Raw genomic sequence first — 144,179 nt, 5'->3', positions numbered from 1 at the left:
TTCCGATTGTAGAGTCTGCAAATCCAGCTGGTAACTGGAAGCTTACCATCGGGAAGTTCAGAGCACTGGCGATCTTGACTGGTGCTGGTAAGGAGTGGTGACGGAGTAGCAGAACTACTGACTGAAGCTCAGCCAGACCTTGAGTCTGACCACTGGCGTCGTATCTGAGGCCGAGCAACAGACCAGATGATCAGGCCATTAGACACCCTCTGAGACTTCCTTCATGACCCATTGCCGTTTTGAATAGCTAATCCCTTTAGGTCCAACCCTAAAGCTGAACCAGAATTCTCAGTGAAGCAGCTAATGAGTGTTTTGACTATAACTCTGAATCAACATACTCAGGGGTTGGAACTCTGCACAAAAGTTATTTAGAATGTAGAGCCTAGCCAATTTACCATAACAGGATGAAATGGAACTAGATCTGGAAGTTACCACTTTGTCTTCTCGCAGTAGGAAATGCCTTCCAAAAATGTGTGTATTTTTCTACTGTGCATGCTGGCCAGAAAGGAATACTGAAATTCAGGACTGTATTTTGGAGTGGCTCTTTTTAAAGAGTGGGAATCAACTAAAATTGCTGAGCCTACAAAGGAAACACTAAAAGATTATGATTAGTCATTTGGGCTCTTCTATTTTCAATGAAAAATTAAAGATGACCATTGTGTGAAGACATTTTTGCATAAAGCTGTGCTGTGCCTCACTTCATCTTGCCATTTGGTCTGAAATGGTTTCCAGTCCCACTCTTTAAATTAGGCCAATGTTTACACTTGTTTATTTCTGTTTTCTTTGTCTGCTCTGGCATCATTGGAGCCATTCCCTCCCCATCCCTCTGCCCCCTCCCGGGTCTTTTAAAAGAAAATAGCACATAGGTTATCCTGCCAGTTGGGGTTCACCCAATGCCTATGATGCTATCGCAGCAATACCTGGCCAATCAGATCTGGCTCCAGGACAAGGTTGCCTAGTGCAAACAATACAATGCTGTCTGGATCAGCATTTCCCTCCGTTGGAATGGCCAGCCACTTTTACTTCCTTTCAGAATAAATGCCAAAAGGGTGGGAGGAGAGGCACCGTGCAGTCCTGCCAAAAACTTCCATGAAAAGTCTCTTTTGACTCAGCCCTACATTTGAAGGATATTATGCTGAGCACTTACTATTGAAGCTTTCTGAGCAAAGAAATAAAATTATAAATCATAAGTGTAAATGCTAATAAGGGTGTGGGCTTATTTATTTACTGACAACGCCAACGATTTACAGAAGGCCCTACATAAAGCAGTAACTAAATAAAAGGGGAAAATATGGTTCAAGACCTGATTTAACATTATGGTCCTTCTGTGGAACCTGCCCAAAGTGTCTTCGTCATTGTGGTAGTTTCACATGAAGGAGCAGACTGTTTATAAACCAACATATAGAACGGGGAGGTGACAAGTTACAAAACTTTCCTGCTCAAACCTGAATTAAAACCTAGCCTCAAATTTAATCCTTTCTGGGCCCAGCCTCTCAATTATTCTCTAAGCTTAGCTGAGATCTAGGCCTCTCCATAATAGCACAAAGGTCACAGAACAGCCAACAGGAGCTGGAGAGCATCCAGAATTGGGTGACTCATCCCTAAGGGATGGAGGGTTAACTGGTTCAGATAATCCAGATGGCGACAAGTGAGAACTTGACAGGCAGAGATTTGCTAAGAGATGGCTGCCCTGAAGAAAACAAAAGGTTCCTAGCGAGAAATGCATACACCAAGGAGGAGGTGTAGTGCACCACACGTTCATGGGGAACCTGGTGCTAAATCATTCGTAGACAAAATGCTGGTCATTATGGTGGAAGAAATGGGGTGTCTGGTGGTGAATGACAATACAGGGTTTTTCTATACAATCAACATACTCCTAATTTTCTTGGCTGTCAATCCATAAGCACTGGAATTGGTTTGGGCACAGGTCTTCTACACATCTTCCCTCCCTCTGTATTTTCACAGTAGTGGAGTCAGTTTATTTACTTCCACACATGGCTTAAATAATCAGGATTTTCAAGGGAGAGTGCTGTACTCATTAGTGTCATCATCGGTGACATCAGAGCATCAATATATCAGATAGTGCTGTAATGATTGTTTAATCAGTGTCTCTGAATTCCCTGTTTTCTTTCTTTGCTTTATGTCTCTAGCCCCTTCGCTAGAGATGTAAGGAGGTAGGAATATCTCCATAAGGGAAAGAGCTAAAGACTGCTTTTTAAAAATGAAAGCTGGGTATTCAGAGAATGTGCTTAAACTATCACCAGAATCCTGGAATCACTTTGGGGGGTGGGGGGAGTTTGACAATTATGGTAGTCCAGTCATTGAAAAGTCAGTTGGAGATGGGCCAAAGGAGGCAGGACAAAAAAAAAAAAAACAGAAAAATTATGCACGAGGAAAAAGCCAATTCAAAATGAGCTTCCAGGAGAAGATCAGGAAAAAAGTGGTTTTAAACAAGTGGGAGGAAATGGAAAACACCTCCCCCTTCTTATTTGAAACAAAAACTAAAAGCACAAAAATGTGCAGAAATCAGAGGATAAATCAAATTAGTGTGGGGCCAAAACCCTGCAGAAAAGTACTCAGACCATTTCAGACACCTGGTGGAATAGAAGAAATCAGGGGGCTACAACTATCTCTGGATGTATAGGAAGAATTGGGAAGTATGTATTGGATTAGTGTGACTCTATAGGTCAGAGAGGACACCAAGTTCAAGAAGCTGGAACACTTAAGAGGAACTCACAGAAGGAAATACCAGGGCAGAATGGTCGGAAATGCCAGGTCCAAAACAATGCAATTCTAAACAGAGTCACATCTTCTGTGCCAATTGACTTCAGAAGGCTATAACTCTACTTGGGATTGGCACAGCTGATATTGGAAAAATACTACTCCCAATCAGAACTGTTGCAGTTGACACAGAAATAAAGCAGGCACCCAGAGGGAAAAGTTGTGTGATGATATGTGACCAATGACCCTCTCATTCACAGTATATATGTGGGTTCAGCTCATCATAGACAAAATGTCTACCCTATGATTTATGCCTTGGAACAAGCTGACTGGAAGGGAGGTGACCATTGACTCCATTCTGAGGGGTTCTCAAAACCTGGTTAGATAGGCTATGTATAGCAAGTATTGTTACACCACAGAGAACAGAGGTCACAGAGTTATAAAATTCAGTATTTATATGGAGGTAAGGTTGCAACAAAAGCTCCAGAAGACCACTATTTTAGAAGAGGAAATCTCAAAAATTCAGTGATTAGGCTAAGGAAGCAGAAAAGAAGGATTAAGAAGAGGAAATATTTTCTGGATCCTTGGAAATTATTCTAATGCATGAGAATAGAATGCATACTGCAAATTAGAAAAGGGTGAAGGGAGTGTGTGTGTCTGTATGTGAGAAGTGCCATCAAGTTCCTTCTAATTTATGAAGATCCTGTCAATTAATAACCTTCAAAGCTTCCTATCATTAACCGCTCTTCTTGGATCATGTAAACAGAGGGCCATGGCTTCCTGGATTGAATGAATCCACTCCATGTTGGGCTTTCCTCATTTCCTGTTGCCTTCAGCTTTTCCTAGCATAATTGTCTCTCGCAGTAACTCTTGTCTTCTCATAACATGAGATCAAAAGGTACCACAGAAAAAGTACCATAGAATTAAGAAGACAATAGAGTTGGAAGGGGTCACAAAGGCCATCTAGTCCAACCCCCTGCTCAGTGTAAGAACAGAATAGTTGGAAGGAGCTACCAAACGTAAGATGATGCCAGGATGGCTAATGAGCAGACTCAAGGAAGACATGATACAGGACACTTCTTATTTAAAAAAAATCTTGCCCAAACAACCTGAGCAAGTCTCTGGGAAAGCAAACATAAGCTGATGAGAAGTCAGGTGAGCAAAGGATACAAGGAGTGTGTTATTCAAAGCATCCAGGGGGGAAATTACTTTTAATACACTGGTGGCAGAACATCCTTCAAGAGAGTACTGGTTCCTTACATAACAAAGGGGTGATAGGGCCACTAAAGGAAGACATGTAGATTGCAGAGAATGGGATTAATTCTTGGTCATTCAGATGACAGTGACAGGTTACCCAATACGCTTTGTGGCTGACTGTTTGAAGTCAGCATCCCCCATTCCATCAGGGAGGGTCTGTGGCATCTGTTCGGCACACAGAAGGTCTTAGGTTCAATCTCCTGCATTTCCAGTTAAAAGGATCCAGTAGGATGTCAGAGACCTAGGATGCCTCTAACAGTACAAGTAGACCACACTGATCTTGATGGACCACTGGTCTGCTTCAGTATAAGACAGCTTCATATGTGATCAAAAGCACTTTGCCCACCACATCACAATAGGTTTCTACTGTCCCCTCTGTACTGATTCACAGCTGAACCTATCCACCAAGTTATCTGCAAATAAACTGACACAAACTTCTTGTTTGCACAAATCTATTCTTTATCAGTCTCAGAATTTCACACTCCTGGGATCCCTTCACTTCATGATGTATTCACTATGTCAATGGAGCCTCACTCATCTTTAGCTAAACATCTGATTATCCAATTCCAAACACTTTGGATGCCTGCCAAGCCAATTGGATGAATTAGGCTCTACATTAATCAGGTTTATTTGACTCAGGTGCTGGGGATCTCTCCTACAATGAACAGCAATCAAAGTTGTGGCAATTTCACACTGAGGATGGAATATCGTGGGATGATTCTACATTCTCAAATGTCAGAAATAGCATCTGTGCTTGATGTGTGTGGGCAAAAAATGGCCCCTCTCTTCCCATCATGCTGTGGGATAGAGATATAGATATAGACAAGAGAATTAGCCTTGGATTAGTTCTTATCGTTCTGTCTGGGAATAACTGCTGCAGAAGGAGTGTGTGTATATAGAGTTATAAACAGATTTTCTTTGAAGAATGACTGAGATGAGCACAATATGATAGAGCACAATATGACGGCACTTTGATCACTGAGTGATTGTAAGACTTAATGGAGACAAGGAATTCTTATAAATAAGTAGCGTCTAACATTTTAAAATGCTTTAGCAAACAATTGGGAAATAAACCTTGCAGAAGATCACTGCAACATCAGTAAGTGAATAACAAATGAGTTTTTAAAACAGATTACAGTATCCCTGCCCCATGATCTCCATGATCTTCTGCAGTAGAATTAGGTGCCTGGGGGCCTATTTCACCACAGTCTGTTCCTTTTCAATCCTAAATACATTCACTTGGGAATATTTCTCCTGGGTTTCAGTGATGCTAGTTCCAGGAAAGGTACATAAATCAGCAATTGATTTAATTTGTGAACTGGTTGTGTGGGCCTGCTGCTTTAAGTAGCCAAATGCTTGCAAATAACTGCTGAATTGTGCTCCATTCCCTACTTCTTCCCCTTGCTGCCTTTTGTTTCGTAGAACTGAAACAGCATGAGGGTCCATGGAAGATACAGAAGATTAACAACTCCCCGTCATTAATTCCAAATAGCATTAATTTTCCTGCTTGGATTCCATACAGTAAGGATATAAACAGAGATTCTTTGGTTGGGTTTCAGTCTGAGTGCACACTCCTAGCATATATATCTTCTGATGATTCATGCACCTCATTTTATTTCATAATTACAGCAAAGAATTTCTCAAATCAGCTTCGGGGAACAAAGGTCATTGGAATCAATATGTTCTCACCAGGGATAAACGTGGGATTCTTAAGTCAGACATACAGATGAAACTAGACAAAGAAATACGCCTCTGTATAAAGTGCTGCATTAAGATGATATGTGGAGGTGGTAAAATCATTGTAGAAAGAACTTAATCCCCCAAATGCAACTGAATGCTAATCAGCCAGAGGAACTAATCAGGGAAGGCATGTGTAATTCTTCTTCCAACTGGCAGACAACTAGCTGAGTAAAGTGATCTCTGAAGGGTGTAGAGCAGAAGAGCTGTCACTTTACAGATTAGGTACTGGCAAACTCTAATGACATCCTGATAAGAAATACTTTCAGCTCTGTCAGTTTCCTACACAGCCTAGCTCCGGTCCTGACAGCTCAAGACCCGGCTGTTTTGAAAAAGCCAATTGATAGAGATATGGGAATATCAACCCTCCTCAATTATCTGCAGCTCTCCCATTCTTTGTCACTTTTGGAGGGTTTCTTCATGTCTCCCCTGGGGTTTTGTCCCCCCAGGCAGCCACTCCTTTTGGTTGTCATTCACCAAGGATGTAAATCCGTGTCCACATACAAAGCAAAGACTCTTTTGTCTGGTATCTAGTTCTCTTGTCAAAAGAAATAATGCCTGTGATTAGTATTCCATCATGGTTATTCCTCAACCTGCAGCCCAAACTAGTACAGTCCAAGACAGACTTGGGGAGAACCAGGACTCTGTTTGCTTTCTTTCTCCAGGTCTTCCTGCCCTGTGAGAGTTTCACCAGCTAGGAGTTCTCTGGCTTAACGTTAGGAATGCCAGCCTTCAGGCAAAACCTGGGAGTCCCCCAGAATTACAGCTCATTTCCAGACTACAGAGATCAGTCCCCCCAGGGAAATAATGGGTGCTCTGGAGGGTGGACTCTGTGGCATTGTACCCCGCTGATGACCCTGCCTTTATATTGACTGTTTGATTTCTATACCGCCACTCTCAGTTGACTTGTGGTGGTTTACAATAAAATGATAAAAACACAGTTAACCCCCCTAAAAATACCCCTTAATACAGGGGTAGTCAAACTGCGGCCCTCCAGATGTCCATGGACTACAATTCCCAGGAGCCCCCTGCCAGCGTTCGCTGGCAGGGGGCTCCTGGGAATTGTAGTCCATGGACATCTGGAGGGCCGCAGTTTGACTACCCCTGCCTTAATACAATTAACAATTAACAAGATGGCAGTTGATAGGAATTCCAAAAAAATAAAATCCTCCACCACCACCCCACCATCCCCTTCAGCACATGGGTCAAAAGCTCTCTCCCTGGGAGTGAGGATGGATTCATCAGGATCCATCCCCAAAATCGCCAGAAGTTTCAGAAACTTGGATCTAGCAAGCGCTCCTCCCCATTCCCCACCAGCGGTCAGGGAAGACCTGGCAACCTTTTGCTATGTTTACTGTTGGCAAAATAAAGCAGCACTGAACACCCCTCAGACTTAACCATGCACTGTCTCAGAACCACATGAGTCCTGACTTCTATGGGATTGGGAATTATTAGGAGAACAACACGTGGTCCAAGATATACTACTCTTTGCAGCGCTTGAATATGTCAACCCCCTTCCTGCTCACAGTTCCATAGAATTCCATGTGTCTCCACTTGTATATTAAATCTCCAAAGATCTGTTGGAACTTAGGAAGGAAAGAATATTATCTAATATACTGTAATTTTCTCATCTCATGGTGACTGTACACTTTCCCTACATAAAAGCAATTTGTGTCACAAGGCTGATGACAACTCTAATGCTTGGAAGCAAAGCCTACAAATTATAGGCAGGAACAAAAATTTGACAGTTTAAGATGATTTTAGGAGGTGCTACAAACAGTCTCTGAAGCTAGAGGAGGAACTTGGCTCTGGAGCAAAAATAGCACATATTATTTCCAACACCAGACATTCCAAAAAAATTGATATTTCCTGACATGCTGACCTTGACACTCACAGCCTACTGGACACATTAATCATGTTTAGAAATCCTGCCATTTATCATTCCTGCAATGAAACAGACAGTATAGATATCTCCAAATGAGTAGGGATTGCAAAGGGAGTGTTCAAACATGTCTACAATCTGTGTGTATGGCTACAGTTTATATAAAATGGCCAAACACTGCTGTAAAAAGGGCACACACAGTTTATAACATTAAGATGCAGTCCCGTAACTGGCTTCTCCAAAGCTTCAGTGGTTCTCTTGGGAACAAACATAATGGCAAGATTAGTAGTTGTTAGCATTCTGAGTCAGAGCTCCATGTGCAGTGTGCAAACAGAGTTTCTCTGGGCGTGAGCCTTCCTGTTCACCTTACTGGGGATGGGAGAAGGCATCTCTGCAAGCCCCTTTCTTGACACACATGGACCTTCCATAGCACTGAATGGGAAAGCACTTGTAGGGTTCAGTTCCCATGCTAGAAGCAGGAAGATAGATTTATAGAGGCACGTGATAGCATAGAGGACTATGAACAAGGAATCTCTTAAATGAGGTATACAGCTGAATGAAGACAAAAATATTATTTTATAATGTGTGATTTTGGATGAGTGCTTTCCACTATTGTGGCTTATCTAGACATCTTTCAGTAAACATAACGATGATCATAGGGGCATGTTTTTTAAGTTTGCTTAGTGTGGGTTTATTTTTTTTAATCCGTTTTTTATTCATTTCTGTTTCGGCAGTAACCAGTGGGTATGAAATATTTAGACACTGTGCCCTTTAATCATAGGCTCTTACCTGCCAAAGTTCAGGAAGATAGGACAAATGACTCCTGTTTTATAGGCAGAGGGAGGAATTTGGCAAGACAAGAAAAGCAGTAAGCAGTTGCAAATAATATATATACATGAATAAAATCCCATCAAGCAAATTCAGTAGGAACATGATGTATCTCAGTACTGGGCATGCCAGATTAGATGAGGATGCAGCTGGTGGAATTAAGAGCTCCTCTACTCTGTAATGTAGTCATATGTTTCTTCCTCCTTTATTTTAGGGCTCAACTGGATGACAAGTTAGAGACTGGCTTTCCAGGTGACAAGAGGGAAAGAGATGTTATGGATTGGGGCAGGGATAGTAGGGTTAACATTCCCTTGCTGCAGGGGTAGTCAACCTGTGGTCCTCCAGATGTTCGTGGACTACAATTCCCATGAGCCCCTGCCAGCATTTGCTGGCAGGGGCTCATGGGAACTGTAGTCCACGAACGTCTGGAGGACCACAGGTTGACTACCCCTGCCTTGCTGTATCCCAAATGCACCCTCATACAAGAAGTCATATGATACAATATTCTCCAGATTTAAAAATCCTTTAAATAACTCTCTCTCTCTCTCTCTCTCTCTGTTCTAATCAACACACTGCAAAACCCAAGAAAGGAGGGCTGAGTTGCAGATTGGGCTTTATATAGTTTTCAGATTCAATAGAGCCAAATGGGCGCTCTGTAATTGGCTGCCAGCTGTGCTTGTCAAGCTTTGGGGGGTCCCTATTGGTGATTTGAAGTCTGGAGTGGATTCCACCTCTACCATTGCCCTGGAGGTTGATTGATGGGTGCTGGGTTTTCTGAGGAATGTATCCATTTTCCAAACTGCCCACAAAGTTTGGGAAATCTTTGTGATGTCTGTGCTTCCACAAAGATCACTTTATATCTGCTGAACCAGCCCAAGTTTGGCACAAACTTTGCTTCATGCAGTAGTTTGTGTACGTCCTTACTATAATGTGAATAGGCTATCTGAGAACTCTTGTGCTTCCGCATTTATAGTATTGTTGGCACTTCAACTTGCCTCTAAACTTGTTCCCTTGAACTGTGCTGTGGGTAAGGATGCAGAGATAGAGCACAGCTTATTGTCCTTGCACAGATGGAAAGAGATTAAATGTCTTGTTAAAAAAAAAAAAAAAAGATCACAGCTGCCAATTGGATAGCCCAAGTGGAAAACTGATTTAATTTTAGACTGGGAGCACTATTAAGGAGTGGAATGATTGGTGACTCTAGTCTCGCATATCTTTATGACTCCATGTGGAGCCTGATGAACATCGGGCAGAGTTAATACCAAAAGTTCTCAAACCAAGTAGAAGCTAACCTCTTGCACGTGTCGCCTCACTTCGAGGTTTTAGACTTTTCCCCCCTTGACATGATGAAAAGGAGGCTAAATCCTGAATCTTCAGATCCAGCGCTGAAGCTGAGCAACCCCACTGAGATAAGAATGCAACTCTCTGGTTTGGTTAAGGCACAGAACAGCAGTAATCCTTTCATAGGTTATGTTAGTCACCAGCAGTGCAATCCTAAACAGAATAACAGTAGTCCATTGACTACAGTGACCTCAGAACAACTGTTAGGGTAGCACCACAGTCCTGTTAACAGCTGAGCAGAGTGACGGTGTCCTCTAACCTATAGGTAGCTGCTCCTCATTCTGAAGAAGCCAGATTCCCTGGTCTGATACCATTCCAAATCTGTTCACAAGCATGTTTGGTGTAGTGGTTAGGAGTGTGGACTTCTAATCTGGCATGCCGGGTTCGATTCTGCACTCCCCAACATGCAGCCAGCTGGGTGACCTTGGGCTTGCCACAGCACTGATAAAGCTGTTCTGACCGGGCAGTGATATCAGGGCTCTCTCAGCCTCACCCATCTCACAGGGTGTCTGTTGTGGGGAGAGGAAAGGGAAGGCGACTGTAAAGTGCTTTGAGCCTCCTTTAGGTAGAGAAATGTGGCATATAAGAACCAACTCTTCTTCTGTATCCAAGCTTGGAGAAAAGCTTGCTGAGTTCTCCCTACAAGTCACTTCCTTGAACTTCTAAACCTACAGTTAGCTGCTTTTCCAGATGTATTGCAGCATGGTCTGTGTTCCCTTTTCCAGCTTCTTTCGTTCTCTGCATGAGGCATGTACAATAAGCCTTTTGCTTCCTTCTCCGTATGGAGGCAATTGACATTATCTCCTCCAGCCATTTCTCTGGAGCCTTTAGCATTTGGGAACCAGCTGGGAAGTCATGGTTTTTTCGACAGTTGGACTTACATTCCTTGCATTCATTTATTCAAGGAAGTCTACATATAACATGGGGGGTTGGACAAAATACTGTAACAATAATTGAAAGCTAGACTTACCTTGTTCAGCCATGATAATCAGACACGAGCCAGTCGCCATGTCTCTCTAGATTGACACTCAATGACTTGAATGCCTGTTGGACCAGCTTCTATCAGAGGATGGACCATGGAGGTACCTAGGACTGAGTTTAATCCAAAAGTCCCAGCAGTAAGCTGCCTTGGGATGCCTTTGGGTAGTGAAAAGCGAGATATAAAAAACAGCTTTTCCCTCTAAACAACTGCCTGCTGAGTGGAGCAGGCAACCTTCTGTTGAAAATCTGTCCCCCCTGCTCACAGCAAACAAATATATGAATGTGTCCAGCAGTTGTTCCCTGATCGTTTCTCATCTGTGCCCTTAAAACTGGATACTGCATAGTGAAATCCCTGTTGTCTCTTGGAAGCTACACACTTCAATCTAGCATTGAACAGTGCTAGGGGATCTTGTGGGGAACCATGGGATGGAAAATAGCGAAGAGGACTGTTTTTCAACACAGTGGTATTGTTTAGCAAGAGAGCCCTTCAAGTCCTATGTAACAGTATGTTTGTTGTCATGTTTTCGTTTTACCTGGCAACTTTTTCATCAAGTTATAGCAGGGATCAGGATCAGACCAAGTGGAAAGAAGGATTTATTCTCTCTTCAGGAATGTTTCCAAGCATTTAGCAGTGTAAGCACTCCGGTTTACTTAAAGGCTAAGAGGTATTATACCTCTCATTTGATCTGCAAGAGTTGTGTTTATGTATCCAGCTTCAGGCAGTGTAAATATCTGGAATGCTGGAGAAGAAGGTTAGAAGCTAGTTACTAAAACAACCCACACCAAGTATGATTGGATTTAATTTGGACCTAGAAGCACACCAGGATGAAACAGGGCATAAGAAATCAAGAATATCTGAACCTTTGTCACAGAGGCCACTGAATCAGTTTCACTGATACAAATTGCATTATTCTTTTATTCAAATAACTAGCTTCAAAGGCCATTCCTAAGAACGGGCCTTGAAAGGGTCCTCTTCCCTGGCCCCTGGGCAGGCAGCTTAAGGTGGTTTTGGGCCACAGCTCCCAGCCGGATCAAGTGGGGCAGGCGGGGGCTGGTCAGCTCGTTAGCAGGCCCGGGACAGAGTTCCTTAGCAGGCAGTCAGCAGGCCGGGAGGCCCTTGTTAGCAAGCCCAGCCTAGCAGGCCAAGAGGTTAGCAGGCTGGGAGACCCTCGTTAGCAGAGCCAGCCTTGAAGGCCAAGGGGCCCTCATTAGTAGGGCCAGGTTAGTAGGCTGGGAGGCCCTTGTTAGCAGGCCCTGCTCAGCAGGCCAAGAGGCCCTCATTAGCAGGTCCTCCACCATGACCCTATGCCCAGAGTCCTCTCGCCTTACCTGCTGCTTGCTCCAGGCACTGACGTGCGTCTGAGAACAAAGAGGCTACAGTCCAGGGACAGAGGACAGGAGCTGCAGGGGCAGGGTCAATCAGCTTTGCTGGCTGCACCCTGATTGGCCCTACTCCAACTTGTACAGCTGGACATGTTCCACCCCCCAGGCTGTTTCACAAATATATAGAGGAACCATGGATAAGGATGAGATTAGTTTTTTAATGTTTAGTTTTGTAATAGATTTTCAGAAATTGTAATGAGTGTGGCTAGCAAGTGGCTGATTGGAACATTATCCAATAGAACAAAATTGCTGATGTTGCTACCAAGGAATCACCTTGATTTGTGCAGCATTTGCAATTCCTACCAATCTTCACAACATCTCATGCCATGGAGGGGCTTTCTAATTCTATAGAAGCCTATGTGAGCCAACTTGGTGTAGTGGTTAGGTGTGTGGACTTCTAATCTGGCGAGCCGGGTTTGATTCCCTGCTCCTCCTCCACATGCAGCCAGCTGTGTGGCCTTGGGCTTTCTACAACACTCATCATGCTGTTCTGACTAAGCAGTAATATCAGGGCTCTTTCAGCCTCACCCACCTCACAGGGTGTCTGTTGTGGGGAGAGGAAAGGGAGGGCGACTGTAAGCTGCTTTGAGACTCCTTCGGGTAGAGAAAAGCGGCATATAAGAACCAACTCTTCTTCTTCACCATTTGTCGTTGGCTACTTTTATACTGATTTTATTTAAATTGTATTTTTTCCTTTCTGAATTTTTATTGCATTTTCTGTTAATGCTGTAAGCTACTTCGGGCCCCTTCAGGGACAAAAGCAGTTAATAAATACGCAAACTGAGGTTTCTGCAAAAGAAAGAAAAATACTTCCATAACTCCAATTCACACCTGCTTGTGCACAGTAAAGTGAGAATTTTAATTCTTTTTCCTGTTTGGCTGAAATCTGGCAAATTTCATTTGGGTTGAAACTAGAAAGTTGCAAAAAACAATGTGCTCCCATTGAAGCATATAAGAACATTTATTCATATTTTCAAGGAACAGGAACTAAAATATTAAAGAACAAAACAACCTGAATATGATTCCAATAAACTATACACATTTCTATTACATGCAAAGGATATATAAAGATAAAACTACACAGCTCTCTGCCATGGATAAAACAGGATCCTAGAGTAGTTCCAGATGGAGATATTCTTCTATGCAAAAAAAAAAAAAAAAAGCCACACTTCTGTTTTCTTCAGACAAAGCCTATCCAAATCCTTTATCTTTTTAATCAAGGAATTTCTCTTCTAGAAATCCTTCATCAACCTCTTGACTCTCATCAAAATAGTTTCCACTGAATCCACATACTTCTGTAACTGTTGGGCTCTGAAAGCAATACTCTCAATGGCTCCTAGGGATCAGCTCACACAATTTCAAATCTGGAGATCCCCATACATAAACACAACCATACCAACACAGAGATCATTTGCGTGAACATAGGCATAAGGGCACGATCAGTATTCCTGTCCATTCACAATGCTGAACTGATAACTGTGATTCCTGGGCTGGAAGGGCTGGACTCTTATGCCACTGCAATCTCCACCTAGGGTTACCAATGCCTGCCTGGGAAATACCTGGAGAACAGCTCCAGGTCAGAACAGCTTTATCAGTGCTGTGGCAATCCCAAGGTCACCCAGATGGTTGCATGTGGGAATCAAACCCGGCTCACCAGATTAGAAGTCCACGCTCCTAACCACTACACCAAACTGGCATAGAGTCCACTCTCCCTAGGAGGCTTTTCGTCCAGGTGAACTGATCTCTGTCTTCTGGAGGTTAGTTGTACTTCCCAGAGATCCCCAGGCACCACCTGGAACTTGGCACCCATGTCTCCATCACACTTTCTAAGCTGGGCAAGAGCCACTAGCACCCAGCAGGACTCAGAACGCATGGAATTATTCCACCAAACAGCAGTGCAAGCAGAATACAGAAGCAAAATAATTGATGTTTCTAGCTGGAGGCTTTTCAGAAGATTAGAGGGAGAGGCCCCAGGGACCCAGTGTAATTTTCTTTGTTCCTCCTGCTTCCACTCATAATGCTTTGCATTATGTTCTGGCACCGGATGATTTAAGGCAATTTTGGCTTGGATGGGGGCAGGTGATGTCGGAGGGTTTTGATATCAAAGGGCTGCTGCTTCGTTAGAGCACATATTGAGGTGATTAAAGAATGCCCGAGTGCTCGATTAGCATTGCTGCTGCTGCTCGCTCAAAGATCACTCATGTCTAAATGGAATTACTTTAAGAATAGCGGCACGGAATCTGATTATTCTGATATTATAAATTAATAACACCATAGCGGGAAGCCACCCAAACCACAGGAGCCTGAAAAAAAGATGGCAAAAAAAGAAAAGCTACTAAAGGCAAGAACGCTGGAAGAGACCTTTTGTATTTGTAGGCAGCAAATGAATCCTGAATCTTCACTGAGTTAAAAAGATGAAGGCACGAGGAAGACTAATGGAGGAAGTGGAAATTCTGCGAAGGAAAGAAAAACAAGCAGAGTGAGGGGCTGTGGAGCAGTGGCAGAGCATCTGCTTTGCAAGCAGCAAGTCCCCAATTCAATTCCCAGCCTTAAATTAATCCAAAAAGATCAAGTACTCAGTGATGTGAAAGACCATGTGAAAAGATGGCATCTAGCAGGTTGGTTCAGGGTAAGGAGGCACCAGTTGACCTTTCAAGTAGGGCTGGAGAAGGAGCACATCAATTGACATAGGACTTCTCCAGAACAGTTGTCCTGCCGCCATGCAAAGTAGACGTAAGGCTATTTCACTGCTGTAGAAATATATTCTGGTTTCTACCCCTTGGTAGAATGAGGGAATGATGGGATTTCAACCTCAATGCCTGCTTCTTCAGGTATATATAAACCAGGGGTAGTCAAACTGCGGCCCTCCAGATGTCCATGGACTACAATTCCCAGGAGCCCCTGCCAGCGTTTGCTGGCAGGGGCTCCTGGGAATTGTAGTCCATGGACATCTGGAGGGTCGCAGTTTGACTACCCCTGATAAAAACAGTCTGTTTTATTAATTGCTGGAGGCTTTTATGACCAGAGTCAGCTGGTTATTGTGGGTCTTCTGGGCTGTGTGGCTGTGGTCTGACAGGTTTAGTCCCTGACATTTCACCAGTAACTGTGAAATTGCACACCGCAAGGTGGGAATCTCTCCACCCCCCCAAACAGCCATTTTTTTCCAGGTTAGCAGATCTCTATGGTCGGGGGGGGGGGGACAGGGCAGGTTATAATTCAAGGAGATATCAAGGCTCCAGGCTGGTAAACTTAACCCTTTCATAAAAATGCCATCTTGAACATTAGTGTTTTGCACATTTTATGGACTTGCAGGCTTATGGGAACCTTACTATGTGTGCTTGTTTTAAATCCATGCCAAGATAAAGAATATGAGTGTTATTAGGAGAAATGGTGGTTCAAGAATGTGAAGCCTATGCTACTGTCTCCAACACAGTATTTATGATGCTGTCATCTCTGGAAGCATGTTTGCTTCCCTGCCATAACCACAGGACAGTATATTTATTTTGAACACATACAGAGCTGCCTTGTGCTGGATTGGGCCATTGGTCCATCAAGGTGTTCCCTGGTCCATGGGGTGTATGTCTGGCCTTGACCAGAGCCAGGGCCTTTTTGGTCCAGGCCTCAATATGTTGGAATGAGCTCCCAGGAGAGCTGAGGGCCCTTGTCAGACTTTTCCCAGTTCCACAGGGCCTGCAAGATGGTGCTCTTCCACCAAGTCTTTGGTTGAGGCCAGGGCAGTTAAGATCTAGGGCCCCACCCAAAATGGCCAGAACAGCAGCCTACTCCCTTACCACCTATTCCCCTGAGTCACAGGATGTTGGAAATCGATTGAGTGGGGCATGGGGGGAGGTTAGTTTTTCACCACCAAGGAGGGATTTTCTTTTACTCTGCTTTAACGGGGGGGGGGGGGGGGTTGGGGTTATTGTGGGATATTTTATAATGTTACCCACCATGAGTCAGTTTGTCTGGCAATGAATTTAATAATTATAATAGTCAGTACTATCTACCCAGACAGGCAGCAATTCTGCATAGTCTCATATTGAGGTCTTCCAGATCACCAACTCCCTGGTCCTTTTTAAGCTGAGATGCCCAGGAGTGAACTTGAGATACCCAGCATGCAAAGCATCTTCCATTGAGCCACACTTGTCCCTTTATTTAATTTTTACAGAATTTCCACCCTGCCCCCTTTTCTGCAACACCTGAGACAGTGTACAAAATGGAAACATACAAAGTCCTAGAATCATAGAGTTGGAAGGGACCTCCCGGGTCATCTAGTCCAAGCCCCTGCAATATGCAGTCAGAAACATACTTTGAATACAAAATCACATCCATCAAATTAGCTATTTTAAAAATATCGTTACAATAAAAAGAACAGTTCACTTTCCCCTCAAAAGTTCCTAGTCCCTGGGCAATCTGGGTTCACACTCCAAGAGAAACCGCTCTTATTTTCCAAGTATGGCCTGCACAATTGTGCATAAGTCAGAGCAGCAACCTAACTGGAGAAATCACATCCAATTTTAGCTTTTGGTTCCGTACACAGTGTGCAAGCTGTGCGTCCCTCTCTCTCGGCTTTTTCTTAGCTGTGTGCCTCATCCAGGCATTCCAGCCCAGCAGGCATCAGTGTTGGTGGCGGCTTCTTCCTGGCGCCTCGTCAGGGATTGCAATGCTTTCCCCCTCCTTGTCTCACGTTAAAAAAGGAGATTGCCCTGTAGCAGTTCACATTTCAACAAGTTTGCTGTTCCTGATAAAATTCTGGGCTAGAATCCCAATTAAACCAGTAGCTCCTAGCTGTTTCATCTGCAAGAGATTCGGCTGCCTCCAGCCTAGCATGCAAAGCCGCATGGCAGTTCTCAGGTCAATCCTGCAGTCATAAAAGTATCACCAGGCAATTTTGACCAGCCTTATTTTTCCATCTGCGATAATCTCTTTTAGACTTGTCCAGCATGTGAGCATTTTCTCGGGCTGGGCAAAATTTAGATATCACTTATATGGATTAAAAAAAAACAAAAAAACAACCTCACTATAGAGAAGTAGCTGGTAAAAGTCGACTTGAGGTTATGTTGGCATGTCAAAAATAAACATGAATTTCTGGACCCCACAGTGTGGGCAACTATGTGGGATTCTGTTATCTCCGTCTCTTGCCAAATGGGCCCCAGCTAACAATCTTCCTTTGGCGGTCATTTTCTAACCTTCTCTTCTGTCTGCAGCAATGGAAAAGTTCTCCAAGAAAGATGAATTTCTAATTATCTTTTCTCAGTACCATCTTATTAATACAGCAGGGCTTATTGCCATGGCTGTGGACGACTTGACTATGGTTGATTAGTCATCCACTTCTGAATTGATTAGCTAATTAACAAATTGATTAAATAACTTTGCTGTTTCCAAAACGTCAACAAAATGGCCTGTATGAGATATTAAAGGGCATTTAATATTACTTACAATTTCATAATCAAAGCCAACCAATCTCATTTCTTGCTGGAATATGAAAGAACTGTAGTGCTCATGATTCAAAAATATTTTTATTTTTATTATTTTTTTCTTGTATGCCACCGCTCTTGGACCGGCCAGCTCTCAGTGGCTCACAACCAATTTAACAATACAATTTAAAATATACACAATTGGTTCTACTTTTCTGGTAAGGCCTTGGAGGGGGAACATGTCTCATGGCTTAAGTGCCATTCAGTGCTTAACACCCACTCAGGACGGCTGTCCCACCCCTGCGTGCCTCCTCTTCCAGCCAGCTTGCCTGTCTGTCCAGTGGCCAGCCAATTGCCTTCCATCCCCCACCCCTGACCACCCCGGGGATGTGACCAGCTTGTTTTTTAGTGGAAGTTACACGGATAGCTTTAAGTATTGCCAGAAACTCTATGGCAAAATCCATACAGTTTTGGGCAATTCCTAGAGATACTCATCGTACCATACACAATACTGCAGAATCTTTAAAATCTGTCTCCCGGGCAACAGGAGCAGGGGGAAAGGGACCACTAAAGTCCATTGACTGCAGTGAACTGAGAAGGCTGCTTATGATGACACTATAAATTGCTCCACTATGGCCAAGAGAGTCAGGCTTAACTATAAAGGATCTTTTGGACATTGAGTAAATAGGGTTTGATAAAGTCTCTTTCTTCATAAATAAGTAACAGCTAACAGTTAGTAAAAATGATGTGAAGCGTATCCAGTGAAATGGAAAACCAGCAAGTGCTGGACTCCAAAGCCCGTTTATTCCAGGATTATTATGGTCTGCGCTCCAGAGCCAATTGTCGGCATGGTCTTGAGTGAAATTGCTCTTGGACAGGGTGGGTGCCCTGCAGAGCCTGATGATTTCTGGTGGAAAACATGGCAAGCGTATTGTTTGCAGTGGAGAGCTTCCCATTTGCGTTTGAAACCCAACGTCAACTCAGGGAATTTGAATCCACAGAAAGCAAAGGCAGGAAGGAGACTTGACCATAATCCCTGCAAAATAATACGGAGGAGAGTCTCTCAGCTCCGGTTAAATGTCCGGGTTAAGACGTACCTAAAAAGTTATGCAACCGATACTTTATTTCTAACTGATCAGTGTGCCTAAATGGCATTCAAGCATTTGATAGTTCGGATGATTATGTGCCCCAGTCCTTCTCTGCAACAGTCTTTCCTAACGTCCCTGAGCTGAACTGCCAACTACCCTTCCATTTACCAAATAAATTGTGTTCTTGAGTCAGGCACATCAGAGCCTTTACTGCAGGAATAGCAGGTCTAATAGTGAGTGCTCACAAACATGGAGGCCTGAAACGGATATAAGAGTGAGAGTCTTTTTTTTCCCCCTTTGTAAGGAAAAGTCTTCCACTGAATAGCTGGCTTTCATTGAAGACAATGAAGAACGATGGCTGGTTACGTTGTTTTTAGGCAGAATGTCTTACGCCTGAGATTTGGGTGAAAAGAACAGGCATGCCTACGCATGTAGTGAGGCCATATGTCTGACTGGCTTCTTGGCCTTTCTGAACAAAGCTAGCACGTAGGTCCTGTCTTTGCCACACGTCAGACTGTGCGCAGCGTCCTGCGGCTTTTGCTGCTTTGACTAAGCTGAGACCTGCTGACAACAGGCTTGCCAAACATACTCTGCAGGAACAAGGCAGTCTTGGCAGGGGTGGGCTGTTTTTGTTAATTTTGTACTCACGCACAGACAGTTCCCCAAAGTGGCCTAGCAACACGATGGAGTCACATCTTGTGACTGTTTGCCCATTTGGTTCCTATTAGAAAAGACCAAAAGGCTATCAAATTGTCCAGCCCCGCTGAAGTTGGGCCAGACTCTGGGGCGGCAGTGCCCTCCAGTGTCCCCCCTTCTTTTAACTCAAGAGACACCCCCCCCCAAGAAGGAGAGTTTCTCTTCACCCAGGCCCTCCCTCTTCCCTGCTAGTTTCCTCTCCCAGGCTTCCTTGAGATAGGTCTAGCCCTTCCCTGGTATTTCCTGGGCTGGCCTAACAAACAATGTCATGGGTTTGGGCTGATCCTGGACTCCCCCAATGCCCTCTCTTCAGGGACAAGCCCATGACGAGTGAAGAGAATCTGGGCCAATGGCCTCCCAGGCTGGGCCCTTCCTTCTCCTGCCCTACCCACTTTTGAAGTTTTATGGGGCAGCTGTGCCTGTCTGCACAGGCACCAGAAGGTCCCAGCTGCTGCCAGCTTTCTACTCTGGCCTATTTCCAGGTGCAGTCTGCTGCATGAGCCCCACCTCCCTTTAAAGGCATATGTTGAGTCCGTCAACCTCTGAGGTTGCTGCTGGTACATTTCTGGTCATGGCTACCCCCCCCCCCCCGAGGACCTCATGGAAACACCAGTTCAAAACCCCACTCCGCCATGAAGCTAGCTGGGTAGGGGTGTCAGCCTCCTGGTGAGACCTAAGGACCCTTAGAATGGCAGATCATTTCCAGACTACAAAGATCAGTTTCCCTGAATAAAATAGATAGTTCGGATGGTTGGCTCTATGGCATTGTACCCCACTGAGGTCATTGACCTCCCCAGACTCCACCACCCATATCTTCAGGAGTTTCCCAACCTGGTAAACCCACCCCTATCCCCTACTGGTGGACAGAGGGGAACTGGCAGCCCTATCGCTGAGTGATATTATACCAGTCATACTCTCTTAGGCCAACAGGATTGATGAAATGGTAAAATGGGAATGAAAGAACCATGCATGTTGCACGAACCATTTTGACTCATACCTGTTTGGAAAGGCTTATAGATAGTAATCTATTTATTTGAATATAATACATTGGTTTGAAATTCATTTTATTGATTGAGGAATTTTAGAGTATGTTTTCAGACATATGTTTATATTGTGTTAGCTGTCTTGTGTTCCTAATTGGAGAAAGGTGGAATGCAGATGTTTGTATAAACAAATAAAGCATTCATAGGTATTGTGCAACTTCAGAAACCTGCAAACCAGTTTGACAAGAGATGACATTAGACTTAAGGCTTGTCATGTCTTAGGCTTTGTATCTAATTTTGTAATCTTGATTATATCGATTTTTGTGGAGTATCTTAATTTATACTAACTGCTTTGTTTTATATTTGAGTCTCAACAAGAAAGAGTCGACTATAAATCAAGCAAACAAATACATCTTGGTTACCATTGTCTGCAATGTTTTGTTCTGCAAAATCTTTTTTGAGGTACAGCAACCAGAAGAGAACAATCCAAATGTACGGTAGGTACATTGGGGCCCATTTTATTTCTGGCCCTTTTCCTAATCCCTAATTATTTGATTGCTCTTTTCACTGCTACCTCATTCCATATACGTTCTTGATCCACCAATGTGAGCAAGGCCTTTATGGAGTTTGAGCCCAGTTCTTTAAGGACATCGTGAACCTAATAAAACTTTTTCTTTGGTACCAATGAATACTGGCTAGTTTGAATCAAGAAAAATACATGAAATGCTAATCATTTAAAAGCATGCACCAGTTACTTAATACATTATGTTTAGGGACAAGGATGCCATTTACCACAACCGAAAATGGAAGCTGGACTGCATGCAGTAACTATATAGGTCTAGTGCAACTGCATAGTAATTTTGTGTTCCTGCAGAGTTAAAGAGCTTGGTAATTATATTCAACAGTTCCCAAAATATCATTTAACACGTGTTCTGGTTTGTAAGATGAAAATAATGAGGAGCTTGCTCAAAGATTACATGGTAGTTACCACATATATGTTCTGCCAATGAATGACAGTTATATAACCGTTCATTAAATGATCTCCAGTTTTTTCAGGTCATATAAAAGATTTCCAAACATTTTTTGCCTGAAGATTAATACACTGAAAATTCAGCATATTTTCTCTGCACATTAGATTACAGCTCCATCAGATGAAGCTTAAGGAAGAGTCATTATTTTAGAGCAACACTTTTTATTATTAGCAAAGGCAGACTTTTTCTAAACAAATGCCTAGCCTTTATTCGTAAGTAGCTCACATGAAGGTATGAAGTTGCTTTATACTGAGGCAAACCACTGGTCTATCAAGGTCAGTACTCTGTTCTGACAGGCTCTCCTGGGGCTTTTTATGTATTTCATCAGCTTTACTACTGGTGAAATACATAAACAAGTGATAAAACTGAGCTGCCTCTGTGTAACAATCACTTCTGTGCCCCTGTTTTTAACAGCATCCTAACAAACTGAACTCAAACAGGTAAATGTGTTCCTCTTGGTTTCCCCCTACTATTGGAAAAGCTTCCAATTCTTGGTTTTCTCACGTCAAGCTGATGTCAAAGTGAAAGGAGCAAGGCCAGGAAAAAAGTGGGAGCTTTCCATTTCCTCCCCACCCCCACTTCCTGGCAGGAAGAGGGTTGGTTCCTCCCTGATTGCGTTCCTGACTTGGGAACCCAAGAACAGAAGCAGGAGAGCCAGCTGGGGGCAGCTCGAGTTTGGCTCAGATCTAGATATGTTCAACAGCTGGTCAACTAGAGGTGGAAAGGCTCACTTAACACCCTTCACACAGAGAATTTGTTTAACCTTCCTCTTACAAAGATGCTGCGGCAGGAATAAAAAATGAAACATGGCAGTGCTTCAGGCTGTCTGGACAATACCATTTCCTTCCCCTTCTTTTAAACTACCGCTCATAAAAGTAGGCCCTTTCCAACAAACAGTGGAAACGAACAACCATTTCTTTATTATTTCTTTATTATTTACTTTATTACCTTTTTACCCCACCGATCCTACAGTTACTTCCATGCAGTTTACCCTGTCTGCACCCACACCATTTTATCCTCATAATGACCCAATAAGGTAGAATTAGCCAAGGCATTAGGGCTGCTCCCCTCCCAGTGGTACCTGGAGATCTCTTGCTATCACAATTTAAATCCAGATAACCCAGATCAGTTCCCCTGGAGAAAATGGCTGCATTAGAGGGCGGACTATACGGCGTTATAACCTGCTCCTCCCCAAAACCTACCCTTAGAACCTCCAGGTATTTCCTAACCCAGCACTGGCAACCCTACCCTGAACTTTTGAATGCATGAAGGAGGGGGATGGATAGCACCACACGTACTGTCCCCAGTTCTCATCTCTGCACGGTTGGATCAATTCCTGCTTAACATTTACATTCGTGATGGCGCTTTACACATGCAGTGGGGTATTATTTAACCTCCATGTTGTGAAAAGCTTCAACTGCCACTTTCCACATTTTAAGCCTCTGTTAGAGGGTTAGAAAATATTTCTCCAGCCTTACTCTAAATTACTCAGCCCCGCTTGCCACACAGGGTACCTGTTGTGAAGATAGGAAGGGAAAGGGGGTTGTAAGCTGCTTTGGGACACCTTTATGGAGTGAAAAGCGGGGTATAAAACAATAGCCCTTCTTCTAAAGATAAGCTTTCATTCTGAAAAAGAAAGCTGTAGTTTTTAAAATACATTTGGGGTGGAGTGAGTCAGTGGCACAGTATACCTACTGGATCCATCTTAACCACAGGCATAACAATTTAGCAGAAAATAAGCCGGGCCCCTGGTAGATGGGAATAGCAATGATTGAAGTGAGCTCAATCTCCAAATAAACACAGAATTAAACATGCTTAATCACACTGGAATCAGTGCTCATATCTACTTAATTCTGTTTTGGATTGTTTCCCTACAATTTGGAAGGGATCTATCTGATTAACTGCTGGCATTTATATTTTCAAAGTAAAAGGGGCCGTTTTCTACTTCTCCATCCCAAGTTATTCTGGTGCATTTCTGTTATATTTCCTGAAACATTTTTTTTTTCAGTCTCCCCTTCTTTGTGATACTTAACATCTAGCCTGAAGAACAGTGCTGGAGAATTCAAAAACTTGTAGTCACTACTTTGTTAGTTTACTTATTCAATACATTTATATTTGACATCAAGCAATAATGTGATGTGATTGTTTTTGCCATGGTATTTTGATGACATGGACATTATTCTGAACTGTATTTAAATAATTAATATGATCAATGGTCATTCTAGGGATCTGATTTCTAGTATCTTTTGCCAGTGGGACTATGATTTCATAACCATTAGCATGAATTGTATGTTTTTTTTAATTACAATCTATCTATATTTTGTCAATAATTGCAAATTGTATGCCCTTTAAAATATATTTTATCTCTTGGGTGCCACACATATTTAATGTTCAGGTATGATATACTGTATATTAATAGGTATATATGTTTCAACAATTAAATTCATTATATGGGTTAAAGTGTTTCTTACCTTGGGCTTCCACAATACACCTGTCTGAAACTATTGTAGGGTGTGTTCATGTGGGCATTACTGGACCAAGTTCAACCAGTGAGCTTCATGGCAAGTGGAGATTTGAACATAGATCTCTCATATCCTAGTATGGCACTGGCTTGTTTGTGATATTTTGGTTGGTCCTAATAAGAAGGAATTGTACTAATGTTAGTTTTTGTGTTTTTCTATTGATCAAAACAGCAGCATACAATATTTATCTCACTCTAGAAGAATTCTGTTGGCTTCAGCAAAGCTGTTTTAAAATAAGTGGCTGGAAAGTTTCACAGTATGGCCCCTATCAGAGATATATGCACCTCTGCACTTCAAAGGAACTTGCATGTAGGAGTCCACATTATCTGAATAGAGATAGCTAGATCGGGGGTAGTCAAACTGTGGCCCTCCAGATGTCCATGGACTACAATTCCCAGGAGCCCCTGCCAGCAAAAGCTGGCAGGGGCTCCTGGGAATTGTAGTCCATGGACATCTGGAGGGCCGCAGTTTGACTACACCTGACTGCTAGATGATCTGCCATGTTACTGATACAGAGGATAGTTTTCAATGTGGGAGGGAATTTTTTACAGAAATTTAGGGAAAGTCATGGCAAAGGCAGAATGCAAATATAAAGCCATAACTGTTGGACACTCCTTCCCCCATTTGCTTGTTTAATTCCTGCTCAGCAGGTGTAGTATTTGACTGGCTAAGGAGGACTAGTTCCCAGCAGATACACCAAGCCACAACAGACAAACCACAAAGCATGTTGTGGGTTGCATTCTTTCTTTAGTAACAATCAAGACTGCCTTTTTTGAAGGCTGCATATTTGTAGTGGCCCCAGCTTTGAGGGAAACCACCAGTTTCCAGATATTTCTCTGCTTGATTGCCCTGGGCCTTGTCTTTACAGGGATATTTTAAAAAGTTGATTAATCTTCCTTATTTATCCCATTACGCTTTGCATACGGCTGCCTGAGCCATTATGTTTAGTATAAGCTACAGAGCACGAGAGAGTCCAGCCCAATTTAAAATGTTTCTTGTGACTTTGTTCTCCAGACATTTTCCAACATGTAGTTTCTTTGCTCTAGAGCCTTTTATAGCAAGGATTTGCAACCTAGGTATGTCTCTAGAGCCAAATGGGGCTCAGTACAGAGCCAAATAAACCTCTTTGAAAAAGAAAATGACATCTAAGGTGTAACGGAAGGACAAATGAGATCCTAGGATAAGCAGTAGATGAATGGAATGGCAGGCAAAGTTTATCATAGATCGAAAAGCCTTCTTAATGATGCCATTCAAAAAGGAAAATTATTATTATTATTGCTGCTGTTATTACTATTAAATTTCTAGGCTGCCCCTCCCCACAAGGATGCTCAGGGCAGTTTACAACAATGAATTATACATTTAAAATCATAAGTCCATAAAGCATTTAATAAAAACACAATAATAGTCAAAAGACTAGCTCACCTTATAGTCTCTTGTCAATTGTGAAACTCTAGTTCAGGCTGAGTCTTAACAAAAACCATGGATTTTTTTCTTCCTTCTGATAATTCAAGATCAAGCTGATTGTAGCTTCAAAGAGTGAGATGAGAAAAGATGGGAGGCAGATACAGGTGCTGGTCAGACTATTGGGTCTGTTGTTTCAAAACCAAGGAATCAGAGAAGAGGTTTGGCCCGCATATCCCATCTTGTTGGTGCAAGGACCCATGGGTCTGGGATGGTGTTTGCTTAATTGGACCTTATACAGCTGCAGAGTATTTGTCTCATTAGGGCAACTGATCTGATTGGTTGGGTCACCTGGGTAGCAACATACCGGATTGGTCAAGTTATACTATTGGCCATACATTTGATTGGTCAACTAGAATCACAACAATGTATGTCATAGGGCAAAAAGAAAATATATTTCAATCTAGTTTTACCCTTTGTCTGGATCACATCTAACATTGGGGGGCCTTTTTTTAAAGAGCCATATTTGCTGGAGCCCCTCTTTTGCTGTTTGAAACTCTATTGGACTAGTCAGGTAACATCTGGATTTAGAACCAATGCTTGTAAATGTGTCTAAGTTAGATATTTATACTGTGTGTAATCTTTAATAAGCTGCTTTAATTATATGATATTCTTGGGTTGTGAGGCATCAACCTGAACTTTAGCCCATATTAGCTTCAGATAGCAAAATAATCATTTTTTGGAACTAACTTTGTAAGTATCCTCTCTCTTAGACCCAGGAAAGCTAGAGATTGAGTCCCTTGGTCTCTGGCTGATGGGTTAGTTATTGAGGAATGATGGTAGGGTTACTCTGGGGTTGTGAGGAGTCATATCTCAACACTTTGTGGTTTTGTCATGTACCAATCTGGTATGCTTAAGGGGGCTTTTATAAGTCTTTATAAGTTGCCAGATATACTGCCAGTAGGCTTCTCGTGAACTTGGTTCCCTGCACAAACCATGACCTTTCTTGGGATGGGCACAAATTGGGAAAATGCCTTTGATTTTGGTTTGTAGTGTACCTATTTCATAATCCAAGCAAACTAGTTTGATATGTGAGGTGGTAGAACGCCCCTGATATACTAGAGATACCATAGTCACAGAAAAATCTCCAGATGACTCTCCTCTACCTGTCCGTCATGTTTGGTGAGGATTGGATTTATGGGTTCTGGGTTATCTGACCCCTCCCCTCAAAAAAGAAGGTGCCCTCAGGAAAGTGCTTTCTGGGTAAAGATGGCTGTAGATTGAGGAAAGCCAGGAGTATATAGAACAGAACCTGTGCCAGCTAGAGACATCCAACACACAAGGGGCCTATCCCTGATGCTCCTCTACATGCCTTCCAAATTATGTACAGATTGGATTTAAAGAGGATCTGACATGGCTTCCAAAATAAGATGCCCCCAGGGAACTGTGTTTGGGGGAAAATGTCAGGCACAGATTCAACAGTGAAAGCTACACTCTCTTCTACAGTCTCTCCCATCTTGATTTGAAGTTCTTTGAAGCTTGATAAACATTTTGATTGAACAGAGATTATCTGTCTTGAAATGTATCCATTCATGAACAATAATAATGATAAAAAATTTATTTCTAAACCACCCTTCAACAAATATTCAAGGCAGGTAATAACATATATCCAAACACTGGTACAATAACAACAATTAGTATTAAAACATTCAGCATGCACCACTTTGTGGAAAGTTTGTGGAAAGTTTGTGCCAAGTAACCTGCCATGAACCTCAGTTCATGAACCACAAAATGGCGAAAATTCATTAGCTAGTTCATGCCCATTCCTGGTCCTTTCTCATGTAGGTCTCTGTGCACATTTTTCTGTTCATGATCTAAGAATAAATAAGTTACCATAGAAATCATCACTATCACTAAGCACAATAAAGCTCAAGTTAACAATTCACTCCCTACTTGATCGGCTCTCCCTGGAGGGAGGTGCCACCAATAGGGAGAGAGTGCTTTCTCAGATTGCATGCAGACAACTCACTCCCTACTTGATTGGCCCTCCCTCAGGGTGTGCTGCTAACAGGGAGAGAGCACTCTCCCAATTAGGGCCAATTGGAGGATTTATTTGTCCTCTTTTTTCCCCTTCCTGCTGTTTGCCAGCTGGAAGAGGTGCCAGCCTCTCTGAAAGACCCTGCTGCTGGTAAGTTGCCCCATCCTCAGCCTCTCCATGTCCACCAGACAAGGAAGGAAAGTCAACTGCTTCCTTTGCTTCCTGTGTTGGTCTCAGGTTTTAGCTCTCTGCTGGAAAGAAGCACATATGACCTGGCACAGGAAGGCAGAGAGAATCAATATTTCAAAAACAGAATGCTGAGGGACAGACAGATAAATGTCTTAACTCAGTTCAGGGAATCAAGGGTTCATTCTAGCAGTCCAAGGGTATCGGCAGAATGAGCAGGTCCGCAACTGAGACCTCCTAGCCTCAAGCTCATATAGGCTGTCAGCAGCCTCTCCATCCTCACACTGCAATGACTCAGTCTTCTGCAGTCAGCAACTGTCTTGCTAATGTGGTGTGGTGCCTTTTAGACTGGAGTTGTCTTCCAGCACATAGTTGGCATTGTTTAATTAGCTCAGGTGAGCCAGATAGGCTGACAAGGCAGGGAGCTGAAGCTGGAGGTGCTCCTGCAACAGCTTTGGAATCTAGGCCCTGGTTTGTCTGCAACTTCAATACTTCTGCTGGTCAGCGCTCTCTGCCTGTTGAACATCTGGCTGGGCTAAGCTCTCATCCAGCAGAGGCTTGGGTGAAGCTGGGAGCTCCTGGCAAGGCTTTTCCTCCTAGGAGTCCTCCCTAACAAGACATTGGCTCACAACACCTTCCCCATAGCACTGCGGCTGGGCATTGGAGTGATCTTTGCTTTCCCTCACCCTCCATCTCCTCAGAGGGGCTGGTGGGATACAGCAGACTTCCACACCCAGCTTGGCCCTTGGGAGATGTGGGGAATGGGAAGGAGGCAGCCCCCCCCCAGCCTTACCTGTCTAGCCTGTCCTTTGGGAGATGTGGGGTGTGTGAAGAAGGCAGACCCCCCCCCCCAGCCTTCCCTACCAGCCTTTGGGAGCTGTGGGAGGGAGGGCAGGAAGGAGGCAGCCCACCAACCATGGCATTCTCTACCCAGCCTTTGGAAGATGTGGGATGGGTAGGAAGGAGGCACCCCCCCCCCACACACACACACACACAGCCTTCTTTGCCTGGCCTGTCCTTTGGGAGATGGGGGGTGGGTGGGAAAGAGGCAGCCCAGCCCCTATGGCTTTCCCAGAGCATCCTGGCCTTTGGAAGATGTCGGGTTGTATGTGAAGGTGGGGACAGTGGGGACCTATGCAGACACTGTTGTAAGCAGCTGTCTTCTCCAGAATAATTTGATGCATTCCTCCCCTTCTTTCTCTGTCTTTTTCTATCATTCTGTCTTTCTCTTTTTCATCTTCCCAAAGGTTTCCAGGACCCCACAAAGTTGCCAACCCAGCTGGCTGCATATGGAGTTAGGAATCAAACTCAGCTCTTGAGATTAGAGTCTGCTACTCTTTAACCACTTCACCACAGTGGATCTCAAGATCAAATTGGGAGCAGGGGGGAGGAGGGCAAGAACCCAAGAAGGTCATAGTGCAGGTGCTATCACCCGCTGTATTCCTGGGTGCAATGGGCTTTGCTTCTAGTTACAAATAAGTGATTGCTACAGGAAAAACAGCCTTGAAACACAACCGTATAGTGGCTCACAGCTAAGACAATATTTCTCTGTATCCTGTGTATTGCTGAGGAAAGAACTCCCACTTAGACGATTCCATAACCTCACTGGAAACTGCAGGTGTGACCAGACATCCCTTATAGTCCTCCAAGGAGGTGAAATGAAGACAGTTAAACATCTGCTCCTCTTCATAGGAACTATCTGGCTCATGTGTGGAATTCAGCTCATATCACTGCTGCAGAAACAAAACAGCATGTCAACATTTGCAATACTGTAAATCAAGGTTAACAACCTAAAATAGTGTAAGAGATATTAAACAAAGATAGGTATATTGCAATGTGTACTCTGAAGTACCTACATTGTTCAGACACCTACGGAGTGTCTGCTGTTCAATTTTTTTAAAGATTGTTTTCATCAGGAATCAGTATTAGTACATGCAGGGAACTTTATATAAATTTCTTTATATGTGAATGACATCATAATGAAGTGAGATTACTCTTTAGAAATCTTTTTAGAGTCCACTAAGGAACTTAAAACAGTTCCTAGGTTAAAGTGACCAGATTTTAACATTGGTAAAGCGGGACACCATTGACCGGGGGGGTTCTTGATTTAAAAATTTGGTCTATGTGGAGCAACAAAAAATTTCATAGAACACATAGAATGCAAAAATAGTATTGTAATATATATATTTTTTTAATTTCAACATAAGTACAATTTGCCAGGTACCCCCAGATGTCCCTCCAAAAGTGGGACAATATGGTCACCAGTATACGTTTTTTCTTTTGGGCCTCAAGTTAAAAGAAGCTCAGTTACTGATTATACAAAGGCAGTATCTTATGCCACAAAGGCTGTAAAAGATTTATAATTAAGCATCTATACATGCTGGAAACAGGATATGAATGATGCATAACTGGACCATATCTAGAGGAACTGGGCAAAAGTCTCAACTCTTGATTTTAATGCCATTTCATGAAATGACAAAGAACTAATTTTATTGGTCACACCTGTAGAAACGAACGGAATGGAAAAAATCCTTCATTAGGGTCAGGATCCTACCACTGCTTGCCAGGAATACCTCCATTTTCCAGTGTTCCTCTCTGTATTTGATGTCCACTTCTGACTAGAAGAAAGATCATTCCCTGTTTTGGGCCAAAATAGAAGAACAACTGCACAAATTGGGTGAAGTTGACAAGGAGGTGAAATTGCTCTTCCTCCTCCTTCTGCAAAGTGCTGCTCTGTTGAGGAGTTAATTTGATCCTCTTGTTCATCTTCACTCCAGCCCACTGACCCTCATGGCTGTTCCTCTGCAACCCCAAACATAACCATTCAGGAGTGGGAAAAGCTTCAGGAAAGGAAGGCATGTCAGGGAAATGTGTCTTCTGCAATGTAGATGGCAATCTAGTGCCTGCTCCATTTTAAGCAGCAGCAAAGCACATGATACCAAAAACAACCTTAAGATAAAGGAATACCTAATTAGAATTTGATGCATAGTAGAAATAAAGATACTAGCCCATTTTAGGGAAGCTCCAAGGGGTGTATTAAAGGGGTATCATTATTTTCTCAGTGCTGAAATAGCAAATATGGTCAAATGCCACAGCATGAATTTAATATTGTGCAAAATGTATTTCCTGAAAAGTTATTGATCTAGGGCTGTAGCATAGTTATAGTGGTTTAGTCCTTCTGGTCTGTAATGCTAAAGAATTCTGGAATCTAGCCTCTTTGCAAGAGCAGTTCTGTTTTCCAGTTCTAGTTCAGTCCTCCTGTTCACATTACATAACTGTATTAAGGATGTCAACTGGAGCAAGGAAGAAAATGTCCTGTTCCTTAAATAGAGGTTTAATTAGTAGAAACGGGCAGTTGAAGCTTTTCGCAACTGCCGATCAAACCAAAATTAAATGGAAAGCTAAAGGGACCCATTTAAAAGTTGGCAAACCATTAAAAAGTTGGCACTAAAAGTACTAATGTATTTTTTTTTTAATGGAACGCTTCACGAATTTGCGTGTCATCCTTGCGCAGGGGCCATGCTAATCTTCTCTGTATCGTTCCAATTTTAGTATATGTGCTGCCGAAGCGAGCACAAAAGTACTAATGTATTGATGTGTTTTGTAGTTGTTTAAAAATACAGTAGGAAAAGAGGTTCTTTGTTGAGTCTCCAATTGAAATTCACCCATTCAGACCAAAATAATCAGCTGTCATCAAGAACTAAAGCTTTTGGAATTGCCAGCATTCTCAAAAGAATATCCAAACTGAGGTTGCAATCTGATACACATTTACTGGGGAATAGTCTCTCTATTGGACTCAATGGAACTTACTGCTTAGACCACATGAATAGGATTGGACTGCACCAAGATTAACCCCAGTGACTTCTTTTCTGACACCGTTGTTAAATAGAGTGATCAAATGCAAAGGAGGTCAGCAGGCTCCAATAGCTTTATGAATTGTGCAACATACCAAATTTCAACAAGGGTGCCTCATTCAGCCAGGGGTGAAGACGGCAGGACCTGACAAAATTCTCTCTGTAGCCCACTTGACACAAAAAGCAGATGATATAGTGAAATGGTCCCTCATCAAACTGCAGGAGGAAGAATTACATTTTTAATTGCTTCTCTCTCTTCATAGACATATGTGCACACACCAAAGATACCTCTTTGTACAAAAGTATTAGATTTGTTACCTTTTAAATGTTTTGTAATTTTATCCCTCATTTCAGATAAAACTGGCTTCTGAAGCAGCTCACTGGAACCAAAACCCCATTCAAGTGGCAATTAAAATGTAATGAGTATACATAGGGGAGAGATTCTCAGCTCATACAATCCTTGTATGGAAGGGTTTCCTGAATGAGTGGGACTTATTTTCTATATATATTTAAAATTTTGTGAAACTTTTACGGGATAAAATGACCATATAGGGTCATGTTGACCTGCCTTCCCAAGACAGCCAATGTAGTACATGGAAAGCTCTTTTCACTTCTCTGACACCAGCTATGGCAGCTAGTTGAAATCCTGCTGTAGGAAGAATGGGAGGCTGTACAATTTCACTCCAGAAAAATGGTCATAGTTCAGTGCTTTGCATAAGGACCCGGGCTGCGTGCCCTGGCATCTCCAGTTGTAGGAAGTAGATGGAACACCTGACCAGCCCTTTCTGAGATCCTAGAATGCCACTGCCAGTCAAAATAGACAGTGCTGAGCTAGATGGACCAGTGGTCAGGCTTGGTATAAGGCATCTAAATAAGGTTCCCAGCAAGCGCTGTGGATCATGGGCAATCTGTTTCCAGGACCCTCACTAATGGCACCCATAAATGGTGAACCTGGCCCTTTATTTATACATCTTCTTAATCCATAGTCTGCCTTTCTCATTGAGAATCAAGAAAGATTTAAACATTAAAAAATGCAATGAAGTAGTATAGTGGCAATGCAAAAAACATCTATAAAAATTAGTTACACAATAAAAATGACCTTCTAAATGATTCTAGTTCTAGTGTTTGGAAGGTAGACCTCCAAGGAATACTCTGAAGGTGAAGGCAATGGGAAATCTCTTACTCTCTTGCCTTGAAAGCCCGTGCCATAATGTGTACACACACACACACACACACACACACACACACACAGTGCTATTTCCTTTAGGAGGAGAGCATCCCCATATAGATATCAGGAGGTAAAAATTCCCAAACTCAGCTTTCTCCCTACTGTGCTAATTTTCCATAGAGAAGTATTCAGCCATGCAGTCCTTCATCATTTTGTAGATGGACAATCCTAACCAATCCAGGAATAATGTTTAACATCTCTTCTGCTTGGCCTCTTTACCCAATTATTAGAGGTATATGGGAGTCTTTCCCTTCTTTGTCAGTCTAAACTGTAAGGCCAAATCATGTTTATTGACTAGCTGAGCTGCTAGTTTTGAATTGCTTTAATACAGTTTAAACCAGGGGTAGTCAAACTGCAGCCCTCCAAATGTCCATGGACTACAATTTCCATGAGCCCCTGCCATCAGATGCTGGCAGAGGCTCATGAGAATTGTAGTCCATGGACATCTAGAGGGTCACAGTTTGACTACCCCTGGTTTAAATGATGGTGTGTGTGGTTTTAACTTAACCTTTCAAAGGAATGCGGTAGAAGCATGTTGGTTTCATTACAACCTTTTGTGTGAATTGCATCCTTCAGGTATTCGAGAGGCAACAAACCCTGTTCTGCACCTCGCCAAGCTAACCTGGTTTTGCTAAGCAATTAAAGGAGCAGAGGCTTTGCGAAACTGGGAGGGAGACACTATCATCAGAGAATCATAAAATCCTTGTTTCCTCTTGAAGAGCTGCAAGCACCCGGTGGGACATGTGAAAAGCATCCACCCAAAAGACTAGCTGGGAGGCCTTGGATGCAATTCTACATTTGCTCGCTCTGCAGGGAGGTTTGGGAGCCTTTCTCATGTGTAAGTAGATCTGCAGTGAAGTCCCTGGTTCTTGGAGACATCCCGTTGGGCCTCTATTTCTTCTTGTCTCTGCTACGTGTGTGTGGTTGCTATTCAACGAAGCCGCCCACTGGCCCAATCAGCTTGCTCAGCTGGTGCTTTGGGGAGGGTAAATGTAATTATCCACCCACTCCTCAACTACATCTGCAGGGTGAGGGGGGAAGTCTTCCTCTGGCTTGGAGAACAGGTGCAAGAAAATAAGGGGTGGTCTCCTTGACTGTCACTGCCACCCTCGACCACACAGAGTTAATGTATCTATCTTCTACAGATAATAAAATGCAAAGAGTTGACATGAGTGAGAGGTGGGGGGAGGGCAATTGCTAGGGTCTTTGGGTTGGGCAGCCCTCCGCATTTAAAATTGTGAAGCTCACTAGGTGGCCTGGGATAAGTCCTAACCTGTCAGCTTAAAGCTACCCTCAGAGGTCAAGAACTAACAGTACTTTGTACTGTGTATACAACTTCCATTAGCATTATATTGAAAGTATGATGTATGCTTTATATCATTGAAATAATTGTGAAATGTCATCCCCTGTAGGATAGGCAAGCTGGTCTGTGTCAAAAGCCACATTGAAACAGATGACAACTGCAAAGTTGTGCTTCATGCGAACGTTAATTGCATGTCACGAATATCTTGATTATTGCATAGCCTTAATAACTCACATCTTCTATAGCCTTGAAAAGCTGTGGGAAGTGATGAGATTTTAAGGAAGTCGTGAATGTGATTTCTTTTCAATTCTTTTTCTCTGAGCAAAGAAATGCTCGACCATAATTGGGTTGCCACTTGTCCATTTTTCACCCACACCCTGCTGGATTGAAGAGTTATGTTTGGTGTCCAGAGTGACGTGTGATTGCAGTGCTCAAAGTCTGGGAATGGCTAGAGCAGGGAACAGATGGTGGGAGGCAGGTTCCCTTTTCTGCACAGTCTTCCTCCAGTTTCTTCCCTCGCCTCTCCACCCCACCCTGCCTCAATACACACAGAGTTACAGTGTTTATGTTTTTGCTACTCAGAAGCCTTGTGGTGAAGAGAGAAAATACTTTTTTGGAGGGGGGACTATGTTTTCAGCTCTCTTGTGTCCTTCTGCTCTCAATTATTTCCTCCAAGGCAGGGGTAGTCAACCTGTGGTCCTCCAGATGTCCATGGACTACAATTCCCATGAGCCCCTGCCAGCATTAACCACAGGTTGACTACCCTTGCTCTAAGGTTTGCGCTCCTGCTGTTTCAGTTGGACCTGTAATCAGGAAGGGGGAAAGGGGTTCAGCAAGACCCCTGACTGAATCAAGTTTAATGTTTTATGAGGATGTGATAGAAGGCATATTTTGGTCCCCTACCATCTCTCACTACCAGCTAGATCTCCTGACCTTGGAGACGTCTGGGGCCCAAATCTCCATGCCTTGTTTACTCCTGGCAACCAGTGGGAAATGGGGGGAGGGCATATGAGAAGAAAGAAAAAGGCTAGACCTTGTTGCCAGGATCACACAGGAAGTGACATCATCATGCCCACAACATCCAGTTAACACTCTGGTGTTTAGGCCTTACGGTTTCTGAATTCTGGTCACCTTAGACAAGTGCCCAACTCAAACAGTGGGGCAGGGGTTCTGTCTTTTGGAGCTGGAGATCTTGCTGTTTGACAGATACAATTTCTGCCTAGCTGATCTCTTTGCTTATAAAGATCCAGAGTGAAGAACAGAAGCAATGAACAAATCCCTAAACCCTTTTTTGGGGAATTAAGATGGTGGCAATTGCAGACCAAAGGCAGAAAGACATTATTGTATTAATATTGCTTTGTCCCATGCGCAGAGGAGGTTTATTAGTAAAAGGAATGATCCATGGGATATCACTGTCATGCAAGGCCATCTTATTTATGAGATTTTTTTAGTTAACTGCTCACTCGAAGGTCTCTTGGTGACTTACAACATAAAAACCAATTGGTAAAAGCAACATAAAATCAAATAACATGACATTTATTACATTTCTAGTCTATTTTCCCCCAGGCTAGATGTTTGTAGTGTTACAAATGTAAGCCATGTACATTAATATTTTAATGTTATCACCATACCACTGTTAAAACAATTCAAACATATGGTTACCTTCCAAAGGGCAACTTAAAATATTCAGCTTTGCATACCCTGTGGAAAACTAAACAAGACCAGCAGGGCATGGGTATCATTTCGAGTGCATTCTACAGGGTAGGGGCCACAACTGAGACAGCCTTTCCTCTGGCGACAGCTAAAGGAGCCATCTTGGAGCAAAGTACCTGCAAGAGGTCCTTACATGATGATTGAAGGGAACCCAGAAAGTTGCAATGGGAGAGGCAGCCCTGTAGACATGAGGGTCCTAGACCATTAAAGGCTTTAAAAATTAACATCAACACCTTGAATTGTAGTCAGAGACGAATTGGTAGCCAGTGCAGCAGCTGCTGCAGAACTGAAGTTATATAAGCAGACTGTGATGTTCCAGTCAGTAACCCATTGCAGTTTCCAAAATGTTGTCAAAGGTATATCTATGGGACTGTCTCTCCCATACATAGAGCCAATGAGAGTAGTCCAATCTGGAGGTGACCACTGCATGGATCTGTGTAGGAAGGTCTGACCCAGACAAATAAAGAGCCAACCAGCAGGCCTGGCATAGGTTAAAAAACCCTGACTGTGCTACCATGAACTCTTGTTTATCTGATGATAGCCTAGAATCTAATCACATCCCAAGGTTCTTTACAGAGTCTACAGCTGTCAACTGGACACCGTGAAGTCTTGGGAGTGACCCTCCAGCTAACAGCTCAGTCTTTCCCAGCCTCAATACCTCCATCTTGGATGGATTCCACTTCATGCACCATAATCATTGCACAATCACATCCAGGCACTGGGGAAATGCCAAGATCCCTGCCTATGGCTGGTTATGCAGCAGGAGGAAGAGCTAAGTATCATCACCATATTGATAGCACCCAACTCCAAACCTCCTGATGATCTCAGCAAGAGGGTGCATATATAAAGGATCCAGGGCAGATATCTCATCCAGGAAAACCTGGAGCTGTTCAGCCCCTGCTCTCTCAATTACTTTCCCCAAAACAGCTAGATTAGACACTAGATTAGACACAAAAAGTCACACCTTCTACAAACCTAGTGAGAACAAAGTAGAAGAGTCTCCCTGCTGCAGCTTGGGTGCATGCATGATATCAAGAATCCAAATGTAATCAGAATATGTTTGGTATAACAGAATATGTTGGTCTTGATATAGTTTGTAGCAACCCTTTTCCTGATTGTTGTGCAGTTGTCCTTATCAAACCTGGCTCACAATAATCCTAGAAACGTATGACTAATTTCTATAGCACCTTGTAGGAACAGAACTGAAGGAAGGACTGAACTGCAGAATTTGCCAGTGGGTTGTGGTCAGAATCACACACACACACACATATATATACAGTCTATCATAATTAAAACAAGGAACAAAGCGTTACAGGGAATATTTAGTTTCGAAAGAAGGTCATTAATTTCCATTGGCCTAAGCAAATCAGATGATGAAGGACTAAAAGAGAGGGGGGAAATGTTACTGCCAAACTTTGGACCATATAACAGGCACCAGTGGCCACCTAAAAACTGTAAGGAAATTTTTGTTAGGCTTTATGTGGAAATCGGGATTTGTTCTATAAAATTCATGAGCAACTCATATGGGTTGAAGGCAGGATGCATAGTTTCCATGTCACCTGAACATACAGTATTCCAGGATATTTTCTGTACAAATATTTGTGGGGAAATTGGACAGAGTATCAAATGTTAGAAAGAGGTAATTTACAAGGACCTAGTGTATTATGCAGCTTACAAGTACAGTTGATAACCAGCTGGTATTTTCACAGTATGGCTAGCCAAAAGGCAGTCATTCGGATACCGATACAGGTTGACAAATCGTACCCAGAAGCTACTTTTTAATGGTTCAGCATCTTCTTGGAAAAGAGTGACAAGTGGAGCACCCCAAGAATCTGTCCTGGGGCCTGTGTTGTTCAACATATTTATAAATTATTTGGATGAGGGATTAGAGGGGATACTTATTAAATTTGCAGATGATACTAAACTGGGAGGGGTAGCAAACACAGCTGAAGACAGCAACATAATACAGGATGATCTTGATAGGCTTGAGAAGTGGACTAAACTGAATAAAATGAAGTTCAATAGGGACATATGTAAAGCTCTGCATTTAGGTAGGAAAAACCAAATACACCAATATAAGATGGGGGAGACTTGTCTTGGCAGTAGCATGTTGTGTAGTGTTCAGATGACAGGAGGCGATGGTACTGCTTTACTCTGCCCTGGTTCGGCCTCACTTGGAGTACTGTGTTCAGTTTAGGTCACCCCAATTGAAGAGGGATGTTGACAAACTGGAACGTGTCCAGAGGAGGACAACAAAGATGGTGAGGGGTTTGGAGACCAAGACATATGAAGAAAGGCTGGGGGAGCTTGGTCTGTTTAGCCTAGATGGGAGATGACTGAGAGGGGATCTGATAACCATCTACAAATATTTAAAAGGGTGCCATATGGAGGATGGAGCAGAGGGACAGACCAGAGGGACAGACCAGAATGAATGGGATGAAATTAATTCAAAAGATATTCCATCTAAACATCTGGAAGAAGTTCCTGACTGTTAGAGCGGTTTCTCAGTGAAAGAGGCTTCCTCGGGAGGTGGTGGGTTCTCCATCTTTGGAAATTTTTAAACAGGCTAGATAGCCATCTGATGGAGAGGCTGATTCTGTGAAGGCAAAGGGGTGGCAGGTTACAGTAAATGAGCGATAGGGATGTGAGTGTCCTGCATAGTGTAGTGGGTTCAACTAGATGACCCATGAGGTCCCTTCCAACTCTATTATTCTATGATTTCTGAGAAATACAATCCGATTTCACCCTGGCTCCACCTACAGTTGCCAACCCCAGCCTGAGAAATGCCTGGAGATCTGGAGCAGTGCCAGTAGAGGGGGAAATTTGGGATGTGACTTCCCGTTAAATGTATGGTTTATGATAGGATTTAACCTCTGAATAGCCATTTTCTCCAAGGGAACTGATCTCTATAGTCAGGAGATCAGTTCTAATTCCAGGTCCTTCTTGGCACCCCAAGCTCTGCTGTGACAACATTGCATTTCCTGGTTTAGAAATCAGGAAACTTGACAAATTTATTTCGTTTTTATATACTTTTAAAAATTTAGGCTTTGCGGGACAGCACAGGCAGGGTCTCATGGGAATTGTAGTCCATGGACCTCTGGAGGGCTGCAGTTTGACTACCCCTGCTTTAGAGCAAAGAATGCTTTTTAAATCAAACATCATCTAGTCTTTATGCACATTATGGACCTGCACAGAATGGCCCAGAAGCTAAGCAGGGTTGACACTGAGAAGTGCTTGGATCAGGGTTGCTTTGCAGAGGAAGGCAATGGCAAACCACCTCTGAACATCTCTTGACTCGAAAATTTTACAGTCACCATACAACTGCTGCAACTAGGTGGGACTTCCCACTACCATGACCACATGATAAACAGCATTTCAGATCGTATCAGCATCCCATCAAGTTGATGGGGAAGGGTCTGCATCAAACAATTTGGTCCTAAACATCCAGGGCCCTGTTGTCAAGCCTTACTATAGGCCAGTGGTCCTTGTTCCGGGGACCGGGACCAGTCTTTAGATCAGTCAGTACCGGGCTGCAGCTCGTCCTCCTTCCAGGCTGCTGCCTCGGGGGCTGCCCTGCCACTCTGACGCTGGCTCACCTTTAGTGCTCTCCAGCGGCCGGCTTGGCACTGTGCAGCTGCTGCTGGCAGCGCCCTCCAGCGGGAAGTCGGGTGCCGGCGGGAAAGCAAGCAGAGCAGGGGCTCAAGCGGCGGTGGTGACGTTCCTTGGCAAAAGACTACCCCTCCGGGCCTCAGTAAAATTGTCTAGCGTTGACCGGTCCCCAGTGATAAATAGGTTGGGGACCACTGCTATAGGCAATCATGATGGGGCGGGTCCACCTGGGAAATCTGGTTTGATCTGTGCAAAATGGCTAAGCAACAACTATATACATATCAAACTTGCCTTAGAAGATGTTGGCTAGAAATTAGAAAATGGTTGTAGGCAAAAAAAAAATCTGTTGGGCAGAGTGTCTGAAAAGCATTCTGAAGTATTTCTGTCTAGCTTTTCTCCTCCCTGTGGACACCAAATGGTTTATAAACACAGAAAATCGAATTTAAACAAAGAAAAAAATGCACTACTGGATGACCTCCTGCAAGCTGTGGGCTTAGAGCCAAGAGCCTCTGGTCACACCAAGTCTAATACTTTGACTAGGAAGGGAAACAGTAGCAGCTCATCCTCAGTCTCTTTCAGATGGCTGATATTTCCCCCCAGATTTCCTTTCCATGAAAATGTGGCTCCTTGTCTCTCTGACATTTCTGTGTGAAATCAGTTTGGTTTTATTTGCTTTTAATGGAGGAAGATATTCCGGTGTGCCCTCCACCACCAATGTTACCACTCTAGAAAAGCTGCACAGTATGCTGGGCATGGTCAAAAACAGACTGGCCAAGGAGACATCTGAAGCTTTAGGGCAGGGATAGTCCCACTGTGGTCCTCCAGATGTCCATGGACTACAATTCCCATGAGTTCCTGCCAGCGTTCGCTGTCAAGGGCTCATGGGAATTGTAGTCCATGGACATCTGGAGGACCACAGATTGACTATCTCTGCTTTAGGGGTTCAGGCATAGTCAAACTGCAGTCCTCCAGATGTCCATGGACTACAACACCGAAACCAGAATTTGGCTGAGGAATTTTTAAAAATGTTTGAGGCCGCAATGAGATAACACAAAGATCTCTGGCTATAAAGGGGGAGTCTATGTATCAAAAAGGTGTTTTTGTTAAGTTGTGGTCAAGAACTAAATGTGGCCAGTTGCTCAAAAGGACCCTGTGGTAACTATCTGGAAATGGGGGTGGGGGGGGGAGAGAAATTTAAAAATCTGTGGTTAAGACAGCCAAGGTATCCAGCATGAATTGCAGAATGGTTTGATAATTTTTAAATAGAGTCTGTTCTTTGAAGCAAGGAACAGAAGATGATTCGGGATAACTAAACCTTGCTAAAGCCTTTTCTTCTCATGTTCATATGAAACCATCATTACCTTTCCCAGATCCTGGACATGTCACAAAGGGAAGGAACTGGGCCAAGGGGAAAGGGTAATTGCACTTTTGACCTCTCCATTTTGAACTTTTAACCATCTAGCCAAGGGAAACTCAGAGCAAACAAGGAAGGCACCCTCCCAAGGAACCAAGCTGATTTCTACATTCTCTTCTACATTCCCTACATTCTCCCATCAGGAGCAAAACTAAGCATGACTGTGGATGCTTCCTCCTTTCTGTCCCTGAGAAGGTCAGCTGCACTTCCAGACTCTGAAGTGGCCACTTGGCCACTTTGTAGCTTCTGCTTGTTGTTGTTGTTAGGTGCGAAGTGGTATCCGACCCATTGCGACCCCATGGACAATAATCCTCCAGGCCTTCCTGTCCTCTACCATTCCCCAAAGTCCATTTAGGTTTGCACCTTCAGTGACTCCATCCAGCCACCTCATTCTCTGTCGTCCCCTTCTTCTTTTGCCCTCGATCGCTCCCAGCATTAGGCTCTTCTCCAGGGAGTCCTTCCTTCTCATGAGGTGGCCAAAGTATTTGAGTTTCACCTTCAGGATCTGGCCTTCTAAGGAGCAGTCAGGGCTGATCTCCTCTAGGACTGACCGGTTTGTTCGCCTTGCAGTCCAAGGGACTCGCAAGAGTCTTCCCCACCACCATAGTTCAAAAGCCTCAATTCTTTGATGCTCAGCTTCTGCTGGTAGGGCCATTTAATTCCCAAGAGTGAGGTAATATATGTTTTGTATGCTTTTAACTAGAGTTATTTAATCTTGCCATTGTTTGTTGTAGGTTAGATCTATTAGCATAGCGGAGTAATTTCACTGATATGCAGACGCTGCTTTCGCTTAGAGAAGAAAGTTTTATTTTCAGAAGGACATTCCGGATACAAAGAGAAGAGACAGGGATAGAGCTCTTACATCTAGCTAGCTCAAGAGTTAAGTGTGGACTGAGAAGTTCTGGGAAGAAAGAGGAAATTGCCCTGAGAGTATCAGTATAGACACAGACAAAAGGCACAGTTAAAAGACAGAAAGGTCCTGAACTCTCTGATCTATCCAACAGTCTTCTTGCTCCCCGCTTCAGGGTCTTCTTAACCTTGTACACTGGACATTGCATACTCCAACAAGATCCAGTGCAAGGACCTTGTGAAGTGCAATGATCTCCAATCTTCTCCACTTTCTCCTCTCCCCAGGAGCCATTTCTGACTCTAGGGAAGTTCATTCCTAGGTTGCCCGACCTGCATGATTTAATAATCACATCAGATGGGAGCTCGGTTGCCAACCACCAGATGGCACCTGGAGATTTTCTGCTTTTATAATTGACTGTCAGACAACCAAGATCTGTTCTCCTGGAGAAAACAGCTGCTTTGGAGGACAAATGCTGTAGCATTATATCTATTGAGGTCCCTCCCCAACCCAACCCCAACCTTCCTCAGGCTCCACCCCCCCCCCCAACTCTCCAGGTATTTCTCCACCCAGAGCTGGCAACTCTAGATGAGCGCTGTATGGGGAAAGAGCCAATTTGCTATTTCCTGACTCATTCACAAAGAAGGAGGGATTTTGCCCACTCCAGCCTCCAAACCCACATGAGTCCTATGCAGGCTTTTCAACTCCAGTTTGGTAAATTCCAGTAATGCAGGTGGATAACAGATTTTGGGGAAGGAATGGAGCTCGGTGGGGATGTGAAACCCTAGAGTCAATCCTGTCATTTCCTCCAGAGTAACTGACCTCTGCCATCTGGAGATCCAATGAAACTGGCTCCCTTGGAGTTTGGCAACTCATGTCCTTTGACCCTAAGAATAAGCTTTCCTGGTGTTACAAATCCCTGGAAGGGAAGAGCTGGGAAGACCCAAACCGATCAGCCCTTTCCACAGCTGGACTGTGAGATTCAGCACCTGGAATTCCATGGAAGAAAGGTGGAAGATAAATGAAAGGAATGTGATTTTTCCCCCTTCATGTTTATCTCAGCAGTAAGTCCTGAACAGAGCCCCAACAATATGGATCTCTCTATCCTTTGACCATCTACCCCAGTGTAGTCTTCACATGGTAATGTGCAGGGCAATCCTGCACAGAGTTACTCCAGTCTAAGCTCACTTGAAATCACTGGGTAGAGACTGGAGGGGTGCTGCACAGGATTGCTCTGTGAGCTGCACATTTCATATGTGCAGCTCCCTCAGATGGCCAAGTGATAGGCTAGAGATTTATATTGGCCCTGTGCCAGCTTTTGAAGACATATCTTCAGCAGACATCTGAGACATAAACACAAATAAACGTACACACAGGAGAATCAGCCAGCAGCCTTGTTTTTCGTCTACTCTGAACTTACTAAAGAGGAGACCCTGCCAGAAGGTTCCTGCACAAGTCATTCTGATACTGACAGTCATGTGCTTATGTCGCTCCTATTCATTGCTACTGGGCTTGTCAAAACATAGTCCCCAATCAATTCTATCTTCTTATAAATCTGATTCCCTTTTCCTAGTTACAGAGGGTTATGGGGGAGATTTGCTGCTGTTTACCAACAGACACTAAATGAGCCTCTTGTGGCGCAGAGTGGTAAGGCAGCAGAAATGTTGTCTGAAAGCTCTGCCCATGAGGCTGGGAGTTCGATCTCAGCAGCCGGCTCAAGGTCGACTCAGCCTTCCATCCTTCCGAGGTCGGTAAAATGAGTACCCAGCTTGCTGGGGGGTAAACGGTAATGACTGGGGAAGGAAATGGCAAAACCACCCCATATTCAGTCTGCCATGAAAACGCTAGAGGGCGTCACCCCAAGGGTCAGATATGACTCGGTGTTTGCACAGGGGATACCTTTATCTTTTACCAACAGACTGGCCCAGTGGCCCTGACGGGACAGAAAGGTGGCATCTAAATCCTGCAAATAAATAAATGGCAAGGTAGAACCATTGATTCCTCAGGTGGCCAAGCCGAATAAGAAAGAATCTAGAGGCTGGATAATAAATGGAAGTATAGTCTATTGAAATTATTTCTATACAAATTGTTAAAAACACTTTCATTATTATTTGTAGGAAGTAATCACTGAAGTAGGTTCCCTTAGAAAATGGGTATCGCACCTGGGAAGTTTGGCTACTTTTGGAAATTCCAGAATAAATACAAGAAATAACGGTTGGATTTTGAAAAACATTTATTACTCAGCCTGGGGATTTTTTCCTTATTTGAATAAACAAATGGCACCTGCCACTTACCTCCTCTGCCCAGCCTAATCTTGCAAAGTATACTGCAGACTTCCCCCAAACAGCCGACTTCCTCCAGGGGCGACGGGAGCTGTCGGGTACCTTACATAACCTTGATGAGAGAAACAACCAGCCCCTTGCACTCCCCACAGCAATTGTTTTCAAGTTGCTAATCCAGGAAACACCCATCTTCTCTGTTTACTTAGGGCAGAATTAATAGCCCTCATTTTGACGGCATCCTCCCACACCCTCACCCGGGCAATGGGAAGCAGATGCAAGCAGCCTGCTGGAGTACTTAAGCAGCCTCGCCTTGCCCTGTGACTTAAGTACTGTGCGCCATGCTCGCTGCCACTAATGAGACCTAATAATTCCCCTATTGTTATTCTAACACGGCGCACCAAGACAAGTGAGCCTGTAAACAGAGATCCAACTAAAATAAAACCATTATAATCACAGGCTGGGTTGTAAATCACAGGAGAGGGTTTTCTGCTGTGGTTTGACTGTAAGCCAGGGAATAGTCAAATAATCAAACTGCAGATGGCAGGGCAGCAAAATCGACTTACATTTAAATAGTGGCAAGGCTCCAAATGACAGGCGGAAAAATGCTTTGCATGATAGAGGAATTCTCCCACCTCCCGGCTTTCTTGTTAACTAGGTCTATAAAATAACCAGACATGTGAACCAATAAGAGTGTCGTTCCTTACAGGCTCATGTGCCAGCCCCTGTCCAGGGGCTCAAGTCTATCCTGTTACAAGCACCACTAAAGAGCTGCCATACTAATAATAATTAACATTTGATTTCCAGGCAATTGAAGGGTGCCTCCCACCCTCTGGAAAGTTGAGTTCCTGGCACAAAAAGAATTCCAGGTGGTTCGGCAATTTTGCAAAAATCCAGTTTTGCAAAGTGGAGATTTTTTTTTAAAAGGAACGAAGAGACAAGCCTTGATTGGACATCCACTAGCCATGCTTGAGCTGTCAGAATGACATGGGAATGCACTTTGGAGACCCTGAAAGTGGGTGGTGGTTAAACTGAACCTGGGTTTTTAGGAAAGCCTAATGAAAACAGATCCTGGTGATGTCTGGTAATATTAGAAAAAAAGAAGTCTCAGACTTCTAACTCATTTCCAAGGTAGGAGTATCACATTTCCCCATGTCTTTTCTAAATATATGGTTGATGGTTGACACCTGTAATCATACCCCCTCTCCGTTATTCTGTCCTGTAGAGAGGGGAGGACACCAGCCCTTTTTCATTGGCCTGTTATGTATGCACACCTTACTTCTGTTTTTTTACTCAAGTCAAGTCAGTAGGGCTTTACTTTGGAGTAAATATTCTGCATTCCCTTAAGAAAAAACGGACACTGTGTCACTGTGCCAAAAATTTCCTTTTTTGTGGTTGGTCTTTACTTCTTAGTCAGTTTCATGCTGGGCATGTTTTTTAAAATGGGATAGATTCTTCGAGCTGTATTTACTCTGGACTAGCCATTTTAGCAGAATGTTAGTGATTCTCTCCACTTCGTCATTGTGCAAGTTCCACTATTGCTTACTTTTCCCATCATGTAATTTTTAGAGCTTTTTTCGTTTTGTTTTTTTTACAAATGTGATGAGTCTGCGAAACGAGTTTATCACTGAACTTGAGTGCTGGTCAGAAAATGATTGACAGGGAATGTTTTATGATGAAATGTTGGCCCATGCTACAGCTCTCTGGGGCGGCTCTTCAGAAGCTCTGAAAGAGTAGAGGCTTAGTGACGGAGCCCATGGTCAGCAAATGAAAGGGGCCTGGCTCTGTCCCTGATGGTGCCAGCAAACATGGGCAGAAGCAGAATGCCAGGCACACCCAGAAATGCCCAACCATCAGACTGAATGGAGACCGTGCACATGTTTTGCTTGTCCGGGGTCTGCTGGTTGTGCAGTGCCAGTGGACACCTGATTCTGTCTGAGTGCACTCCAAGCCAGGCTGGGCCAGAGTAGGATGTGTGGCACTCTTTTGAAGGGGGAGCCACAGGAGCTGGATCACCCGGAATCACCAAGGCTCTCCAGGGCCACAGCAGAGAAACCCCTTTTTCCACCCACATTCCCTGAGCCCCCAGGTGGGGGATCTAGCATCTCCTTTGGGGGCTCTCTGGCAAAGGAAGATAACTGCCAATACCCAACACTCTGCTGCTGTCCATTCCTGCTGGCCTTGGTAGAGGGTGGAACAGGGCCCCTTCCACTCTCCAAATGGGGCCTCTGCCACTGAGCACCTCCCTCCATGGTACACTGTTTCAGGGCTCCCAAAGAGGCTCCCCTGAGAGCTGAAACAGGAGGGAACACTACTTCCTAAAGCTTTCCCTGTCGATATTTGTTGACCAGAACTCAAAGTTTAATGATAAACTCCGTGGTGTAGCCCCATCATGCTTGTAAAACAAACAAGCGAAAAATCACATGATGAAAATAGTAAGTAGCAGAAGGTACAGAGTGGGAGAAATGACCTCCTTGTGGACAGTGGTAGAGTGGCCTCTGAGGAGTTATAAAAAGGAGGGGGAAATTCAAGGGATTCTGTATGCTTTTGAATTACCTTAGGCTTGGGAATGAAGCCAGAGGAAAAACCACCACAAAAGCATTTTCAGAAAACCTTGAGAAACAGCAGCCAGAAAACAAACTTTGTGCTGAATGGAGGAAAATCAAATCAGAACAAAAAAGAAAAATTCTGATGGATTCCAACTAGTTACAATAAAACGTGCATTCCTCCCTTGCCCCCAGGTTTTTAAGAGTGGTGACTGCAATATTTTCAACTAACAATGAATCCAAACAGAGGAACACCCCTAGTCTCAAGATCTGGCCACCCTATTGTCATCTTCCTGCTTTTTCCATGGTTACTTTGTGGTACCTTTGCAGCAGTGAGCCCGGGAGCCAGGTGGCTTTCCGTTTTTGGCTGGTTTCTACAACAACCTGAAGGAATGCTGGAGTCATCTGGGCTCCACATCAAGCTAGATGCTGAAAAGTGTTTGTTTTCTGTACACATTCTAAAATGTTTCTGTAGACCTTGTAGACTGGGGTGGGTTTCTTCGTCAATAAATAGGTTTATAGTTTAAACACAGAAGCATCTATTATTGTGCTAGTTTCACAAAACAATGCCAACTCAAGCAGCAAGATTGCCAACTGGCCAGTTTTCTGCTGGCACAAAAGTATTCCTTTCCTTTTGACTGATTGCCAGATAAGGGTTTGGGTTAAAAAAAAAAAAAACCAGCAACAACAATGCAGAGAATGGGAGACTGGCTGATTTGTAAACGCTTTTTAAATTATTTGTTTAATGAAATGGCTTGTATTTTTATTTACTCCATTTATATCCCACTTTTCTCCCCTATGTAGACTCAGTTTTCTGCTCCTCCATTTCTTCCTCTCGACAATCCTGAAGTTTAGGCTGAATGTAGGTTACTGGCCCACAATCACGGCAACCTTGAGAAATCAACCTCTCATGATTTGGGAATACTAATAGGTCTCCAAGCCCCTAGTCAAGGTGGGGGAACTCAAGTTCCCTTTGCTCAACACTGCTTGGTGTGGTGGCCAGGGGTGGGGGAACAGAATGAATTAAAAATAAAACCATTTTAAAAGCATCACAAGAATGATGATGTCACGCCTGGGCACAATCTGGAATCGCTCTGGAATCAATGGATTCAGTCAGTTTCTGGAGATTCCTAGACCTCCCTATTGCCACTTCCAGGTTGTACCTTGGAAGTGAAGTCATCGCTTTTGTGATGCCACATCGCACACCATGTTTCTGCACCTCCCACTGGTTGACAGGCTCAGCTTGGCAACAGCACTAAATACTAGGCAGGGTGTTGAGTTGCACAGGGTGACGGATTTAATATCTGTTGTCCAAAAGAAGCCAGTCTGGAACTTAAGATGATTTTTGTTGCTTCTTGAGAGCCAGGGCCTGCACATCAAAGAAAGTGTGCTTATATAGACCATTGTTCCATGATGACAGCACTATGGGTATTTTTAAAGCTTCTTTAGAGAAAGGTGTGCTACTGTTTGTTTCTCTAACAATCAAGAACAAAAAATAATGGGTGTCTTTCAGTTGATCCAAGGAGCGGGCCTCACGAAACGGTCATGTAAGGTGACAGGAGAGCTGTAAGACGCAAAACTTAAATACTACGTGTCTGCTTAGAATTGCCAGGAAGGGAATCCCTTGAAGCATTTTGTAGCTTCTCTCTTCCCACTCCTCTCCTGTCCAGCTTCTGGTAATATCTAGAAGCTGCCTGTCAGTCATGCTGTGATTTCAAAAAAAAAAACAAACGTCATGTAAATACTTTCCTTAAAACACTTGCAGGTGTAAAAGCTCAAGGAACATAACGAACAGGTTTTTAGATTTGAGAAAGTCCTTGTAGAAATATGCATGTACAGTCTTCTTTTGACTGCAACCTGAATGTCAACTGGATCTACTTGAATAAAAGTAAGTTTACCTGTTTTTTTGCAAAATATTGGGGGAGGGGGTATTTATTGCACTCAGTATCAGGCTTGTATGACTGGGCAAAACTCTCCTGTATTAACCAAATGCCCTAATAGAACAGCTCTTGAAGGCTGTCTGGAACCCTCCGTTGTTAAAGAATGCTGTGGCCAAAATGCTGACTGGAGTGGATCATAGCAACTGTATCACTCCAGCCTTGCTCCATTTGTACTGGATCCCCATTTGCTTTCAGGCCCAATCCAAGGTGCTTGTATTGATCTATCTGGCTAGCATAATTTAAGGAATGCCTACTCCTATATGAACCCAGAGCCTCTTGTGGCGCAGATTGATAATGCAGCAGACATGCAGTCTGAAGCTCTGCCCATGAGGCTGGGAGTTCAATCCCAGCAGCCGGCTCAAGGTCGACTCAGCCTTCCATCCTTCCGAGGTCAGTAAAATGAGTACCCAGCTTGCTGGGGGGTAAATGGTAATGACTGGGGAAGGCACTGGCAAACCACCCCGTATTGAGTCTGCCATGAAAACGCTAGAGGGCGTCACCCCAAGGGTCAGACATGACCTGATGCTTGCACAGGGGATACCTTTACCTTTATATGAACCTACCTATCCCCTCTGGTCATCTTCGGAGACTCTGCTTTGGGTTCCCGGAGCTATGGCTGAAGATAAGTTGGAATAAGATAGCGTTTTGTCATGAGATGGTGTAGTTTTTGCTCTGGACCGTTCAAGATTCTTGTCAGTAAGTCATCCCTACTGCACCACAGTGGTGAATGTTTGTCTGCTTCACCCAAAACTGGATAGGCTTTGTTTCAGTCTCTGTCATCAGTGTTGGGGAACTCTGTCAATGGACACTGAAGTGTATCTGAGTGTTTTCCGCTCACCAATGAGTACGTCCAAAGAGGGTCAATACCGATGAGGGATGACTTGCCATGGCATTCCAAATAGATGGGATAATGACACTTTCAAGGGACTTTAGAGGTAGATTTTCCTGTTTTGCACAGGAAAACCCAGCTGCCAAAGCACATTGAAAGTGCATTATCCAACATGTTCAGAATGGGTTGGCTGGGTGGCAGGGAGACTTTTACCATTCTCTTCCTTCCCTGGATTTCTGGTTAGATGCAAAAGCTGGGTAAGGTTTTCCTTACCACTTTAAAGGACAACCTGCTTAGGACTGGGGATTCTATGCACTGCGTGGTCATGGCAGTACCCACAGACTGGGGACTGGAAGATTGCTTCCAGATCAGAGAGTGCTTTTTCATTCCAGACAGACATGGGTTCCCTGCGACATGTCTTTTTCTCCCCTAGCAATTAAGAAGTGTGCTCCCAACTACGGAAGCTGCCGTCTGGACAAGCCCTTCGTCTTGTTTCGCTTAAAAGGGACGTTGTGTTCTTTGCAAGGCGGAAAGCTTCCTGAGACTTGCAAAAAAAATCCCCCTCTTAAATACAACATTAGACGGAAGCAAACTTCTCACTGGAAAGCAGTGTGCCTAAATTATTACATTGGCTTGTACACTTCCAGTATTTCCCCTCTGTTGGATTAGAGCTGACACATATTCTCCAGACTTCCCCCCCCCCCCTTCCCAAATGCCATTCTTTCAGCCTTAGATTTACAGTAAATCACTGTTGCTCAGAGGAAACTAGCAGAGGAACCCCCTGTTTCCTTTGATGCATTCCAAAGTCTCTTGCTTGGAGAACAAAATTGGTCTGGTATGTGATTCAAGCCAGCTTACTCTGGTAGTCATCCAAAAGATAAAAACAGCGCAGCTTTGCAATGCTGAGACGCTGTGCTTTGTATTACACGATTACGGCTGTTACCCTTGTACCGCTCACACGTGCGCTGCTGGATTGGGCCCAGACTATGCATTGAAAGAATTCTAAACATCAGAATAGGAACAAAATTTCCAACAAACCCTGGCTTGGTTTCTTTTCTGTACTGCTGAAGCACAGACCAAAGACAGGAAGTCATGGCTAATGTTTGAGGTCTTACACTTTGGCAAGTAAGGACTGGCTTCGAATCTCTGCTCTGCAGTGAAACTCAGAGGGTGATCGTGAGCCAGTCAGTCCAACCAACTTCACGGGCTTTTTGTAAAGTTAAACCGAAATGGACCCCATGTAGGCTGCCTTGAGTGCATTCAGTGAAGGGTGGAATATACAGCTGATGATAATCTACTTCTCTTAAGTGTTCCCTCCTTCCCACCTCCTGGCAACCTATTCTCAGGAAAAGCCTGGCCAAGTTGTGTAGTGGTGGCTCCATGACTGGACCACACTCATCTCCAGACTGAGACAAGTTGTGTGGTGGCTACAAACCCCAGGCCGGGCCAAGTGGTGTGGGTTATGAGTCTCTAGCGGTCACTGCTGGTCCTGTCCCTGGTGAGCCCTCCTCCATCTGATGACCTGGGAGGGTGGGACCCATTTAAAAATTGTTTGGGCCTCCAAGTTTTGGGGAGGCTTGGAGTAGGGGGAGCTCTTCCAAGACGGTACCAAACAAGGAACAATAGGAATGTTGGCAACTTGAAAGACTAACAGCTTGGATGAAGGCATAGTTTGGACTATGTTTTGTTACTTCTGTACTGTTCAGTTGCACTTGAATGTTTTTCACTTGTAAACATCACCCTTTGAAGAAAAAGGAAAGTACTTCAGGATATCAACTGCAAGCGTTAAGCAGATATGTAATGGGCCCTGCAAGCATTTCCAGAGTGAACAACGTGATTACAAGAGGAGTGAAACGGCTCATGAAAATCCGTATTACATTTACTCTTTCCCATAATCACTTCCAAGCCATTGTTTATTTACATTGCTGCAACTTCAGTGCCATTTTCCTCCCTGGAATGATTCTAGCCAATCAGGGACCACATACTGGAGAAATGATAGGACTGAGGGCAAATGTACCTGAATTAATGAGTTGAGTATTTCCTGGACATTTTGCCATCCAGGGAACTCCAAATTGGTTGGAAAGATGGCATAGAAACATTTTAAATGAAATAAATTTTGCCTTTCTTCTGAGACACACCCACTCACCCAACTCAACTACAAAGAGACAGCTGTAATTACAGTTTGCATTTCCGTCTTATTTCCATCAAGGCAGCCTTATATAGGATTTCCCCACATGCATCGTGATAGTATGAGAGAAGCAAAACCAGAGTTTTGTCCAGTCATTACACTGAGAAAAGGAAAGGATTTTCAGGAAAAATGCTGATTGTGTGGGACATAGTGAATGATACATTCAGCGACAACAAAGCTCAGTGGAATGCAAAAGATGAATCATTTTAGCTTTGGCAGTTTCTACTTCGCTTTTCTTGGATTCCAAATCATATTCAAAGCAGGTTAACATCCAGTTGCCCTTAAAGTTTAAACTATGGCCTAAAAGGATTGTGGCCTGAAAGGAGAGGAGGTATGTATTGTATACCGTAAGATTGGGAAGGTCATTTCTGAGAGGCAGTCATTTCTTGGTCTTTTTACATGATTTTTTTTTAAAAACTGCATAATTCCTAAGATTATTGAGCATGCTTCTTCTACACAAGCCCTTCTGAAATCAGTGGGGCTTGTGGAAGATAACATGTTATGATTTTGCACAAAATTCGTTCATTTTCGCAAGCATTTTAAATGGGGCACTGCCAGGAGATTCTTTGTGTTGACTTTGTAAATGTGCCTCATTTGCCTTTAAATGCACTTTTAAGAGGCAGAAGGGTTGGGTTTATATATATATATATATATATATATATATATATATATATATATATATATATATATATATATATATGATGAAATGTTGCCAGTTCTGAGATAGGCACAGCTGCGACACAATCCTAGATATTGGCGGGTAATAAATTTAAACAATTAATTAATAAATAAATAAAATACAAATACATGGTTTCTGGCAATCTAGAGAAAATTAACATTTGGATTAAATTCCTTAGTCCATTTATCAAAGGAAGGAGTTGTCTTTCTTTCAGAGCTGGATGATGGGTTTTTGGTGCCCCAGGCAAATTTGGGGCCCCTTCATAAATTCAACAGAGAGAGACATAAAAATGAACATTTACTTGGCATTTGAAATACATAAAACTAGATCTTCATTTCTGTCTAAACTGGTGCCCCTGAAAACTCACTGCTCTAGGCAACGACCTAGAGTGCCTACATGGTTGGCTAGCCCTGTTTCCTTGGTGCTTCTTTGCTTCTTGTGCTCTAGGAGTTGCACAGGAGCAAAGCATGATGGGCAGGCCTGATGAAAGCAAGGAAGGGCACAGAATAGCCAGAGCAGTAGCTAGCAGAGGTATAGGTTAGAAGTCAAGAGGCTCCATTGCTGGGCATGAATGTCTGAACAGGAGCAGCTCCTCAGGGACTTGCATTCACTAAAAGACTGGAAGGAAGATGAAGAGGTCAGAAACCTAAGCAAGGGGTCACTGATGTGGCTGTGGGAATAGAGAGGTTTTCTGAAAGGCAGAATCGGTAAGGGCCAGGTTTTGGAAGATTGGTTCTTAGGGGAAGGAATGGTACCAAAATGTTTTATAGAGGCTGCTGCTCTGGCAAACCATGTTTGAAAACCCTTAAAAAAAAAACATGGTAGAGGCCCCTTTTAATACCAACATTTTTCTCCAGAAGTGATTTATGCTTCTCTTTGAAGGGAAGGTTTGCGATAACATCTTTAAACATTGATTATTTTTTTGCAATTCGCCTCGAGTACCAAAGCAAACCAAGATGACCTTTAAACAATGATTTATTCCTGCTTGGCTGGCTCTGAACAAAAGCTTTCTATTTCATATGGATGTCTATTCAGCTGCAGGTACTTCTGTGGTGAAAGGTCAAGGCATCTGGCAACCTTTACAATGGATGATCTAATTGCTTTTTTTGTTGTTGTTGTTTCGTAATTGCAGAAAAGGACCAGCAAGCATCCCGGTCCCCCAAATACTCCAATTCCACAAGTTTCATTGAAATTACTCAAGCGTTCCAAGCTGCTCTGAGAATTTAGCTGTTGATTTGAGTTGTCCAATCTGTGGCCTCAGACTTATTGAAACAGAAAGCTTGTACAATTAAATCAAAACACTGGATGAAGCCAAAAAGTAATTTAATTTATCCCAGGCATTAGGATGACTACAAGATTCTCCCCTCCTCCATTGTATGTTCATAAGATCAGCATGACACAAGCAAAGGATAGCTCTGCACTACAAGCTTAAGAGTGCTGTCCTAAGCAGAGCTACACCCTTCTAAATCCATTGAAGCCAGTGGGCTCAGATGTAACTTTATTTAGGATTGCACCGTAAATTATTTTAGACTGGTTTAACTGTCACAGTTTTCCTCAAGCACTTATGAGTAGTGGGATGAGAAACTCAGTGGTCTCCAAGGTCCTGGGGGCAGGAGGGCAGGCATTGCAATAGATAAAAGTAGATAAAAAGTGTGTTAATATAGAAATAGGCCATCTCTCTGAATTCCATTTGAAATATTCAATTCCATGTATTTGGCAAAAAGATAATAATCAATTTCTGAGTTTCTGATAATTATCTGGAGAACTATTAGTGGCCCCTGGAGGCTATATTTCAGCTTAGCCTTCTCTCTTACATGACCATTTCCTGTGTGCAGTATGTATGCATCTGGAGAGAATCTCACTTTATATGACTGATGAGAACTAAGCCATGGAAGAGCACTTTTGCGCTGGGATTTGGAACTTTTTCTTGCTACTGTTTCTGCTTAAACATTGTAACCTTCAATCTTCAATTATCATTGCTTTAATGAGCAGTATTCTTTAATGATTCCTTCAAGGGTTTATTGGAGAGATGTATATTTAGTGTAGATGGGATAGGAATTCCTCTCGTGTTCTGGCTCAACAGACTTCCTGGTTTTTGAGCACACTTCCTGCCAGCTTGCCTCCAGAACAGTTGAACATTTGATGTTCCCCATATGAAGAGATGTAAATGGCTGGGAAGAAAGTTGTTTCTGGGGGCTTTCCAAAGATTCTTCTATGGATTCAAACATTCTATAGAATGTATATCTCTGTGTTTGAATGGACATCATGGATTTAGAATTATCAGCAGAGGCTCAGATTTGACATAGTATTACATCCAGTGTCCAATATATCTTTAAACAGCCCGTGGCGCCACGGGCGCCACGGTCTAAATAATTCGTTAAGCCCCCTTGAGGTGGGCTTTGTCCGTGATGAGGAAGGGTCCGGGTTGGACCCTTCCTCACGACAGACAATCGGAGGGACCAATCAGCAGGCGCGAAGCGCCTGCCGATTGGTCCCTCCGATTCTCAGCCTGAGCAACTGCGAGCCGCGCATAGCGCGGCTCGCAGTTGCTCCCGGCCTGACGCGGCGAGAGGCGCAAAGCGCCTCTCGCTGCGTCAGGCCGCCACCCCAGGGAGCCCCCGGCAGTCGCGCGAAGCGCGGCTGCCGGGGGTTCCCTGCCTGGCGGACTGACGCGGCGAGAGGCGCAAAGCAGGGAATCGAACCAGGCATGCCAGGTTAGAAGTCCGCACTCTTAACCACTACACCAAACTACACTATACCAGACACAAAAACTGAAAACATCCCTTTTGAAAATGTCAGGGTTTTCTCCATCTCAGACGTGTGATGCTTTCATCTCCATTCCCCATCTAGTTTATCCCAAATATAGGGATATTTTTTCTATGTTCAAGTTTCTTGATTATAGTTTGAGAAGTTTAGCTCAGCAGCTCTTTCTACTGGGTCCAATGCCATTGCTATACTCTGAGAATTTGACTGACTTTTGTTCTCCAGTCATCCAAAGGATCTGTGACAGGTTGAGTCCCATCAGTTTTTGCATGAGAAAGAGCAAATTCCCCAGATCTTTGATTACTTTTCTGCCAACATTTAGACACAGTCAAGAGCAACCCCATTCTCCCTGCTGAGTTAATAAGCACTGTCCCCTTCCAGGCATAGCTAATGGCTTACAGAAGCCCAGGGTCCCTGCTGTGTTAAATATCAGTGTCCCATTCCACAAAATATAAATACCCTGAGTGCATTCTTGAATTTACATGTCCATAATTTTCTGTAGTCACCTCAGAAATTCCATATGGCTGAAAAGAGTGGATGCAGTTTTGGTGGCCTTCTCTAAAAGCCAATGTATGACACAGACCATTTGGTATTTTATGATTACAAGTTTCTGTCTTTTTTTTTAAAGCCAAGAGTCAAAAATGGATCTTGGAGCTCCATGCCAAACCATGGTCTGGGGTTCCATGAAATTTTTAAAAAGAAATTACAGTGTGGGACACTATCATTGAAACCTGCTTCACACAAGCACCTGGCAACCTTAAGACTTCTTTTGTAAATCCTATTCTGTGCTGTGAATGCTGCAATCCTAAATATAATTTGGAAAATAATTATCATTGAAGTGAATAGGACACTACCTCTGGATCAACATGGTAAGGACTAAGCTAACAGAGCCAGGGTAACAAAACTCTGGTAAATTATCTTATTGTGGCAGCCAGGATGGTGATGGTCATAAATTGGAAGAATGCAGAAAGAGTTTCAGTGGATAACTGGTGAAATAAACTAAAGCAGTTTGTTTTTGTAAAAATTAACCAACAGCATTAAATAAAGGGGGAGGGCGGATAAGGGAGATTACAATATGATTTGGCTTGATTGATAAATTATCTGATGAATGTTTCGGATTATAATGTGTGTAGACTGTTGATGTATTAGATACCAGAGACTAGAGATAAAAGAATTCTCATAGTAAGGTTAAGTAAAAGTAATAATCAATTGAAGTAGATAATTGAAGTGATTTTTAAGTTAAAATTTTTTTAGATTTCAATGTAGGGGATGCCATGTTCAAATCACTACTTAGTCAGAATCTCACTTGGTAATCTTGGGAAAGTGACTCTCCCTCTCTCTGCATGTGGAAGTGTGGGAAATCAAACCCTGGTCTCATCTCTTTGCCACCATACCATGCTGGTTGGTGCCATTGGACTCAAAACTTTGTTCAGCTATTTCAGACCAACACAGCTACCCACTTGAATCTATTTTCCAGAGGCAGAATACCTTCTTCTATTTGGGCTGAAATTTTGTGGTAAAACCTAAATAAGTAGGAACTTATTTTTTATTTACTATACTTTAATTTAGAATTTTGATTTTTTTAAACTAAAAAAGTGTTGTTTGTTACCAGCAATCATTCTTTTCTGTACAGCAAGGCAAAATAACTGAAAATAAATCACTGATGAAATTCCTCTTATCAACAAGTACCCCAAAATGGCTTCCAGAATGCAGGAATTGAACTATCAAAGAGCTGTAATGAGTGAAGATGAAATGCTCCTTCTTTTAATGTTTCTCTTCTCCAAGGCAACCTATTTGCAAGCTAAAAGCCCCACTTAAATCATTCCATATCTGATAACAGCAGACAGTTTGCTGCCAATATGTGTCCAGTTACAATTTGGATTATACAAGCATGAACATTTATCTGTTTTTTAAAGAAAGCATAATTTCCACTCTCCCATTTTAGAGTAGGATATCAGGATGTTCCTTGATTAAAAATGAGCTAGATGTATCTGTATCTGAGGCACACCTCCAGAGGAGAAAAAGCACATCCCAGTCAACGATTAGGTGCTGTGTTCTGGTAATAAAGATGAAAATCTAGGTTCTTTTGCTGTGCCAAACTACTCGTAAAACTCAGGTTTCACTGCTCATGCATATCACCTCCCAATACAAATACCAGCCAAAAGTAGATTCAAGTGGATAGCCATGTTTGTCTGAAGTAGTACAACAAAATTTGAGTCCAACAAAGATTTATTTGTGAGCTTTTGTGTGCATTTCACGTATTTGTCTGAGGAAGTGTGCATGCACACGAAAGCTCACACCTTGAATAAATCTTTGTTGGTCTTAAAAGTGCCATTGGATTCAAATTTTGCTGAGACAAAATTGGTGACTCTCCTCTGTGGCACATTTGCTTGAGGAAGTGTTGCAATCCTGCTAAAAACGTTCAATAAACACCTCCCCAAAGCTGTCATCTGCTGAAATAATGGGGGCAGAGGGAAATCAAGATGGCTCACATTTTTACATTGACTTTTTATTTAATAAAAAAGACAGATTAAAAATACAAACACTTTGGGTGATTATCCAGCTTATCCCCTCTGCAAGCCTCATAGAGATCAAACCAGCCAATGAGCAAAATAAACAACCCCCCCCCGCCCCCCTCCCCAAAAAACCAAAGTATTTTTAAAATGATAACATTTTGGCCAGAGCTGTAAAATAATGCTGCACCAATTAAATTACACCAAAATATATTATTATACCTTTGAAATGGCTTTCAGACCAATAAATTAAAAAAGAGACAAATTCAAATAAAAAAGTCAACTTTGAATTACAAAAAAAAAAAAAAAATCCCCCAATTAAATTAAAAAAATACACAACGCTAACAATAACAATGTGCAGTCAAGTGTTTTTCTTCTCCTAGGAATGATAACATGCCAGTAAGTCCCTACAGAACATTTTCCAGTTTGGCAGCAATCAGTCAATCAGTCATTCACATTTGTACGCAAGATGGCAAGCCTGGGCGGCAGCCTAGGCTGAGCTCAGAATTCACGCAGTTCTAAGTCCCTGACAGCAGCAGTTGCAAGTTCCCTTTCCTTTGCTATGCATGTCAATTAAATATTTAATTGAGCTAGATGAACAGCCGGTGTAAGTCAGTACAGTTCCGCTGAAATGAAGCTCTGTTAGGATATCTGAGACAGGTCCTGTCAGAGCAGCCAAGGAGCAGGACTTTACACGCCAGGGCTTTAAGTTAATGCTATGTTTACCTGAAAACGACACTGCAGGTCTTGAGACATCTGTACCATTCTAAATTAATTTAGTGCATGGGATTCAAAACAACGTTCCATGTCCTGAGAAGGTGGACGGCTTAAATACAACCACCGCCGGACTGTATTGAAAAGAAAGGCACGGAGGGGCCTTAGTCAATATGTCTGTATGGTTTTGTATGGATACATTTGTATGGATTACAGAGGAAATCAATTTTGACAAGAGAAGATAATTGGTTTGGTCCAAGAGAAATACAGCTATCTTGAAAAAAAAAAAATGGGGCCATTTTGGTAAACTAGTACTAACCTCTCCTGAGTAGTTTTCTTGTCAGACTGAGAAGTGATAGTGTTACAACACAAGAGGCAGCGTGGAAACAGACAAAATTGTTTTGTTTTTAGCTCAGATATCTTCATGTCTAATTTGGAAATTCAAATTTGGCACTAGTTAGCCAGGGCTTTTGGAGCCCAGATTTAGACTGGGCAAAATTCTGCACCTAGCTAACGTCAAGAAGTTGGCACTGGTTAAACATGAGAACAGAACTTTGGCCAATTACCTGTGGTCGTATGTGAATTCTGACTGTAGAAGAAAGAAAGCTGCAGACAACAGGCATTGTTACTTTAATACCACAACTCAGCTGAAATGAAGGGCTGCTTGCTGTGATAATTGTGACCAGCAATGGGCTAAATGGTTATTGCCCAGGCCTGTCAACCAAATAGTGCCTATTTCAAAAGAGGCTTACATTCACATAATCCAGTAGACCCAAGTGGTACCTTTATGGGAGTTGAAACCTTTAACTTTAAACTATGTCCATGTACACCTCTTTCTCTTCTCCACCTTGAGCCCATTGGCCATACAATATCATCCACAATACATATTACATTCTCACACTAAATAAAGTCTATTCTCACGTTACCATCTCCTTAACCGAATGCTATGTGCCTTCTGAACACTTGCTTCATTCCTTTCGGATGAGGGGTCTGGAATTCTGTGCTAAGAAACCTTAGAATCCAAATTCTTTGACGAAACTAAAAATTTACTGTCTAATTTTTCAGAAGGGTTAGCAAATGTACGATATATTTTAATATAAAAGTGCCTGATTTTGTACAATTTGCATAATGAATTTTTAAAAATAATTTTTTTCTCCTTAAGATTTCTTTCCTCGTTTGGGGGACGGAATGGTAGATCTCACCCTCAGATTTGAGGCTGAAAGAGTTGAATGGAATTAGTCTCACTTGTATCCCTGTCTTTATTGCTTTTAAACCCTCCCCCCTCCCCCGGGGGCTGGACTGCTTGGGGAAGCCTCACATCGCCTATTGTTGCCCCAGCTCCCTACTCATGTTCATAAAAACCTAGGGAATGCCATGAACCGTACTCAGCATGAGCATGACGTCATGTGGATGTGTCCTTTTAATCTGCGAGTTAATTCAAGTAGTCTTTCCCAGTCAAATGTTTCTATATATCTAGAGGTTGCAGGGATTAAGTCTTTTTACTTGGGTTTCATCCTGAACCTTAGATTGAACTAGGACTGCCATATCCTCCTGGGGGATGGTGGGGAGGGTAAAGCTGCCAGATCTTGGCCAGGAAAGTCCTGGATATTTGGAGATAGAGCCTGAGGAGGACAGAAAGTTCTGGATATTTGGAGATAGAGCCTGAGGAGGACAGAGACCTTAGTGAAGTTCAATGCCATAGAGTCCATCCTCCAATGCAGCCATTTCCTTCAGGGGGACTGTTGTCTGTATTCTGAAGATGTAATTCCAGGGGATTCCCAGGCCTCACCTGGAGACTGGCATTCCTAGATCTAACTCAGTGCCTACCTGGTACTGGAAAAGACAGGGGAAATGCCATGAGATACAGTCAGAAAACATCAGGCATGCTTTCATTCCAATGAAATCAGTGCAGCAAAAGGGCTTAACTGCATGAAGTTCAACTGATTTCAAGGTGGCTTCTATTTTGAATAAAAGCTGCCAACACCTTTTCGGGTTGCTCTCTGTGACCAAGAAAACCAGAATGTTGTTGTTTTTAAAAACGAAATGTGGAGTTCCCAAAATTCTGATGAAAGCTACCATTTTGTCAAATTAAAAGCCATGCACTGTGGCTTTATTCTGGCCATACAGATTTCCAGAGCCCTGCTTCAATCTAATCTTTTCTTTTCCAGGAAACAAGGTTGTCTTCTTTCTCTTTCTCAGCTTTCCATTCTCTTACTACATACTACAACCCCTTCTTTCCCTAAATTCTATAAATACAAAGCACGTTCTGCTCAAGTACTAAATACTTTTCACAAGGTGGCACTCTCAGCTGATCGAAAAGCCGTGCCAATCATCGGCTGACCAAGGTACCTGCACCCGTGTGCACAGCACACAGCACTCTGGATTAGAAATCAGAATGTCTGGGTTGAAATCAGAAAATGTCATTAGTTTAAAAGTCTGAACATTTATACGGTCACTTGCAAACTATTTCTGTTACTAAACAGCCGACTAGCAAAGTTATGTCTTTTGCTATTATAGCATTACAGTTTTTCCAGTGGTTAGTGACCTTCTCTGGTAGAAATTCATGTACCCTTTTTCCAGTTCACCTTTTGTCTAGCTTTGACTTACTGCTCCTGGATCGTAATCTTTTCCCTGTCTATTAGTCTGGAGTTTTTGTTTCATACATTATCGTAATTTCTTTGGACATTAGGTAGTATTTTGATTGCATGAGCTATAAAAAGTTGCATAAAGAACATGAGATGAATCTTTTTCATAATGGAACTGAAATGTACCTGCTTAGCCCGTCTTTTCAATGGTGTTTTAACAATGCCAGAAAACTGAATAGCAACAAATTGTTAACTAGGCCAACTCCAATCATAAAGGTACCCAAGACCCTTTTTCCTTCCCGCCCTGCTACCTCCACTCTGTTAGTTAAGTTTGTTACAGATCTCCAGAGCTTTCTTGTAGACCTGAGTGACATCATCCATGTCCGTGAGGAGGGAAAAACTACTGTCACCTGCCCGGTTCCGATAACGCTTCAGATACTGTGGTCGTGAGCGGTTCTGGAGTCCTTGGAAATCTTGGATCTGTAGGAAGTTTTCAGCAGACACACAGCTCCTTATTCTCAGCCTGTTCTCTTGCAAATCCACCAGATCAAAAGAGTCATTGGACAGAATGCTGTCATCGCTAATCACGCTAGAAGGACGGCTGTAACTTTGAGATAATCCATCTCCAGCCAGGACTGTTTCTTCCATAGCTTCTAGCATTGCTGTGTCAGGGTTCACCAAAGCTGAATCTGTGCTTCTGGTGGAATACTTGCTGCTGTGTTTCAATATACCTTTGCGCCTATAGGAATGGCTGTGAGACTCTATTCGTAAGGTCTCAATGACACCCGGGGAAGTATCACTGTTTCCTGACTCTTCATTATGGTCCAAAAGTTCTGAAGATTCACTCCGTTCTGGAGACGAGTAATAACCAGATTCTCTCTGCTGAGTCTTCTTGAGGATTCCTTTTTTTGGCATTAAGGAAGACTGCTTAGTGCTGTATTTACCCGTTCCTTCCCCCTCCACAACGTTCTTAATAGACAAGTTTGTCCTACATAATTCCTGCTCCATTTTAAAAGTGGAGGGTAACACTGGACTAACTACTCCTTCTATGAATCCTGCACTGTGAGATCGATGTTCACTGTTGCTCCTTTTCTTCAAGATGCCTTTTGGCCTCTTGGAGTTGAGTTTGCATGCACTGTCCACTCCTCCTTCCTGGATAGACTGTGCAATGTCGTTTTCCTTCTTTGATTTTTTCAGGGACCTCTGTCTCTCGAGCATGACTTCAGATCCTTTTGGTTTTGAAAGGCACTTTGATTTGGTATCAGTCTCTGGCTGGAGGCCACTAGAACGATGATGCCAGTCTATAAACCGAGACAGCAGAGGAGACTCAGAGTCTTGCAAGGCATCGCAGTCACAAACACTGCTCTTGTAGCCCCAGTTAACCCACCAATGGTTAGCTATGTCTTCAATGGTTGCTCTGCGCTCAGGATTCACCATCAGCATCCACCTTATCAGGCCACGAGCATCTACAGGCAAAAGAAGACCAATTCCATATTTAGTCTTTTTGGCTTTATGACTAAATCAAAAATCTGACTGAGTAGTAATTTAATGTGTATTGACCATAGTTTATAACAAGTTATGACAAAGGGAAGAAGTGATGCAAGAGCCAATGAGAGCCGCAGTTATTCTACTATCTTTAGACCGTTTATGCACTGGGAACTTCACTGCCCCAGCTCCCGTGCAGGAGCACAAATTGGGGGTGGATGAGGTGCACCGGGACAAATGCTCCCCCATGTGGGTGCAGGAGGAGGTGGGGCAACCTGCCACGACTAAAACTCCAGCCTGCAGCCCGGCATGAAACCTCCGGTGCATAAACGGTCTTAGAAGTGCATAGGTACAAAATATTTCTTAGCTGATGATGCATGATATGAAATGCCTGTGTTCCAGCAGCCTGAGTAGCCTCCAGATGAGAACCAATCTCATGCAATACTTTGGAAGTTCAACTGCTATGTCCTTCTTCTCACAGAGATAGTAAACCTGTGTCCAAGCTGTACTATTTTGGCTTGATTCCCCACTCATCCACATGCAGCCAGCTGCATGACCTTAGGCTAGTCCCAGTTCTCTTAGGGCTGTTCTTGCAGAGAGGTTCTGTTAGAGCTCTCTCATCCTCATGTACTTCACAGGATGACTGTTGCAGGGAGGGGAAGGGAAAGGTGTTGTAAGCTGCTTTGGGACTCCTTTGGGTAGTGAAAAGTGGGGCATAAAAAAAAGGTCTTCTCTGTTTCAAAATGTAGGACAAGGGATCACATGCCTCCTATCAGCAGATTTACCACCAGAATGAGAGCTAGACCTATATGCATAGTAGATCTGTAGCAAGCCCAAGTTTACTACCCTAGAGGATGGGATAAAATTTCGATAAAAATGCTTCCTGTTATATAGATGCTCCAAGGAGGCAGGGGACTTCCCCCATTTCCCTGTTGTTATCTTCAGGCTAGCAGAAAATTCCCTTTGGATAATAAGTGGTCTGGCTGATGTGTGACACACACATCCTGAATTCTCTAAACATAGTAATAATGGAGATGTGTTTTCTATTCCCATGTTCAAGATCTGGATCGTGAAAGTGAATCTAACAAAATTACCAAAGAGGAAGTTGCATTAATCTGTTGCAGCCCAAACAATAAGGTGTTGTGTGGTACCTTAGAGACGTAAGTATTTACTGTGGCCTAAGGCAGGGGTAGTCAAACTGCGGCCCTCCAGATGTCCATGGACTACAATTCCCAGGAGCCCCTGCCAGCGAATGCTGGCAGGGGCTCCTGGGAATTGTAGTCCATGGACATCTGGAGGGCTGCAGTTTGACTAACCCTGGCCTAAGGTAAGGTTTCATGAGCCACAACTCACTTTGCCATACATATGAAATGTGGGAGGTTCCTACTAATTTGTACATATTTTATAACATTTACAGATTTCTTCCATGCTGGGGAGGCTTCCTATATGACAATCCAAAAGCATATAAAACATAGCTTTTGAACTACCATAGGCTCTTGGACAAAGGGCACAATAAAAATGTGGTGATAGATATATGTAGACCAATGCTCATAGAGTAGTTATTTTAAAAGCTTAACGAGAGTCAGAAAATAGCAACTGTCAGATATTTCAGAAAATCTGTATCTTTAGATTTGTATCGCTTCCAAAGAGAGAGCAGGTATAACAGGAATGTGAGTCTACCTAGGAAAGAAAACATTAGTGGTGAATGTACACTAAACATTAAGTGAAATTAACTTATTTATATATGTAAAACTTTAAAATTATTATGAATGGCAGAGATAGATCCAGATGCTTGGGCTTGGGTTTGCCTCTTTCTTTGTGTTTCTGCTCTGTGTCTATATTTAGAGGCAGTCCACCTAGACCGAACAGTTCCATTTGCAAAGGCTAACAGATTTTTCATTGAAATCAGCTTGGTTGTGAGAATAAAATTGAAGGGGGGCGAATAATGTTCTAAGCTTGAATGACCCTTTCAGAAGACACCAGTTTTCAGGCTTTGGTGAACATACACAGACAGAGTGCCCCACAGCCGAACAAATTTTTGTGCACCTTTACAGTTCCAAAGTAGTATAGTCACAATTAGTGTTCAATTAAGACTGTAGAGGCTTGAATTCAAATCTCTACTCGTTGACTTCAGGCCTGCCATTCTCTTGCAGGCTAACCAACCTTTCAAGTGCTTGGAGGGAGGGTAGGATAAAATGCAATACAGAGAGAATCTGCATGCTGCATTTCATCAAATGTAGTGGTCACATCAGTGCACAAAGATGGATGAGATCTCTGAGCTTTGTGTGGCCCAAGCAATTTTATAAATCTTAACGAGCATCCAGGATGAAGCAATGTAGATCCTAGAATATAACTATGGCTGTAACTATAGTTTTCCAATAATTGTCAGGTGCATGCTTAGCTGGAGCACATTCCAGTTGAACTTACAAAGGCTTGAACAATGAGTCTGTGAAAAGAAGATGGCAGGCACAGCTGGCAGAAACTACTCCTGGTCACTGCTACCAGCTGACTAAACCAACAGCTTCAAGCCCAAATGATCAAAGTTGATTTTAAAGGAACCAAGGCCCATTATTACCAGTAGCTGAATGGCCAGGAATAGAATGCTGTGTATAGTGAGATATATATTTGTGTTGTGATTGGTCAGACATGCTAACTATAACTACCTTGGTTCTAAAATACTATTTTCCATTAAGGAACAAATTCAACACCTCTTCCCCACTTGTGGTTCTGCCTGGCCAGTGATGCATCAAAGGTATTCTGCTTTAACTGATTCCAGTATGATGGGTCTTGCTCCTGTGAAGGCCTTGGATCTCAAGGAACCAAATTCTGGTACTGAAAGAAGTGAGTGGTCTGTGTTTCAATCGGGCACTTTCAGAATGTATCATCTGCTCTCAATCATCTATTGCCCTGCTTCATCCCCCCTCAGTCTTCGATAAACCAAAGATAAGATAGAACTAACCATCACAAACCCCTATCATTATAATTCAGTGTGTAAGATCCTTTTCATACCTGAAGGCTGTGTTGGCTCACGATATTCTCCACTACTGATCTGCCTGATTAGATTTTTGTGATCAAAGCCATCAAAGGGCATTGTTCCGTACACCAGAGTGTAAAGCAATACACCAAGGGCCCAGCTGTCGACCTAAAACACAGAGACAAGAAACATAAGGGCTTGAAAAGTGGCCTCCTAAAATCTATAAAACCACAAGGACCAAAATAGCCAGCTGGATTTAACAAGGAGCATGCACATACAGGTATTCTATGCAAAAATCGGACACTGGCATGCAAAACAAATGAAAGCAACAGAAGGCAGTTTAAGGATTTCCTGCTTATTTTAGTTAACAAGACAACCCTACGGCCCTTTTTACTGAAGTCAAACCATTCATGCAGCAAAAGTCCTATTCCACATCTTGCTTTGTTTCCCATTTTGTTTACCTCTGGTCCTCGGTAAGGTCTTCCATTGACAATTTCAGGAGAAGCATATAGTGGACTTCCGCAGAAAGTCTGGAGAAATTTATCTTTTTGATAAAGATTTGACAGCCCAAAATCTGCAATCTGTAATGAAAGAAATAAGGAGGATTTCTTGGAAGCTCATTAGAATATAAGGAGGGAAAATTTAAATAACATAAGTATTATGAATTAACCAGGAGCCTTGGCATTTTAGTCAATATTGCTTAAGCCAGGTAAAAGCAAGAGCATACACTGCTGTGAAGTTAAAAAGAGCTTATTTATGTCAGGGTGCGAGATATCTTATGGGATTAGAAAGAGTTTCTCTTGTTTGAGAAGGCTTGTCCTTCCCCTATTATTTGTGGACTATCAGAGACGGCCGCAGCTCAAGATACACTGTGGCAGGATATAGCTTTGCTTGCACAATCAGGGTCTAATCCCTGTATTTGTGCTCAGAAAAGCATTTTCTCTCCACTAAGTCATAGTATCTAGTGATCTCGAAGAATTCTGCCTCCTTTGCTTCTATAGCTTTGCTTTAATTAGCCCATTCATTGGAGTCACTTGTATGGTTTTAATAAAAGATTCCCTACATCTCTGGCAGTCACTTGTATTTTTCCTGCCATCGTCCATTAGCATGTTGTGATGAAGATAGTGTGATTGATTGTGTGAGCTTAACATGGATATGGCTAAATGACTGGAAGATCCTGCTTTAAAGAGTAGAGTTGATGAAGACAATTCATGGGGTCCTTTTCAATCATATACCATTCAGCTACTCATCTTCACTGTGTTGGCCGATACACACACATTGTATGTTCCTTAAAATCATACTGTGGCTGTGATATTTCATGCCATTGCCAGTATATTTAGCAATATACATTGAGAAACAAAATCCAACCTGTGTCCTTGCAATTCTTTAAGAACAGATGTCAGAGAGAAATTCTCAGGGGAAAAACTGTCCCCTGTAAAATCTTCACTGTATACTGAGAACCTCACTGTAAGCAGCTGGTATACAATTGCAGTCTGCTCAGGTTAGGGCTCAGGTTGCAGTTAATTACGTTGAATAAATTCCACTTTCTTATCAAACCACTCTGACTAGCCTACAGGAAGTCCGTCTTAAGCTAAAGAGCAGTGGGCTGTCAGTCCACATTGAATTGCTTCAGTATTAGGGTGTGCAGGCTGGTCCATGGAATTCATTTTAGTTGAAGGGATTGTTAATGTTGGTTCAAATATAGAATGGTATGCCTGTTTAGGACAACCCTTATCATCATAAAGTATTTAAAATGCTACGTGTATGCATATATATGAACATATACTACTTCAGACCAAAATGAGCTGTGTAAGCATTCATATTTTCATTTCTACCACTCAGGGCAAAGTATTTCTATCTTGGCCAACACTCATAATCACAGACTGATGTTTATCAGCTTTTCCCATTAAAGCTGTCATTTCCCCCTCCCCCTATTATGGAAATAAATTAATAGTAGCCAAGATTCCTTCATAATCTTAGTACCTAAATGTATCCAAGGCATTAATTTGCAAAGGGTTTCCAAAATAGGGAGCGGTTGCTGGAAATCCAGACTTTTTTGTATTATCTTACCTTCAAGGAAACGAGTGTTTCCACTACCTACTATAAATGCAATGAAAATTACTCATTATGTATTAAGTTCATACTTCATCTTTTTGGATTTAGTGCAAATTGACACTGCTCCTTCAGTTTACAGCAGTTGGACCATTCTCTCTTGGCCTTTACCAAACACTGCTGAATGACTGACAAAACTTAACTGTTCATAAAATCTCAGATTTGCATAGAACTAATGCTTACGAGCACAGATGAGACCTACAGATTTAATTCTTAGCTTGTTCTACTTATCCTATGTCCTTGCGACAACTGTCTACTGTATGCATTTTTGTCCTATTCTCAGGATTGGTTTTTAATAACACAGTCAATTAACTGATTTAGGAAACTTATCAATACTTTGACTTTGTCTTAGGCTTGCTCTAGCTGTTCATGGTGATTTTGTATGTAGGTAATTTTTCTTCCTCTTTCTTATTTTTCAGCTGAGACAAGCAATTCTTCAGCAATTCCCATGAAAACACTGTGTTTCATCACTTGGTTGAATTCACCCCTATCATTTCTTCTGTACCCTCATGTCTAAATTTCAAAGACTCAGTCCTTGTTTCCTCACAGCAGAGCCCACTCTTCTGCATCTTACTGTCCAAAGGTGCAAAATCACAGGGTCTGCACAGTTTAGTGTCATCCCCACTGATATATTCCAGCGCCCGGAAGATGAACTGAAACTTCCAGGTATGGCAGAACACCAAGGTCAAAACTGGATGTCAATGCTCAGTTCAGGTTCAAATGGGTAGCCGTGTTGGTCTGAAGTAGCACCTTTAAGACTAACAAAGATTTATTTAGGGCGTGAGCTTTCAATGCACGAAGACTGCTTGAACTCGAAAGCTCATGCCCTGTATAAATCTTTGTTGGTCTTAAGGGTGCTGCTGGACTGGGATTTTATAATGCCCAGTTCAGTGAAAGATAAATCTAGGCAGATACTTTGCTTTCGTGTCTTGCAAATCTGGTATTAATATTTCCACTTGCCTATCTGGTTGAATCATCCTAAACATTTGCAAGTAATACGTAGTATGCATTTCATTCTCTGGATAAAATGTATTAAATAATTAATAGATAACAGTCCTATTCATTTATGAAACAGGGCACAGCTAGTCTCCTAGAAACACACACATACACACACACATTTTGGGAAATGAGGCTTCAGATTTATTCAACTTCACATCAATAATTTACAATACCAGATGTGATTCTTTGCTTACAAATATTGTTTAACAAAACAGTGGGGAGGGAGTAGTCTCTGTGATTTATAAAATAAACCACAAAATCAAACTCGAAGCCTTACAGTATCAAGTCTGATAGAAGTTAGTTTTAAATTCAGTTCTGTAGATAAGGCTCAACAAGTTGTAAAAATAAAGCTTCCTTTGAGAAAATCTACAGAGAATAACGATGTGACAGGAAAAAAAATGGAAACTATCATCAATTTCCAACTCTCACATCTTATAAACTGCATCATTGTGGGTGTTCGCACATGGATATATACCTCCTTATCAGGTATATTATTAAATACATTATTTTTGCCAAATGCAGTAACAGTAATTGGGAAAGTCTGAGCATCATGTGGAAAAGCTCAGGATTGGGTTGTTATCTGTTTATGATTTATTTAGGACTGCATATTTAAAGCCATTAACAACAGAGACTCCTCTAGGGGCTTCATAAACATAATAGCCATATCCTGCATGTTCTGAAATCTAGTACCAAGGTAGTAAAGCTTCCATCAGATAAATTATGCACCGATTTTTAAAAGCAGAAGGCTGAACCTGGGAACAGTGCAAATTTCCCAGAACAACATCACATATCTTGTATCACAGCCATTTCCCCCCAAAAAACGGAAGAATGAAAAGGTCATTCCCATGCTTTCACTTAAAATTTTTGACATAGTTATGACATCACCAAAAGCCAATCTAAATGCTATCACAGGGCCTGAAGTTCTAAGGCCATTTCCTAATGAATGACATGTGCTCTGCTAGAGTTTATTTTGAAATTGAGTTTGCTTATTTTTCAGATGTGATCAAAAGGATGAACAGAGTATGCTGGAGGAGACACTTGAACCTTGTAGGCCAAGAACATTTCACGTCCTCAGCAGCGAGCAGAAAACGCCATCTGCTAAGTAAATTTTTGTGCGGAGATTCTACTGTTTCTGCTGTTAAAAACTGCTATTGCTTCTCTTGAGAGGGAAAAGAGACTCCAAATAAGATAAAGCTCAATTTAGTGCTTAAGGCTAATGACAAAATCAGAGAGAGCAATCTCTACCTCCTACTTCTAGACACACTGAATAAGTTTAGTAGTAGCTCTTACAGAACTACTTCTTGCATAAAAGTGTTCCGATTAAGAGACACACAACAACAAAAAGGGCTTTACCTTAATGTTACCATTGTCGTCAAGAAGAATATTTTCCAGTTTTAGGTCCCTATGAACAACCCCATTCTGAAATAGGAAAGAAAGAAAAGAGGTGAGCGTGGACAGAAAAGAGAATTTGTGGGGCTGCTTAATATTGGATGGATTAAAGCAGCGAACCAGCAGGGTGGTCTTCGCATTTACACTTCAGTCATAACACTTGCAGCCTAGTAACTAGTGACAGGAGATGCATTAGTCACTTGCTGTGTGGTTAAGAGAAGAATGACTGGAATCTGTCCACTCACAAAGCCTGTAAAACAGCAGGGGGGGACTCTTTTTGGAACTTAATTCCTACTCTGATCCTTACCTCACTTTGTGAAAGCAATATATTCTCTCTGGGCAAAAGAAAAAAAAAATCTGTCATTGACATGAGTCTTTACAAAAGGTTTCATTCTTCCAGTGCCTGACCTTTTAGGTATGATGAGCTATATCCTCCAAAATATTTCCCTGCCTTTCAAACGTAAGTATGGAGGATTTAACAAACTCTGCTCACGTCACAGTGTTTTCTGGTTAAAAGTCAAGTTATGCAGAAACTGATGGAAGATCTTCCTTGATGTGAAGCTCTCTTTCTTAATGGATCAGAATAATCTTTAAGGGGACAATGCTATTGAAAACAATTCAGTCTAGAAGGCCCATCGTCATACTATCCATTTAACATGCCTTATTTTAATACTTCTGTAAATGACAGTCGTTTCAAATATACTTCCCTATTTTAACCGTGCAGTCCTAGGAATACTTTCTGAAGGGTGTACTACTGAATAGCCCTGGATGGGCTTCTGAATGCACCTGCTTAGAATGGCACTTTTCAGAAACAGAAATGCTTATTTCTCTTGTCACTTTGTGTAGCACTTTTCAGCATGAAGGAGGGATGCCAGCTTCCAGGTGGTACCTGGAGATCACCTAGAATTACAACTCATCTGCAGACTACAGAGATAAGTTCCCCTGGAGAAAAAGGATGTTTTGGAGGGCGCACTCTATGGCACTGTACCCCAGTGAGGTCCCTGTCCTCCCTGGGTTCCATCCGCAAATCTCTAGGAGCTTCTCAACCTGAATCTGGCAACCTTATCCCACCCATCCCCTGCCAGTGACAACCTTGGCATGAAGAATGCTGTATGGTGAAATCCAAAGCAAAGTTTCACCTTTATAAGTCCACTAACTTCAGCACATTTTGGAAGAGAATAACTCTGCTTAGGACAGAACTGTGAGAATTCTTCAGATGAAGTTTGAGGGAGGCTTCATACATGCACTTTTTATACTGCACATCTGCAAACATGCATGCAGTGAACTCCCCAACATTAATACAAATCTGAAGCAAGATGAGCTCAGAAATGTGATTCGCTTACAGTGATATATTGGTGCACTGTGCAAGAACAAACAAATATATACTTCCGAATTATGTGTGCACATGTGAAGCTGCCTTCTACAAGCTCGCATCACTTTTTAAAAGAGGGAAGCCTTGCTTTAGCTGACACAGAGCAGTTTTGCTCTTCTGTTCCCAATCCAAAAATTCTTGGCTCACCTTGTGGCAGTAATGCACAGCAGAAACAATTTGCCGGAAGAAATGTCTCGTCTCCCGCTCGTTCAGCCTTCGCCGTTCACTGATGTAATCATATAGTTCCCCTTTGCTTGCATATTCCATGATGATCACAATTTTATCTTTATTTTCAAATACTGTAAAACAAAACAAAACCCCCCATATTTTAAAGTGCTGAGATTTAAACTTGAACACACACATACAATCCATCAGGAGAAAACCACGTGAGCTCCTCCCTCTTTTTTTTCAGGGGGAAGACACGAAATACTGTTCTGTTCTTTTTGTCTCTATGCATTTTGATTCTTACCTGCTGCAGCATGTTTCTTCCTCGTTATGCCAAAGCTGGGCAGGGAAACCTTGCTTTTATATACATATATATAAACAAAGTAAAGAGCCTCTTGTGGCGCAGAGTGGTAAGGCAGCTGTCTGAAAGCTTTGCCCATGAGGCTGGGAGTTCAATCCCAGCAGCCGGCTCAAGGTTGACTCAGCCTTCCATCCTTCCGAGGTCGGTAAAATGAGTACCCAGCTTGCTGGGGGGTAAACGGTAATGACTGGGGAAGGCACTGGCAAACCACCCTGTATTGAGTCTGCCATGAAAACGCTAGAGGGCGTCACCCCAAGGGTCAGACATGACTCCGTGCTTGCACAGGGGATACCTTTACCTTTACCTTTAAACAAAGTAAAAGAAGTCCGATAGAAAGGAAAGTCCAAAGGAGGGAAAGGCACATTTTGCTGCCTGAGTAATTACTGGTTTTGATGACTTCTGTTAACTCAAGCAAGAAAAAAAATAGCTGAGAAGATATTCTAGAAATACAGTGTTCTTCCACGCACAGGTCCAGTATACATCCAATATATTTAGAAGAGGCTGGTCTAGGCAAAGGAAGTATTTAATTACAGGCCAACCAGAAACTGAACCATTGCCCATTTGTCTTTAAGTATATAGCAGCCTTTCTCAACCTTTGTCTCATTGAGAAACCCCTGAAACATTCTTCTGGCTTTGAGAAACCCCAGAAGTGGCGCCATCATGCAGATTATGGTTGGGAAGCATAGCTGTAAACACACCCATCCAAAGCCCCTCTCCTTCCCACCCTCTCCAGGCCCGTCATAGGCCATTTTGGGAGGAGGGAGAAAGTCAACATAATCATATACGATCATATCACTGATAAATGTTTAATAAATTTATTTAAAAATAATTAACTGCAATCCATTTGGGAAACTCTTCCAGGGACTTCAAGAAACCCCAGGATTTGACAAAACCCTGGTTGAGAAACCCTGATATACAGCCATAATATGAAAAACTCTGATTAACATAAGCACTGGCATGTATTTCATATATCTCAGGCATAACTTGCCTGTTTATCCCAGGTGTGGGGGGAAAACACTCAAAAAATGTTCTTTGTAGCCCTATTTAAGCAATAACCCCCCCTTAAGTAGATAAAATGCTATTTCACTTTAGCTTGAATTACTTAATGATTAGACACAGAGGCATCTATTTCACAATAATAATTTTGCCTTATTATTTACAAGTTTATATCCTGTCTTTCTGCCCTCACAAGGGCCACCAAAGTGGCTAATGAATTTTCAAAATATTTCAAATAAGCTCTTCGGCAGCTGAACTCTCAGCACCATCCCAGGGCAGATGTGGTGGTCAAATGGTTAAAGAGGAGCTGGCTGAAGTTGAATCCATCTAAAATGGAGGTTGTGCAGCTGGGAAAGACTGAGATGCTAGCTGGATGATCAATCTGGAGACTTGATGGTGCCCAGCTGACAGTTGTAGATTCTGTAAGAAGCCTGAGGAGGTGGTTGGATTCTGCACTGGATAAAGAAGTGCCCATGGTAGCACAGTTGGTGTTTTTTCTCTTACACCAGCCTACCAACTGGCTCCTTATTTGTCTGGGTCGGACCTTACCATATTAATTCATGCACCAGTCACCAGTGGACTACTACAATTTGCTGTACATAGAGCTACCCCTGAAAACACTTCAGAGCCTGCAGGCAGTCCAGAATGCAGCTGCCAGGTTGCTGACTGCATCATGGTCAGCGCATATTACTTCAATTCTGTGACAGCAAAAGTCTCTGGATTCAACTCAAGGTTATTGGGGTTGACTTTTAAATCCCTTCATAGTCTGGAACCCTCATACCTATGCGACTGCCACTCCCATTACAATTTCCCACATTCCCTTCAGTCATCTGCTAGGTGCTTCTTGCAGGTTCCTGGCCCAAGGTTGGCTAGGTTAGTTGTCACCAGGTGAAGGGCCTTCTCAGATGTGGAATGCACTCCTAGATGACACTGGTGCCCTTCTGGACTTGTTTACTTTCCACATTGATTTGTTCCAGTGATTACATCCTTATTAACAATGAACTCCTGAAATGGCATGAACTGTCTCTAAATAGATTATAGAGTAGCATCTTCAGCCTAAAATTACACACCATAGCCAATTTATGGTGACCCCATAGGCAAGAGATGTTCGGAGGTGGTTTATGATCTGCAATTTCCTGCCCTCGTGACATGATCCTGGAGTTCTTTGATGGTCTCCCCTCCAAATATTAGCCAGGGCCGACCCTGCTTAGTTTCCAAGATCTGAAGAGACTGGGCTAGCCTGGGTTATCCAGGTCAGGGTCTATAACTGCAAGAGCACATTAATAAATATGGGGTATAGTGCACTGGTGCACAAAATTTTAGCATGATACAGGTTCAAACCTGTGCACCAATAAAGCATACTACCAAATCTCATTTATCTCATTGAATAAAATATTAAATTTAAAATTTGTATATTCAATTAAAAATATGTATATTTCTTGGCCCTGCTACTTTCGATCCTTTAGCTCAGGGGTAGTCAAACTGCGGCCCTCCAGATGTCCATGGACTACAATTCCCAGAAGCCCCATGCCAGCGAATGCTGGCAGGGGGCTCCTGGGAATTGTAGTCCATGGACATCTGGAGGGCCGCAGTTTGACTACCCCTGCTTTAGCTGGTGATGCCTGAAACTAGGGGCTTCGTACTTGCAAAGCAAGTACTTCATTTCTGAGCTATGGTCTCTTACCAAGGAGCTCCATATATATGTCCTGCAGAATTTCCTCCGTATGCAAGGTCTGTAAATATTTCATCCAACACATCTCTGAGATGTTGAAACATCATAGAATTCCCCCCCCCCATTTTATTTACTTCATTTATAGGCTGCCCTTCTCACTAATACTCAATTTAGATTATAAAATATCAAAAGCAATTCAATAAAAAAGCATAAAAGCATAATGATGCAATAGGATTTGAATTACAGAAATCAGGAAACAATGCTGCTGAAAAGCATCTAAGGTGAGTTATACCACAGACAATACAGACTGGATTATTAGGACACCGTAATTTTAAGGGGAAATATGTTTGTTTATTGTGTGTGTGTGTGTGATGTGTTTTCATTCCTTGTTTCTGAACACCTTATTGAAATAGCAACTTTTCGTTTAGGATTTTATTAAAGGATAAAGAAAATATAAAACTGGGAAAGAATTTCCATTCTCATTACCAAAGTTGTGCCTGGGATGAAGTACATTTTGTAACATCATCTCTCTCAGTCTATTATTCTCCATCACAATCTATTCTACTATCATAACTCCTAAATGTAATCTGCCTACTTAACTATATTTAGAAGGCTTGAAATGATGAGCTCAGCTTCTATTCAGAGTACTGCTAATACAGGGACTTCTCTCCATATCTGACTGCTCAGAGCTCTGGAATGCCACTGCATTGAATCCAACTGGACATAATTTTCCCTTTTGAAACCATATTTACTTATCAAAATGGAGAAAACTCCATGGGGCTTGCTTAAGAGGCTATCAAGTTAACTCTCCTCTCCCCAATGCTAATGGTTTACGTACTGCAATGACAGAAGTGCAACCCAAATGGAAACAGGCAAAAAAGACTGCACTACTTTGGCTATCTTCTTAAATAAATTGTTTACTTGCATATGTCTCAAGTGGCCATACAAGTAAATCCTCATCCCTTTAATTCTGGAATTGGAAATGTGACCTGAGACTGTGGCTGTACTGGATGGACTCCTACTTTGGGAGCTGATTTGCATTCCCTTTACATGCAACCCCAGGACAAGAATTTTAGATTGTTGTTTTAAGAGAGGCAACCAATCTCTTCACATTGGAACCAGCTGAATTCTCCTCATGCCTTTGCTCTACATCAGAGCAATCTCCTGAATTAGTTCCAGCGTGTTGACATTCCTTCCATCTGGTGCCTTTCTATAAAACGGTATTTCTATTACTCTTCTTACAGCAGCAAACAGAAGTACCTTTGCAAGGATACAAAGTGCTCTTTTATTAAAGGTCAGCCAAATCAGAATAGTAAATGAGCTTTGTCTTTAATTTTAAGAACACTGGTCAGAATGACATTTTCATTCACCTCGGAACCATATTTAAATCTTGACTGGGTTCTTGCTTTAAGTTGTTGAATTGATGTTTTAATGACTTTATTACATTTAATTTAATGATCTGGCATTTGTGCAATAATCGGTCCTGCAAATCTATGAACTTCTTTGTCTGACCACATTATAATCCAATAAAGCACTTGAGTGCAGACTCAGGTTTTTTTCTTCCCTTACTGGAGTTTAAAGCAGCCCAGAGGAGCCTCTTTCCACTGGGAAAACTGCATGAGTGAAAGAATTACCCTCCCTTTCATCCTTTCCCCAGTACCGCAGCCATATAGCCTTCCCCCCCCCCACACACATACACAGAAGCTTTTTGCAACAAAGCTCCACATCTAAGGACAAAATCACAGGTCCCCAGGATTCTTTGCAGTTTAATCGTAAGAAACTGCCTCACCACAGTATAAAGGGCTGCTAGCTCTGAGATGGAAAATACATGTAGATTTTTGGGGTGGAGCCTGGGGAGAAGAGGGAACTTGGCAGGGTATAATGCCATGAAGGCCATCATCCTAACAGTCATTTTCTCCAGGAGAAATTATCTCCAAGTGCCACCTAGAGACTGGCATCCCTAACAATATCACAAAGCAGGTAGCATTAATTTCTCTAGTGAAATTCTGTTGGTTCATTTTCCTGTGTTCAAAGTCTGCCAGAAAACTCCGCAGCGGATACCCTCCCACCACCAAGCTCTAGGGGTCGCTATGTCAAACTTTGCACAGTGTTCCTTGAAGATTTGCACAGAATATTCAGTCTCACCAGTTAGGGATTTTCCTAATGCAGATGGGCAGTGACAACAGAAAATACAGTTGGAGGAAACATTCTTTTCTATGTAACTCTCAAAAGATGTCTGATGTTCTTTGGATGTGAAAATCATGTGTACCGACCCAACCCACCATTATCTTCTACAAGCTTTTCAGTAGCATGCAAGTAGTTTATACCATTGTGGCATAAAGTAGGGGAGGCAAGCAAATGGGAAGGATTCTTGTGAATGGACAAGTTTTGATATTCGCATCTATATTGCAGAAGCAGAGAATTTCACCACAAGATATAACAACTCCTGTCATTCATATGAACTTTTAGTATTCAAAGCATTTTGTTTATACAGTCTTCTTACAATGTCTTCAAAAGGCCTTCATGATACAGATGAGGAGCTTGAGGATGAAAGAGTGTCATGCTTAAAACTACTTCATGTGTTTATGCCAGAAGAGAGGTTCATCATGGAAATTTTATGATGATTAGTTCACTATCTTTCAGCCTCTAGGGTGTCATGCCACTAGGCATGCGTGTGAATGAGAATTAGCTCTGGGAAACCCATACATATGAGAAATACAAATTATCTTGAGAATACAAGGCAAATTGCCAACAGTGTTATTTAGGTATTAAATTATACTGAATACAAGGATGTCATGGGCGGTGGAGTGTGAGACTCTGGAGATTAATTAATTTTGTACTTCTTTCATTTGTAATCACTAGTTTCCTGGAAAATCTATTTTATAATCAAGTAAAACCAATGGAAATAATGTGTTTAAAGGTTAACAGTTGAAATAAAGAGATAGATAATTGTATTTTTATGCTAAAGTAATAAAACCAAACAGGGATGCTCTGCATTGAGTATACGAGACCAATCTGAATATCTCTCCATATCCAGGATATTTGCTATTTTATAGGGACACAGATATATCATTGAAAAAATACATGCTGCAGATAGTAGGCATAACAATGTAAGACTGAATGATAGGGAGTAGATTTCATGTGTTATTATCATGCATATCATCATACTCAGCGATATGCGTGTTCACACACATACAGCACTTACATTCCATGTATCTGAACTAGATTTCAGTTTGTTTCAGCTGAGTTAAATGATTTATATTACAGTCCTAAACAGGATTATCTCAGAGTATGTCCTGGTAACGTTAGCAACATTCACTTCCAAATATGGCACTTTCCAAAATGGTTTACAATCTTGTATTCTCACTTCTGCTACTCAAAGCTCAAGCCTTTAGAAGCAAAAACCTGGCAGATTTTGTGGGGCTTGGTGCAATACTCTCATTTTTTTGGGGGGGGGGGGCTTTTCCAGATGGCTACAATACCTCAAAAAGTTGTTTATTGTCATCTCTAATCCTGCATAATGGGGCACATATTCTTTGCTTCAATGGACCCTGGAGCAGATTCATATGAACAGGCATATTTATTCATCCAATACAGGAAATCCTTCTGAAGTTATTTCTACAGCACTATTTAGATTTTAGAGCATGCTGGTTCTTTTGTCATGCAGGAACATATTATGAAAAAAGAATACACTGAGTGTGAATTATACTTCATTTGGTAAATGATTTACAAATATTTAATACATGCAGTAGAATTCTTCTAATAGCTCTGCACACGAGCTTGAAAGACACTTATTTTCTCCGATCGTTAAAATCTCGTGAGGTACCAATAGATGGGACATTTTCTCAAGTTAGCAGGTCAGTAGAATATTTCTACTCAAAAGACAGAACTGCTGAGGCAGAAAAAGAGAAATCACAGCTTTGCCTTAAAGCTGAAATTTATGTTCTGAAATCAGAATACTACTGGAAAAGTCAACTTAATCTGCTCAGTTCTTAAAAATTACTTGAAAACACTTCCCTTCCAGCTGCACTCTCAAAAGACGGCCAATTACAGCCCTGTGGAGAGGATGAAATTTCTTCAGACTCAAAACTGGAGGTCTGGCTCTTATAGATAATGTGGATATAAATTCATTTTGATTAAGTTCTTGCAGCTAAAAATGCTGTGTGTATGTATACACACACACACACACACACACACACATTTGACTACCATTGAAAATGGGTGTTTGTGTTGACACTGATTTGAGAAATGCAGAGGTTAAACACCTTTAGCCAAACAAGGTCAAAAGGATATCATAATATGGATCCTGTTTTTAAAAAGCATATGTTAGAAATTCTGGTATAAAGACCTTCCATCAAAGGAATTCTCACACTAGGAGAACACCTACTAACAGTTTTCCAGATGTGGGATATACTTTTATCATGACACACATTTTTAGTGTTTTGATTTTCTTCTCCATTCTTAGAATCACTAGGGGTCACCTAGTCCAACCGTCTGCAGAATGCAGGAAATTCATAACTCTCCTTTTTATTTTGTTGTTTTGTTTTTTCGTTTTCTTTTGCTTCTCTCCTACCCCCTTGTCTTTCCCCCCATTCTCCACTAAAAAAACAAAATAAATAGTGGCAATACCACTAGTATAACTCATCTATTGTGGATCATGGTCAATCTGCAAGAATCTATCACTTTAGATTTTTAAAATTTTCCTGCAATTATCACAGCCAAAATAAGTATTTTTAAATGCAATAAAATGCCTAGAAGCGTAATCTGTAATGGTAGTTGCTAATATTCTCACACTCAGTTCACATTAAAACAGACAGGTTTGTGGACAGAGTTTAAAGATGTATTTCTTCTTCCACCGACACAGTACCTAAATTTGAAGAGAGTGCTGCCAATACAATTTAGAAACATTACCTTTACTAACTCACTACTTAGTTTTAGGAAGGAGAAGGGTGGGAGGGCAACTTCCTAAAGGCAATACCAGCAATCCACAGTTCTTTAAGCTCGGCTCAATGGCTCACTGAGAGGGGAGGGAAGTGTTTCCTGCAAATCTGGAATAGTGCTGTGTCTGCACATACAAGTTTAGGTCCACACCTTCCTCCACAATGATGGGCAGGAAGGAGATGTCTTCCTTTGGATTACTACCTTCTCTCTGGCTGGGTTTTTCCAGTTTAAAGTCAACAATGTAATTTTTCTGGCATGACTGAAGAGCTTCTTATCTTGAAGGCAGCTGTTCTGGCACAGTAGCTCCGTCAGAAAGGGAAAACAGCTCTTGCGTCCCTGTTCTCCTTGCTCTTCCCAATTACTGTCATGAAATACTGCTAGTGTGAATTCTCATTCTTTTCTCTTTTCTCTTTTTTTTGCTTTTTGTTGTTGTTGCTTTTTTAGGGTGAGGGAACAAGTTAAACCACTGATATTTTTATTTGTTTTAACATAATCCCTTTATTTAAGAAATAAAAACATTGATCAAAAATATTTAACTCAAAATATATTTGAACTGACATACATGACAGCTTCAATGGACAAATACACCACTAGACTGATGAATCAACAGCATGGTGTAGTGCTTAGAGTGACAGACAAGGAACAAGGAGACCCAAGCCAAATCACTACTCTGACATGGAAGCTCACTGGGTGTCCTTAGGCTGGCCACACTCTCTGTGTCTAACCAACCTCACAAGGTTGTAAGAATGAAAGGAGGAGGGCACAATGATATCGGAAGCTGCTTTGGAGCCTCATCAGAGAGAAAGATGGGTCATAAACATCTAAAAATAAGTAAATAGAAATCTAATAGAAATAAATATCATGATAAAAAGAAGGAGCTCAATGCAGGTTCGAATGAGGTGCTTGGAAAGCAGCCATCCTGCAAGAAAATAATGGATCCATTCAATTCATTCAATGACTATACACTGACTAGGTCTGGACATGGGTCCCGGTCATAGTTTTATACTCTTCCGGGTCAAAGGATTTCCTAGAGATAATGCTGCTCCAGACTGGGATTAAAATATGTGTTAAGGAACATTTATTGTTTTTGAAAATAGTAAAACTTGAGGTGCTACTGAGCACTATTGTGACACTAAACAGAACCACACATTCTGCTTCAAATGTGGTAGGAAAAGCTTCTTCCTTTCTACCTACTTTTCAATTTATAGGCTATGCAGGATTAGGCACACCAGAGGTGGTTGAAATTAACGGGCATTGCTAATTCTGCTTAGGATCTGACTGCTTTGAAGAAGCGCAAGTGCTTTTATTTTTGTTGTAATAGCCAAAATGCAGTTTTCCAGCAGACAGATTTTTTTTAATGTCAGCCTGCATTGAGAACATTTGCCCCATTTGCAACCCACATGCTGACACAGCACCTCTCCTCCTCTATTTCCAGATCCTGTTAAGAGTTTATTTAATAAAAAAGTCAGATATTCATCTCCTTTCAACTAAAGGAACATGCTTTTGAATAACTCAATATGTGATACTGTAATATGATTCCAAGCAATTCCTGTTTTAATCAGTCACATCAGTTCTCAGAATCAGGTTTCCATTAAGACTACATGTTTTAACTGATTTAATTGTTAGGTTAATCAACTAAAGCTTTAATTGCAGATTAAAGTATGCCCCTGATTAATCAGTGGAAATCAGACAGAAAGATGCAGCTCCAGGGAGGCCTGGCAGAGATGCCAGTTTATTCCAACATATGCCACATTTGATTAAGAGAAACTTTCACTTCTAATATGTATCCAAAAATAACAGATTTTTCACACTTTGGAATAAAAGGAATGATCAAGAATGGCATTTCCTGATAACAAGAGAAAGTGTGATCTTTTCTCCTTGTCTTCATAATAGCAGCCATCTCGAGGTTTTGCAAATATCCAAATATATTTAAATGCTATCAATTAAACCAGAATCGTGACAAGTGAAGCCGCCAAAGACATGCTCACGACTATGTCATTGGAATGCTATGCACCACAACAGTTTGTACTTGGCTATGGAGGCAGACATAAACTAAGCTAGAACCTCCTCGTGAACAGCAGTATTTTTTCATTGAATTTGGAAGTGATCGGCACTATAACAACCCTAGTATGCTGGGGTTCGAGTGTTGGAGTTGGAGCTGGAAAACCCAGGTTCAAATCCCCAAGTCTGCCATGGAAGCTTGCTGGGTGATTTTGAGCCAGGGTTCTGAAGATAGGGAAGTTGTGAACTGGGCAAGGAAGGGCGGCATACAGAAATAAAGTTGTTATTATCATCATCATCATAACATATACAATTATGTCCATACTTCTAACAACTTGTTGAATGATCCAAAGGCTCCAGGCAGAGCCCTGCCCATAACAGGAGGCTTTGAAACATTCAAGACCCAATCCCCATACTTTCATCGGCAAAGGTGGGGAGGTATTTAAGGTAGGGAGGTATTTAAAGGGGGGGGTATTTAAAGGGAGTGCACTGCCATGTTACAGAGGATCATGACAGCTGCAGGGCTCTCATGATCAGCTCTAATGCGGGGCCCCGCTCCATTTACGTTGGCAGGCTAGTGGGGAATGTTTAAAGGGACCATACCCCACATTACAGCTGATCATGGTAGCCCTGCAGGACTATCATAATCAGCTGTAAAGCTGGGACCCCGTTCTGTTTAAATGCTCCTCCCCTACTTGGCAGGCTGCTGTGGAACATTTAGAGGGACTGGGCCCCTGCATTACAGTTGACCATGACAGCCTGCGGGGGCAGTATGCTATTTGGCCTATTACACACAGTCCCTCTGCACTATCATGATCAGCTGTACTCTGGGGCCCCCAGTGCCTTTAAATGTTCTTCCCCTACCAAGATCTACTGTCATGCCACAAAAACTGCTTTTAGAATTGCTTTTAATCTGAGCCCTAACTTGGATTAGTCTAGGCTGGGACTCTTACATGGAATCATTCTTCCTCTGGAGACTTCTTTCTTTTCTACTGCTTCTGCAGTTTAGGGAACAACAGATAACCTCGCTGGTCTTTCTGCACAACTGGGGCAAGGACAGCAGCAACTATATAATTTTAGTCGGCCACCTCACCTGGAATGGATCTAACTGCCAAAGGAGGTTTCATTAGATTCTGTCAAGGCATTTTGACTTTCATGCCTCCTTCATTTCCTTAATTGAATGCCTACTTCCTCTCCAACCATGGAGACAGTTGATTCATGACTGGACAGCTGCTATTAGACTTGGTCTTAAATTATTTAAACAACTGTTAATTTAAATGTTAATGTTTTAATCAGAATGTTACTATTTATGGATCTTATATTTGATGTATATTGCCCTGAGCTGATTTCTGAAGGGCAGTATATAAATCTAATAACTAATAGTAATTCAAGGCTCCAGAATAGCCCTTGGCTTCCCACAATTGGTACATGACAACATAATGGATCACCTGGACTGAGGCCACTCTACTATCCCAAGGCCAGTGAGCACTTCTGTTTTGACACATGTTCTACTATTGAAACAGCTTGTATAGTGCTTAGTGGGGTTTGGCAGGATTATTTCTTGGCTGAGGCTTGATGGGAAGTTGGCATTAGTAGCATCAGTGTTCTGATAAAGTGCCTCTATGGTGACCACCTATCACACTTTCATCCGAACCAATCATCTTGCTAACTATATTGAAGAAGCAGAAATGCAGCAATGGAAAAATGAAACTCCAGTGGGGAACTGGTAGAGCTAAAAATTGCAGGGAAGCTACCCCTGGCCTGAGCTTCCCTCACCAAGTTGCTCTGTTGTTCTTTATCATTTTATATAATGTCTTCAGCTAGCAAAGTGGTTTGAGCACTCAACTTTGTTCCGACAGGTTTTTATGGTTCATAACAATTAGAATATCTGACCACACTAATCCAGTGAGGTGGAATTGGAAACAGCTTGGTAAAGACTTTCACTATATCATTAGTAGTGTACAAACAATTTTCATAATATTCCCAATAAGAACCATTCTTTACAAGTAGGTAGAAATTAAGTTCTACAGAGCCTCTGATGTAAAAGGATAGGATAAATTTAGAACTGAATGAGTAAATGGTACAGATGATGAAAAGAATACCAGTCACTAACCTTCATATATAGTGATGATATGAGGATGGCTGAGAGATGACATGATCTCAATCTCCCGTCTGATGTGAACCATATCTTGTTCATCCTTAATTTTGTCCTTACGGATGGATTTTATTGCAACCTATAAATTCAGGAAATTGATCATTACTCTTGGAACAAAACAGATGAAAATAATCCATTAGAAGAATTCAGAAAATAAATACAGATGTTAGATGTTGGAAAACATGGAATGAACAAAACAAAGCTCTGAAATATCCATAGGCCTTTCCTGTTCTTGCATTGACAAATGTTGTAAATGTTGCAGCAGCTGGTAGCGCTGTCTTGAGGGCTTTGTGTTGTATTTCATTTTACACCTAATACAATTTTTAAAACCTAGAATAGGTCTACTCATGATCCAAATGAAATTAAAGTGCTGCTATCTAATGGGAACAAGCTAACTCGTGACCTAAATCTACTATCATTCTAGATATATTTTCATGTATCACAAAGCATATGGGAATCATTTTGGTAATTCTTATAAGGAGAAAGGAGAATTCCCCAAATGATTTCACCTTCACTTATTGGAAAAGGAGAGCCCCGACTCCTAAACATATATTAAAATTAATATTATTAGTATTTAAGGTGCTATTGGAGTTTTGATTTATTTTGCTACAACAGTACACCTCTAAATTTTTCATCCATAAATTTTTCATCAGATCAATGGTCCATCTAGTCCAGCATCCTGTCCCATACAGATTGTTTCTGCACTGGAGACTTCATACCGGGCTGTAGGCTGAATTGGGGGTAATCTGCTCCTGAAAGGAGAAACATTTGGCTTGGTGCATCTTGTCCACCCCAGATTTGTGCTCCCGCACAGGAGCTGGGACAGTAAAGTTCCCAGTGTGGAAATGGTCACAGTGACCAACCAATTCCTCTGGAGGGCTAACTGGGCACAGAAGTCAAGGCGTTCTCCTGAAGGTTGCCTGCTGGCTCTAGGAGTTTAGTGCCTCTGAGTATAGAGGTCCCCCCCCCCACATTTACCATGGCTATTAGCCATTATTAAACATCTACCATGAAACAATCTAATCCCTTTTTAAAGCTATTTATTCCTATGAGCAATGTTGTATGGCATTATTCCTGTACATCCACAATGAAAGTTGCCCACAAAGACGATTGTAGTTTCAATATGAATCAGGAGACAATAAACTGGATTTTACTTATATATATGCACAGTGTATGATGATACCTCTTGAGTGGTCTGCTTGAAATATAATGAGTCAAGATTGATACAGATGAGATATATTTAAATAAGCGGAAGAATCATCTACTAGTGACAACAGATCTGATAACGGCTTCATTAAAGAGCCTTGTTCACAAGCTACAGTGAATATATAAACAAATATACTTGGCAATGAATTTGCATAAAGCAGCATCTAATTTAAACATGTAATAGAAAAAATTAAATTGCTAAACATTAAGAAATAAGGGGAGTAAAAACAAATACTGCTTAATATCCTTTAATGTTAATAGATCAAATATTTTGTGGGATGAATCTTAATTCTACACATCTGCGATATTCAGTTTAACAGCATGAACATACCAAAGTACAATATGTCTATCTGCTATAATTTCGTATCAGGACGCCTACTGCTAAAGCATGATGGCCAGAATCGTAACAGCCCTGGGACCACCAAGGACCAGTGGGAACGTCATCAGGAAACAGGAATTTGCCCCAAGAACAGACAAGCTCTGAGACGTGACAAATTCCTCATGCAGAAGAGGTCCATAGGACGCTATGTGAGGGGAGATGTGGAAGAACTGGCCAGTCAAGATACAGAGACTGGAGGGAAGAGGGGGTAGATTTCCACATTGTTTATCCAACTTCCACTATGATTTTGCAAATGCTTCCAACTTGTTCCTTGTAATATACACTTCATCATGAACTTTGCTATCATAAAGTTACCACAACAGTGCATCAGCAAAGTTAGGATATGTCAAAGGGAGTACATATAAGTTTGCAGAATATATGAAGTACACTTTCCCGTTCAAACAGAAAATAGACGAAATATGAGAATGCTCATGGTTCTCAAAATGTTTTAGAGCAGCTGAGAGTCAGTTAAGGTGAAAAAGAGAAACAGAAGGAAATGAAGACACTCGTCTGCTCTGTCCTTTCAAGTTTAGTATCCTTGAAAAAGAACTTTGGGTTACAGGGGAGGAAATTTCATTTCTACCAAACTTTGAGGCTGAACATAACAATGACTCTCTAGTTCTTATTACAAAAGAAACTGAACAATTTATATTAATCGGCATAGTTCTTTGAACCCTGCACTTTCACGTCCTTTGCAAATTTATGAATCATTGAGTAACCATATGCTTCCTGCATCCTTCCTCAATCATGCAAATGTTCATCTTCTCAAAAGGCATGGTGGGAACAGAGGAAACAATAGCCAATATTGCCTGTCAAAGGACAAGAATACAGATGGCCATGGAGATGAAATCAGCGGTATGACGCAACACAAACCATTCACAAAGAGCCAGGGCCTAACTATATATTACAATTTCCTCAGGTCCTCCCTGGGTCTGTATGCAGTCAGAGAGAAGACTGAAGTTTGATGCTGAGAGTTCATTTTCTAGACACACGAATCTGACACGAGTCCAATTGCATGTGAGAGATGAAGGGCTTCAGCTATCTCTCCCCACCCCTAAACCAGTACTGTTTTTTCTAACATGGAACAATCCCATCAGGGAAATCTAGGTATGCCCCAATAGTCATGGAGGAAAAAAAGTGTCTCTCATGACCAAACAGTGGAGATGGCTGAAGCCACTTCTCCTTTGGACCAGTACTTGCCTGGGAACTGAGTTTTCAGCATGTTTGCAACATACACTTAATCAAGAGGACCCAGAAAAGGCCTTCCATGTAATTATGCCCTGAATGCCCAAAAGACCAAATGCATGGGCAAATCCTTCTGCTTCTTTTTAGATTTTTCAAAAACCCCACAAACCTGAACTACAACACAATATCATCAGTGTAACAGAGCTCACCCAACTACAGAAAGCAAGAGTGATATTATAATAATTCAAATGTTCAGAAGGAATTTTTTTCCCTTTGGATTATCCTGTGGATGTTATTTGGGTTTGGTTGGTCTCAGGCAAATGCCTGATGGAGGAGCTCCCTTGCGCGGGCCCTGCGAAATCGTGGGAGTTCAGGCACGGCACTGATCAGGGAGCTCATTCCACCAGGTGGGGGCAGGACAGAGAAAGCTGTGGCTCTTGTTCAGGACCAACGTGCTTGTTTGGGTCCAGGGGTCACCAGCCAGTTGGCGGTGGTGGAGCGTAATGATGAGAAAACAGAAGATACTCTATTTGAATTGCAAGTTTCATTGCCTTTTAATTAATTTCCCAGCCAAATGTATGAAGCAAGTTTTGACCTCTTAATCCCTAAACTGTCTCAGTCCAGAGCATTTTTTCCAATAATAACCTCCCCACACTTCACAATCTATCAGTAAGGCCCAGTTCAGGACACCATCCCTTGTGGGCACTTGATTATTATCTTACAAGGGCAGGGTCTTTTCGGGGGTTTCTCAAATGATGAGGAATGCTTATGTGGCCTTAATATCTGCCTTTAAAAAATTCTGTTTTGAAAGTGAGAATTCCTCCACATGCAGCCAGCTGAGTGACCTTGGGCTCACCACAGCACTGATAAAGCTGTTCTGACTGAGCTTTATCAGGGCTCTCTCAGCCTCATCTACCTCACAGAGTGTCTGTTGTAGGGAGAGGAAAGGGAAGGCGAATGTAAGCCACTTTGAGAGTCCTTCAGGTAGAGAAAAGCGGCATAAAATAACATATTATTATTGTTGTTATTGATGGGGTTAATGTGCTGATTTTAACTATTTGCTTACAAGGCAATATATTTTTACCATCACTGTAAAATTTTTATTAGAGGTGAACATTACCAAAGTTATCCCTTCGGAAGAGATGCTTTTTTATTCCAAGCACAGGAAGGCTATAATTCTGTGCAGCAAGGTACAATTCCTTCCATTACACAGGGAACTGATCACACAGTGCCCAGAAATACATTAGTGTAAAACAAGGGTGATGCTAAGAGGGAAAGACAAAAAACTATACTATTCTCTTGTGGCACAGAGTGGTAAGGCAGCAGATATGCAGTCTGCCCATGAGGCTGGGAGTTCAATCCCAGCAGCCAGCTCAAGGTTGAATCAGCCTTCCATCCTTCCGGGGTCGGTAAAATGAGTACCCAGCTTGCTGGGGGGTAAACGGTAATGACTGGGGAAGGCACTGGCAAACCACCCTGCATTGAGTCTGCCATGAAAACGCTAGAGGACGTCACCCCAAGGGTCAGACATGACCCAGTGCTTGCACAGGGGATACCTTTACCTTTACCTATTCTTTCTTGCTTCTTACAGACTGTTTACACACTGGAGGTTTCATGCCAGGCTGCAGGCTAGAGTTTTAGACATGGCAGGTTGCCCCACCTCTTCCTGCACCCACACGGGGATTTAGCCTGGTGCTCCCAATTTGTGCTCCTGCATGGGAGCTGGAGCAGTGAACGGCCACAGTGAAGCATTGGCTTAAAGGATCAACCACTTGCTTTACAACATCCTTATATTAATGAGGATGGATGAATTTTTATGGCAAGGAAGGCTCCTAAACTAGAGGAACAAGCGTGTAAGCAGTTCTAAAGGAGTAGAAGCTTCAGCTGGCAAACAAAGCTTGATTTTTCTTTCTCTCTCATTTTGTTCACTGGGAGAGGCTGCAAGTGCACTCTGCATGAAAGGAGGATGTGGGTGGCTTTTGGACCAGCACATGCATTCCTGAGAAAAAAATAAATATAGACATTGATAAAACATTCCTTTTAGTATAAAATAGCCCTGCATTTGGCTCTCAAATAGAATTTTAGAAAGACTTTATTGTCAAACACTCAAGGGAGCAAATTCTTCAACGTTTAGGGTCAGAGACCGGTATCATACCATCTTGGGAAGGCGAGTCAGTATGCCTGGATCTTTACCAAACTCCCAACTCAACAAATAGGAGAATCAGTTCTGAAATTTTAATCCACTATATATTGTACAAGAACCTCAAGCCCTTGGGCGGCGGGCTGACGCGTCGGAGGCACTTCGCGCCTCCCAATGCATCAGGCCGCCGGCAAGATAGCAACTGCGAGCCACATTCCGCGCGGCTCGCAGTTACTCCCTTGCCGGCAGGACGGGAATCGACCGGGCCGATGGTCTGCCCGGAGGAAGGGGCCAATCGGCACCCTTCCTCATCCCGGACAGAGCCCGCCCGAACTCCTCCCACAAAGCCCTTACGGCTTTATTTAGTCCGCGGCGCCCGCAGCACCGTGGGCTGTGTTAAGATGATTCTATGAACAGCCCCCCCCCCCGGTAAAGTCTCCAAAGATAACTGTAATGGTTGGGCAGATTCACAATGGAGCAAGCAGTCCTCCTTAAGGTAAGCTGTATAAATCTTTAAAAGTCAATACCATCACCTGGAATTTGGCTCAGAAGCAAACTGAAAGACAGTGCAGATGCAGTAAGACTGCAATTATATAGTCGCTATAACCCACTCTGAACAACATACATACACACACACACATGCTGCTATAGGTCTGAAGAACCAAATAAACAGTTATTATCTTAACAGTTACACCCCTCTGAGACCACTTAGAAGGTATAACTCTGTTTAGGATTGCATTGTCAGAGACTGAACTGTGAATCTGGAAGTCCCTTGTTCATATTTCAGTCCTAGAATAATCATGCTGACCTACCTGATAGGAACTGTTGATACAGAGAAGCACTGAACCCATAAATGGGCTATAATATAAACGCTAAGTATCACTATATACAAGATCCAAATGCATTTCATCCTAACATCAAAATGCTAAGGGACTTGTAAACACCATAAATACCACTAACAGAGTTCTGTTTATGAATTTAAACACAAACATGTTCAAATGAAATATATAAAGAATATTTTCCAAGTTATACTTAGACTTTTCACTCCAGGAGTTTTGTAGCCTTCATTTGTTGACATTCCAATTATGGAACTAATTCAAGAGCCAGGCAAAATGGGCCTGTACAGTGTAAACCTCAAGCACCTATTATCTAATTTGAGCTATTTTAAATGAAAGCATTTGCTCTTCAAGCAGATTCCTGTCTTATAAAACAATTAATTTATTCTGTTGCTAGAAGAGTCAAAGTGCACAGAAGTTTGGCTAGATAACTATGTTTGTTAAGCCATGCATATCAACTGTTCAAGACAGCATGTATCCAGGTATGCTGAGAAAACCCTGGCAGCTCCTGTGGGAACCTCAAAATACTGTTCATGTTCTTCTTTTTCATTGCAACCCCTGCAGATCACAAGAAATTCTGCCTTCTGGAAACACGAACATTAATCAGAATTGAATCACCAAACTGAAAGTTTTATTGCTCAGTGATGGCCAGAAACTCAGAAAGTTCTATATTCCTGAACTGCCCAGATGGTCAAGCATCAAGTGAGACTTAGTAAGGAATTAGAAAGGGAATTGGTAATGCTTTTTCAAACTTCAGTCCAACTTGATTTAATTCTGTATCCGTTATTTATAAACAATGCAAAATGGTACCATCAAAAGAAATCGTTTAAGAAGTTTAGTCTGCGTGATTGGCAGACATTCAAGGCAGATGTCCAAGCCATCACAGAAATAATTTAATTATTATTTGAAAACATGTCTAATCTAGGAACAACAATTTGATATAATTTCAAATACTGCTTATCTTCAAAAAAGAAAAGAAATAAGAGGAACTATGGATCCTTTTGATGGGAAAATATCACTATTATTGAAAAATTGCACGGTGGCATAAAAGATTTTTAAAAGTAGTTTTACAGCAGTTTCTTCATTGTGCATAGATTAGAGATGTAAAATTAATTGACATTTTAAAGCTATGAGGAAGAAAAAATGGAAAAATTGAAAATACAGATTGAAAATCCCTTGGTTATTTTGGGAACATAATATGCTATGTTCATAAACTGGCTTAGCATAAAAGTATTATGTTTCATATATTTTAAAAGTATAGCTTATTCAGAAAATAACAAATTGAACTCATTTTTTATTTTTTTTGTTACAAATGGAACTACAAGGTCCTGAAATGTAAAGAACACCAGAACTATAATGAACCTACTTTCTAATAGTCTAGTTGAGAAGACAGAAACAGATCCACCAACTATACCAACTAGATGAAGCCCATAAGCAAAAAAGAAACTGAAACCTATTTCCTTCTCTGGTAGCAACTGCAACACACCCTAGAACAGCCTTTTGCAACCTGTTGACTGTGGAGGAGCCCCTGACATAATTTTTCAGACTTCGGGGAGCCCTGGAAGCGATGTCAGCTGGCCACATCTCCCTGCCACACCTCGCTCAGAAGTGACATCACCACCAGCATTAACAGACAGGCACGAAGAGGACTGAGAGGGGAGAGACAGGAGGCAGTTTAAAGGGGGACTGGGCATGCAGGTTCTCCCCCCCCCCTGCCCAGTCACAGAAACCACAAGAGAACTCATGTTTGGGAGGTGGAGCAATGAAGCAGCCAGTTCCCTAGCTTGTGGCTGAGTCCACTAAGGCAGGAGGGGAAAGGCCACAGACTCCTGGTTGGGAACCCCTGCCCTGGAGACAGAAATGCATCTTTCTCCTGTATTTGAGAATTATGTCTTCAGTATTTTTTCAGTATTTCAATTACATTCCAGCATTTGCTTATCCTCAGTGTACAGGAACTGCAATGATTTGATACTTAACAAAGTTTTTACATGAAAGCTTTCATGTTACATATTTTTTTAGAAATAATATTCAAGATTGAAATATATTATTATCACTGAAAACTAAAATATTCCAGAGGGGGGCAGCTTTGGAAAGAAATGGAAGAAACAGTCCCCCCCCCCAATTTTCCTGTTCTCAGTCCCCCCCCAGGGGGACTTGTTCTTGTTCTTTAGATTCTATTTGCTTTTATTTTTAAGGTTACTTGTTTGACATTTCCAAAAATGAATTGTCTGTTGTCTGACACCAGCAGTTATATCATGACACAGAAAAAATAAGTATCTGTAAACAGCGCTCGCCATCTACATATTTGGCTAAGGCCTTGGTGGGCGGAGAGTGGGCATGGCCCGTCCGGGTGAGAAACAGGCTTTGAATCTAGTATATATATATATGCCATCGTTCTTTAGAAATAGGTGTACAGACCTATTGCACAGAATCCATAGAAACTACAACAATCTATTGCAATCTTTGACTCCCCAGTAAATCATAATTAAAAAATTATTTTTCTACAACTGGAGCTGATTTATTGCTACTGTATTCTTGACTCTAAAAAATGCCATCCTCTGATACACTATCTATAGATGGTAATTATCTTTAGATATCCACAGATGATAGATATTGATAGACATCTATCTATAGAAGATAAATATCAAAGTCAATATTTATTTGCATAAACACTCTGTGCTTGCAGGGAACCAGGGTGATTTTACTTTTATGTATTTCTATTGCCTATTGTCAATTTTTCTGATTTTATGTGCTTTTATGTAATCCACCTCGAGTTCCCTAAGGAGGCAGGCAGACTATAAATGTAATTAATAATAATAATAACAACAATAAGAATATTATTTTCCTATTAACAGTGGTGAGTCAGCAATAGAAGAGGAATTAGTGACTGAATAAGAGGAAGGTTTCATCCTTACTGTTGCATACAGACTCAAAAGCCAGTGATGCAAAACTAGAGGATTTATGGTGCTCTTACATAAGGCAAAGGATGGGAGGTACATTAGTAACACCCTTCCTCCTCTCTGCCGTCACCCTTATGCAGTAACAGGATCTATCTATTTCCTGAGCACTGACCTACGGTCAGAATTACATCCCCTCATTGTTTGATGCCTGCCATACTCTACTGTACAAATGCAGCTTTTCATATATATATATATATTTCCAACATACCCTTTAGCAACAAGTTCCTGGATGAATCAATTATATGTTAGTTTCTAGAAAAAATACCATCCCATCCTTCAGTTAATTTATGTCTAATGGATTCTGCCAAAAACAGAAATATGATTAGTATTGGAGTGGACACCAGCCAAAACACTGTACAGCTGAGGGAGGCGGTGCGGAATCAGGGCGACAGCTGTGCCATGGGATCGCCAAAAATCGGACACAACTGAGAGGCTGACAACAACAAAGTATCCAACAATACTTGATAGGAATTGAAAAATTTTCAGGTTGCTAGTCTACAGGTGTTTATTGGGTGGTCTTCTGTGCAGTCACACTAGGCAACTGCTCATGTGCAGGCTAACCACAGGGATGTGTGATGGCACAGATTATCATCAATTACCATTGTGATGGGCCAAATTACACAATATAAAAATTAACGCTGGGAACTGCACCCTTGTATTTCAATTAGATGGGAGTTCTGCACACTGTTGGTGGGTTTTCTTAGGATTTGAGGTTTGTCGTTTTTGCTGGATATTGAGACTGGATGAGCAGGAGCATTTCCCAAGGCAGATTTAGTGGAATAGTTTGTATCCATTGAACTCAAGGAGACATGCAGCTTTGGATTCACAGAAAGCAAAAGGTTCCATGGACAAAACTGTGGGAGTTTTGATTCCAGCCTCACAGCCAGAAGAACCAAGGTCAATCAAGAATGCTGGTCTGAGGTGGAAAACAGCCATCTCTTGGGGTTGCAGATTAGTAGTGCCCATTCATCCTAAAGCGTCTGCCTCAAAGCAGGATGACCTTTCATTCCTCACTTTAGGCCTAAAGTGATTGCAAATAGAGTTTGTAATACTGTATCTTTCACCCAGGCAAAACAGGCACAGCATGTAGTCATCGGTTTCTGCCATTTTTGCTTCATACTGACTGATTATACACGGCAGTGGTCGTGTTGGGCTGCTGCGGAAGTGTTTTGGCAGAGCAGCATACTCTGCCGTTTACGGAGGATGCAAAGGGGATGCTATAAAGTGGTGCAAGCTGGTGTCCTGCTTTCCACATCCCTGCAGGGGACACATTTTGGTGACAGACCATCTCCGCACTGTGAACGGCGCCACACTGGAACACTACGGGGGGCAGTGGTAGGGTCCTTTTACAGGAAGGCAGGATTGCGGGAGACCACAATTCCACCTTCCTGAAAAATGTTGCATAAAGCCCCAGTCGACCCTGCAGCGCTGTGCACCGCCACAGAGCCGAGTGGGGCATATTTGGTCTACCCCCAGCCACTGTAGTACAGGCCTGCCCCGGCCTAGCCTCTGATGGCTGCAGCAACAATCAGAGGCCCTAAATCGGGGCAGGGGTGAGATAGCAGCAGTGTCATGCATAAATAGGGATTAGCCCCACTGCCATGCCATCACCAGCCTGGCCTTTCCTCCCTGTGCATAATCGGTCACTATGAACATCTTATACAAGGTTTTTGTTTTATCCATGAAGTCAAAGGAAGAAATGCAAAACTTCACATTTTTCTTCTGAGGAATGTTTGTAGGAGCTCAAACACTGCTCATAGAGTCAAAATACTCAGAACTATCTTCTTGTCATGGTAGCAAAAAGGAATGAAGTGTGTTTCAATGGCTGCAGCTTCCAAATAAGGTAACGATCCCCAAATTATACATGGGTAGACTATTCCCATTAAACTATTCAATATTTTAGCAGAAAGCACCAGAAGGAGGGGGGGGGGGTCAGAATTTTTTGCCTCTTCTGTGATCAGAGGATGATTCACATGCCTGGATTAACATTATTAGAGTGGGGCCTCCAAGTGAAGTCAAGCAGAAGCCAATTGTATTGCACCATGCAAGAAACTCTGCATTTCTTTTTCCAGCATTAAATCTGCCCTTTGGATAAATCTCAGCTACAAGTCAACACATATATCAAACGTTAACATATTTCACTTGAACGTTTTACAAACTTTTATATTGTACTAGTATTACATTGACAGTATTGCTCCTCTGTTTAGCAGCCATCTGCTTTGGAGGTATAATGTCTTTTGAGGCAGAAATTCTGAACAGTAGTTCTGTTTGGTTAACACCAAACGGGTTGTAGAAGCTAAACTTTTTATTTGCTTTGAATTATTTTACGAATGTAAAAGGGAGGGAAAGAAGACAGAGAGAGGAACAATTAATTATTTCTGCAACATGATCTTGACCTACTATTTGCAGAGATTATGGGAAGAAGAAAGAGCAGAATTAGTATGGTGGAGAGGGAGGTACTTTTAGCTCACTAACTGCCAGCAAATGTTCTCCTTCCAGGACATATCTCCCTCATCTGGTGAAAACATTTGCTGAGGAGAACTGGGAGGGGAAAACAAAAACAGGAGCAATGAATTTCTATAAAGACTTACAAGTTCATTCATTCAAATTTTATTACAGTCGTTCAGACCAAGTGATATGAAGTTAATACATAAAAGACCAAAAGAATATGGTCATTTAATATAATGCAATTTAAACAGATCATAAAATAGAACTTAAAATTATGCTACTTTAGAGCATTGGATTTTTATGGTGGCGGCACAAAACTTACAAGTTTACTTGCAAAGCCTCTGTGATTATGGAACAACCTAGCCAGGGAGGAGCACCTGGGACCCTCAGTGGCAATATTCAGAAGACAATTGAAGACGGTTTTATGTTGGAAAGTATTTGACTCACTTAGTTTTGATTTACTGGCAGTTCTAATTGGAGGTTTACACTATAACCATTTTTATCATAGTTGTTTTATGTTTTATTCATATGGTTTTTGCTGTGTTTTTAATAATCGTTTTATTTATATTGTAAGCTGTTTTGAGTCAACAGGCAAGAAAGTTAGGTAATAAATATTTTAAATAATAACAACAGTAACAACAACAATAATAAAAAAGAAGCTACCTTTGATGAATGGAGTGAACCCATAAGAAGACAGACCCAGGTATAGGGTTGTCAGCTCTGGACTGGAAATACCTGGAGACTTTTGGGGGTGAAGCCAGGAGTGGGCAGGATTTGGAGCAGGAAGGGACCTCAATGGAGTATAATGCCATTTTCTCCAGGGGAACTGATCTATGTTACCTGGAGATGAGATGTAAAATTGGGGGGGGGGGATTCCCAGTCCTACCTGGGGACTGGCATCCCTACAAAAAGTCACACTGCAATCCTAAACAAATCTACTCAGAATCCCACTGAAGTCCACTCCATGGGATTTACTCCCAGGAGAAGGGTCTTAGGACTGCACTGTTATAGTGTCATCATAAGTTACACCCTTCTAAATCCAGTGAAGTCAACAAGCATAAAAAGGTGTGACTGTGCTTCAGGACATTAGCACTGTTAGAGATATTAGAACTTGTTTTGTCAGTTCTTAGTTGACTTCACTGAAATTCTGGCCCCAAGGATTAAGTACTAAAGATTTTCCCTATTTGCAAGTAAGTTTCTTTTTTGTTCTTTTAAAAAAGCATTAATTCATGTTACTTAGAGTAGAAAACAAGGACAGTTGAAAGGATATTAAACCATTGTAAGTATGCAGTACAGATAAGCCCAATTTTTTTTTTTACAAACACTCTGGTCTTGTGGGTTATGCTCATGCTTTTGATTAGATTAATTGTAATGTCAGGAATTAACCATAAAGTGACTCCGGTTAGCAGGGCCATTTATATAATAAGGCAGAACGGTAGTCACAGGCGGTGGAGGGGAGGAGCCATGGCTATCACTTCTGCCTTGCTACTACTCCGTACTGCCTCATCTTATCTTCAGCATCCTTTTCCTCACCACAACGTTTGAGCAGTTGGAACTCCTTCCTTCCTAATTCCCTAGTGTCTTTCAGCACAACACAAGTCACACAATGCCCAATAGGGCTTCCCACATTGTTGCAAGACTCCTAAAAGTCTATATTTAAAGTCTCCTGCAGACCAGGGAGACAAGGGACATTAGTTATCCTGGGAGGAGCAAGCAGGGCTGAATAGGTGAGATGCTAGCTGCTTTTGCAAATACATTTTTGCAATGCAAGTGTTGTCTGTTACAAAGCAGAGATTCAATGGACTGATATGAAGGAAGGGCAGTGGGTCATTTATTTTACATAAAGGGATGGGTTATATTTTAGGGGCACTGCCAACTCTGTATTTATATGAATGATGGGAAGCCATATTTTACTGATGAGATATTGAGCTTTTTCTTCCATCTACTAGGGAGGGATGGTGGCTGTGGGGGAAAAGATGAGAGATTACTGAAATTTCTAGAATCTCCCTGAGCAGTGTTTTCTTCGGTGCCAAGCTGGTAGAAGGAACACAAGGAAAGTATGCTGGAAGTTGTGGGTGGCTAGAATATTTCTTAAGACTAAAATCAAACAAGAAAGAAGACGCTAGAATGATTTGAATGCATCTAATAGTTTTAACAGAAATTGTTGCTGTTACCAGATGTCTCTATCAGAACGTCCAAAAATTCAACTGTGACATTCCATCTTTGGGAAATGGCAGCTTCATACAGAAAAAAGTAGAGCTTGGGATGTTCTTTAAATAAATTTAAAAGAAGAAGGAGAATCATTTTCTGAAAATTTAGATTCCCCCTCCCCCCAAGTCATATGAGTAAAATGATATCCCGCCTAATAAAGTACATATTTCAGAGCAAATTAACATCTGGATGAATGCATTCCATTCAAAAGGGAGGTGGAAGACTTCTCAAAAAGTTCACAATTGGAATGAATATGAAAACTCTTTCACAACTTAAACTAAGAAGCAGTAAATCTAACTTTGTAGAAATTGTTGTCCAATATTGAATGCCAGATTCCCCAAAAGGAAAAAAGCTCCAGTTAAATATAACTTCTATTGAAATTGCCAAGACAATTTTATTTTTGGCTTCCACATCCACAAGGGCCAAAGACAACATCAAACAATGATTCTACAAAGTGTAGTTGATTTCCATCCAAGTAAGTTTTTTAAAATATAAAAGAATGGCTGACATCTCGTATAAATGTGGTAGGAGTCTTCTAACATCTAATTTTATCATGTGTGTACCTTATTTTTATGACTGATATAAATAAATATGGAGCTATACAGTAGTTACTGAGGCTTAGACCCCCTGAAGTTTTTCAGTGGGCAGGCAGATATCTGCTCACAAAACACAACTTTCACGCCTTCCCCCTTCTGCATCGGCCTGAAATCTTGTTCCGGGGCAGCAAGGGAACCCAGGAACAGGATTTAAGGGAATATTTTAGGCTGCCATAGAAAGGGGGTGGCAAGAAATTTGTGATCTATGAGAAGACATCCTTCTGCCTGAAGGAAAATTCCCAGTAATCTAAGACTGACTGTTCTGTGCTATCAAACACAAAGAAAACAAATAATATATATTAAATTGCATTGCTAATCCCTCGCTATATGTAAAATTTCTAAGCACAACAAACATTAAAATATTGGCAAATGAGAAAAATAAGATAAAAGAACTCAAAAGATCACAGCATAACACATTGGCAACATATACAGAATAATCCTAAATAGATTTATAGTTTTCTAAGTCCATTGAAGTCAATGCCTAGGTTGGCACTGATAAAGAAAATAAGTTCCAGTTCTACCATATAACCTTACATTTAATTAAAAGAAGGGAGAGGGGAATGAAGCATTGGACATTAATAATAACTTCCCTATAACTCAGCTCTGTTCTACACAAACAGTACAATGAATTAAGAATACTGAGGTAGCATAATACTTGGGATAATATAGCAGTGAAACAGTTTTACATAATGTTCCTGTGCAAGTTGTTTGCTTATAGAGAATTTCTTAATGAGGAAGCATCCAAAAATAGCATTTCTACCTTAGTAATTGGTTTAAAAGTAGAAGTTGTACAGTCCACTCCACCGAGTCATGTCTGACCCTTGGGGTGACGCACCCCAGCGTTGTCATGGCAGACTCAATACAGGGTGGCCTTGCCAATGCCCTCCCCAGTCATTACCAGTTTACCCCCCAGCAACTTGGGTATTCATTTTACCGACCTCGGAAGGATGGAAGGCTGAGTCAACCTTGAGCCGGCTGGTGGGATCGAACTTCCAACCTCATGGACAGACAGCTTCAGACAGCATTTCTACCACTTACCACTCTGTGCCACAAGACACTCTAATCCCACCTATACCCAATGGCTATAAAACATCTATATTACTGGTTATTTTTTTATTAAACCAAAACTACAATAGAGGAAACACCTTATGAAAGTAAGACAGAAAAATGCATAGAGGACATACACCTACCTATTGCTGAATATACCATGGCCAAGGTCAACTGACCTTGTGGACTTAATATTCAGATGCTTTAGGTCTCTTTGACAAATTTTTTTCCCATTCAAAGTTAGGCAGAACAACAGCAGCAACTCAGGCTTCCCACTTTACCCTGCCAATGACCTTAACACAGACTTGGATGTACCACCTTCCCCTGAGTAAAGAACAATTCCTTGTTCTGGCTACTCCAGCCAGAATTTCATTTTCAGCAAATACCACAAATCATGTCATACTGCATAGAACTATTTTAAACGGGAGTTGTGCAAAGTGAACTCTTCAATGCATGGGAATGAGCTAGAGACTGGCTGAACTAGTCTCTTTAAAGTCTTTGTTTTTATTTAAATTGTACCCTGAAAGAGGTGGCTATACTATTTCTTTTTAGACCTTAACACCCACCACTACCACCACATACACATACACTTATTACTTTAATCAGATACTTGGGTTAAATGGCAAAATGTTAAAATCATCATTCAAGCAAAAGAAAAGTAATTTTTGTACACAAATCGCCAACTCAGTTTCATTGTAATGTGGCCTTTTTCAATCTTTCGACCGTGGAGAAATGCCTGAAATATTTTTAAGGCTTCAAGGACCCCCTGAAGTGGTGACATGCCCCTTCAGAGAAGTGGGCCCATAAGTAAGATGAGGGAGCCAGCCAATTAATTAATCATTTACCGGATCCATTGTGGAGAAAACAGACTAGGCCTGTAGAGCAACAGAGGAAGGGGGCTTCAATTATGTCAGCAACCATCCAAAGTTCTGGGATAGGCCGCATAACCCCTGGGGAGCTCTCCCTGGAATTCTGGTTGGGAATTCCTGCTGTAATGCTAAGTCCTGAACTGTGTCATTCTAAACAGAACTAACTTTGCTTAGGGTGGCTTTGTGAGTCAGCTAACATGAAAACACACTACTCCCTCCATAGACCCCAGTAGAGCATCTACTTTCATGCACTACCATCCACATTCCTTTAACAATAATGCACAGGAGTCAGGAAATAGTTCTGATAGATTCCAATACATTCCCTTGTAAAAACACTTTATAAATCTTTTGGCAGTCTGAAACATTAATCTTAGCACTCCTCCTTTATTTTTTAACTACAGAGTTCTTTCTAAAGTGTGTTCCTTAATGTGCATACTAGTTTAAGAGCACGCCAGTGTTTGAATTAGCTTATATAACAGGATATAAAATGTCATAGCAAGTTTTATTGGAATGATAATGAGAAGAATTTTTGTGCACAATGAAACAAAGATGCCGACTACTGTGCCAAACATTCATTTGATGGCAATACTTCAAATGAATTATCCCTTATAACAACTGAACTGTCATATCCTACAACCACATCCCAAGCAGCCACCCAGCTGGGCTCAATAAAGCTATTTTCCGATGTGCTGTATACACAGACAAACACCCATACTTCCCAGATGTTCTCTGTGTAAAACATTTGGTTTCAAATGCATAGCAAGTCTTTCCAAAAAGCCATTACATTTGTTTAATGGACTCATACAGTTCAGCTAAAATATCCTGGAGCAGACATCTGACTGCATTTCTACTCTATGAGCCCCATCTGCAAAAAGCAGAAAGAGCAAATGAGAATGCTTTGCATGATTTATGCTGCCTTTATGACCAGCCAGTTCATAAAGCACAAGCTTTGCTCAACAGACAATAACACAGACTGCTTTCAAGCGTATTAAGCTTTTTTCTGATTTAAAACAATATGTTCCATTGCAACAAAGGACCCAATTCTAAGACAACGGGATCAGTACAACTAGGAGCACAATTTGATTCAAAAGGCATGAGCAAGAATGTAATTTCCTGTTTTCCTCTCTTGAGGATGCCCAAGACAGATAAAACCATAATGTCTATGGAGAGAGTTACTTTGTTAATCTCATTTCTCCTCTCAGAAACTCTGCAAATCATTGGTCTTACTTTACAGCTGGGGAAATGAAACATAAGACTGTTGCCTGTCCTAGACCCATTATGCACGGGGGTTTTAGCGCACATTCGGGGTGGAATGGCGGCGACTAAAATCACTGATAACGCACGGATCCGGCTGCAACCGGCCGCAGCTTCGGTGGATGCCGCCGAAAAAGCCGCGTCAGTGAAACGCGGAAGAAAGCGCAGCTTCCGGGTGACCAGGGCGCAACCAGAAGCGGCGCCCGGATCGCCGCGTGCATAATCGGTTACTCTGGGTTTTGCCGCCGTCGCGCCCCGCCCCGTGCATAACCGGTATGCGTCGCGTCTTCCCCCTCCGCGTTTTCCATGTGACCCGAAATCGCCATTTCGGCGGCCGTGCATAATGGGCCCTAATGAACTTATAGCTTAATTACGTTTTAACCCAAATTTCCTAGATTCATATCATTCACAACCCAGAATCAGCTGTGGATTCTTAAATCTGCAGAATGGGTCCATGTAAAGAGAAAGGTGATTTTTCTACAAACTCCCCCCTTCCACCACCAGGATTGCAAAAATACAAACTTTGTTTTTAATGGAGAGGTTAAATCCCCCTAAAAACCAGAGAAGGGTTGTCTGTGCTTACATAGAGGTCAGCCTACAGTAAGGAGGGAGTACTGCTACAGAGCCCACTACCACCTCTTCTGTGCAGCTGGGTGGGCATGGGGGTAAGGAAGTGGGAGTTGTGACCCCCTTTCTGAAATCAACTCTCCACTGCAAGAGAAAGAGTAGAGTGGGAGCTGCAGTTTGCTATTGACACTGCCAGTGACAACCCAGCTCCTCATCGCCAACAAGAGGAGGAGCAGGAGCTACTATATCTATCCCAGCCACATGACTCATGTGGATGGGCAGAGGGGGAGAGCAGCAACACTGCTGCCTACAGGCAGGCTGGCCAGTGAGTGGCTAGCCCAGCAGACAAGCAGGGGGGCAGGTCTGGAATTCTATCTTGAGTCTCATACTTGTTCATTCTAATCCTATGAATTGCTTTATTTCATTATGGCTAGAAGACTGGTTCCAACCAACCAACCTTTATCATTATATTTTGTTTAAGATGATCTGAGAGTATAAACTGTCGATTAAAACTAGGGGGAGGGGGTGATTCTGTGATTATATTCAAGATAAAGCTACAAATAAGGTCAACATGTTATGACTTGTGTGGTAATGTACTAAACACCATGCAGAAGAGGAACTGGATGAAACTGAAAATGACAAGTAACAATTAAAGGATAGAACAACAACTCTGAAGAGGTAATCTGCTCATTTTTCTACACAGAGAGAAAATGTCACACTTAGAAATGTGTAGGCTTGCCCATCTAAAATGCTGAAATTGCACAACCATGAGCTTTCTTTTAAACAAAACATAGTTCACCCACACAGATTTAATTTCTAGACCCCATGAAAGAATTCAAGCAGAATATAAAGCTTCTAATAATTTGGCATCTCAATTATAAACAACCCCCCATGCAAAATCGGCCAAAGATAACCAAAGACAAAGCCAGCAGTAGACAGATAACTCATCCAAAAGAACCAGACAACAGCAGCTACAGAGCAAGGAATAATGTAGAACTAATTAAAAGCTGAGAAGGAAAACTTGGAAGCCCTATATCCAGTAATGAGTAGAAAAACATCAATGTCTAATCTGGAGGACAGCTTTGGATTGGAGTGGCCCATATCTAAATATCCATGGCTGACTCAGTTATATAGTATTATTGTGTCAGAACGACAGTGCTTAGGTTCAAGTGATAAAGTATTTTTGACTGTGGCATGATGACTGGTGACCAATTCATTATTGGCTATTTTGGCAAAAGTTAACTTTGAATGCACTAAGTGCTAAATAAGAGCAAAATGGCTTTGTGATCTTGTGGAAGAAGCTAGGCCATGGAAGATCTTGTATCTATTTTCCAGTTACTCTAGCAACTTCATTTAATTCGTCGATATTTTATTCCCTGTTTACAATACTTCAGGTAATAAAGCTACATTAATTTATACCTCTGAGGTTCTACTGCTATTATTATTAGGATCAATGCACATTGATGCTTTATCGTTTCATCAGCAATAAAAGACAATTCTTGCACCCCAAAGAATTTATAATCTGAATGTTAACAGAGGAGATGATGAAAGAAGGTGAAAAAATGGAGATGAGGGTAGCAAAGAGATAAGGGTAGCAAGGAATGAGAGGGCTGTTATATCAAAAAGGTTATTTAAGAAAAAGTACTGGAATAACATCATGGTAAATACTCCTCTGAAACTCTTTGCTTATCAAACATCTTGTTCATGCAATACTCTGTATGAGCAAACTTAGCTTGGGTAGTTATGAAAAATAATGATACAGAACACTTGTTCAGTTTTAATTGCCCTACATATAATACATGAATTGAACCAGAATTAATGAGCACATTCAGATTATTTGCAAATATCATAATTTGCACATAAATTCACTGTAAATATCCCACTATAGGAAGAACTCATGGCAGGAACTGCTATCACAACTCTGCATGGAAATACCTATCCTCAACATGAAATTTAAGCTAAACACATTTTTACATCTCTCTCTTTAACAACACAAATTTTAAAAAGTGTTTTGAAGTAATTTCTAGAATTTTGACAGCAGCCGGTGAAATACACAAAATATTTCAGAGCAGCAGACACATTATATATTTTATATAAGCATGCTACCGATCCCTGCTCAAATCCCTCGTTTTTTCAGGGCATCAAGGAAAAGCTAAACCAAAAAGCTTTGCTGTATAGCTTTTTATTACTAAAGCCATCAAATATTTCCCCCTATCATAGTAGAATGTCCCTCTTATGTGTACCTTAAATACTTTTGTGGTCAGGTAGTAATACAGAGTTTTAAATTACATTTTATAGGCTATGATATTTCAACCTTGGTATTCAACAATGGAAGGTCCCAGTAGACAGAAGGTTGCTATCACACAAGGTTTACTCTTCAATATTCTCCCACTGGCAATTTCTTCTTTTTTTTTTGCCAAATGCTGTTCTACTCATGAACAACAAACCACAAGCCAGAATTCCTAAGCAGATACAGCTATACTTTCAAATTAAAAGATAATGAAATAAAACTGGAGTGGTCTAAATTAGACATTGTTTTCTCTTGACAAGCCATCATTATAATCCATCGTGAAATTAAAAGGAATCACGCTGGGAGGTGGGGTATCGCACTAATATTCTTAATAATGAATTTTTAAAAGAATATCTTCCCAATGAATGCGCTGCCTTTCCCCTTTATTTTTACCTCAAATAATTTATTGGCAATGTACAGCTCAACTGAGAACAAGACTTCTAGCAACAGTACTGCTTCCAATGCTGCAGTCTCCCCAGAAATCAAAGCACTGTAGTCAATACAGGCATGTCCAGTATAGCTATTACAGTGTACAGCAATTAAATGTACTCATTGGGTAAGATAGTAATTTTTTTGCCTGTGCTGAATCTATGCCCATCAACAGGGAGGGGGGACTTCTTGTTCCCAGCAGGACTTGGGGTAATCCGGGTGGTAAAAGAGGTACTATCTCCTTGCTCACCAGGGGAAAGTTGTCAATTGCCTGCTGACCATTGAAGTTGGAGGTTGCTGTTATTTGAGAAGAGGTAAGCAGCCATCTTGGACCATGTGGCTGCTAGGTGAGTGCTGAATATGCAACAGGAATGTGGAATCCCTTAAGCAAGGTGCCTACTCTATATTTAACATCAGGGTATGTTTTAGCAGGAGGATAGAAGGATCACCCAATTACTTTTGATTCTTTTGCTTAACTCTGTGCCATGCTAAAGATATGTTTATAAATCTTGTTCTTTTAATAAATCCTTTGCAGATTTTAAACTGGCAGTGCTTCTCTGACCCACACCAAGCTCCCGCATCAGAGATATCCTAGTCCAATGTAAGAGGAAGACCCAGGGCCAGGAGAAGAAGCTTGGCAAGCAGTTACTCCTCGGGATGTCCCCCGCAGTAAATTGTCCCCACGGTGCTTATATGCTGGGCTGTGGGAGACACAGAAGAAAGACCTCAGAATTGGAAGGAGCAACTAGGAGTCCTGGTCCTCCCAGCAGGCAGCCCTGTACATTGACCAGGTAGTGGAGGTGGTGATCACCCAGAGAGACCCTTTTCCAGCCCTCCTGGAGTTGACAACCAGAGTAGTACGGTAGGGGTACACTTCCTCATCAACTTGACAGGTCCGGAAATGCCTGTGCAGCTGCGTGTGTAGATAAGAACAGCCTGGCTAAAAATATATATAGGAATTTCTGACTGCCCCTCTTAAAACTGATCAAATAAAAAACATACAAACAAAGCCGTGGAGGGATTCTCGCCTGGGAATCACTTAGTTCAACAGAATGTCCTTGGTTGGCACTTAAGCAGTGTTTTTTTAATATACTTGTTAATTTCAAAGTACCAGCCCCTATGCTCTTGATACAGAGATCCTGTGTATACAGCCAGCACTTTGAGAGCTCTCTGATCAGGAAATCCTTGTGGTCAGCTTCCAGCCCTGGCTCCCCCGACCAACCTCTCCTCGACTAAACATATTAAAGGATGTGGAGAGACCTAATGGTGTGTGGCTGAATTTGGGCTGCCCCTCTCTTCCCCCCCTGAAAGGCCTGGGTAGATAACATTGCTTTGCTGCAGCCTTCTTTATCGTCCTGCAAGTGTGCTTTGATGTAATGAGCAACGTTTTTTTCTATTGTTGGGGAATATCTGCTGGGTTCATCACTTAGGTCAACAGAATGTCCAGGGTGGATGCTTAAGCAATGGCTGTATTTTCTACCCTTGTTAATTTCAAAGTATCATAGCCTGATTAAAATAAACATATTATTTTTGGATGTTTGATGCTAAAAAAAACAGCCCTGTGCTCCTGATACACAGAAGCCTGATTTATTTTCTCTCTTTCAAACACACGGTTTGCAATGGAATCCTTTGCATATCTCTCAACCTTGCCCCACAGTTAACCCCCCCCCCTCCCAACACATATTAAACAATGTGCAGAGACCGCACAGGGTCTGACTGGATTTTTAAATGGTAGATCCAGGATATTTCAAATCGTTTTTTTTAAATTATCCAACCCCTCTTTGAATGTATCTCTCCATGCACTAGATTTGTGTCAATTAAAGGCAATATCATTATTACCAGCATGTAAAACAAAAAAAGCACCTACTCTACACTCAGTATCCAACTATGACTTGATTAAAATAACAAAACGAATTAATTTTGGATCTTTGCTAAAAAAGCATACCTGCAGAGCTGGCTGCTGTACAGATTTACACATAGGGAGTGCTCTGGGACTCCGAGGAGTTCTCTGTGTCGCTGGAAGAAGTCTCAGAGTGTGGAAGGGATGGTAGGGGTTTTTTTGTGGGGGGGGGGGGAGTCAGGTGAGTGTATGTAAAAAAGCACCTCTGCATTTCTTCCCTATACACTCAGTATCCAACTGTGGCCTGATTAAAATAACAACATGTATTAATTTTGGATCTTTGATGCTAAAAGCCAGTCCTGCAGAGCGGGCTGTTGTACAGATTTACACTGTGCTCTGGGACTCCGAGGAGTTCTCTGTGTCGCTGGAAGAAGTCTCAGAGTGTGGAAGGGATGGTAGGGGTTTTTTTGTGGGGGGGGGGGAGTCAGGTGAGTGTATGTAAAAAAGCACCTCTGCATTTCTTCCCTATACACTCAGTATCCAACTGTGGCCTGATTAAAATAACAACATGTATTAATTTTGGATCTTTGATGCTAAAAGCCAGTCCTGCAGAGCGGGCTGTTGTACAGATTTACACATAGGGAGTGCTCTGGGGCTCCAAAGGGTTCTCTGTGTGGCTGGAAGAAATCTCAGAGAGTGTGCCAGGGGTGTTAGGAGAGTTTTTTTGGAACTCCAGGAGTGCGCATGCTACCAACATTTAAATGTGCCAATGAGTGTGGGGGGCTCTAGCTGGGAACTGCCTTTCAAAAAGGGAGAAAGGGGGGGAGGCATCCTGCTGCTGGACCCTCTGCCCCATGGAAACCACACCGGCATATCTACTGTAGAGTCTGGATGAATATATATTTCAATTCAAACACATAGCTCTCAGCCTGTATGATCTGGCTTTCTAAGGAATTGCTCAGCCAGTTTGCCTACTGAATAGCTCACATATGTCAGAAAGGAAAAGACTGGTTAGGCTCCTCCCCCCCCCCCCGAAACGGCAGGGAGTGTGATTGTGGTTTGCTGTAGCTTGGCTGTCCAGGGAGTGTGTTTTGGGGTGGTTAGTAGAAGGGTGGGTACGAGTAATGGCTTTTTTTTCTGTTGTGGACTCTTAAAACTGATCAACATGAAGTTTTTTATTCTTGTTAATTTCAAAGTAGCAGGCCTTCCCCCCCCCCCCTCCATACACAGAGCCTGAAAGCAGCTAGCTGTATACAGTCAATGATGTGAGAGTATCCGAGTTGACTGATTTATTTTTGGAGAGTGGGTGCCCAAGAAGATTCACAATATAAAGAAAATACATAAAATATATCATATAAAATACATACAGAAGCAAATTTTAAAACCACAATGTAGGACTACTTTAATCCGTTGCAATCCTAAATAAAACTGACAGCTGCTTAGTAAGGACCGAAAGCGCGAGGTTCGGGTGTACAACCCAGAGGAGATTGTTCCACAAGTATGGGGCTGCTGCTGAAAAGGCCCTTTTTTCATGCAACCACCAAATAATCTTCTTTGGTTACTGGGATAGCCAGGCAGGCCTCTCCCAGTGATCTTAATTCCAGGGCTGAGATTTTCTACGCAGTGGTATTTTTGTGTACAAGGAAGCCTTAGGTTGTCAGGGCTCTCACTCGCAATCTGCCATGGTAAGCCGCATGGAGGATCACCATCTCACTGAGAATTAGATCTACATTCTAGGGAAGATCTTGTGATTGGAACACCAACTCAATAATTTGGGTCTTAAAAGCAGCTAAAGGAGATCTGATGTGGACTGGAGCCGTGGAAATGGAGAAAGGGGGAGCGTTTAACTTTTGTCTCAAAGTCGTTTCACCAAGCAAAAAAATGGCCTTCCCCAAGCCTGCGTAGGGGGAAAAGATGGGCATAATACAAAGGCCTGACTTTTTTCTATACCAGGACTTAACGGACCTAGGGAAGGGAGGAAAAATTTCCAATGGGGTAAATAACAGATGGAGAAAGTTCCTCATTACCACAACATCAATCTAGTCACACACATACACACACACCCAACTTCTATCTAGGACCAAATTACATGCTCAGTTTTCTGCTCCGTGTCTTTTTTCCTAGATGCTATTCCTGGGACATCTCTTGCTACCCTACAAAAGCAGGCTCCCCCCTCCTCTCCCATACTTTTGTTTTATAGTCTTGTGTTAATGCCACAACTCGTACTGCTGAAAACTCACAAAATAATAAATACCACAACATAGACAGAGTGTAAAAGAGCACAGACCCCTCCACCTCCCCCCAAAATATTCTCAACACGGAGTGTTTAATCAAGAATTGTATTTATTTGGATTTTTATACAATGTTTAAAACAAAGTTATACCCGATAACAGCAATATTCCTACACGTTCTGAAAACCTGCTGCCAGCAATCTGAACAACAGTTTGTACAGATTGAGACAACTTAGTCAGTCAGCTTGGTATAGAGGTCAGAGTGCTAGACACTGATCTTGGAAACACCGCTCTGAATGCAGTTGTGGAGAAAAAATTAAAAGCAAAATGCTTGCTTATCAATTGCACTTAGGGTTTCTTTAGAACAAAGCAGGGGGTTAAGGGGAACATAGTGCTAATCCTCTAAAATGAAATGAATGAGTCTTAAAGCGCAGACTTTAAGATTCCGTTATTCTTGAAGATGTATAAGGGGGTAGGCTGGGGTGGGACTAGGCTGAGGTCCCTGTATCTGTTTTAGTATTGATAAGAGATCCCTCCAAAAAAAAACAAAAAACAAAAACAGGACGTGTGTCTTAACGATTTCTGTACTGTGTCCGGTCCTCTGAAAAAAACAGGCATTTCCCCCTTGCAACTATACCACATGTCTAAAAGCAGTTTGTGGATCTGAAGGAGTAACAGATTAAAGATAAACTGTCACAGATGAACATTTTCCTGCCTGTCCTTTCCTTTCTTAGCATTTGGGGTGGGGGGGGGGGCGGGGAGGGTCTAACATTATCAGCTTGCTTGTCTCTAATCAGGACTTCTGTGAAGACACTGCCTGTGAAGGCAGAGGTTTTTTTCCACCAGCGCTATGTCTTCAAACTGCATAGGAACTGCAAGGAAGTGTGGTGTTTATGCTTGGGGAGATAATGGAAAGCAAGACAATCAGAGTACATTCCAAGATTTTGACAAACAGTAGCCTGATTGCAAATAAATTTTATTTAGCTGCTACCTAAATCATGAAGAACGTATATGCTTCAGGTTCCTTTTAGCAAACACCAAAATAGCCCAGGCATCTGAACCTGCTCATATTTATAAAATAAGAAAGTGATGTTTTCAAAGTACAGGATCCTTGTACAAACAGAAATATTATTTACATCGATCTTGTTAATTGTTAAATCTTGGCAATGTTATAAGCTCAAAGAAAACTTTAGGGGTCCAACAGAAATGCGCTCCCCCTTTTCCTCCAAAACAACTTTACCAAAGCAATGTGCCTTTTTACATACCATCACCGTAGTTGTATCATTAAAAAGTTTTGATTTAAAAAAAACAAAACCACATGCTGCAAATTATGAACCTGTGTAGGCATGGTACCTTGGTAGAACTAAACAAACAAACAAACAAACAAACAAAGGTCTTGCATAACAACAGAGGTGCTGCAAGGTTACAACAAGATTAAACTAAATCTCCAAAGAGATTCCCCCACAGCCTAAAGAATAAAATATCCTGAAAAAATAAGCATATACGCTATATAAGACTTGTTTTGGTAGCTTAAGAGGCCAAACCGGTAAGAAATATTGCACTACGTGTCTGCACTTTCCTTAGAGTGTTGTACTCTAAATAACTGAATATAAAATAAGACAATATTTAAAATCTTAATTAGGACCGCCAATAAATAAAACTAAATTACACAGATGTCATACTAAATACGACGGATTTTCTCGTCCTTCCATTTTCTCGCATCAACCCCTGCGAGGTAGTTTAGGCCGAGTGATTGCCCAGGGTTGCACAGTAGCCGTTACAGTTGAATGGGGATTTGAACTCAAACCTCTCCAGTACTAGTTCAGCACTGCTCGCTACACCATACTACTTCTCTGATTATTATTCAACTTTCCAACCAAAATACTGGCTTCCAAAGTACCCGCTTTACCAAAAGACTATATGGATGGCATGTAAAATTCCATCAACATTGACTCCAGGGTTAGGGATCCCCTTACTGCAGCACACCCCCCCCCCCGATCCTAATGATTATAGTTAGACATCAGAAAGAGGCATTCTCCGCAGAGCTTCCGGTGTTACATTATGTGAACATATTATTTGATGGCAGATACTGAAAAGTCAGATTATGTAAAAGTGCTTTTATGTAACAATTATAATTTTTGATAGGCCAGGTTTTCTGGTGTTGAGAAAATTTGTAATTCTTCTTCCATGTTTGTATTCTGGATTTATTTTATCTAATTAGCGGCCATTTGTGATAGTTTACAATAAGGGGTACAACTAAACTCTTCTATATGTATAGCAACGATACAGCACAAAAGAAATGTGCATCATAAAGTATTATTTCATTAGTTTGGGATAATTAGCATTTACCAAATCTTCATCTAGCATTCCTCTAATAAATATCTGGTAAACCATCTGATCCAGGCACTTTTTCCGATTTAATTTTTATAGCTTCCATAACCACCGTTATTGTTATAGGACCAACACAATCCATCTTTGTTCTTCTGTAATTTTTAGCCAAATTTTGCTTCCTATTTTTCTATTTTTGTCAATAATACATCATGGCCTTTATAGAGATTAGAATTTATAGCAAGCTTTTTGTTTTACTTCCATTTGTTTTAGTGTTATCACGGAAAGTGTTGTAAGATATTTTATTTGATGAGAGAAATTCCTGGTAAATTTCTTAAGTCATCCTCTTTTCGAATTTCTTTTTTGTCTCTTTTTCTCGGGTTCAGCATTACGTTGTATAAACAGTTCACATGCATCCAAAACCATTCTCAAATTCCATTATTTAAAATACTTTATAATTCTGCAGACTTCAATATGTGAGACAAATCGAATCTTTTGCTCCTCACTTTTGTATTCTGGATTATTTTATCTAATTAGCTGTTTTTTGTGATAGCTTACAATAAGGGACTCAAGTAAATTCTTCTAATGCAAATTAGACTCTTCTACCATATATGTATAGCATTGATATTGCATAATAAAATTATGCATAATAAATTGTTATTTCATTAGTTTGGGATAATTAACATTTACTAATACATTGGAGAAAGCCAACCTTTTATTATTATTCAGCCACCCCGATTTTAATGCTTTCTAAACACAGGAGTAATAATTTACAGTTGGATAATTAAATCTTCAGGCAACATTTTATATAAACCCTAAGAAATGCCTGGCTAAAATGCATAGGGACTGATGTAAGAATAGGCCGATAGCATGGCTGTTTGATCTCGAGTGCGCATTAGTGAGACAACATGAGGCTCTTATGTGCCCATGCTCTAACAGTTCTCAAACAATATTACTTATTTATTTATTAACTTGCCAACCACCTAATCATAGACCTAATCATCACCACCTAATATTTCATTTAATCTCCATCTAAATTGTACTAGGTGTTAAGAACCAAATTTACCAGGTTGTGGCCAGAAAATGTATCCTATGAGTGAGGGAGAACAATTCCCCTTTACCTAATTCTAACAGCACACTTGTTTCGTGTCATGCCCTTCAATATGTGGGGGAAATCTAATCTTTTGTACTTACTCGGGGCTTTCCCCAGTGCTGGATTCTACAACATGGTTTAGACCTTCCACAACCAATATGTTTACAGTTCATAACGCATTTATTGCAAACATCTGATTTTGTTTTACCTAGAGTTTTTAATGTTCATACTGCTTTAATGGCTCTGGTTTTAATAATGGGAAAGTTGGCCTAGACAATGACTAAATAAATGTAACTGTTCAAATAACCATAATTCTCCACTGAATCAGCAAGCTGGATATTAATATTTTAACAAAATAAAATACTAAAATAAGAATACAATTTTCTTTCTATGAACCGTACGATAGCCAGATTCAAACCCACTAGTTCTTACAGGGCGATCTATGTAGGTGACTTTCTTCTCCTCTCAAAAAGTGAAAAGCTTCAAATTTGGCTCAAAACAAAACAGTGTATGTACTACTTATTAAAAATGTAGCCCCTTTACTGCTGTACAATTTGTTACACATCTAATTACAATATAAATCAAACTGATTTACTTTAGAATGTTATCTTTATAGAAAGAACAATCCGAACACATGGGAAAAATTACCTATGCAGATGCCTTAGTATCTCTTTCTTGTTATTTGGAACTCATGTCCACTTAGTTGTCCAGACAAATTGTAAAGATTCACATCTTTTTGTAATCTATAGATTTTTTACAGAGTAATCCCAGTCTGCCATCATTTCCATATTTCTTCAGTTCCTCAGAGCTGTATTACAGGTTCCAACGGTGTCTCTAATCATAGATATAGCTACAGATCTCCCAAAATTTAAATCCAAAATTGCTTTTGGATGCACCATGCTCTGATTAAAGCCCAATTGGGCATCTGCTGAGCTACTACCCTCAATCCTATGAAACAGTTTCACATCCAAGTGGAGGGGTAGGGTGCATTGAACTTGTACTTCTTGGGCGCCTTTCTTTTTACAACCATGTTTTATTCTCCCTCTACTCATAGATGCCCCTGAGAACACAGGCAGAGGAAAAGTCTGATTCTCACTATAGAGTGGGAAGGCCCCCACACTCAAGCAGGTAGACAAATATTGTGCACACATATATAGCTTAAGGGAAGACAACTGAAGCGATCAGTGCTGATTTAGAGAAGTTTTATTATTAAATTTTAAATTTGTAACCTTAAATTTTAAATTTGGAGATTCTTTTACTCTCTGGGAGCGGTGTCATCCTTTCCAGAGTGTTTATCATAATTGACAGATCCGGCACCCCTCAAGAAGCTGTACTTTTGATGGTATGATATCTGGTTACAATAGTCACAGCAGTCGCGCTTCACAGGGCAATGTGCCGCCTCGACTATCTGCACAAACAGCTGCCAATCCACTGTTTCATCAGAGAGCTGCAACAACAACAAAAAAAAACAATCCTATTTTTTATTTCTACCCCACTGCTGAGGGATTCCTGACAGTTAGAGAGGGTTTTTCTGTGGAACAAGCTTCCTCAACTGGTGGTGGGTTCTCCATGTTTGGAGATTTTTAATCAGAGGCTGGATAGCCATCTGACGGAGAGGCTGATTCTGTGAAGGCAAAGGGGTGGCAGGTGACAGTGGATGAGCGATAGGGTTGTGAGTATCCTCCATTTGGGGGGGGGGGTGGACTAGACGACCCAAGAGACCCCTTCCAACTCTTATGATTCTATGAATCTATTATTCTTTCTCCCTTTGTCCCACATTCCCCTCACTTACCCCTTCTACTTACCCCTTCTACTAAAAACTGAGCACACTCAGAGTGCTCTTCCTCTTCAGCAGCAACTTTTCCGCCATCTTGTGAAACTACGTTGCACGCTGCTTCTTCAGGCTCACCCACATCTTCACGAACAGGCCCTCTCTCCGACTTCATTTCTTCACATTTTGCCTCCTCCATGAGATCCGAATCCTTTGGCACGAGCTTCATTCCCTCATTGATAGCCTCTTCCATTATGCAGGAGCGTACAAGAGCAGCAGAGGATGCACAAGAACGAGCTTTCTTTTGTTTTAAAGAAAGTCCCCGGTTCAAGACGGCGTCCTTTCTCGTGCTGGGATCATCCCGCGATATTTACACGTGCCAATGAGTGAGAGAGCTTGAACCGGGGACTTTCTTTAAAACAAAAGAAAGCTCGTTCTTGTGCATCCTCTGCTGCTCTTGTACGCTCCTGCATAATGGAAGAGGCTATCAATGAGGGAATGAAGCTCGTGCCAAAGGATTCGGATCTCATGGAGGAGGCAAAATGTGAAGAAATGAAGTCGGAGAGAGGGCCTGTTCGTGAAGATGTGGGTGAGCCTGAAGAAGCAGCGTGCAACGTAGTTTCACAAGATGGCGGAAAAGTTGCTGCTGAAGAGGAAGAGCACTCTGAGTGTGCTCAGTTTTTAGTAGAAGGGGTAAGTAGAAGGGGTAAGTGAGGGGAATGTGGGACAAAGGGAGAAAGAATAATAGATTCATAGAATCATAAGAGTTGGAAGGGGTCTCTTGGGTCGTCTAGTCCACCCCCCCCCCAAATGGAGGATACTCACAACCCTATCGCTCATCCACTGTCACCTGCCACCCCTTTGCCTTCACAGAATCAGCCTCTCCGTCAGATGGCTATCCAGCCTCTGATTAAAAATCTCCAAACATGGAGAACCCACCACCAGTTGAGGAAGCTTGTTCCACAGAAAAACCCTCTCTAACTGTCAGGAATCCCTCAGCAGTGGGGTAGAAATAAAAAATAGGATTGTTTTTTTTTGTTGTTGTTGCAGCTCTCTGATGAAACAGTGGATTGGCAGCTGTTTGTGCAGATAGTCGAGGCGGCACATTGCCCTGTGAAGCGCGACTGCTGTGACTATTGTAACCAGATATCATACCATCAAAAGTACAGCTTCTTGAGGGGTGCCGGATCTGTCAATTATGATAAACACTCTGGAAAGGATGACACCGCTCCCAGAGAGTAAAAGAATCTCCAAATTTAAAATTTAAGGTTACAAATTTAAAATTTAATAATAAAACTTCTCTAAATCAGCACTGATCGCTTCAGTTGTCTTCCCTTAAGCTATATATGTGTGCACAATATTTGTCTACCTGCTTGAGTGTGGGGGCCTTCCCACTCTATAGTGAGAATCAGACTTTTCCTCTGCCTGTGTTCTCAGGGGCATCTATGAGTAGAGGGAGAATAAAACATGGTTGTAAAAAGAAAGGCGCCCAAGAAGTACAAGTTCAATGCACCCTACCCCTCCACTTGGATGTGAAACTGTTTCATAGGATTGAGGGTAGTAGCTCAGCAGATGCCCAATTGGGCTTTAATCAGAGCATGGTGCATCCAAAAGCAATTTTGGATTTAAATTTTGGGAGATCTGTAGCTATATCTATGATTAGAGACACCGTTGGAACCTGTAATACAGCTCTGAGGAACTGAAGAAATATGGAAATGATGGCAGACTGGGATTACTCTGTAAAAAATCTATAGATTACAAAAAGATGTGAATCTTTACAATTTGTCTGGACAACTAAGTGGACATGAGTTCCAAATAACAAGAAAGAGATACTAAGGCATCTGCATAGGTAATTTTTCCCATGTGTTCGGATTGTTCTTTCTATAAAGATAACATTCTAAAGTAAATCAGTTTGATTTATATTGTAATTAGATGTGTAACAAATTGTACAGCAGTAAAGGGGCTACATTTTTAATAAGTAGTACATACACTGTTTTGTTTTGAGCCAAATTTGAAGCTTTTCACTTTTTGAGAGGAGAAGAAAGTCACCTACATAGATCGCCCTGTAAGAACTAGTGGGTTTGAATCTGGCTATCGTACGGTTCATAGAAAGAAAATTGTATTCTTATTTTAGTATTTTATTTTGTTAAAATATTAATATCCAGCTTGCTGATTCAGTGGAGAATTATGGTTATTTGAACAGTTACATTTATTTAGTCATTGTCTAGGCCAACTTTCCCATTATTAAAACCAGAGCCATTAAAGCAGTATGAACATTAAAAACTCTAGGTAAAACAAAATCAGATGTTTGCAATAAATGCGTTATGAACTGTAAACATATTGGTTGTGGAAGGTCTAAACCATGTTGTAGAATCCAGCACTGGGGAAAGCCCCGAGTAAGTACAAAAGATTAGATTTCCCCCACATATTGAAGGGCATGACACGAAACAAGTGTGCTGTTAGAATTAGGTAAAGGGGAATTGTTCTCCCTCACTCATAGGATACATTTTCTGGCCACAACCTGGTAAATTTGGTTCTTAACACCTAGTACAATTTAGATGGAGATTAAATGAAATATTAGGTGGTGATGATTAGGTCTATGATTAGGTGGTTGGCAAGTTAATAAATAAATAAGTAATATTGTTTGAGAACTGTTAGAGCATGGGCACATAAGAGCCTCATGTTGTCTCACTAATGCGCACTCGAGATCAAACAGCCATGCTATCGGCCTATTCTTACATCAGTCCCTATGCATTTTAGCCAGGCATTTCTTAGGGTTTATATAAAATGTTGCCTGAAGATTTAATTATCCAACTGTAAATTATTACTCCTGTGTTTAGAAAGCATTAAAATCGGGGTGGCTGAATAATAATAAAAGGTTGGCTTTCTCCAATGTATTAGTAAATGTTAATTATCCCAAACTAATGAAATAACAATTTATTATGCATAATTTTATTATGCAATATCAATGCTATACATATATGGTAGAAGAGTCTAATTTGCATTAGAAGAATTTACTTGAGTCCCTTATTGTAAGCTATCACAAAAAACAGCTAATTAGATAAAATAATCCAGAATACAAAAGTGAGGAGCAAAAGATTCGATTTGTCTCACATATTGAAGTCTGCAGAATTATAAAGTATTTTAAATAATGGAATTTGAGAATGGTTTTGGATGCATGTGAACTGTTTATACAACGTAATGCTGAACCCGAGAAAAAGAGACAAAAAAGAAATTCGAAAAGAGGATGACTTAAGAAATTTACCAGGAATTTCTCTCATCAAATAAAATATCTTACAACACTTTCCGTGATAACACTAAAACAAATGGAAGTAAAACAAAAAGCTTGCTATAAATTCTAATCTCTATAAAGGCCATGATGTATTATTGACAAAAATAGAAAAATAGGAAGCAAAATTTGGCTAAAAATTACAGAAGAACAAAGATGGATTGTGTTGGTCCTATAACAATAACGGTGGTTATGGAAGCTATAAAAATTAAATCGGAAAAAGTGCCTGGATCAGATGGTTTACCAGATATTTATTAGAGGAATGCTAGATGAAGATTTGGTAAATGCTAATTATCCCAAACTAATGAAATAATACTTTATGATGCACATTTCTTTTGTGCTGTATCGTTGCTATACATATAGAAGAGTTTAGTTGTACCCCTTATTGTAAACTATCACAAATGGCCGCTAATTAGATAAAATAAATCCAGAATACAAACATGGAAGAAGAATTACAAATTTTCTCAACACCAGAAAACCTGGCCTATCAAAAATTATAATTGTTACATAAAAGCACTTTTACATAATCTGACTTTTCAGTATCTGCCATCAAATAATATGTTCACATAATGTAACACCGGAAGCTCTGCGGAGAATGCCTCTTTCTGATGTCTAACTATAATCATTAGGATCGGGGGGGGGGGGTGTGCTGCAGTAAGGGGATCCCTAACCCTGGAGTCAATGTTGATGGAATTTTACATGCCATCCATATAGTCTTTTGGTAAAGCGGGTACTTTGGAAGCCAGTATTTTGGTTGGAAAGTTGAATAATAATCAGAGAAGTAGTATGGTGTAGCGAGCAGTGCTGAACTAGTACTGGAGAGGTTTGAGTTCAAATCCCCATTCAACTGTAACGGCTACTGTGCAACCCTGGGCAATCACTCGGCCTAAACTACCTCGCAGGGGTTGATGCGAGAAAATGGAAGGACGAGAAAATCCGTCGTATTTAGTATGACATCTGTGTAATTTAGTTTTATTTATTGGCGGTCCTAATTAAGATTTTAAATATTGTCTTATTTTATATTCAGTTATTTAGAGTACAACACTCTAAGGAAAGTGCAGACACGTAGTGCAATATTTCTTACCGGTTTGGCCTCTTAAGCTACCAAAACAAGTCTTATATAGCGTATATGCTTATTTTTTCAGGATATTTTATTCTTTAGGCTGTGGGGGAATCTCTTTGGAGATTTAGTTTAATCTTGTTGTAACCTTGCAGCACCTCTGTTGTTATGCAAGACCTTTGTTTGTTTGTTTGTTTGTTTGTTTAGTTCTACCAAGGTACCATGCCTACACAGGTTCATAATTTGCAGCATGTGGTTTTGTTTTTTTTAAATCAAAACTTTTTAATGATACAACTACGGTGATGGTATGTAAAAAGGCACATTGCTTTGGTAAAGTTGTTTTGGAGGAAAAGGGGGAGCGCATTTCTGTTGGACCCCTAAAGTTTTCTTTGAGCTTATAACATTGCCAAGATTTAACAATTAACAAGATCGATGTAAATAATATTTCTGTTTGTACAAGGATCCTGTACTTTGAAAACATCACTTTCTTATTTTATAAATATGAGCAGGTTCAGATGCCTGGGCTATTTTGGTGTTTGCTAAAAGGAACCTGAAGCATATACGTTCTTCATGATTTAGGTAGCAGCTAAATAAAATTTATTTGCAATCAGGCTACTGTTTGTCAAAATCTTGGAATGTACTCTGATTGTCTTGCTTTCCATTATCTCCCCAAGCATAAACACCACACTTCCTTGCAGTTCCTATGCAGTTTGAAGACATAGCGCTGGTGGAAAAAAACCTCTGCCTTCACAGGCAGTGTCTTCACAGAAGTCCTGATTAGAGACAAGCAAGCTGATAATGTTAGACCCTCCCCGCCCCCCCCCCCCACCCCAAATGCTAAGAAAGGAAAGGACAGGCAGGAAAATGTTCATCTGTGACAGTTTATCTTTAATCTGTTACTCCTTCAGATCCACAAACTGCTTTTAGACATGTGGTATAGTTGCAAGGGGGAAATGCCTGTTTTTTTCAGAGGACCGGACACAGTACAGAAATCGTTAAGACACACGTCCTGTTTTTGTTTTTTGTTTTTTTTTGGAGGGATCTCTTATCAATACTAAAACAGATACAGGGACCTCAGCCTAGTCCCACCCCAGCCTACCCCCTTATACATCTTCAAGAATAACGGAATCTTAAAGTCTGCGCTTTAAGACTCATTCATTTCATTTTAGAGGATTAGCACTATGTTCCCCTTAACCCCCTGCTTTGTTCTAAAGAAACCCTAAGTGCAATTGATAAGCAAGCATTTTGCTTTTAATTTTTTCTCCACAACTGCATTCAGAGCGGTGTTTCCAAGATCAGTGTCTAGCACTCTGACCTCTATACCAAGCTGACTGACTAAGTTGTCTCAATCTGTACAAACTGTTGTTCAGATTGCTGGCAGCAGGTTTTCAGAACGTGTAGGAATATTGCTGTTATCGGGTATAACTTTGTTTTAAACATTGTATAAAAATCCAAATAAATACAATTCTTGATTAAACACTCCGTGTTGAGAATATTTTGGGGGGAGGTGGAGGGGTCTGTGCTCTTTTACACTCTGTCTATGTTGTGGTATTTATTATTTTGTGAGTTTTCAGCAGTACGAGTTGTGGCATTAACACAAGACTATAAAACAAAAGTATGGGAGAGGAGGGGGGAGCCTGCTTTTGTAGGGTAGCAAGAGATGTCCCAGGAATAGCATCTAGGAAAAAAGACACGGAGCAGAAAACTGAGCATGTAATTTGGTCCTAGATAGAAGTTGGGTGTGTGTGTATGTGTGTGACTAGATTGATGTTGTGGTAATGAGGAACTTTCTCCATCTGTTATTTACCCCATTGGAAATTTTTCCTCCCTTCCCTAGGTCCGTTAAGTCCTGGTATAGAAAAAAGTCAGGCCTTTGTATTATGCCCATCTTTTCCCCCTACGCAGGCTTGGGGAAGGCCATTTTTTTGCTTGGTGAAACGACTTTGAGACAAAAGTTAAACGCTCCCCCTTTCTCCATTTCCACGGCTCCAGTCCACATCAGATCTCCTTTAGCTGCTTTTAAGACCCAAATTATTGAGTTGGTGTTCCAATCACAAGATCTTCCCTAGAATGTAGATCTAATTCTCAGTGAGATGGTGATCCTCCATGCGGCTTACCATGGCAGATTGCGAGTGAGAGCCCTGACAACCTAAGGCTTCCTTGTACACAAAAATACCACTGCGTAGAAAATCTCAGCCCTGGAATTAAGATCACTGGGAGAGGCCTGCCTGGCTATCCCAGTAACCAAAGAAGATTATTTGGTGGTTGCATGAAAAAAGGGCCTTTTCAGCAGCAGCCCCATACTTGTGGAACAATCTCCTCTGGGTTGTACACCCGAACCTCGCGCTTTCGGTCCTTACTAAGCAGCTGTCAGTTTTATTTAGGATTGCAACGGATTAAAGTAGTCCTACATTGTGGTTTTAAAATTTGCTTCTGTATGTATTTTATATGATATATTTTATGTATTTTCTTTATATTGTGAATCTTCTTGGGCACCCACTCTCCAAAAATAAATCAGTCAACTCGGATACTCTCACATCATTGACTGTATACAGCTAGCTGCTTTCAGGCTCTGTGTATGGAGGGGGGGGGGGGAAGGCCTGCTACTTTGAAATTAACAAGAATAAAAAACTTCATGTTGATCAGTTTTAAGAGTCCACAACAGAAAAAAAAGCCATTACTCGTACCCACCCTTCTACTAACCACCCCAAAACACACTCCCTGGACAGCCAAGCTACAGCAAACCACAATCACACTCCCTGCCGTTTCGGGGGGGGGGGGGAGGAGCCTAACCAGTCTTTTCCTTTCTGACATATGTGAGCTATTCAGTAGGCAAACTGGCTGAGCAATTCCTTAGAAAGCCAGATCATACAGGCTGAGAGCTATGTGTTTGAATTGAAATATATATTCATCCAGACTCTACAGTAGATATGCCGGTGTGGTTTCCATGGGGCAGAGGGTCCAGCAGCAGGATGCCTCCCCCCCTTTCTCCCTTTTTGAAAGGCAGTTCCCAGCTAGAGCCCCCCACACTCATTGGCACATTTAAATGTTGGTAGCATGCGCACTCCTGGAGTTCCAAAAAAACTCTCCTAACACCCCTGGCACACTCTCTGAGATTTCTTCCAGCCACACAGAGAACCCTTTGGAGCCCCAGAGCACTCCCTATGTGTAAATCTGTACAACAGCCCGCTCTGCAGGACTGGCTTTTAGCATCAAAGATCCAAAATTAATACATGTTGTTATTTTAATCAGGCCACAGTTGGATACTGAGTGTATAGGGAAGAAATGCAGAGGTGCTTTTTTACATACACTCACCTGACTCCCCCCCCCCCCACAAAAAAACCCCTACCATCCCTTCCACACTCTGAGACTTCTTCCAGCGACACAGAGAACTCCTCGGAGTCCCAGAGCACAGTGTAAATCTGTACAACAGCCCGCTCTGCAGGACTGGCTTTTAGCATCAAAGATCCAAAATTAATACATGTTGTTATTTTAATCAGGCCACAGTTGGATACTGAGTGTATAGGGAAGAAATGCAGAGGTGCTTTTTTACATACACTCACCTGACTCCCCCCCCCCCCACAAAAAAACCCCTACCATCCCTTCCACACTCTGAGACTTCTTCCAGCGACACAGAGAACTCCTCGGAGTCCCAGAGCACTCCCTATGTGTAAATCTGTACAGCAGCCAGCTCTGCAGGTATGCTTTTTTAGCAAAGATCCAAAATTAATTCGTTTTGTTATTTTAATCAAGTCATAGTTGGATACTGAGTGTAGAGTAGGTGCTTTTTTTGTTTTACATGCTGGTAATAATGATATTGCCTTTAATTGACACAAATCTAGTGCATGGAGAGATACATTCAAAGAGGGGTTGGATAATTTAAAAAAAACGATTTGAAATATCCTGGATCTACCATTTAAAAATCCAGTCAGACCCTGTGCGGTCTCTGCACATTGTTTAATATGTGTTGGGAGGGGGGGGGTTAACTGTGGGGCAAGGTTGAGAGATATGCAAAGGATTCCATTGCAAACCGTGTGTTTGAAAGAGAGAAAATAAATCAGGCTTCTGTGTATCAGGAGCACAGGGCTGTTTTTTTTAGCATCAAACATCCAAAAATAATATGTTTATTTTAATCAGGCTATGATACTTTGAAATTAACAAGGGTAGAAAATACAGCCATTGCTTAAGCATCCACCCTGGACATTCTGTTGACCTAAGTGATGAACCCAGCAGATATTCCCCAACAATAGAAAAAAACGTTGCTCATTACATCAAAGCACACTTGCAGGACGATAAAGAAGGCTGCAGCAAAGCAATGTTATCTACCCAGGCCTTTCAGGGGGGGAAGAGAGGGGCAGCCCAAATTCAGCCACACACCATTAGGTCTCTCCACATCCTTTAATATGTTTAGTCGAGGAGAGGTTGGTCGGGGGAGCCAGGGCTGGAAGCTGACCACAAGGATTTCCTGATCAGAGAGCTCTCAAAGTGCTGGCTGTATACACAGGATCTCTGTATCAAGAGCATAGGGGCTGGTACTTTGAAATTAACAAGTATATTAAAAAAACACTGCTTAAGTGCCAACCAAGGACATTCTGTTGAACTAAGTGATTCCCAGGCGAGAATCCCTCCACGGCTTTGTTTGTATGTTTTTTATTTGATCAGTTTTAAGAGGGGCAGTCAGAAATTCCTATATATATTTTTAGCCAGGCTGTTCTTATCTACACACGCAGCTGCACAGGCATTTCCGGACCTGTCAAGTTGATGAGGAAGTGTACCCCTACCGTACTACTAACCAGCTAGAACACATGGTGGGCAAGGCGGAACAGGGATTGCAAAGTGGAAGCAGTTCCATCACAGTCTACTCTGAAAAGTCCCAAGAAGATAGCCTGAAAATGTAGTCATAGTGGTCTGCAAAAGAACAATGGGATTTGACTACAGTAGCACCTTAGAGACCAACAAGATTTTTAGAGATACGTGACAAAGGGGGATTTGACTCTCACAAGTTTATACCTTTAAAATCTTGTTGGTTTCTATGGTGGTTCTGGACTCAAATCTAGCTGAAAAGTCCCAAGTTCTTTTGCTTTTCCTCATAGGAAAGGTGCTTTAACCACTTTATCATTTTTGTTCCTTTTTTGCACTTTGTCCATCTCTGGAATATCCTTTTTGAGAGAAAGAGAGCAGATCTGGACATAGTACTGCAAAGGCTACACTAAATATCTAAACAGGGAAATTCCAATACTGGACTTTTTATCTTCATTTTCTGTCCTAATAATCCCAAATATGAAGTTTCCCTTTCTCACTGCAGCCGTGAATTTTTTTTTTTTTACTTTTGTTCTTTCTGTGCAAAAGGCAGTGAACTTGTATTCAAAAGGCTGTGAATTTGAAATGGAAAATGGTCTTTGTTCCTCCCCTGTATGTCCAGGCACTCATAGCAATTTTTTCCTCACATCGAGATACCACAGCTTTCAAGCTCAAGGATCTTCATCCTTTTTGAGCCTTCAGACTCCACTGGAATTCTGACTCAGGGTGGTAGATGCAACCACTAAATGGTTGCCACAGAAGATGGAGCCAACTCAAAAATGTCAGGGAGTGAGGATATGCATAGTGCTGATATTAACTCTTCAACATTTCAGGCAGAAGTTCTGCTCAGCAGAACACCTTTTGAAATGAACATATTTTTTCACTTTCTTGCTTACCTTCACACCTTACTTTCAGTTACACAGTGCATATCTTTATGGCTTGCTGCCAGCTGCTGCAGAAGTAATTTTTAAAAACATCTGTACAGATAATCAGAACTCTAATGGCCAATCAGAACCCTTGCTGGGCACTAGTCCCAACTAGCCCCACCCACTTTCTAAAAACACTTGGCAGGCATCACAGTGCTCCTGGGCATCTTGCGGGGGACATCAAAAACAAGTTCGTACTTACACAGTAGTAAAGAAAAGAAAGAAACGTCATACTTTTCCTCTCCCATACTTCTGTTGTAAAGACAGACTTGCAGCTGTCATCACATTGCAAAAGAAACTGGGACGCAAGGAAGGCAAATAACTTGTTTGTTCCTCTTCAAATGATGTGAACCACTGAAAAGGCCTTTAGGGAATTATTTTTTTACACCAGGATTGTGTCTCAGCCTGGTATTCCTCATTTTGAAAAAAAAAATTAATTTTGTTTAGCTAATGTTTGTATGCAAGATCTAGACCATTTATGCACTGGGAACTTCACTGCCCCAGCTCTCATGCAAGAGTACAAATCGGGGGCGGATGAGGTGCACCGGGCCAAATGCTCCCCCGTGTGGGTGCAGGAAGAGGTGGGGCAACCTGCCACGACGGAAACTCCAGCCTGCAGCCCAGCATGAAACCTCCAGTACATAAATGGTCCTAGGCAAAATTACTTCTGTGCAGCATCACACTTGGACTACTATCTACCAAGTTCACATTAATTTGCCTGCAACAGAAGTACAATACTGGCCTGCTACTTCATCTCCTGTAGTGCAAGCTATTAAGGAGTTCTTTGCATTTGTCTTAGCCTGATTTAATGGAGGGTTAAATAAACTTAAGCACCTAGCACTGCACACACTCACATATATAACTCAGGTTCAAGCTGGGACAGACACCAGTGGCTGTTGTGTGAGTACAATTAAGTCCTCTGAAGCCATACTTGGATACTATGCTTTGCTTTTACAGCACAGCATAGCACCAACCTGGTCAGTACCAGATTCTGAGGAAGACAATATTCCTCATAAAAAAACTAGTGCAATGACTCCCCAAATCAGAAAGAAATTAAGAATGCACATTTTTAAGATAGGCAAATTGTCATACATTGTTAGCATAAATGTGGCTCCTACAAGATCCCAAAGTGACATCATCATCATCATCATATTTATTACAAAGATTAGGATAAAAACCCATAAAACCCTAATTAAAAACGCCAATAAAAATTACAATCAATAATCAAATCAAAAAGGAAGAAGGTACGGCGGGGGGGAAAAATCACTATACTCAATGTCTCAACAATTCACATCGGAGTGGGAGGGAGGAGAGTGTGGATGTCACTCGTAACCATCTCAGAATTACCTGGAAGGGGGGCCAGGTAGATCTCTCTGGCCATATTGGCCTCAACCATAAACCTCACGGAAAAGCTCAGTTTTAGAGGCCCTGCAGAATTCTGAAAACTCGCACAGGGCTTGCAGCTCATTCCACCAGGTAGGGGCCAGGACCAAAAAGGCCAGCCGGACTTCCCTCCATTATTACAATTTGTTGCGTGAAGGAGTTATGCTATGGATCAACATAAACGTGCTCCTTGATGAAATATCCTGATCATTGCATCTCAGTCTCCCCTACCTGACAAAAGGAATGGTACATATTACCTCCTATGGGCCTTAACAACTTTGGTTAATTAGCTTCCCGGGGTCTGAGAGAGGTGACCCACACACACCTCTCTGTGAGAAGAAGTGCAATTCTGATTCTGGAAGAGACAGAGAAAGGCAGAGTATGCTTGGAATTGCTGAAACACCTTGGAACATTTCATGGCTCAGGGAAATGGGCACACAAATATACTTTCCTATGACTGTTCTTGTCAGCTGACCATGTTAAAACAGAAACCTAGAGACAGGTATTGCTTCCTCCTACTCAGGTTACTCTTGTGTGCAGGGTCCAAAATGAACAGCAAAACTAGAAGGAACAACAGCTTTGTCACTGCCTGTGCTGCTTGCATTCAGTCTCATTTCTCAAGCCTGTTCTCAGTAGCTGCTGAACACGAAGCCTATCATCTGTCATTAAACAGAAATATGAGTAGGTGTTCATATCCCCAGTTCTTAAGTGTGAGTCAGAGGCATCCCTCCCAACTTGATTAGTGTTCAGATCATAGAAGGCATTGTGCCAAGGCAACTCTGCACAATTTGAATCTGAATAGCCCTATTATGTGGGACACTTCAAACATTAGTTGCCAAGTTATAGATATTAAGATTCTAAATGCAAAAAGCGAAGTGCCCATTTCCCAAATCTTGACACTGTATCATCTGATTCCAATCAGTGCTGGATTTCCAACAATTCAAATTTTCTGTCCACCGGCAAGTTCCTATTTCAAAAACAGGAATCACATTTGAAGAATGGCCTTAAAGTGGACAGGTGATCCCTAGCTCTTTACTAGATGAAATTGTGAAATAATAAGCTGAATGAATGTTTGATCTTTCTAATAAAATATTATTTTAAAATATCTGATATATTGGTTATATGATCATAGAATCATAGAGTTGGAGGGGGTCACACAGGCCATCTAGTCCAACCCCCTGCTCAACACAGGATCAGGCGAAAGCATCCTAAAGCATCCAAGAAAAGTGTGTATCCAACCTTTATTTGAAGACTGCTGGTGATCATACTTGTGTTTACAGCCACAAAATTATGGAATACAGTGCTTATATTTTGAAAGCTGATCCTTTCTTCAGTTGCCAGACTAGTCTGATCCCATAACATTCCAATCCTATCAAACACTTTTCCCATAGCTGCCAATTAGTCAAGAAAAAGTAATCATCACATATTTTATTCATATCCTCCACTTGTACAGAAACAAGGTCCAAATAATCAAACTTGTTCCAGATTTAGGGTTCGCATTCAATCTTCAATCAGTGAAAAATTTAAAGCCTAGTGTTTTTCCAGACTTCACAGCAAGTAGCAAACATTCATCCTTTGAACAGCTGCAATACACATTAATTTATTTAATTAAATCATTTAAGGATTAGTTCATTGTACACATGCTGGTGGAAGCTTTAAAAATGTGTTCTTGATTGCAATTTGAATATCTTCAAAGCTAACGAGAGACATTTCCCCCCATTTCAAACTGTAGCTAAAATTTAATGGAGGGTCTCGCTATGTATTAAACATCTGGAATTTTTGGCATGGGTCCAAGATATTTGATCAGCATGGGCAACCACTATACTAGAATATCTCACCCAGCCCCCTAGTGTTCAGTGTCTGGGATCTTCTAATTTATACAACATAGAGTGTTGTCTGCACAGACATGGTGATAAATATGTGCTGTTTAAAATGAGATACTTCACAAACCATATCTTACAGATGCCTAAAGTCTTTCATGTGGACAAGACAAATGAGAATGCTATGCTTGACTGCAAAGGCTGACTTCGGAAATAACAGCAGGAGAACACAAAGGAAAACCTGGATACCCTTGTGGCTTAAATAAACAGGTCATCAAATATTACACAGACACACTTATCTCACTTTTGAGTTTTTTGTACAAATATCTAGCAAAAGGCCAAGATTTTAACTGTCATACCAAATGGACACATAAAATATCAACATCTGTTTTAAAAGAATGTGCAAGACTGGCATTTGGTATATATAACATACTATTACAAAGAATCTGTGACTAGAATTCTGTTAAGAATAAACAACCTTTATCAGGAATTACATGTTCCAAACAGCTTTATCCAGCACGTATGATACCCAAACATATCTTATATACATACTTCCAGATATAATGTCCTCCATATGTCATGTAAAATATCCTAATCCTGAATTTAATGACATTTAAAATGCACATGCATAGCTCAACACAAATATTTTAATGTTATATATCCCTTCTGTTATGATTTTTCTCAAATGATGTTTTCAAGTTATTAGTAAAAACACATTACAATGCAATAAAACTTTTGGTTGAGAGCGTTTTGGCAAACAATGAACTGTATTCCATTGTGCTTTTCATTTCAGGCAGCTTTATTTTGGCCAAAATACCTAACACTGCAAGCCATAAACCAAAGTCCAAAAGCCTAATGCCAGGCTCAATCCTGTAACTTCTACACTCTATCCCACCCACCCACACAGACAGACAAACCAGACTCACCAAATGTTCAGTGCAAATAAATATGGCAGTGGAAAGCCTTTTTGGCCAATGTGCAAAAGAAACTGCAACAACTACCTGTGAAGAGGTTGGTGTCCTGGCAAACAAAGATGTAGAGAAGATGAGGATTGTACTCAGCCAGACTCATTAAGGGCATGTCAAGCCTCAATGCCACTGCCAACACCACAAACTAGGGTGGTGCCTGTATACATGCAGGATGTGATAACCATCATAAGCCATGCTCATGGTCTTCTCCCATGCCTCTGACCCCAATGGCACTGCCAACACCCTAGGAGCTCAACTTGATTGCTTGGATAAATGACCAGCCATATGTTTCCAGCAAAATGTTCTGGTATGCCACAGATCAGCATGTGTGCTGAAAATTGCCTAGCCTGCACACATACACATATCTGACCTCCAGTTAAGCCTCTTAAACCTTTGGGTCTCAGCTTCCTAAAACCTGTTACTGCTGCCTCACAGCTTATGATCAATCTCCTTACTTCTAAAGCTGCCATATTTTAATGCTGATGAACCTTCTTCCCTGCTTCCACCAAGTGACCATTCATTGCATACATGGTGCAATTCTAAAAAAACCCACTGTTAATATGTAAGAAGAGTATAACTCCTAGAACATGTCCTTTCAATAGCTTCTTCCTTAAGAACCCATCACCCTAGTTCAGGGGTAGTCAAACTGTGGCCCTCCAGATGTCCATGGACTACAATTCCCATGAGCCCCTGCCAGCGAATGCTGGAATAGGACTGGAATATTATTGCAAAATCTTCCCACTTATTTATGTCCATCACCATACAACATTGCTTATGGGTTTTGCAGGATCAAAAATAAAGTGCTGTGTATGGAGATATTTTTCATAATGTCTCTTTTTTCATTATAGCCATTTACAGGTTCGGTCAGAATGTTAAATGAAGACATAAATAACTAAATCAATCCCTATTTAAAACCAGATTATAAGAAAATGTATTTATTGTCATATTTTCTAAGGACAAATTAGCTTATTTCATTTCCAAATGTCATGTTCCACTTCACATGCCTAAAGTGGTAGGGGTTGGGTTGGGTTTCTAATACAACGGGCAATTTGTTTCAAAGGAAGTTATTCAATTTGTCTTTTTCATATCTACATAGTTCTTTCAATTGTATTTATTTATTAACATGTGTATGCTGTGGTTCCCTATGGGCTTAAGGTAGCTTACAAATGACCATTTATAACACATAAAATAAAATCGCAATAACCACTCCTTCTAGAACCCCATTCCTTCCAGTTCACACCCCATTAAAAGCACTGATAAATATAATTTCGTAGGGCATACACACATAAAGTCTCCTCAAAGAGCTTGTTCCCCAAGGTGGAAAAGGTATGGAAGCTGGTTAATGCTTAAGTGGGGGAACAGCCAGCAGACAGCAACCTGAGAACAAGTCTATATGTGAGAACCATAGTCAGCACATAGAGAAATATAGGAGAAAACAGCCCTTTAGATATGTAGGTCCTGTGCTGTAAAATGGTCAGCCAGTGTAGTTGTTTTAAGATAGACAAGATATGTGCCTGTCAGCTAGCCCCTGCTAATAACTGGGCTGCTGCATTCTACACAATCTATAATTCATGGACTGTCTTCAAGGGCAGCCCAAAGGGCAGTCATTAGGCTACCTGGAACAGCATAATAAGACAGGCAGACAGCTGGCAGAAGCCTGCATTAGGAACAAAACTATTCGCTTTGTGACCATGGAGCTATCCAGCTGGACCCACAAATAGCTCCTGAAAAAAGAACATACAAATATTGTGCACAGATACCAGCTCTCAGAATAAAAGGCAAAAAGTTTCTCTGTTAGGGGAAGGAAGAAAAATTCTTACTGCCCACCCCAAGGAGTAATTCATTTGATGCAACATAAATAAATGCTATTATTAATATTGTTTTACTAAAGAACCAAGAAAAAAAAACTACCCCATGTAAGACCAATACATTTGTCACAGAGAGGCACGCACTCTCCCCAAAACTGATATTAGATCTACTAACACCTTTCCCCTTGTGTCACAACACACACAACAGACATACAACACCTCCTCTCTTTATACATCTCATAGAAAAAAAGAGCTGAAAGGTATCACCAAGGATCATCTAGTCTGACCCACTGTCCAATGCAGGCAATTGACTGCTACTTTTCATACATACATACACACAGTGACCCCTGCTCTATGCCCAGAGAAAGGCAAAAAATCTACAGGGTCCATGGGCCAATCTCATACACTTCTCGTGAAAATATGGGTCTACTGTTGAGCACACCATCCACAAGTATAATCATTAACAATATTAAGAAAAAAGAATTTCAAGGCAGATTACAGCATATGAATGTTTTTCTTTTCAAATGTACATAAGAACATGGATAAAGCTCCCACATAAGGTTCAGTGTAAGGTTCACCAAGTTCAGCTACTTGGTGAACCTCTTGAGTTTGCTCTTTATCTTTAAACCTTTATTTAAGATGTCATACAATATTCAGTTCCTACTCTGACTGTCCTAATGAATAAATAAATGAAAAGCTGACTATCCCAGTACATGGTGGGTGTGCTGCTGCATTTAATGCAGTACACAACCCAGCCTATAGCTGCTATATTGTTAAATAAGTCTAAATAAGTAGTTTCCAACAACAAATTAAATATAATATATCCATAATCCACCTCACAGGTTCCCAGTCACCACATAAACTATGGTTGAAAAAGTCAGATTTCTAGAAGTGATTATTAGGGCTTTACAGAGTTGGGGGAAATGCATCAGACTCCTAGATAGCAATTTTTAAGGGTTTGTGTGATGAGGTACATGGTTTTTTTTCCAGCCCAGATATAAATACGCACAGAAAAGGAAAACAAAGAAGCACAGTGCACATAATTTACGACTTCAAAATCCTCTTTCCTCCCAAGACAATGCAAACTCTCCTGCTAGATTCAATAAAAAATATTGAAGACATTAAAATACCCATATTTATTTTGCTTCTATATTGCCATGGCTCCATTGACTCTAATGGAAATCCTTCTGATTTACACCAATTTAATACCACAATTAATTTAGCAGTCTTGTAGATTTTAATGTATTGTAACCAAAAAAAAGGGGGGGGGGAATCACAGGTTCCCGTTAACATAACTGTTTCTGATTACTCAAACAACAATGCTCTGCAACCTGCTGCTGCACATACCCAACTGGCAATTCATCAATATATTTTAGTGTAGACAACTGTGAGAGAGCTGGTTACTAGAGATGTTGCCAAGGTTTGCAGTTTGCACTCTGTTGCCATATGGCTGCAAATATTTACATGATGTTGGGTAGGAAAAGGTTACCTAACCCAGCAATATGACAGCAAGCAAGTGACATAGGTGAGAGTGCACATTTGAGATTTTCTAAGACTTTATGTCTCTTTCTTTGAGGATTTGCTGTGAAGTCATGATCGGAATGATGCCTGTCACATTGCTCCGAAAACCCCCTCTGCTGGCCACAGTACAGCCTATTCAACCATTTTAATGATGCTATAAATGCTGATGACTAAGGAAAACAGAAACCATGCAAAGAAAGAAAAGGAAAAAGCTAAATGAACTCCCTGTGCCTCAGCAAGTCCAGACCTTTTCACAATTTTCTCCTCTTGTGTATGAAGTAGACTATGTAAAAATGTAAATTCTGCATTTCAAGGGATAGGAGAGGAAGAGAAAACTGTCCAAGAAGTACACATAGAACAAAGTCATAGCAATCAGTTTTAACCCCATGCAGCAGACTGTATATAGATTGTATGTGTTTTCAGAAGTGCAACAAAAGCATGTTCCATACTTTATGTTAATAAATGCCACTCTGAGCCATGGAATATATGAAAGCGGTGCATTTTAATCCCAGAATATCAGTAGACAAATGGCACACACCACTGCTACTCCATTTAGGAATTTTCATTCCACTGTCTATGTTTTTTGCCACTAAAGCTGCAATATAATTAATTAATTAATTAATTAATTAATTAATTACAAAAATAAAACTACAAGTTATATCTCAGGCCCACTTGTGGAGACTTACAAGAAGACTAAAAGCGGACCCAGAATTTTTTAAAAAAATTGATATGTAATCCAATTTATAGGGGAAACAATAATCCAATCTGAAAAAGATACACTTGGAAATGTAAAATGTTAACCTATAATGTAACCTAGAACTTTTGCTAGTTTGAAATGCATGTAATATGACACAGTCTAGGCAGGGTTGTTTTTAAACAATCATGCACTCACTGAGCATGTACATTCATCTCTGATTTCAATTTAGCTGTCCTCTTAATGAAATAATATAACCTTAAGACTTGTTGGCAGACAAAAGGCCTTTAAGCATACTTTCCATAGTGCTTTGTGGGTATTTTTTTAATGTTGACAGATCACATTGTTAGAAAGCTACAGCTCATAAACGTTCCTAAGTGGAATGAGGTTGCAAAATACATAATCGCATCATACAAAGGCAGGGAGGGCACTTTTGTTGTATTTGTTTGGTTTACTTCACTATCTGGCTCAAGATATTTGTTGAGCAGGAGAATACAATAAATGAAACCCAGAAACACAGTTAGGCCAGAACTACTGCACATCAACCTGCTTCGAACAAAAATTATGCTTACAGCACGACAGAAGAGCATCTGTGTGCTCAAATGCAACACCTACATATGCTGGCACAGAATCCTGCTAATGGATATTCAGTGCAGTGGAGTATGTAATAATGCCTCTTATTTATTACATAAGCATATCCTACGCATATCTGGGCTCTCCTGTGCTGCTTGGGAGTTCTTAGACAAAAGACAGGAGTTACAGCACAGTAGAGCATCAGGTCTGGTCTGTTTAGGTTGTGAGCTAGAAAACACGGATGAACCAAGCGGACTCTGGCGCTCACCTGAGAGTAGAGAAGATGCTGTCCTGCTTTAAACATGCCTTTAACCTGAAGAGCATTTTTCTGTTTAACTCACAAGAGAATATGGTATCTTCCAGTGAACTTTGTATGCCCACACATTAAACAAACAACAAACGGCCTGAGAGCTGGGGGGGAAGGGAGGGACAGGGAGAACATGCAAATTTAGAAAGGAGGCCAAAAATGCAACTGATAGCACAGCACTTGTTCAGGACTTCCAGAAGGGTTTCAGAAAAAGCTCTGGGTTCAGATACAGTCGGGAGCTTCAAAAACAGACCTCTTCCCTGAACCCTGAAGCCCAGAGTGGGCTGGGGGTGGTTAAAGCCTCAAAATGCAATGGCAAACTGACAGCTAGAGCCAGGAGCAGAGAGCCAAGGCCAAGGTGAGATACTTTTAGTCTTGAGGGAAGGTAGGGAAGGTTCGGCCACAAGCTAGACAGCTTGGACATGCCCTTAAGACACTGCAGCAGCAGCAGCAGCAGCAGCATACAGAGGGCTGTCAGGGCAGGAAGGTTCACCAGCGACTTGCTCCGGCGTGGAGCATCCCCAAGACAGAGCACCAGGGCCAGCGCCTCGCGGTCCTTACCACTCTGCCGGAAAACCTCTCGATGGCCCTCTTGACTTTGCCATAGGTGCCCTTGCCCAGAGTCTCTTGCAGCTCGTAGCGGTGCTTCAGGTTGTGCTTGTGGTGGTGCCTCTTGACGCCTTGCTGCTGCTTCTTCAGCTCCGCGGCGGCGATGCCCGAGGCGGCGGCCCCTGGCGAGGCTGGCTCCCCGGGGGGCTCTTCCATGGCTGCGGAGGCGCCTTCCCCGCCTGTTGCTTCACCGCCGCCGCCGCCCGCCGCCGCCCGGCAGCATTGCTGAGGGGCTTCTGCGCCGCTGCCATCCAGCTCGGTCCCATCCATCTCCTGCTCGCACCCTGCGTGCGCCGCAGAGGCACTCCTGGCAGGGCGGGAGGAGCCTCCGGGACCCTCCCTTCAGGCGTGCCCCACCAGGGCCAGCCCCAGACCCATTTGGAGCCAGCGAGCGAGGGACGCCCGCCCGCCCTCCCGCCTCCGCTTCACCCCCTGCTGCGGCGGCTCGGCGCACAGTTGGCCATGGCAGGAGGCGGGAATTTGGAGCTGGAGGTGGGCGACGCGCCAGGGAACAAAAAGGAAAGGAAAGGAAAGGGGGAATGGGCCGGGCGAGCGGGCGGGCGCTCTTTGTGCAGGCGCCCCGAGGCAGGACTGGGAAACAAGCGACCCCCCACCCACCCACCCTCTGCCGGGGGGACACGCCAAGCCTGCCCGCCCCTAAGAAAGGGGGCCGCCTAGGAAGGGCCCTTCTCCTCAGGCCTGGGCTGGGCGGCGGCGGCTGGAGGCGGCGGCGGCGGCAGAGCCCGGCGGCAGAGCCCGGCGGCATAAAGCGGCGAGGCAGAGGCGGCTCTTCATGTCCCTGTCAGCCAGGCCGCGCTCGCCTGGGCCACTAGGCAAGCTCCCGCTACCAGGCCCCGCCTCGGCCGCCCTTTCCCGGCGGGGGGGTCGGCGCTCGGTGTCTGGGCCGGGAAGAGGCCGGGCTTGGCTCGCCTCGCTTCGGAGGGGGAGTCGCCGGGTGGATCTAGCCGGGTCTGCTGCCTGGAGCCGCCCCTTGCGCCCGCCCGGCTCTTCTTGCCGCTCTCCCAGGGCAGCGACAGGGGGTGTGGGGGGGATGCAGGGTTAGTCCCAGATGGCCTTTATCCCGAAAGGGCTCCTTTTCATTTCACGGCTCCACGGGAGACAATGGAGGGCCGTCACAGCAGCCGGGCCTCCCTTCACAATGAAGCGAACAATCAAAGGGATTAAGGCGCCTTAGAAAGCCGGGTGCTCCCTTTCGAAAGTACCGAAAAGTGGGAGGGGGGATTCATTTGTGCGCCAGTAACGACTCCCCCCAAAGTAATTTTGCATTGGAATCAAAGTCTGGGGGAGTCGTTGGGTTAGATGGTACCAGCAAAAATCAATTGGAGTCCTGTGGCAAGTTGTTGTTGTTATGAGTATTATTAGTAATTATTAGTGTTATAGTGTAGGTTTTCTTGAACTAAAGCCTTCTTCATACACATAGGTCTGATGATGTGGACTGAAGTCTGCAAAAGGTTGTCCCGACATGATTTTTTTTAAGTTGTCAGTCTTTAAAGTGCCACAGCAGTCTTGTTTGTTTTGGGCACAACTTGTACCTAAGAGAATCTTTCCAAATGGATTCTCTAATTTTAAAGATTTTTACAGGCAGGTCGCACAAAGTCACCATCAAACGCCACGGCTCACATCTTTGTCAATGGTCTGCACCAGTGTGTAAGATTATGCCACTAGTACAACAGTTACATATGAGTCCAGTAGCATCTTAGAGACCAACTAGAGTTGCAGGGTGTAATCTTTCAAGTGTCAAAGCTTCATGGGACACAATAAAATAGAAGTGGAGATCTGAGTCCTTGGGGGGGGGGGGGTTGTTGTAAGAAATGCTTGTAAAGGATGCAAAAGTACAATGTATATTGTTATCAGCTTGATTAGATTAGATTTAATTACAATATACATTGTATCTTTGCATCCCTTGCAAGCATTCTTGATTAGATTAGCCCTGGTTATAATATACATTGTCCCTTTGCATCCTTTACAAGAATACTTTACAACACACACACACCCCTCAAACTTTAAGCAACTTCTGACTAAGCTAAATGGACTCAGATCTCCACTTCTGTCTAAATAAAGGATCAGCCTTTGCCCCGCCACTGCATACCAACATGGCTACCCTCTGAAGCTGCTAATACAGCAAGCCACTATTCAAACATGGCCTCACTTGACTGATGCTAGTTATGCCTCTATCTCTGGGCTAGCCCATAGTGCAAAAGAGCAGGCAGTAATATGATGTGGGAGAGACAGTCAGAATTTGCAGGCATGCATGTACAGAAGAATGGGCTGTCAAAATGAGGTTGAATGGACTTCAGTCTGCCAGCGGAAAACTTATTTATTTTATTCTATTTATTAACTGCCACTTTCATCTAACCAGCTCGTGGCGGGTTACATGATAAAAGCCCCATACAATAAAAGTCCCATTAAAAACCCCAATAAAATTCATGAAAGCAGTAAATAACAGCCTGACGGTAAAAATAACCCCACCTCTAGTCCAACCAACTCCCTGGTGGACACCACAGTCAAGATGCACTTCCACCATTGACGATAGATCAACATGGTGGTTTGTCTTCCGGGGGGGGGGGATCTGATGTTCTACAGCTCTAGCTTCAACCGTAAGCCCGGTGGAAGAGCCCCGGTATTGCAGGCCACGCGGAATGCCAGAAGCTCCCACAAGGCCCGCAGCTCTTCCGGGAGCTCATTCCACCAGGTAGGGGCCAGGACTAAAAAGGCCTCCAGTGCTAGTTTTTTTGGGAGGGGTTTTGTCAGCAAGGAGTTTTTAAATAATATACCTACAGTGTCAAGTTTTGTTTTTTATTTGAACTGTGCAACTGAAGTGATTTTAGGAAGGAGGCTTAAAGTTTTCTTCTTCCTTACTTGGGATGTGGGAGGCTTAGGTTTGTAAAGACAAAAGATCTGATTCAATGAAGAGTTAAACCCACCTAAATCCTTAAATGGAATAATGCAGCCTTGTCCAGCTTCTAGTCAGATAAAACGACCCAGAGAGAATTATTGCTATACCAGCATGGATTTAAGTCATGCCAGTGAAAGGAGCATTTTGGATGACATCAGCCTTACAAGCACTGGAATCAATTTTAGATGTTCTTAAATATATATATTTAAAATGGCTATCTACCTCTTTGCTCGCTTCCCCATATTAACAGTGTACACATGTAAGCAGAAATCACATGAGACATTTAATGTTATGTGTGAAAAGAATTACTGTTACAAGGATTCCCTCACTTGATCCCATGAACAGCTTTTTCAGCAGAATGTTCCAAAGACACCCCTTAATATAGGTTTGGTGACTAATTCAAAATATGTCTTACCCTTTTACAATATGTTCTGACAGAGACATAGATCAGTGTACACATGTAAGCAGAATTTGCATGAGACATTTAGTGTCATGTGTGAAAAGAATTACTGTCACGGATTCCCTCACTTTAATCCCAAGAACAGCTTTTTCAGCATTTTGACTCAGTCAATCAAGCACTTGGGACAAGTCACATGAGATTCAGAATATTCCAAAGAAGCCCCATCAACATGGGTTGGGTAACTATTTCAAAATGTGCATCACCCTTTGACAATATATTCTGATGGAGATACTGATTGTTTGTTAGAATGCCATTAAAAGGGATACCGTACTTCATTAAATGCCCATTAACGAAGGAAAGAGAGTCGCCATCTGTCTCTTGTGTTGATTTTTGTGTATTGTTGGTTTTGGCAAGGTACTATTATTATTATTATTGTTATTGTTGTTGTTGTTGTTGTTGTTATTATTATTATTATTATTATTATTCGATTTATTTCCCGCCACTCCCTTATGGCTCGTGGCGGGTTACAGTGTCTTAAAATACATAATACATAGTATTACGGTACTTTCCTCAAGAACTTTGTAAAAAAAAGAGATTGAAGTGGATTAAGGATGAAACTTTGTAGTACTGCTATTTTTTACGAAGACTATGGCTGCAATCCTAAAGACACTTTCTTGAGCGAGTGAGGGTTAATGAGACTGGATGTTTGACCAACATCATATAAGCCACCTTTAGACTCAGTGAGAAAGACAAACTATGAATAATGTCAATACATAAATAAACTATTTCCTTTAATATAAATATTCCATCAGTTTGATAGTCCAGCCTACCCTAATCTCATCAGAGCTTGGAAGTTAGGCAGGAACAACAATGGTCAGAATGAAATTACACAGAAGGTAGCAATGGTAAACCACCTCATCTCTTGCCCTGCTTTAGGATGCTTTGGGCTGATCCTGCATTGAGCAGGAGGTTGGACTAGATGGCCTGTATGGCCCCTTCCAACTCTATGATTCTATGAAATCCCCGTAGTTCTGGGGTTGTCAGGAGTCATTTGCAACTTATTAGCACACAATTATTGTAGATAAGGCATCTGCTTAATTTAGGATGTCATCAGGGGGATGCCGTTGCTTTGTCTTTAGGACCCAAGAGTTTTTTCCTCTTTAATATTGGGGGCGACCTTCATCCTTTGAATTCATTACCCTGCTTTAGAACTTGCTTGAACTCTGGCAGATCTCCACAAACTTGGGCTATCCTTGTCTGTTTAATTTGCAAGGAAAGGAGACCTATAACTGCTGAGCTCCAAAATTCTTGCATCCATCTAGGTCTAGCTGGAAGCTCACTTCTTTTGAGGCCACGGGGCAGGGCTGGTTCGCTGCTCAAGGAACCACACAAAGAGGGTATGTCATGGCTTTTGAACCCGTCATTGCCTGGATCTGAGGTGAGCCACTGTGACGCTGTTAACACTGCTGGTCCTGGGCCAGTGACAGGTGGCACATGGTACTTGTTTGCAGCAGCTGAATATCTCAACAAGCCAGTCCTTCAGAGGTGATCTTCCACCACTCCATTTCTCCTTTCTTGCTGCTGCCACCTTTTATCACAGCCACAAAAGAAACCTATCACTTTCAAGATCCCATTTTTGCCTAAATGGCACATTGTTTGTTTCTTTATCCTGTGGCTATTTTCCTCTGGTTATTGTTTTTTCCGCTTCATAGCCAGCATGATGTTGTTAAGAGCAGCAACTAATCTGAAGAACCAGGTTTGATTCCGCACTCCTCCATATGAAGCCTGCTGGAGGATCTTGGGTCAATCACAGTCCTCTCAGGACTCTCTCCGCCTCACCTACCTCACAAGGTACCTGTTGTGGAGAGAAGAAGGGAAGGTGATTGTAAGCTGCTTTGAAACTCCTTAAGGTAGAGAAAAGTGGAGTATAAAACCAACTCTTATTCTTCATGGGTGACTGACATGAGTAGCCATATTTGTCTGTAGAATTACTGTACAGACAAAGAAGAATTACTGTAGAGGAAGGGTCCTGTTTACCATTTCTAAATCCTTATTCTCAGTTTTTACTTCTTTTGTTTTCCTTATGACGTTATTCATGATACTCAAATGCTGAATGCAAGAGATGGCACCCACTCAAGAATGAATCCAACAGATCCTTAACCCTTGCAGGGTTAAAGTCATATGCATCAGCAGTCTGCAGTAAAGAGAAGAAAAACAAAACTCCTTTTTCTTTCCAGATTTGCTTGAATGTTATATATTTTTCTCACTAACGAGCTGTGAGCTGCCAACACTAGTCACTTCACCAACACAAACAATAAAAAAGTGATGAAATATGCAATACTTTGTATTTAGGACCACATTTGCACTTTACTCATGCCTTTCCTGGCTTAAACCATTTGAGTCAGTGAGTAAATTTGCCCACATCCTGAAGATCTTAATCCTGTAGCATGTGGCCAAGCATGATTTTTTCCCCTTGAGGCCATCTTAAGTTCTACTAAGCATATTCGTTGTTCCGTAAGTATCTGTAGGATAAGTTTTTCTTCTTCTGGTTTCTACTATTAGCATAGAGTATCCGCGATGGCAAGCAATATTTAAGAACTGAATACAAAGGACTCAAGTTTAGCACAAGGAGCTGAAATAAATTACTGTTAGGAGAAGTGATCAGATTTTGTCATGTCTGAAACAAAGAGAATGTACAAGCATCCAAAGCAAATGTGCATTACAGATAGCGTAGCCACTTCTCAAATGAAAATGTACCGTAAATCAGGGGTAGTCAACCTGTGGTCCTCCAGATGTTCACAGACTACAATTCCCATGAGTCCCTGCCAGCAAATGCTGTGTCTCCCCTTAAGGTGGGTGGGCCTTCCATACGCAGTTCCTGAAAGCAAATGCAGATTACAGAAAGATCTCATGACCAGAGGAGATAAAAGCCATATCAATCTCTTGTGCTTCTTTGTGGTTGCCTCTTCCCAGTAGCAGTTACTGGCAAACGAGTTCTGGTTAGGTACGCTCTACCACCTATGTTCCTAACCATATGGCTCCAAATTTATGCATCTGTTTAATTACAAACTTATAACTTCTTTTACTCCAGTGCAGTGTAAGGTGTTTCCTCTCTCTCTTTCACATACCAAGCTTCTCTATCACAGGTCTATCAAGGTCAGTAATATCTTGTTCTGACTGACAGCAATTCTCCAGGGTCTCAGAACTTTTACATCACCTTCTGCCTGGGCTTTTTAACTGGACATGCTGAAGATGGAAAGTGTGCCACTGAACATGCAAAGCAGTGTGCAAATGCTCTGTTGATGGGCCATGGCCCCTTCACCTCTTTGCCCCCTCTTTTCTTAGCATGAAGAAAAGGGGAAGAGAAGGTGGTATAACTGGGAAATTATTTCACGTGGAATAGTTCTATTTCTTGCATACCCAGATTTAGCCACGAGGCCATACTAGCTGTCTCATAAAAATAGTTACAAGAGAAGTTGCTCCTTGAACCCCCGTAGGGCAAAACTGATGATAAGAAAATATGCTCCCTGGTGATGTCAAATTAAGCTGTGGCCAGTAGGAGTCAGTTATACACAGCCTTAAATAGAAGGTTCATAAAGACAATAGAAACATTTTTATGGTGCTTGAGAAACTGCATATTATGACTTTGGAGTAAGTACAGATAGAACAGGGAGTAGCAGATGCGGCAGAGAAAAAGCATGCTTTTCTTGGAAGTGGAAGTATGAACAAGGCTGAAAATAGTTACATGGTAAATTAATCTTGGGTGTCTTATTTAAGTGCAAGGATTAAATATAAACTTCTGTTCAAACCTTTCTAAACTGTTGTTATATATGTTGTTTATGCGGCAGCGTTTCTATTTTAGCCAGTGACTAAAGAACGTAGATTTGGCACCAGTGATTGTGCTGGTCCCAAAGGAAATATGAAAGGATCCAAAAAGTTCAGGGCAGAACTACAGGTTCTTTCAGCCAATGCATATTCCCGCTAGCTGTTGATTTATTTTGCTTTATTTTAAAACATATATCCCACTTCCTGCATTCCTTAAAGCAGCTTACATTCTCGGTGCCCTCTGAAAACAGATTGCCTTATACATTCTGCAGGAGACTGGAAGACATTGATACCCAATTATTGCTAACAGCATATGCTGACCTCAATTTCAGGCCATCCCTATATCATATAAGACTATCCCAGTATACAAACATTGGTCATATACCCTTTAAGAAGAGCATACCTGTTAGCACATTTAAACATCTTCCCCTCAAATGTAACTCAGGGCAGATTTCTCCAAATTCCCACTTCTAAAAGATTCTGTATGGATGTAATGATCCTGACACACTTTACCATATACTTATTGAACATCCTAGGTTTGTTCAAATGCGTCGTCCTTCAGTGGGTTACTTGAAGACAATGAAATGGTTCTGTGTGGATGAGAAGCATTTGATTTATGTACTATTAAGTAACAAAGGCCCTGAATTTATTGTGATGGTAGCCAGGATATCATTGGTTATTCTAAATCATACTCATGATTTAATGAACACTGTAACCCTTTAAATATCTAATTTCTTTTTACTATAAATTCAAATGAGTAGCCCTGTTGGTCTGAAGTAGCACAATAAAATCAGAGTCCAGTAGCATCTTCAAGACCAACAAAGATTTATTCAAGGTGTAAGCTTTCGAGTGCAAGCACTCTAGTGCTTGCACTCGAAAGCTCACACCTTGAATAAATCTTTGATGGTCTTAAAGGTGCTACCGGACTCTGATTTTATTGTTCTTTTTACTATGTTGTCTTATGTGTGCCAATAAAGATATTCTGATCCTATACGTTCAACAGCAGATGGCTAGGTCATCACAGCAAAGGAACTGGCTTGTGCAGACTCACAATGTGCCATTACACATCCTATTTGTTAAGGCAATATTTCCTATCACGCAAAGGCACTTAGGTGAATGAAGGAAGGCAGATCTTGTAATCTTTTGCTTTATTCCTCATCAGTCACCGGTGGGGAATGATGGAGAAAAGCTTATTTCTATAGCTCCATCAAGTGGTGAAACTCATTATCGTGAGCCAACTAAAACCATGCTATCCAAAATGCCTGGGTCTTGGTCCATCTTTGCATAAACTGGAAATTATTTGTGTTGAACTCACAAGTATTAAAATAACGTAATGGGGGAAATCATGTCCACGGTGGCAAGGAAAAAGAGCTTACAGGTGGTACGGATGAAGGGGAACAGAGCAGATGTCTACAGAAAGGACTTGTGACTCAAGACTATGTTTTTGTTAGATTCAAGTGGGTAGCTGTGTTGGTCCTCAGCAACATTTGAGGCTAATGGCGCCTTTAAGACCAAAAAAGATTTACTCAGTGTCTTGAATAAATCTTTGTTGGTCTTAAAGGTGCCATTGAGCGCAGATTTTGTTATGTTTTTGTAAGGCTATCTGTCTTTATTTCTGAAAAGCAATGCTCAGCGCATCAATCTGTACAGTCTTGGTTCTCACATGGTTTCAGAACAAGAGTACATTTTATTGTTCATCACTTCGACAACGTGCCCATTGCAGCTCAGTTTATTTCTGCCTCACATGAAAATTGCTCACCTGCATTCATCAGTAACGCATTTGAAGACAAGAGAAATGGCTCTTCCATAACCACTAGGAAGCAAAACCCTATTTTTAAAGAGGGGCCAATGAGAACCCCAATTATCATTTTAGTTACAGGCTCACTACTCTGAATATATTATTTCTTACAGATATCGCGTAATGGACAAAGAATCTCATTCAATATATATATGTCTTTGCATTTTTATTATAAGCAATATTTCCCCTGAAACCCTGGCAACATTACTTTGGCCGCTTCTTGTAGAAAAACAGATCTGATGCTTAAAATCCGATGGAAGCATAGACTAAGGCTAGACTAAGTCTGGACAACTGTCTCAAAATAATAGCAGATGTAGGCGAATCAGTGTATGGAAGGAAATGGCAAAAGACTCCCAGGAGCACACAGCTATGCCCTCATTATAGTTCCCACAATATGCCTAGAACCTGTATTTTCCGTGGCAAGAGTCCTAAGGGTAATTAGAATAGAGCAGGCATCCAGGGGCACTTTAATTACATGAAAGCTAAAGGATATTGCTCCACTGAGAGCCAGCTTGGTGTAGTGGTTAGGAGTGCGGACTTCTAATCTGGCGAGCTGGGTTTGATTTCCAGCTTCTTCCCCCACATGCAACCAGGTGTGAACTTGGGCTTGCCACAGCAGTGATAAAGCTGTTCTGACTGAGCAGTATATCAGGGCTCTCTCAGCCTCACCTATCTCACAGGGTGTCTGTTGTGGGGAGAGGAAGGGAAGGCAATTGTAAGCCGCTTTGAGTCTCCTGGTAGAGAAAAGTGGCATATAAGAACCAACTCATCTTCATCATCTTCTGATGCTTTTGGATGAGGGCAGTTTAAAGGAGCAATAGCTTATTGATGAATTTAGCAGGGAATTATCTGAACAGTAGATAGTTGTAATTACGTAAATGCAGAGCACCTATCGCCATAGTCTTGGCCCATTTCATGTTTTATAGGTTATCTTTCATTATATCCTGTTATCTTTCATAATGTCCTGTCTTCTGCTGATTTGGATTGGAGGCTGAGGCTGGCCTGTTCCTTTCACTTCAACCTCAGGAAAGTGCAGGTGGAACTTTTCACAGCATGGAGATAAACATTTCACCTGCTAATTTCTGTAGATCAAGCAGCTACTAAAGCAGGTTGGCTCCTTTCCTTGCTATAAGTCAGCAGGTGTTTAAAATGGAAGGCAGGCAATCCATTTATCAAAACTCCTGGAGAGAGCACCTGCATATTTAACAGATGTGTACAAGAAGCCCCTGAGCTTCTTAAACAGGTCTGAGGACAACTGTGTCTATCCATATTTCTTCTTCCCTGGGTGCAGGGGAAAATAGAATCCTTAATAATTATACAAAAAGAATCTATTTCCCTCTGCACCAGCTTGGTTCTTCCATCTTAATTTTACTTTGGTGATGCCCCATTTTTCTTCATTTCTTTTCTCTAGGCAAGATGCCTTCCAATTGTTCCCTCAATGGAGTGGTTAAGAGGTGGCCTCTAATCTGCAGCGCCTGGTTTGATACCCCACTCCTCCACATGCAGCCAGCTGGGTGACCTTGGGCTAGTGACAGTTCGCTTAGGGGTGTTCTTGCAGAGCAGTTCTATCCAAGCTCTCTCAGCCTCACCTACCTCACAGCGTGTCTGTTGTGCGGAGAGGAAGAGAAGGTGATGGTAAGCGGCTTTGAGACTCCTTCGGGTAGTGAAAAGCAGGGTACAAGAAACCCAGATCTTCATTTTCCTTCTAAGGTTGCTAGTGGGGTTGAGCGCTTCGGCCGCCAAAGCAGCCGTTCCAGCCCGAAGCAGCCTGCACTGCAGCGTGGGGGGAGGGGCAGCACCTGTGCCAGTGCCACCCCTCCCCCACACACCACGGTGCTGGCTGATTTGGGCTGGACTGGCCGCTTCAGCGGGTGAAGCACAAAACCCTAGCTAGTGTTTAATCCAGTCCCTGTTCCTTTAGCATCTATTTGAATTGCAACACTTATCAAGTAATGTTATTTAGTTTGTAGAGTGATGGGGGAAAAACCTCAGCGGAATATAATATCGCAGATTGCATTTGGCAAAACAGCCATTTTATCCATGGGAATTTATCTCTGCCCTGTGAAAACTAATGACCATCTAGAGCAGAGGTAGTCAAACTGTGGCCCTCCAGATGTCCGTGGACTACAATTCCCAGGAGCCCCTGCCAGCAAATGCTGGCAGGGGCTCCTGGGAATTGTAGTCCACGGACATCTGGAGGGCCGCAGTTTGACTACCCCTGATCTAGAGTCTAGCAACCCTACAACAGACTGCAGAAAGTTTAGCTATTTGCTCCCCAACATTTGGCTGTAAAAGTCTTCTCACAGCCCTAGACAACCTCATTTTATTGGATTTATTTATTTATTCGAGTTTTACCCCGCCACTCCCGAGGCAAGCTCATGGTGGCTTACAGCATCTTTAAAATAACATGCAACACATTTAAAATAAGCATACAAATAATATGCAAATATTTAAACATCCCCGAAATTTAAAAAGCCTAATACAAGCCTGTGGCAGCATCATTACAGCAATCCTAGCCATGATTAACATACTCTACTGCTGGCTGGATGATGTTGACTCCTAGACAGCAAAAAATGTAACCCTGGGCTATGACTGACATGCTAGACCCTAAAGCAATGCATTGATGACATTTTCTGTGCTTGAAAAACAACTTAGGAGGCATGTGATGGGTTAGTCCACATGT

At 41.8% G+C, this 144,179-nt stretch overlaps 2 protein-coding genes and 1 non-coding gene across 4 annotated transcripts; 1 reads left to right on the top strand and 2 right to left on the bottom strand.

Moving 5' to 3' along the window:
- Positions 1 to 30,961: 30,961 nt before the first annotated feature.
- LOC143839192 (U6 spliceosomal RNA) lies at positions 30,962 to 31,068 on the bottom strand. The gene has a single exon (XR_013231647.1). It is a non-coding gene; the product is annotated as a U6 spliceosomal RNA (small nuclear RNA).
- A 26,232-nt stretch (positions 31,069 to 57,300) lies between these two features.
- On the bottom strand, positions 57,301 to 133,147 carry NUAK1 (NUAK family kinase 1). Of its 2 annotated transcripts, XR_013231390.1 has the most exons (8): positions 132,509 to 133,147; positions 83,077 to 83,197; positions 70,975 to 71,126; positions 69,420 to 69,485; positions 65,417 to 65,536; positions 64,991 to 65,123; positions 59,574 to 61,962; positions 57,301 to 59,533 (listed from the first exon to the last, which is right to left on the bottom strand). XR_013231390.1 is itself a non-coding variant. In XM_077339710.1 (7 exons), the coding sequence occupies exons 1-7, from the start codon at positions 132,824 to 132,826 to the stop codon at positions 60,818 to 60,820; spliced, it is 2,055 nt and encodes a 684-aa protein (XP_077195825.1). In that variant the 5' UTR covers positions 132,827 to 133,147; the 3' UTR covers positions 57,301 to 60,817. The 2 variants fall into 2 exon arrangements, 1 of the variants encoding a protein (XP_077195825.1); XM_077339710.1 differs by having other exon boundaries at positions 57,301 to 61,962.
- Positions 113,135 to 114,164, top strand: LOC143839126 (uncharacterized). The gene is made up of 2 exons (XM_077340959.1): positions 113,135 to 113,491; positions 113,849 to 114,164. Exons 1-2 carry the CDS (start codon positions 113,273 to 113,275, stop codon positions 114,038 to 114,040), a joined length of 411 nt encoding a protein of 136 aa, XP_077197074.1. The 5' UTR covers positions 113,135 to 113,272; the 3' UTR covers positions 114,041 to 114,164.
- Positions 133,148 to 144,179: the final 11,032 nt, after the last annotated feature.

The sequence above is a fragment of the Paroedura picta genome, chromosome 5 (genome assembly GCF_049243985.1).
Source record: "Paroedura picta isolate Pp20150507F chromosome 5, Ppicta_v3.0, whole genome shotgun sequence".
In the NCBI taxonomy this organism is placed as follows: domain Eukaryota; kingdom Metazoa; phylum Chordata; class Lepidosauria; order Squamata; family Gekkonidae; genus Paroedura; species Paroedura picta.
Note: the sequence above shows the minus strand (reverse complement) of the source record. Positions and strands in the feature narration are given on the sequence as shown.

Excerpts from the sequence above, each read along its gene's own strand:
- LOC143839126 (XM_077340959.1), top strand. The coding sequence starts at position 113,273 with ATGGAAGAGGCTATCAATGAGGGAATGAAGCTCGTGCCAAAGGATTCG. Across the intron at positions 113,492-113,848 it reads CTCAGTTTTTAGTAGAAGGG|CTCTCTGATGAAACAGTGGA; the intron begins GTAAGTAGAAGG and ends TTGTTGTTGCAG.
- NUAK1 (XM_077339710.1), bottom strand. The coding sequence starts at position 132,826 with ATGGATGGGACCGAGCTGGATGGCAGCGGCGCAGAAGCCCCTCAGCAA. Across the intron at positions 71,127-83,076 it reads TATCATCACTATATATGAAG|TATTTGAAAATAAAGATAAA; the intron begins GTTAGTGACTGG and ends TTTGTTTTACAG. Across the intron at positions 61,963-64,990 it reads TGAGCCAACACAGCCTTCAG|ATGCTCGTGGCCTGATAAGG; the intron begins GTATGAAAAGGA and ends TTTTGCCTGTAG.